Raw genomic sequence first — 144,179 nt, forward strand, 5'->3', positions numbered from 1 at the left:
TTCTCGAGTTCATTTTGGCAGGTGTGATTTATCTTTGCTGAGGTAATGTGTTTAACGTGTTCATAAGATAAATATTTTTTTCCCGTTTCAGTCCAGCAGCCATGAGGTGGAGAATAGTTTATGGAGTAAGAGAAATGCCATTAAGGCGTGTCTTTATGTAAATACTGTAGCAAATATCAGCAAATATAGGCTAAATGTACTTTAAAAAATTACTTACCTTTTTGTCTGAGCAACATTTGTTTTACTAAAAGTTAATGACTTATAAACCCCAGTTGTCCCTTTTCAGACTGAGAGCTCTACCTGTGCCTATATTGGATCATTTTGTCTGCCAGTGCATCACAGCTTGTGAGGTGATTGTTTATTAAAATCTAAACCTATTGAAGTATTTCCCAATGCAACATGATACCACAATAATTATAGCAAAAGGCTTCAGATTATTTCTAAATTTATGTGAAAGAAAATTATATTACAATAAACTGTTAAACTAAAACAAACAAACAGGTTTCTCTGTACTGTTATGTCTAAACTAAATCTGAATACGTAATAGCATCCAGGTAAATGGCCAGCTCATTTCTTTTGGTACACAAAGAAGTAAAAGTGCAAACATGAAATCAATTTAAAATGCCAGCCCTGCAGTTTGCTGCAGCAGCACTGTATATGTTGGTTTAACACATTACATTGTTTTAGCACATTATGACTGGATGAGTAACCCCAGTCATTAACACGGGCTTCATTACTGTGGGGAAAGATGACATTTGAATTACTTTGTTGCTTGATATGTGACCAAGTGTCAGTTTCAAACAGCACAGTTTTATACATGTTTTAATGGACAGTAGCCAACTGACTATTATGTTATGTGTTGTGTGGTGTCATTTGGTTGGTGAATGTGCATAACCATTTTACAAAGGGAAAAAAACCCACTTTGCCACTTGGATTTCATACCACAATTACTATGAGAGAGAAAAGTAATTACTGTTCATATACTGAGATTTGAAAGAGTTTGTTTTCTGCCACAGTGTCACAACTGGAAGAGGATCTTAATTTATAAACTACTGCCATGTGACAATATTTCTAGACTATTATGTAGCTATCTTTTAAATGTGTAGCTGTGTTACATAACTAATGCATTTAACTGACATACTGTACACAAAACATACTTGAGGAACCTTAGTTGAGTATTTCTGTTACTCTATACTACTTTGGATGTTTATTCCATTACATTTCAGGTGGAAACAGTTCATTCATTACTCCTATAAAGTATGGTACTGTTATAGTCACTGATTAAATAAATGGAGTAAGAAAAAAAAAAAGGAAAATATACCAGAATTAACCCAAAAGACGTTTTTATACCCATGAAATTAAAAAAGCAAAACAAAAAGTGACAAATGTTCAATTAGCATTATTAGAAATACTTTTTACACAAAATAATACAACATACAAAATGTTACCTAATTATATTGGTTACAATCAATTAAAATGCATTTTTAGAAAACTGAACTGTTTGAAACAGACACGTTGTTACAACTGAAGTGACAAAGCAAATAAAATGAACTCCTTCTCAACCAGCCATGATTATATCAGCTTTGATAATATACCACAAATCACATCATTGTCATTTGCTGATTTTACTATTTAAAATGCATGATTTTTGCGAAAGCGCATTTATGGTTTTACATGAATAAATTATTCAAAATTGTAAATTTTGAATGTAACTGCTCTGTTGTTACCGTAACACAGATTACGTGTCTGTTTTTTCAGTTAATTTAATTTATTGATAAAAACATTTTTTAATTATTAACACAGCTTACCTTCCGTCACTTACATTGCATGTCATCTCTATTCTCATCACCCCCTGTGTGATAATTAGCATGCCACAATAAAACAAATACACATAAAGAAAGAGATTTTCGTTTCCACGTGACATGCTGTTCAATACAAATACCCAACATGAATCAATACTTTCTTAATATAAGGCCTAATTAATATTTCCTCTGCTCCAACCTGGTTATTTTTTAACCTCCTGTGCAAGAAGGGAAAAAAAAGAAAAAAATGAATTACAGCACTGCGCGGTGGACATGCGCGAAGCTGCAGCGAATATGGCGGCTTGCATCTGATAGAAAGTGAGGAGTCTCGCATCAAAATACCCAGTTGACACGGTTGGTACGGCTCATCCCTCTTTATTAGTCTACTGTGTTGTTTTGTTTTCCGTGCTGCGGTCAAAAGCGCTCAGCTTTCCTACTATTAGCGCACGCAGTGTCGGAGAGCGGAGCGTGTTTATACTGTAGTCTGTGCAGACGGGCAGCTCGGTGCTGCCTACAGTAGCTACATCGAACTCTGCAGCTTTCCCTTTGCTTTCTGTTTACTGGACTAATGCAGAGGATTGCTCTGCAACTGAGGAGGAAAAGAAAAACACCAGTTTAGCGCGATCTTGCAGCTTTGTAGTAACACCGCTGTGGATACAGTGTATCGTTAGCAGTGTTTAGCCCGTGTGAGGAGCACTGTCCCGCCCACTAAATGTGACCATAACCCAAATGAAAATGCGTCACAGACTTTTCTTCACATTAAAATTTCTACCTTCAGCTTATTTAACTTCCTCCCTCCACACAGGCTGCAAATTAAAAAAGCGAGCAATGCACCTTTATTTTTTTTATTTATTGTTTCCCCTAAAGCTGCATGCTGTTCCATTTCAAAGCTTTTATGCGACTCATCTTTAATGCTGGTGCTGGGAAAACAGTTTGACTTGGAAAAAAAAAGAAAAGAAATATTTTGCTGTTAAAGTTATGGGGTCTGAAAGGATATCCCAAGTTATGATCGCGGAGGTGACGCCCTGCAGCGGCTCACACACCCCTCAGCCTCCCAGCAGCAGTAATGTGATCCCTTCACCGTCCTGTCTCCCAACTGTCCTGCCTCACAGAGGAAACACCAGGCCAGGCCCAGAGCGTGGTTTCAAACCCGGTTTTGGAAGCTCGTCTCACTCTTGTAACATTTTATTGAAGAAAAAAAAAAGCGAAGACAGTGATGTAGCGTAAATAAACATCCCTCATAATTAAAAAACCAAGTTATTATTCAACAGTTGAGTAAAGGTGTTATTATGTTATCTAATAATCAGCAAGTCACCTTCCCCCATTTGGTCGTTGAGAGTTGGTTGCGTGGAGCAACTGTCTTCATTCTTCATCAGATAAATAATTTCTCACTTTATTTTTTTCTGTTTGTCTCTGAAATGCAGTTAAAACCGAAATAATGAAAACCATTCAAAACTCCGAGATGCTCAGTTTACAGTTAAGAACGTGCAGCGTTACTGTACTGCACTGTAATCCACTATGTTTTTACTCTCACGTTTATTTCTCTTCTTTATCTTTTGTGATGCTTTAAATTTTATTTAAAAAATAAAAGTAAAATAATAAGAAGAACCCAAACCTTTACGCCACATTACTCTTTGGTTTTAAACTTTTTTTTTTTTTTTTTTTTTTGCATTTTTTCCACATTTTCACTCCCAAACTAAAAAGAACAACAAAAATATTAATAATAAAAAAATAAGATTACTTATTAATATAAATAAACAAGGTATCTTTGACTCTTAATTAAGAGTCAGAAAAAGCTTTTGGGGGAAGATGACTGATATTTGTTTTATTGGCCGCCTTTATCTTTGATCAAGAAACAAAACAAACTTTCTTAGTTCCTCTGTTATTGCTTTACTAGCTTTCTTCCACAACTGGAAATCCTAATAATTTAGTGACCGGTGAACATAACACAGTCAAAAATCAGTTTGTAGTAGAAGAAAGATTTTTTTTAATTTAAACATGTGTGCCTTATAAAAAAAAAAAAAAAAAAATCAGTGACAAACACTTTGACAGCTCCTGTTGAGTGAGAGTTACGGCTTTTTCACATCTTCTCACTGTTCCGTTTTGTGAACGTCGCACTAATCCCAGATCAGTGGCTGCATGAGTGGAAATGGAGATTGTAAAAATTAAGTGCTTCCTGGTCTGCGGGGCAGTTTTGTCTGACCCTCTTGAGCAAGGCGGACAAACCAATGCAAACACTGAACCGGTCTGGAGCTGGAATCCTTTTCATGTCTGCCAGCAGACGTCCCACGTCCACACGTCTTAATGGCTTTTTATGGCAGCTTGGAATCTTTATGGCGTCTTCTGACTCAGTGGGATTCATTGCACAGGGGGGGGGGGTGTAGAGAGAGGGGGTTTTCAGAGGGAGGGTCGGCCACAATACATTGCAGATGCTAAAACTTTGAAGCACAAAGAAAGGAGACATTGTGAGGCTTCTGAAGACATCTTAACCTTTGGATTTGTGGATTTAATTTGTATTTTTGTCTCTTTTGTGTGCTGTGGATTATTATTTTTTTCTTCTCTTCAGTTTGAGCTGTAGCTATGTACAGAATTTGCATGGAGTGGCACTGTGCTGACGTTTTTCTTAAAATTGAGCCTCGGTTTTGGACCAGATTCGGAGCTTAAGCAGTGTGGTAACAGTTTGATTTTCTTGAAAAAGGAGTAATAATGGTTGAAAAGCTGCTAGCAGATGAGTTCACATGGAATTGAACTAGTTAAAATGAGTGGTAGTGAGCATTTGTTGGACATGTTTTAGTTACCTCTTTGCCTCTGCTTGAAGTTCATTGTTTGTTTTGCACAATGAACAGCTCTTGCGCATCCTCTACGACCCCTGAAATTTAAATGTGGAAAGTTTAGGTAAATTATAGGTCACAATTAGAAAAATAACACTGAGGGTTTTGAGAAATGGCTGATTTTCATCCTATAAAATGACTAAAACATGTTAATCCAGCTCTGTCAGTACTTCCCTAACTTGTCTGTATTGTGCCACAAGTGGCACTCAAACAAGTGTGGACGCTATGTTTGGTAGGTACTATTTTTAGCCATGTTTGGATTCAATTGGTTGTAGAAGCACTTGACTCAAAGTAATGGTTACGAACGGTCGCCTGGTGCAAAAGCATGGCTCACTATGCTTTTAGGTAATTCACAATAACAGGAGTAAGTTAGTAGGCTTTGGCTACACAGTTGGATAGAGTCATTTTTCATTTTTGGTCTTTTTCCCTGAGATTTGTTGAGAGTGAGCAAAATATCACAGCATTTTTGAAAAAGGTCAAGCAGGCTTATTTGCGAAGCAATTTTAAACAACGAGGTAAATAGGCGTACTTTACAGATGACAGAAAAGGCAAAAGACGACTTAAAAAGACATTTCAACAAGATTTAGACAAAACAGAGTGCAAGATAAAATAAAACAGACCAAACAGGAAATTACACATTAGAGTGGACTGCTACATGGACAGAAATGTAATTTAATAAAAAAAAGCGTTTTTCCCTCCAGTTTGTAATTCATAGAAACTGAATGTTGCCTTGCGGTGTATAGTTTTCATCTTGTGGACAGCAAGCAGACATGTTCCAGACAATCTGAGCGGTCTGGACATTTCATAATGTAGCAGCAGGTCTGAAATGTAATTTAGCTCTAAACTATTTAGTGCTTTATAAAGCTGCAGTAGTATTCCAAAGTAAATTCTCCAACATGGATGCGTAAACAGTCTGGAAACTAGAGGAACGTTAGCTTTCTAAGTGGAAACAAAGTGGACACATTTTTAGAATACGTTTATAATCTGTTAATGTTGTTATGTGGGCTTAGTACAGAGTATTTTCCATTTAATTATCTGAAATAATCAAATTTCTAATGTTGTCATAAGTATGAGTTTATGTTACATGAAAACCCTCAACGGAAATTGCTTGTGCTATTAAGTGGTTACATTTGATCTCTGCTGAGATGAACTCTTTTGACTGTGTTATTTCTAGCATCTGTTTGGGTAGCTGCCTGCCTGACTTGACCCGAAGAAGCACAGTCATCATGGGCCGAACGCCACACAGAGGTAAGCCTGCACAGTCCCTTTGTGCCAATTTGATCCAAAACGCCCCCCAAAAACCCCAAACTAGAAGGTACATCCCAAAACGATCAAAATCCTCGCTGATTTTCTTTTGTTATTTTCTTTCTTTCTTTTTTTTTTTTTAACAAAGACACGATTGGAGTCTTTTATGTTTGGTATGTTTGAGGTAGTTTGAGAACTGTTACAATGCCTTCATTCTCACAGTAATTAAAGTCTGTATATCAGAAGCTCCATAATTCTGATGAGCCGTTCAATCACCGCTTTGATTTCAGATCAAAAGGAGGAGAAGAAGGAGAGACGGAGCAGCATCACAGCGGGCTCTGCTCTCGACAAGTCTAATGGTTAGCTGTGCAGATCTCTGCCTTGTCACTCCTCTTTGTTAACCCTCTCATTATCAGTCTAATTTAAAACATTTTTTTTTATTAATCCAGCCACTGCAGTGTCACCACTTCCACAGTTAGTAACTCATTATGTCTTTTTTTAGTAAGTTTCCGGGGTAGGTTAACAAAAGCACCCCTGCTTTTCGAACAGTATTACTCACGTTCTTTTGTTTATTTCTGACATCCTGCGCAGACTAAGCTTTACTTTGCTTTTATAAATATAAAGTGGGGATTGCTTCTTTTCCTTTCACTTAAATTAGCCTTAGTGTTATTACAAGGTTTTTTTGTTGATTGGTTTTATTTTAACACATGATTTTTTTACACTTTTTTGACCCGTTCTGTATCTGAGTGATCTGCGTTTTGTTTCCGTCCTCTGTGCCAGAACCGTTCAGCTGGGAGGAATATCTGAGAGAAACGTCCTCCACTGCAGCGTCGCCCTCTTGCTTCAAACAGGTACTTGATCATTAAGAAGCTTTTTTAAGATGCCATATCATTAATTTCCCTTTTCAGCATATTGCTTCTTTCCTGGCAAAAAAAACATTCTGTGATGATTTCAGACAAAAGAGGTACTTCCTGATTGGTTTATTAAAAAAAAAAAAAACACATATAGTATTTGTTTACAAAAACATTTCAGTAAACACGGTTGTTGTGAGTGGAGTTTGTTTCATATACAATGATCCACAGTGTTGTGAAGTAAGCATAGGCATTAATAAGGAGTTGGTCCCTATTTGCAGAGTTTCCACTCTTCTTGCTTTCTACAAGATTTTGGAGTGTTTTGTGGGAACTTTGTGCCATTCATCCAAAAGAGCATTTTTGAGGTCAGACACTGATGTTTGGTAAAAGGGCCTGGCTGTTCTAGTTCATCCCAGAGGTGTTTGATGCGGTTAAGGTCAGGGTCATTCAAGTTCTTCCACACCAAACTTCAACCGATGCCTTTACAGGCCTTTGTTTTTGCAAATGGGGCTCAGTCATGCTGGAAAAGAAAAGGGCCTTCTCCAGACTGTTCCCACAAAGTTAAAAGTATAGAATTGTTCGAAATGTAATGTTAAGGTGCCATACGCATGACAAGTGAATTGGTTTCCAGTAAAGAGCTGAATTTTGCACAACTCTCATTTTTATGAGCTTTACCCCACTGGTTTAAGAATTTTTCAGCTTTATGTCATCAGTTTAAATTGTTAGAAAAATAAAAAGTTATCAAAATCTAATAAGTAAAATTCTGAGAAAAATGAAAAACTAGTAAAATATTACATCTTGAAAGTAACCTTCCAGACATAACTGTAAGAAAAACCTTGACTGGCTCCCAAACATATGAGCATAATTTGTAATATGAACCGTAATAGTTAATTTTGGCTTTTTACCTTAAATATTTCCTCAGTTTGTAACATTTGTTATCCTTTTTGAAAGTTTTCTGTGTGCTCTGCCTCAGCTGTCAGTAAATACATCCATAATTAAAAAGACATCGCAGTTACAAACATTACATGCATTAATATCAAAGAGCATGTGGCAGCAGCAGCAAGGTCACTGAGAATCAAAACACCACAATCTACATGCAACACACAATCCATATCACCTGGATTTGTGCAGGATTGTTCTTGAGCCCTCTGCCCCTCATTTCTTTGTATTCTGGACCTGACACAGAGCCTGAGAGATGGACTTGAGCCTTCAGATGATCCAATGACTGTTAAGCCATTCTTAATATAGGGAAACAGGGAGAAGGTATGCCAAACTACTCATGAAGTGGACTGAAAATCAGTGGCAAGAAGTCTCATGGACAGCATGTACAGAGGAGGTCAGCAGAGAGTGTTTCAGTCATCAGTCATGGATTGCCTTCCCCAGAGAACAGAACAAAAGGCAGCCAACATCCAAGGAAGAGCTTTCAAGAAACCCGGAGAACTATTCCTGAAGACGACTTAAAGAAATGACAAGCTGCCTGAGTGAGTTCAGGCTGTACTGAAGAATAAAGGTGGTCATACCAATTATTAACTTTCCAGCTTAGTAGAATTGTAAAAGCTCCGTTTTTGTCTTGTATACTGTGTTTCCATTTGTGTGTGTGCACGTTTCAAAAAATTGCTGCATCTCTTTCCCGTTTTCCGGGAAAAATAAAAGAAATGGAAGTGGCTCAAGACTTTTGCACAGTACTGTATACTGAACAACATAAAGTGGTTCTCGGGCACCGCGTCAGATAGATCAGATGGGCTAAAAACCACAGGCTGCGAAAGTCACAAAAAACGAAGACAGTTACTAACAACTGTTTTTCTTGTAGTTGTTATTGCCAGTACATATTCGAGGAATATTAGCAGACTCATCTTTCATGTTCTATATTTGAAGCTGAGTGTACACACTACTCTAACGTCTATCATTGTATCAGCCCCTCGAACAAGGAGCGATGACTGAAGGTCTGTTGGTATCCCTCTGCAGTCCAGAGTCCCCCCCTCCAATGACTTCAAGGCAGGTATGAAACTTGAAGCACGGGACCCTCGCAACTCTAACTCGGTGTGCATCGCAACGGTGATGGGGATGATGGGCACTCGGCTACGCCTGCGTCTGGATGGTAGCGACAACACCAACGATTTCTGGCGGCTGGTCGACTCGTTGGACATCCAGCCAATAGGAACCTGCGAGAGGAACGGAGACATGCTGCAGCCGCCGCTCGGTGGGTGCCTTCCTGCTGTTACCGGGAACACTTTGATTATTAAGATTTCCATGTAACGTTCAGTGTTTGTTTGTAAATTGAAATGTCTGAATGATTACAGTTCCTAGAACTAAAAACTTACTCAAATATATTTAACAAAATATGATAAGCATGTACATAATGCATTGAAAACACAACATTATGATCGGTATTATTTGGTTTTAGAGCATACACAAAATTATTTTGTACTTAATTTGCCTAATTGACTCTCCCAGTGACTGTATGTTGCCAAAGGATGTATGTTATGTTGTATGTGTGTTTCGACTTGTAATAGTAGGAAAAGCACAAGTGTTCCTTGAAAATGTTTTCGTCTTTAAGTGCAGTTTGGTGACATTGAGTCCTATTCTAAAATAAACAGAATAAAAATATTCTGCACTTAAAGGTACTTCATCATATTTGTGGAAGAACCATGTAGAAATCCAGTGTGAACATAAAGAAGTCCTGGTCAGTAATTTGCAGCATTAACAATCAGGTTAAACTGAATTGTTTTGGCCCTGTGTACAGGTTTCAGGATGAATGCATCCTCCTGGCCCATGTTCCTCTTACGGACGCTCAGCGGTGCAGAGATGGCCCCAGCTTCAGCTTTTAAGAAGGTAATGACAAAAATAAGATTAGTGAAAATAATGTTTAAAAACTGGATAGAAATTTGTAATAGTAAACAGTTTTTTAGGGATTTTTTTATATGTTCAAACAACAGCACGGCCATTACTAAGTTAATTTTGTCCATTTTAATCACACAATGAAATCTTACTCTGTATGTGGGCTCCGTGGTTCACTTTCACCTTCTGCACAGTTTATCTGCCATTAAAATAAAGCTCCATTAGATTTGCAGGATTCATTTTATTTGCATGTATATTTACGTGTTTCTTTAGGAACCTGCCAGCCCTGCCAAAAACTACTTTCAGCCTGGTATGAAGCTAGAGGCAGTGGACAGGAAGAACCCTTACCTGATTTGTCCCGCCACAGTGGGTGAGGTCAGAGGTCAGGAGATTTTTGTCATGTTCGACGGCTGGCGAGGCGCCTTTGACTACTGGTGCCCCTTCGACTCCAGAGACATCTTCCCTGTCGGCTGGTGTGCCCTGACGAAACACAACCTGCAGCCACCCGGAAACTTCTGTGAGTGCTGCTTTGGTTCTTATGTTTTTTTCTCATGCATTTTTAGGGCTTTTTTAAAAATCTGTTTATGTGAATAAACAGTTAAAATAAATAACTCGAGAATGAGGTGACATGGGATTTTCAAATTGATACCATAAGTATATCTACTAAATCCTCTGATACGTTTGAAAGCCAGCGACCTCGACCTCAAGGTCAGAGGTTGAGTTTCCTGAAAATCTTGTGAATGCGATAACTTTAGAACAAGGCTACGTAGGATTTTGAAATTGATACCATAGGTGTATCTACTAGGTGGCTGGGGGGTCACACTGACGGCTGCCTGTTTATTTTTAACATGGTATAATATCATGTGACTTACTGCCTTGTCTCAGCTAATCTCAGGAGCTTAGGCAGAGGTGTGCCCGGTTTATACCTGGATGTGGAGATGCTAACAGTTCACAGCGAGAAGGTCCTGGTTTCAAAGCCACTGGATCACTGAAGCTTTCAGTGTGTCTTTGTGTCCTCTGGCTTCCCACCATAAATTGGCTCTCTGTGAATGGTCCTCAGATGGACAATTTCCAGATGTTTTGAACAGTCTCATCATTATAATTTCTACTTACAATATATATATATATTTTTGTGAAATTAAAAAACAAAACAAAAACAAACTCAGGCAGAGGTTTGTTGTGTTCAGTAACATTATCTTACCAATGGGATTCATGTTATCATGGAACAGAAGGTTCCTATGTGAGAAGTTGGGCTCAAATTTATGGAATTAATCAGAGGTGGGACCAAGTCGTTGTTTTACAAGTCACAAGTCAAGTCTCAAGTAATGTCAGGCAAGTCAGAGTCAAGTCTCAAGTCACTGGTGTAAAAGTCAGAGTAAAGTCACAAGTCTGAAACTTTGAATTTCAAGTCCTTTCGAGTCTTTAAAAAAAAAGAAAAAAAAAGAATGTTGCAGTTATATGCTAAATGTAAATATTAGACCATGCGATTTTTAAATCTCTGTTTTTCTCAACACATGACGAAATAGTGAACTTAGAAAATATACACAAATTGTGAAATTGCACCTCTATAAAATGCAGCTCAATTAAACTTAGCTCCAAGAATAATTTTCACCGACAATTCTGAGATAAGCTGCATGTTATTCTTGGATGCGCTTGTAGGACCGGCTTTAAAATAGCATGACAAAAATATTATACACATTAAAACCAAACAGTATCATCAACGTAGCCTGGACAACATTTGCTAGTTAGATGAAGTCAGCTATCTCATCGTAGCAAAAGAGAAGCACCACCTACCGTTCTTTATGCAACTTCAACTGCTGGAAGTTGGAAGTTGTTCCATCTCTGTCTGTGATTCTCTTCTTGCATGTTTTACATATTGCATTTCGTTTTTTTGTTGACTACTTCATAGTTTATGTACCTGAAAAAAATAACTCCTTGCAGCATTTTTGAGCGTTTTTTTTTCTTCTTAAAAAAAAATCTGGTTAATTTGATTGGCTGTGCTACAGCTCACGCACACATACGTACGGAGTGTGGTTTGAATAAATGAATGAATGAATTGAATTAATGGTGCACACTTTCTATATAATATGCGTGTTAAATTTTAGATTTGGGGTGAAATATCAAGTCTTTTCAAGTAAACCGGTTCAAGTCCAATTCAAGTCCCAGGTCATTGGTGTAAAAGTCCAAGTCAAGTCACAAGTCTTAGAACATTTTTTCAAGTCAAGTCTAAAGTCATAAAATTAATGACTCGAGTCTGACTCGAGTCCAAGTCATGTGACTCGAGTCCACACCTCTGGAATTAATTAACAAGCCTTCTATTATTTATTCCTGGTTGGTAATCTTGGTCAGATCTCGGGCACTACACGTTTTGGCCTCTAGAGAGCAGCAGAGCATAAATGCTGACGTGCGTCGGAGCTGTGGCATTACATCGAGATCAGAGTGGCAGAGATAACTGTGTGCGTGAAACATGGTGTAAAAACCAAAGTATTGACCTACTTGTTGTGTGCTTTCACTTCTCTTTTAATAGGCTTGGGGTTTTTACTTCGCTTAAATAGAAGAAGCGTGAGTCTCGCTCTCGCCATGTTAAAGACAGACAGGCTTTGTCTTAAAATAGGAGTGACTTATTTTCCTGTCAGAGCTTCAGTGTTTACTTTGCATCAGAAAACATTTGAAACTCTTCAATCAGATTAGCGTCATATTCTCTTCATATTTCTGCTAACATTTTATTTATTTGTTAGTAAGACATTCACTGTGTACAACAGGAACTGTACCCTGCATTTACATAGACGTGCAGAGGGACGCAAACAGGATTATCTTGAATAAAAAATCATCTGTGGCAAACTGTGAGGGTGCTAAGTTTACAAATGTAAAAGTGGAAACATTTGCAACGAGTCGTTTACTTGATTACGTGAAATTAACTGCGTTTATTCAGTTACTCAATTTGTTGTGATGTGACCGTTTAGAGTGAGCTGGTCCGTCAGCTTCAGCTCTGTGAGGAATAGATGCATTTTGTGTTGATTGTATTACAGCTAATATACATTTCTCTGTGTGTGTCTTATTATTTATTCTCTCAAATGTTGCAAACCATATAAGCGAATTATGATAGCCTATGATAGCAACCTGTTCATGGCTCACGGTGGACGCTGCCTTTTGTCCAGTGTCAGCATGGATAGACTGCAGTCCCGCTGCACTCCTGGTCGGATAAGCAGCAAGAAAATAAATGGACCTGTGCTATGTAGGCTACGTAGGATTTGTAGCCACAAGTTTGTAGATGTTGCCCCTGGTTAGGCTTTTATGGTAAAACAGTGAGCCTAACAGTAAAATAAACACAGACAAATGAACCAACGCAAACAGTCTGAAACAGTGACTAAAACAGGACAGGATATGAGAAGCACAATGACTGAAAACAGAAGTTAAGAACAATAACAAAAAAAACCTTCTCCCTTCAGTGGGTTGATTATTTACATTAAGGATGTTACAGTGTTTTATATAATGATAAGGGTATTCAGATCCTTCACAAAAACAAACAACAAAACCTCATTTAAAACAGTCCGATATTTATAATTCCCAATCTAGTAACTTTACACAAGCATTATGAGCAAAATGGTTTAAGTTAATTCATTATTAATCAGCTATTATTAGTTTTAATGAGCCAGTTGAGGTGAAGCTTTAGCCTCATATGGTTTGATTAAGTTGTAGTTAAAGTGTAATGAGATTATAAAAATAACTGAAATAAAATGTAAAATGTAAATACTCAGATAAAGTATCACTATCATTATGATGTTATTACCAGTAAATGATGTCATAATCACTGCTCCCTTTTCCTAAGTGTTACTCATTTAGTTTTTATAACAGGTCAAATATTTCAAGATGGTTTCTTTGTCTGAAATCATATAGCAGGGGGTGCTTGCAGAGCCATTTCACAATAATTATTTTAGTCAGCTCCAAGCAGCAGGAGTTGGAAATAATGTATGAAACTGTAATAAATAAATATAAGAATGTAATCAATATAGTTTATGCAGCACCAGAAGCTTTTCAGACAATGGACTGTCTTGGTCCGTAGTCAAGGTTGTTTAACAGAAGTACAAAAATCTAAAAAGCTAACCAGTTTAGGAATGTCAAGGCTTCAGTTGTATTTGTTCTTTGTGTGTGTGTGTGTGTGTGTGTTGACTTGGCTCAGTTGGCGGGGTTATGACCCACCGCTCTGACCTCCACACAGAGTCTACAGAGTTCCCTGAAGACTCAGCTTAAGCAGATTCCAGTTTCTGATCTTTCTATCATACATTAGCGCTGCTTTCCATAACTGCAGGCTGTTTTAATGTGCGGTAGCTCGGTCTGCTCTTGCCTCCTTCTTGCCCTTTTGAAGACGTGACAAAGTTGTGTGGCAGCTAGAGCAAAACGGCAATCATTGATTTTTTTCCACGGAGATACAGCTTCGGTCACGTACGCTCGGAAAGAACACATTTCAGTTTATAATCCTCTGAAACGTTTTGTATATGGGGGAACTTATTTGTCCTGTTTTGCTGAATTAAGTATGTACAATGAGACCTAATGCCTTAAACGTTAGTGCAGCGTATGTGGAGAAAATTGAGCTTATGTCTCTGGACACTGGAGAGGACAAATATCACAGGAGATGACAACATAAAGATCATTAATGTTTAAGATCTTTATCAAAACGTAGTTTGTTTGAATAATTATGTGTCTTTAATCGTCCACTTAAACTAAAGATCTATCTTGTGGATTTGTAGCTTTTTTTTATTTTTATTGTTAATGAGTTTTCAGTACTTGTGTAGTCTTTATTCTTATTAAAAAATGCTTTTTCATTTGCTGGGAGCTTTTTAGAAAGCTTGTTTGATTAAATCTGAAAACATTACTTATTACTATATATATTAAACGTATTTGTATTTAATCCGGTTTTGTAAGTCCCTGTGACATTTTTGCAAAGTAGACATGGCCACAAGATAGAGAGAGGCATAGAACAAAGTTTCAGACTGGTCTAATGATGTGGAAAGTTTGGCACGAAATTCATCTGTTAAAATACTTTAAATATTTATAAATGCTTTGCCAACTATGTGAAGATTTGTCAAATGCGCGTGCTTGTGTGAAACATCTAAAGACAGAAAAACACTGTGCTGCTTCTTTAAGTACTGTGTCGTTTTTCTGTGGAGGCATGTGGGACAAAACAGTCCTAGTGTGAGTCTGTGGGAATTCGAGCTTCCGTTCCTATTATTAGTGTGAGGGCAGCACTGAGCTATTAACTATCAATCAGCGTGCATTATGTGCTAATTACACTCAGCAGTTACGTAGCATGTTTCCATGTGATTTTATCCAGTGCAAAATGCTCAGAGTTCAGCTGTTTAGTTTCTTTGGCTGCTATTTAGACACTTGCCATCCATCAAAATCACGTTGACGAATGGCTCTTGAGGTAGTCTGTTGACTCTGAAACTGGGGTTTCTAAACAAAGTTTAGCAGGTGTGATAAATATCAATCCTCCCCATGTTTGCTGTTAAGGTCATCAGCTCCCATCTAGCAGTTTCCTCCCCTTTAGCCAATTGTTGGTGTTCCCTGTTTGAAGAAGCTTGTGGTTCTGAATAAAGCAAGAATTTTTATTAAAATGTGTGCATGTGTGTGTGTCTTTTTCTTTTTTGTCTTTTTGTGGGTTCTCCACATAACTGATGGATGACAACAGTTATGTGCCATGTCAGAGTATGTTTGCTGTCCTGGAGCAGGGAAGTCTGCAGCTTGTTTGTGTTTCTGTCCACTAAAAAGATATTAAATCCCACTGTAGCTCTGTGAATTACACTCAGGCTGGCAAAATATTAATCACTAAAGGTGAGAAATGCCATCGTTACGTAACGTTCTCCATGTGAGTTTTCCACAGTCTTTATTTCTGGGGAAAGCCACCCCCTCATTTCTTCATAGTTTGCTACAAAAGTGTGAAATGGGCACAGCAATTTATTGAAATGTGTGTAGACGTTAATGAAAATACAGTATATGAGGCAAAAACAGAGTCTGTACAATTCTATATCTGCTTGAAATTCAATATTTAGTATGATCACCTTTATTGTTCAACTCTCTTAGGTAAGCTTGTCATTTCTTAAAGTAGTCTTCAGGAATAGTTCTCCAGGTTTCTTGAAGGAGATTTCCAGACCTTTGATGCTCTTGGATGCTAGCTGCTTTTGCCAATCAGATGCTTTCCAGATGGTATTGAGTGGTGGATCAGAATCTGGTGGTGCTTGGCTGTGTGCGTAATTCTGTCAATTTTGTTAAGCTCTCCAACACCACAGGCTGAAATACAGAGCCAGACCATGGCAGAACCATGGAATTACCATCAAATTTCAGATCTGCTGCCGATGATTTTCAGTCCAGTTCTTGTGTAATTTGGCATACCTCATTGTTTTCTCCCGGTTTCCTTTCTTTAATAACGGCTTCTTTGGCAGCCACTCTTCAGACCATTTCTGGACGGATCAACTGAAGGGCCAGAAGTCTTTGCTGGATTGTTTCCTATGTCTTAATGACATGACTTTCAAATATTGTTTATCTGCTGTAGGTAGTTTTTAGGCCTACCACATCTTCTTTTGTCCTATAATTGAACAGTTTCCTCAGTTTTTTTTAAGGACACACTGCACACCATGCTTAGATATGCCACATGTTCAGTCAAAATTTCTTCAGGAATCACTTTGATGGTCCAAAAATGCTATTTTATTCCTGTCAAACTGTGTTATCTTTGGCATTTTTCATTAATTCAACCAAAGAAATGGGGGAAACATTTTTTTAATAAAAGGCTGCTAGTAACAAAGTACCTACAATAACCACAACACACCTGTCTTATGTCTACACATAACAGAAAACGTTTTAAATTAGATTAACTTTTATGTTATGTGTAGAAAAAAACATAACATAAACTGGTTCATCCCTTGAGTTAGGTGCTTGAATGAGACACTGGTTAGTATTAAGTGACTTAACAATAGCAAAAGAAACATAAATGTGAAAATGGTCAGGTAGAAGGACTAGATGGCAAATGAGTGAAAAGTGGCCAATGTCCAAACACTTAAAAAAACCTTCAGAAAACTGGAGAACTATAACACGAACTCTTAGGTGTGATATTCACTGTTTTAACTGTGCCACGTGTGAATTCTTTATTCAGAACTGCTGCTGTAATTAATGGAGATGCTGCGCTCTCGCCTTTCTTGTGGCATTGACAGTGATGTTAATTGAATTGAATTGAATTGAATTGAATTCAAACAGCCAGTGTGCAATCGTCTTGATTTATATGAACTCTGACAAGTTGCAGAAAGTGACAAAAAAGTGACACCCCCCCCCCCCCCGAACTGACAAAACCTGGCTTTTTATTATGTGTTTTAATGTGTTTAAGCAAGTGAGTGAACATGCAGCAGTCCCCTTCAGTTTTACAGCAATGAGGCCATTGTTAGTTATTTCATTTGGAAGCGATTTTGAGTGTGGCAGACGGGTTAACAGAAGGACAGAGAAACCCTCATCTGCAGACTTTGTGCATTCTTCCAGTGAAATGTCATTGTAACTCCTGAATTCTTCCAGATGACTTTTTCTTTTTTCCGTCTGAAATGAATACAGCTGAGTGATTTAACAGTGCTGCTCCGCCAGCCATTGTTTAAGCTCCTGATTTACTCACGGTTTGTGGTGAATTAGTGCTGCTTTTTTTATGGTAAAACGCTGCTACGCAAACAGTGACACTAACAAGCCCACACAAACAATCTAAACCAGCGACTAAAATAGAACAGGATATGCTAGAAAAATGAATGAAAACAGAAGTTAAGAACAAAAACTAAAAAACAACAAAAAAAGGTATTTAGAGAGAAAACGTCTGCTTTGAACATCTGTTTTTAGTGTGATCAAAACCAGAGTCACAGCCTTTCTTTGTGAAACTATCTCCAAGTCTGTGTGTGCGTGAGGTTTTTTCCCTTTGTGTGCACTCTGAAGAGGGGGAGAAAAAAGAATAATGTAAACCACTAGACAGCTACCATGTTTGGATGCGAATAAGTGAATAAGTAGGGCTTGGTTGAGGTGTTAATGAGCTGATAATTATCTGTGCATGTGCGAACAGGAGTGAGAGACTCTGTAATTACTACTACGTTTAAAAATTCTCATTAGCTTTCATCAAAATTCTCCTGTTGCGACCCTGCTACATACTTTTGAAAGAAGCTACAGAGGACTCCAAGATTGGGTGTAATTATTTTCCTTTTTGTACTGTAAGTATTTGTCATTATGCCTGTTTTTTTTTTGTTTTTTTTTGTACTTTTAGTGTGATGCGTCTTTGTGTTAGTTTATTTGTCTCTTCTGTCTGAATAATGCATGAAGGGCAGAGCTCGTCGCCGTGTTAGCACACGTTGACACACGGCAGTCATCTTTTGTTTGTTTTGAGGCAAATTAATACTTCTTGTCGTCTTAGATTCTTATGCACGGGATTTACACGTCTTTAATTATTTCTAAGTCTCACTTTATACCCGCAGTATACTTAATGGGCACACAAGCAGGAAGATATTTGACTTAGACATTCGGTAGCAATCAGTGCAAAGGAAAGAAAGCATTCTTGCAAAAGCAGACGTAAAATACAATGATGTTATCAAATGAACATAGATCTATTAGTGCTGTAGAGTTAAGAAAATATTTTTTTCTTGAATCTGCAACATCAGCATTCCTTTTTTCCCTTTCGAAACAGATTAAGTTGTCTCTGAAGGGACTTTTCCCATGCTGGCTTCCTCTGGCTGCTCTGTTCCGCATTGTTCCAGAGTGAGGGTGATATCCGACTATGCCACTGCTTCCTGATGCTGGACCTGGCCATCTTTCATCGGGGAATGTCTGAATAGGCTAGGGTTACACTGGTGGGGGGTGTGGGTGCTCCTTGGTTGCGACAGTGTATGTGTGTTTCTATGTTGAGTGTGAGCTTGCTTGTGTGTGCACCAACTCCAAGAGTTTGCCCCTTTTCACCCGTCTCAATCAGGACTCTTCTGATCCAGGTTAACCTCTCTTCCCCCCCTACAACTTTCCCATCCCCCATCCACTCCCACAGCCCCACCATTAACCCCTGTCCCCTCCCTCATCTCCCCCCTCCCCGAGAGGCTTGCTTAGAAGCAGGTGACTGATGTAGACTGTCGATATAGCCTACAGATAACACTAATAAAGGGCTCAACTCAGTTCCCTCCACACACCCACTCTTCCTTCCCTCCCTCCTTTTCTTTACTCCTCCCAAAACCCCTATGCAAATCTTATCACCCCTCCCTCACCCCTCACCCCGCCTGCTCATTCATTGGGAGGGAAGCTTTGCAGCGGCTTCGACCAATGGCAAAAGCAGGAGCAGCGTGGGCTTTGTTGTGGGCTTCTGCCGGGAGAAAGCTAGAGAGACGGAGAGAGGAAAGACGCAAGGAGGCAAACTGAGAAAGCAGCTGATAGAGGTGCAAAAAATAGACAACAAAGTACAGATGAGGACAGGATATCAGAGAAAGTTATGAAGAGGAAATAACAGGCTGGGACAGGAATCAACAACGGGCTGAAAGAATAAAGAGTTGCTTCAAAGAGAGAACCAGGAAGCAACTGTTCTCACTCACTAGTATTGTTATACACACTACTGTTACTATCGACTAGCGGCTGCCTTAACTTCCAGTATTACTAATACTGCTACTACTACGAAAGCCACAACTGCAGAAGTGAAGCTCTTCGTTTCCCTGCCGAGGATTTCCTGGTGAGTCGCCTTTGTTTATCAAGTTAATATTCTTTTTGCGCTTGTGCAAATGAAAGAAAAACTTCTTGTGGGGTTGATGTGAGCTGTGTTTTCACACACATAGTGATCTGCTGTCTGATTTTGGAGCAGTAACATGTTTCTGAGTGGGCTGTGCTTCACTGTGTTTCACAAATCTGCTGTTTTCTAACTGAAACGTGTCTGAGAATCTAACAAATTAACAATGCTGGACACAATCATGAATTTCCTCAAAACAGGAAGTAGTGGTAGTAGAAGTGCGTTAATATAATTTCTTGTTAATATAATTGAAATGATTGTGTAGTTTACTAGAAAACTCCTGATTTCCTTTATGGTGTTGCTGTATCGAAAGCTAAAAAAAAGGAAGTGAAAAGTGATCCTACATTTCACAGAAAAGTTGTTTCACAAGTGTAGAGGACTTGTTTGGTGTGAGGGGTTCAAGCTGCTTTCTTTGTTTAGCTTGATGACTTTTTGAATCCTTTTGCATTCATTCACATTCATTGTTAGAGACCAGTGACTGCTGCCAGACAGACTGACTAAGAGTCTGAGGATTTAACAGTATTGTTGGCTGTAATTAAGTTTAGAGCTCCATGTGTTTTTGATCATGTCTTTCTGTGTGCGAGGCATCAGGATTTCGTTTGCAGAAGGCTCCGGGAACGATTAGTGCACATCAGATCTGTTATATGTGCACTTGTCTTTGACTTTTGTAATCATGCAGTCAGTTCAAGGAGTAATTTTATTGTTTTATATTGTGTGTTTTGAAGATGAAGACTTTGTGTGTGTGTGTGTGTGTGTGTGTGGACAAAGACTCTGGGACTATATATATGCACACACACACACACACACACACACACACAACCAACACTTCCCCTTCTGCTTTCTACACACAGTATCACAGTTAAATCTGCATCTGATGAGTTTTACACTGCAATAAATTCACTCAAAGGAACAGCCTGTAAGTGTGTGTGTGCGTGTGTGAATGGACTGTTTGCTTTGAGGGTGCTCTACATGTAAGTGTGTGTGTGTGTCTGTGGTGTAATTAGATGAGAGGGAACTCTGTGGGGCCCCTTCCCCCACCCCCCAGACAGCAGACACACTTCTCGCTCCGTGATGCCGTTCTCATGCGTGCACGAACGCGCACACACGCACACTCTCGCCAAACACACGCGTGTTTCCTCAGGCGGTTTCTTACACAGGTCAGTGGGTCGAGCTGGAATTATATAGTCATGATCAGTACCATATGGCTCTGTTTGGTTACACTGTATACATGCTAGTCATGTGTTGCTCAGACATTTTAAAAAGAATTGTTGCCTTTTTTTTTTGGAAAACTTGGGATTATTTATTTTTGCTTGTTGTTATTGTTTCTATTTGTTGAAATTGAAGTTTTGCCTTTGTTTTTTAACCAAAATTATTATTGGTCTTATTTTTAAATCCCTTTTAGCCATTTTGCAAGCCACGCTGCTTTTTTTGTCCCTGCCTTTTTATGTATTTATTGTTTACTGATTTTCATACGATACAGAAACAAAACAAAAAAACCCAAAAACAACAAATTAAAAAAAGATTTTTCCTTGTCTTATTAAGATTTGTCACCTTAGAGTGACCAGACTTTTACCAGTCCCAGGTTTTTTAATGTATTCATACACATTACTTATTAAAACAAATGAAAAAAGTGCTATTTTACATATTTAACCCGTGACACTACTTCTTGTATTACACTTTGTGTTGCTTTGCATCACTGGCTAAGGTGTAAAACTCAACTAACAGTATCATTTTACCCTTGCACATGCCCACTATGAGACCACTAATTAGGGAACTATATTATGAAAATCTTCTTGTCTCTTTTTGGAATGAATTTGAGAAAATATACAAATCTACACACTTACAAAATGTACACAAACCCAGATAAAGGCATTTTGATTGCACATGAAAAGATACACTGATTTTTTTTTTTAAATTGCTATGCAGATATTTAAAGAACTGGTGTAATGCAGGAGATGTGGTTATGTGCGATTAGTGGCTGTAATGTGATTGCTGGATCTAGGAACAGTGCTTTGTTACAGACACATCTGATAGATTGTTTATTTGTGATGCATTAACAGCACAGATTAGCCTCAAGATCACGTGCCTAATATTGTGTGGATCACCCAAACAGCTCTGACCTCTGGTGGTGTCCTGTAGTGTTTGTAGTTTGGCTCATTGAGTCGTCTGAGTTTTGTAGGTTGGGCTTTTGAGCTGGGAGATTTTGGGGCTAGGTGAATAACTTGGGCTAATTATCGTAATCTGTTGACTCCGTCCTGATTTTACGTGAGTTGCTTGAGTCAAAGTTAAATCCGAATAAAGGCAGGGACCCACAGCTTCCCAGCACAGCACTGAATTGTCTTCACATGTGGACATACAGCAGTTACTGTTTAAGCCTTTTTTGCATGCAGCCTCCTAAATTTGAAGCATCATTAAGTCTGTGCAGTGAAACTTCAAATCCACAGGGTGTGAAATGACCTTCAGTGTGAGGGTATCGGGTTAGCTTTGCTCAGTGTAAACATATAGCTTCACCGTGGAGCTGGAACAGGCTGAGACAGCCAATATGAATGCGATACTGCCACAGTGACAGTATTAAATGAAAGTACTTTATAAGCAGATTTTTATTTTTTTTGAAAAGCTCAATCATTTTTTTTAATGTGACAACAAAACCAGTATGTGTTAGGATATGACATTAATCACTAGTGTGAAAATGTTACGTGTGGCGTCGGTACCTGTCACATATGTGACCGGATTATGTTTTTTTGCAGCGGGGAAAGATCAGAGAAGAGCCCCAACCGAGATTCCCTACGGTGAATTAAACCCGCTGATACTGACTGGTACCCTGCAAACATAGTTTGATCTGCCTTTGTAGGGTTTATACTCTGAGTTCAGTGTGAATGAGCGTACCGCTGTGCGTGCAGGTTGGTATCGCCGCCGCTCTCTGAGCATGCTTTGTGTGACCGCTCCTGGTGAGCAAGTGAGCCTTCGCCCCCTGAAATAAGACACTGCTCTCTTCTACGCCCACTTTCAGTCATTTCCCAATTAAGCAGCTTTCAGGGCGCCCAGACTGGCCCCTCAGAGAATACCGTAGACCTTCCATAGTCGCTCCATATTGCTTCAGTCAAGGGCTCTAATGAAAGCTTTCGCCCCTTGAGAGCTTTAACATGCACTCTCAAGCCCCTGCTCTCACTAAGCTATACATTTGTATTGAAATAGGAGATGTTCTTTCTTTCTTTCTTTCTTTCTTTCTTTCTTTCTTTCTTTCTTTTTCTGTTATCTGGCTACATTTCTTTCACACATTTACTCTGATAATTATATGATTTTATCACAGTGTCATGCTGAGGCTAATGAAGAATGAAAAAGGGCTGCTGGTGCCACTGCATAGTCATATTTTTTTGTACCAGGGGCTGTTACCTTTCCTCTCACTTCCTTGTCACTTTATTACTATTTTAACACCTGCTGATTGGAATTTAAAGTAACTGCTATTTCCTTCAGATATATTCAGATAAAGCGTTTTAAGTTAGAAATTGTAGGTGAGTTGTTAAGATTGTTTTTCAACATTTCTTTTTCATTTGTTTTGGGTTGGAGGAGGTGGAGTCTTTTATTTTGACATAAGGGATGAAGGACAGATCATGAGTCTCTGTTCTGGGGAAGCACGTATACGTGATCCCAGCTTATCTCACACTGCTGGATGTCAGCCTGTGTGCAGTACTAACATTTCACAATACTGATGTCAGTGACTAGTTTTTACAGTTTACACAACATCTGACAACATCCTTAAGTAATAAGAAATGCCACTGAAAACCTTAAACATTCCAACTATATATTTATATATGTCTTATTTTTATGAATATAGTATTCTTTGCTAATTATTTTTCCCCTAAGGTTAATATTTCAGATATAGGTTAGATGTATCGTTGTGTTTGTTATTTTTGGTTTTTTTTTTTCTTTTTTTGAGAAAGTAGCCAAAACATTATGGTCCCAACTCGCAAAATAACAAAGAATCATACAATTCTCCATTTGTTTGAAAAGTGAAACTGAAATGAAAATGGAAACTCAAAGCGGTTCTCTGGGGACTCGTGACTTTTGACTTTGATTTCAGAACGGGGAGGAGCCGAAGACAAAGGACCTGTCAATCCCAGGGGACTCTGAAAAATCAAAACAAATCTCCTCTGCAGGACTCAGTTATTCATTTCCCTCGGCTTTTGTGTTTCTTTTAACTTTTGCTTTCCACGCTTTGGCTCAACGACCTACAGCAAAGTGGATTCTCTGCACGTCTTAATTTAAAGCCTCTGTATGGGTGGAGAGTAAATATGCGCTGCTGTGTGTAAAGCACCATCAGTTATTGAATAATTAGCTGGCCAGCTGAATAAAAGTCAATCTGCAAATATTTTGATAATTAAATAATCATTTTAATTAAGCAACAAACAAAAGCCGTAAATCTGATGGTTCCAGCTTCTTATTTGATGCTTTTCCTTTTTTTCATAAGTAATCTGAATAAAGATGACTTCGTTAACCTTGTAATTCCAAACGGAGCTCATCATACATGAGTTTTTGACACCTGTACATCATCAGTGTGATTTTTTTCTTTCCCCTTAAAAAACCAGACACATCCAATAAGAGACATGAACTACTGTAAGCAATAAATTGCACAAAAATGTACACAAAAAGTCACATATGCTGATTAATATTTCACTTCATTTTTTTTCAAAGGTCAGAAGGTTCAATAAACACAATTTTAAAAAGTTAGAATATTCTAATAATTATTTCATGTTTCAGGCTTTACGGGGTTAAAAGTTAACTGAAAGAGATGCAGCTAATTGCAGCCCAATATTTTTTAGAATGTCATCTTTTTAGTAATGAGAAGTATCTTGATTTCTTATATCTCTCAGATCTTTTCCATGTACTTATTCTGTCTCTCCATATCCTCTTTTATTCCAGTTACCCTCCCTGGTGCCCTGCTTGCTCCTGTTTCTTCCACCTCATCTACACGTCGCTCGTCTTTTAACTCCTCCTCCATGCAGACCTCGTACCGACTGCCCAACCCCTTGCCTCCCCTCCCTGTACGCAAGGGTGTCCGCGGTCGTCGTCCCAAATCCCAGACTATCGCTTTATTGAAAGCGGCGGCAGAAGCTGCAGCAGCAGCAGCGGTAAATGGAGCGTCACAAAGCCCGGCCAGAACTAGCACTGAGACTCAACTGGCCCCCAGACCACACAAGAAGAGAGGACCTAAGCCTAAGAACAAGGTGAGATGTCACCAGAGCCGCAGTCTCTTGGCCAGTGACTCTGCCATGTCAGAAATGGTTTAGAGAAAGAGAAAATAGTCAAAAGTTGATTACTGATAAAAAAAAAAAGAAAAAGAAAATATAAGTAAAAATGTCCTTACTTTAAAAGCCACTGTATGCAGTGCCATCCATGTGAAGAAGAGTTAAAAGAGACAGTTAATAAATGATTATCTAACAGCCTTTGTAGGTTACTGAGATTTACTGAGAAAGGCTTTGTTTGTTTTTTGGTTCAGAAGAAGCCTCGGGTGGTACAGTCCCTGGGGGCGTCATCAGTTACAGCTCCACCTCCAGAGACCAGATTGAGTATCAGCCACGTCTCAGCGGACAACAACAACCTTAACAACAGCACAAATGTAGTTTGCACAGGTAAAAAAAACCCAAACCAAAACAGATTTTAGTGCCTCAATACTAAATATTTATAGGAAAGTTGATCAAATGATTTTGTGTGCTTTATTTTTGTAGACGTTAACATGAATTAGATGAAATTGTGATTTTTTTTCTTTCCCTATCATACTTCTAACAGAAACTCGAAATTACAAAGTTAAGGCATGTTTCAGAAATGTTTACAAATGGTTAATTACCATTTAATTTTGTCTAAAAATGGATCGCCTATGACTAAGTGAACTGTCTGATCAGACATGTATTGCATTTTTACACATCTTAAGTCACCACTCTGTGTATTGCTCTAGCCATTGAGTTTGGTTTGCGATAAAATTGGGATGAGGCATAGATCAGTGTTGGAGACATTAACCATGTCTGAAACTTTGGGTGTTTTTAGGAGGATAATGGTCTCAATTGCAAAATGGAAGAAGCTTGAAATGAGCAGAACTGATTACATTTACTCTGTTTACAGCGATTACAGTATGTCAGGGTTTTGATGGATTGTGGCATGAATTATCTATTCTCATGACTTTTTAAATTGGACCAAATGACACTAAAAGGACATAACAAAGAAGAGGAAGATGTAAGTAAGAGTATTCTCTGATGAGCCACCAATGGAAAAACTATTTGGCGCCGATGAAGGTAGTCAAGTTGTTCTTTATACAACAGAACCACTTCAGACTTTATGCTCCTTTGCCATGCACCTTGAATATTATGACGTTGTGCCAAAAACCTCTTCTCTGTTTCTACAAACCATAGCCATTACTCATCACCTGGTTAATCTGGTTACCATCCCTTCAGAGGAAGCATGCTTCAGCATGCTAAGAAGGGTCATTCTTAGCAAACGAGTCAAGGGGACTATGGAACTAAGGGAAGGAAAATCCAACCAAATATAGAGAAATTCTTGGAAAAAACAGAGTGAATCAGTGGTTCACTTTTCAGGATTACAATGCCCTTGAGCCTTCAACTAATGCAATGCTAAAGCAGCTTTGGGGCATGTCTGTCTGCAGTTTGTACGTGTAGAGCTTTAACCAAGAATACTCAAATGGGTTCCTACAAATGACTAAATCAAGGATTGTGTACATGAGAGACTGCAGATTGTCAAAACATGCCAATCATAATGTGCTACGGAGTGTAAACGAATGTATCTGTTTTAAATTAAAGTCTATATATAAATTGTCGATTTAAGTTTTAGTAACTCCAACAGCCTCGATCAAACTCCAATTAAAATTTGTATTCTGCTATCTGTTTTTTTTTTTTTTAAGTCTAATTCTTTTGTGTTCTTTGCAAATGTTTCCTGTATTTGTGCCATCTCAGTGTGTGTCTATGTGAACAAGCACGGTGACTACGGCCCGCATCTTGATCGAAAACTGGTGCAGCAACTCCCAGACCACTTCGGTCCAGCTCCAGTCAACGCAGTGCTTCAGCAGGCTGTTCAGGCCTGCGTCGACTGCACATACCAGCCCTCTGTACTGCTGTCATTTCTGCAGAGCCAGTCCCATACAGGAGGAGAAGTCATTAGAGGTAAATCAGGAGAACACCATGGAATAATATGTGAACAATATTATATCTAATAATCTATATCAATGAAGGCTGATGACACATCTAACATGTATTTGAGTAAAATGCTTTGTCCTTTTTCTGTGATTGTTACAAAAAGTGACAAAAAATGATGGTTCGCGTAAGTATTTCATTGTCAAGAGCATATTTTCACAATCATTATCACGTCTTATAAAACTTTTAATTTCAATTTTCCAACACTGTGCGTCCTAGATGGGCAATCAGCCCAGTGAACTTGGTTTAAACACATGTGAATTTACTGTGTGTGTGTGTGTGTGTGTGTGTGTGTGTGTGTGTGTGTGTGTGTGTGTGTGTGAGTGAGAGAGAGAGACAGGAGAGAGGTGGAATAAAAGATGGTGCCTGTGGCAGCAGCTGATGTGAGCACTGTGTCTGTAATAAGAAGTGACATGTGTGTCTAACCTGGTTTGGGATTCTGGGATTGAGTCTCCCTCGGGGGGTCGGATCGGGAAGGCTATGGGAGAGGTTGGGTGGGGAGAGGGGTTTTAATTTGTGGATTTGTGCAGGCTTGGCTTGGATGGGAGGGTGTTGTGCCGTGTGGGATGGGGTGAAATATGCAGGTTTATAAATGGAGAGTGCTGCTAACCCAAAACCATCTGCTGTTTTCTTTAGCTGTGAATGCATATTGTGTGGTGTGTGTGTGTGTTTGTGTGTGTGCGCACACACTCAGATGCAAACTAATAGCTGCCATGTTTTGCCTCCAGTGCGGTCAGAGCATGGTATCCGCTATGTGAAGCTGCCCTCTGCGTCCAGTGCTTCTTCTGTGCTGCGGTTCCTGGAGAACATGTGCCAACATCTGGAGAGTGACAGTCTCTTCAGCTCGCAGCCTTTCAGCCCCTACAGCAACAACACTCGCTTCTACAATAGGGCCAAGTCAGGTGGGGGAAATGTGTGCATGTACTGACTGTAAAAGTGAAGAGCTTAAATTTTTTTGTTTTAAAGAGCAAGATTAAAGGTTGTGAGCTTTTAAGCTTTCAAATTTATTACAAGCTTTGATGGAGTGTGGTGTGTTGTAGTGTAAAGGTTTTGACACGCTGCTGTTTAATGAGTCTGTCAACGTGTCATTATGTATATCGTGCTTTTTTTCCCCCCAGTTTTCTTCTTGTACTCATGAAGTCTTAATCTCCTCCTCTTTCTTTATTGAAACAGAACCACTGTGTGTTGCTGAGAACGGCCTGCCTAACAACGATCCCTCTAAGGATCCCACTCCGAGCCCCCGCCCCCTTCACAACACGCCAGACTACAGAGCAGCCAAGAGGGAGCGTCCGTATTACCCCGGACATGCACAGACGCCGCCGCCGCCTCTCCGACGAGTCAGCTCCAACCCCACTGAACCTGGCCCAGTGTGTGCACACAGACGAGTGGAGGGTAGGATTAATTACACACAGTCACAGACACACCAGGTTTTTCTTTAACCACTACACAAACAAATATTCGCCTCATGGGTTTTGTTTCCCCTTTTACTTTTATTGTGACCCCAATTTTTTTTTTTTTTTACAAATTTTGAGAAAAATATCAAGGCCGTGTTAACAGCTCACCCTAACATCAAACTATTGCAGGGATCATTTCTTTCCTTTCTGATAATTCTTCATTTGTTTTTCCTTCCTTTTGCCCTCATACCTCGCAGCAGCTAGCTCAACAACAGGTCCAGACCACATGAAACAGGACAAAGATGCTTCCGGAAACAGCGCTTCCTCCTGGTCGGTTGATGATGTCATACGGTTTGTCCAAGAAGCCGATCCCCACACTCTCGGGCCGCACGTGGAACTGTTCAGGAAACACGTGAGTATTTCATTTAAATTTACCTCACTCTTTTTATAAAAATTTGTTCTATTTTAATTCAACAAACAGCCATGCACTGAAATGTTAAGTAACATACATTATGGACGAAGACGACCTCTAATCTTCCTCTTGTGGTCTACAGTAGTATACACAATACGTTACTTTGCTGTGCTAAAGGAAGTTGTCTGGTTAAAGTCATTAATATTTTTATTAGATGGTTTTAGAGAAATTATGAAGTACGTACCAAGCTGAAAACATCATCTTGTCCCTACAGGAGATTGATGGGAAGGCACTGATGCTGCTGCGCAGTGACGTCATTATGAAGTACATGGGTCTGAAGCTGGGCCCTGCGCTAAAGCTCTGTCATCACATCGAGAAGCTGAAGCAGACCAAGCAGTAGAGGATGAACGTCTGTTTGATCACTGTCAACCAAACACACACAAACAAGCATTATTCTGCAGTGATAGGATGCAGTGGAGTCCACACGAGCCACGGTTGTAGCTACTAACGAGGACACTGAGGTCATGTTAGCCTTACGTCTTGTGAATTCTGAGGCGTTTTTAGAAACCTGAAAAAATGGAAGTGCCGAGGATTTCACCGTCAGAACCTCAGAATTTGTGGGAAACACTTTGAAGCAGCATTTGAGCGGCTGTGAATTTGGGGGAAATTTTTAGCAAAAGTCTTAACACTTAGAGGAAAAATGATAAAAAAAACTAAGCAATTCTAAATCGTAGTAAAACTCCCCAGTGGACTGTCTTAACTTGAAATCGGCGTCTTCTTTAAATGACAGACATCTGTTTAAAGTACATGAAGTTAATCTTAGTACATGAAGTCAACATTTACATAGCTGTAATTAGTGTCAGATATCTGATCATAGGTCATTGTGTTTATGTTTGTCCTTTTTGCCTTATTTTGAGTAACTGGATGCCATAATTTGTCAGTCTTTATTAACTTACCTCTACAGATATACACGGATGTACACTATAGGTTTTGTTTTTATTTTATTTTTTTATTTACTGTCTGGCTTTTTTTTCTTTCCCTGGTTGGGTTTTCAGGGTGGCTGCTCTGCACAAAAGACGTGGAAGGTTAGTTCAGGTACTGGCAGTGAACGTCTCGCTGCGTAATTTCTAACAAGGCAATAAAAGCTTCTGAATGACTGCATCTCTTACAGACTGTCGGGTTTAGTTTTGTACATGCCAGTAGTGAATGTAGGAAGTCATGAGCATTATTGATGGGTACTGATCAACAGGGGCGCCCTAGTTAGTTTATGTAAATTAACGTGGAAATATTGGAGAAGCCCAGTTTTCTGAAGTCATTAAACACCTCATTTATAATCTTTTTACGTAACAATATCATTTTTGCAGAGCGGGTACACTTCCTATTTAAATGATGACTCTCATTTTTTACAGCGCAGGCTGTAGATGAAGACGAAACGGTTACCGAGGACTTAGTTCTCTCTCATTTGTGTTTGTCAGTATGCGGCAGGACATTCAAGCTAGTTAGTCTCAGCTTGAACACTGATGTGTTTATATGATTGTATTATGCTTGGACAGTCAAACCCATTAAATACACACAAGACATACAATGACTGGAAGGCTGTAAGTGTTTTGGCATAGAAATGCAAGCAGGTCAAGCTTGAGCGCTGTACAGGAAGTCAAAGGTGCTCTTTCCTGGTGGAGCACAAGATGGAGAAACTGTTTTGTATAAAGTTGAGCTAAAAAGTTGATTTTTTAAATATGATTTTTGTACTGTAACAAAGTGTATCAAGCGTAAGTGTAATCATTTCTTTCTGCCTGACAGTTTTTGTTGTTGTTTTTTATTTTTTCCTGTGTGTGTGTGTGTGTGCACTGTCAAATAACTACGTACGGGAAGATATTGTGTCTGAGTAATTATTCACAAGTCTCAAAGTATTTATCTGTTACTGATGGCAGAAATCCTCATTTTCTGAACATTTCAGAACAATTTTCGAACCAAATCATGTCTTTTGTAGCTGCATTTCACACTGTTGCTCTCCTGTAGTGGTAACAAGTTGATACTTGAAACCGTTCTTGCTTTAATGTGAAACTCAGGTTTTTAGTAAGGTTTGTTTCTTCTTAGATGTTTTACATCATTAGAATTTTGTGTTCATTGCTAAAGCATAGAGGGACTGCACAACAACCATGTATATTTTCTATGCCTTGTCATCTCGCTTTGCAGCATTTCATATGTATATATATATATATAGATATATACACGACTTTTTACTGTTTGTTCAACAAAAGATGTTTGTTAAATATGTTTGATATGTATTCACACGATTAAACATTTGTTTACATCATCTTAGTGTTTGAGGTCCGAGCACAAGGCCTGCAGGGCAGCTACAAGCACAGGTTTATTAAACCTTCTAGTTTGGTGGTTCCCGACCAGCAGTTCCAAGAGATCTTTAGTTTTGTTTTCTGAATCACTTTGCATAGAAGACTGTCAATAATTCATCAGGAAAAGCAACATTTTTTAATTGTTGTGCAGCATTTTCCTGCTCCCATCTTGTTAATCATCCTGCAGCCCTGCACTTTCCTCATGTGAAACTGCAGCGTGTTCTGGCCTTCATATTTTGAAAAATGGCCAAGTAAGTTCAGCTGCTTCCTGCAATAAAGAGACAGAAAAAAATAATCCATAACTGAAAAACACCAAACAGCATGGAAACATTTTTAGATTTGGTTGGTTGTGTTTATGTGTCTATCTAGCAAGCAGTGTGATTTAAGGGTCAAATGGTCATGGATGTCTCGTTTAGGCAAAGTGACAGTTCAATAGGAGTCATTGTTAAAAAGATCAAGAAATTCAAATAGCTCAACAGCAGTAATCTTTCTTTAGGAGTCGTGCTGCTTCCTGGTTGTGTGCTCAGAGTACAATGACCCCCTATGGAGGCTACAGTCTCACATTCACAGTTATTTATGTGAGAAACAATCTTAAAAAAAAAAACCACACACACACACACACACACATCATATTCTTCTCATGACTATCTGGGGAAATCAGCCAATATATTTAATATGAAGTAACAACAGTTAAAAATTAGCAGTAGAGCTAAATTACTGCCCTCAGAGAGCACTTTGCTCCCTAAAGTGAACCAAACAGATATGCAGGCTATTTGTGGAGCAGGGTTTAAAAAAATAAAACAAAACAAACCCCCAAAACAAATGCCCTTGGCTTGGGGCAAATAATTCACTGAAGATAAATGTAATAGGTTTTCTCATAGAGATCATAAATATGAACAGTGTGTACTCAAATAAATTGACTTCAAAATATTCAGTAACACTTCAATTTTTCTTTATTTAGTGCAAATTGAATTAGTCACATTCAATTCACATTGCTGCTGGAAACTGCAAGCAAAAATACATGCATATGCTGAACATGGTCGCTAAAATGGGAATGCTGAAGTCCTGACGACGTCGAGTGTTCCTACACTCAAATTGAACCCAAACAGCGCCCCTACAGGTGATGTGCCATATATGTCTGTACATGTGTCTGTTTTGCGTGTTAGTATTCACGTAACATTCATAAATCAGACTGAGAACATTAATATATATTTACCGAGTGTTTTTATGTATGCATTTACTTTTTTATGTTACCGTCTAATTCAGTTGGGCTGAAGTAGTGTCAGTGTATAGTTCTCATCAATACTGGTAGTTTTTTAAAAGTTTGAATCATCTTATTTAATTTTTATTTTTTTTGTGTAAAGGGAAAATTGTTACGTAGATAACGTATCAGCGGGGGTTGGTTAGGAAGGAGCACATCGGTAGTTAACCATTAGCTAACTGCAGAGGCTAACAGCTAGCTTCAAGATATGTAAACAAAGAGCTGTTTGAGACTTGGGTCCCTAAGAGAAAGTTCAGTTCACACTGCACTCACTGACAAAATGTGCTGTAGTATGAGATTTAGAAGCAACTATAACTCGTTGTGAAAGTAAAACTATAATATTTACCTTTGAAACAGTAATTGTAAATATATAAAGGTAGTAATAGCCCTTCCAAGGCCACAGTTTGTTTTTTCAAACTTTCTTTGTAGTTGTCGGATAGCCAAGCTATCGTAACCATAGCTGCATAAAAACATCACGATTAGTTATTAACAGCTTCATAAATGTGAAAGGAGGGCAGCAGCTGGAGGGACTGAAAAGGGGTAATATATGGAGTCTGAGTGAGAGAGAGATAAGATATTAATTATTTATTCAATAATTAGCAGGCTATTTGTGGACCAGGGATAGAAGACAAACAAAAGACCCCTGGAGAAAATAAAAGCTTTTTAAAACAGATAAATAAAATAACATAATGCATGTATTTCTTTATAACCAGAGACACTGTAAATATGGACAGTAGGCTACAACTGGTAGATTTTGAGACGTAGCAATGTAGAATTATATACCCCGAAAAACAAACCAGCAAACAAACGATAAATACAGTAAATGTATTAAGTTACTCTTTCAAAATCTTTTGAACAAGTGCAAATTTTGATTAAATGATCTCAGCTTGTGTACATCACCTTTAGTCTAAGATTCTTATTAAAAAAATAATATTTTTCTTCATGGCCGTGTTAATAGTCATTTGCAGACTCGAGACTGAGACTGTCGGTTTATTGCATTGGGTTAGTAACTAAATATTCAAGATCTGTTGTATGGAAAGTGTGGTCAGGTTTACTGGTCAGAACAGATATGGCAATGTTTCTTTTCTTTTTTTCTGTTTTTTTTACTCCTTACATTTTAAAATGAAGACAGTCTCAGTACCTAATTTAGTCTGACTGGATTCAAGCATGAGGTCCAACCACAGTGAAGGACAGTTAGTTAATGCTGGGTCCTTCTCATGAAAAATCTGAATAGCAGCTAGGAGCCTGAACGTTAAAACACTACCATCTAGTGGGAAGAGTCTCTCAGTGCTTTTGGATCTGACAGGGATGAAATGAAGTGTCACACAATAGGCCTTTCATTTCATTGCAATCACATTTATTGGCTTTTTTTCTACGCACAGTTACTAAGCAGCCTGATGAGCTGTTAAAATGAATTAGATATAGAGTAATGGAATTTTCACAATGTTGTAACCACCTCCCGACCCCCAAGCCCCCCAAAATAAATACAAGACTGAAGGTGTTGCACAGCTCCATAATATACAAAGGCTTGGAAATAGTCATGTAAACTTTGAAAAAAAAAAAACTTTCTTTGTTTTTAATTTTTTTATTTGTTTATTTTACAAAAGAAAGAATTTGCAACATTTTTTTTTCTTTAAAAACTTATTTACATTTTTATACAAAAATACAAAAGTGATTCAAATCTGATAAGTCCTAGCTAGTTTTAAGCATGGAGCATCTTTAAATAGTTACACTTTGTTTTCAGTGTTTATTTTTTCTCGTCTATGTCACTTTTTTTTAAAAGTCTGTTTAGTGTTATTCCATACTGTACACTTCTGAATAAAAATATCAAGTGGTTGTCATCAAACTTCCCCTTGCGTGCAGATATTGGAAACAGATTGAAAAAAAAACCCCATAAAGGTTACAGATTCTTGTTTTGTTGTATTCCCAAGCTGCTGAGGACTTAGGTTTTAGAGGGCGAAAAGAGTGTTAAACTAGAGTCTGCATGGCAACCTCAAGAGTTTCTCTTTCTTACAAAATGTGTCAACCCCTCTGTCCACTCCTTACAAATAAAAGAAACAGTCTTGGAATACCTTTAAGGCGTCAGTGCCAGGTACAGTACGGAAAAATCACAAACTAAACTAAAGGTCAAATACTTAACTGGTCAAATACTGAGTGTTTGGAGAATTTCACATGGCAATTCACAGTCACGTTGCATTTTTCATGTAATACTGTTACAGCCCTACAAATTCATTCAGTTATTCAGTAATAATATTAGTGGGAAACAAAATATTTAGCTATTAGTCAAAAGTAGATGGTGACACTCTGATCACATCCAAACTAGTTTTTTGTATTTACGAATTCATGTTTTTCCTTGCTTACTCTTTATTTGTACATTGTATTGAAACTGGCGTGTACACATATGCACTTTAAACATAATCAGCAGTTTCTCCTGGAAAATATTTCTCTCACTTCCACAGCTCCACCAGGACTAGGACCCAGCACCGAAAGTGTTCAGATTTCTCCCTCCCAGCAGATTCTAGATCATTTTCTTTACAGTCTCTTATAACCTATGATTGTCCAGTGAGTAGATATACAGTACAAGATAAACCCCTGTTTGTGATCACGACTATACAGAACAGAATTAGCCAGACAGTTTGTACATCTATAGAACACACTATTGAACTTGACGTTTGAACAGAAAATACAAAAATCTCTTCTCATGGAGACATCCCTCAGATAAAAATAATGATTTGGCGGTGTCCTTTTCTTTTCTTCTCCCTCGCCCATTCCCACCCCCCTCCCCCCCACTGTTGCTTATTGCATGCGACAGAAAACACAACAAATAAAACAGTGAACAGGAACAGGTGCGCTTCAGCAGTATGAGTATGATAAATGTCAAAGTAATCAGTTCACAGCTTTTTACTCTCTCCATCTTACACAGTGTCAGTTCTGCAATTGATATTCGCTGAGTATCAAACAGTTGTGGTTTGCTATCTATCTATCTATCTATCTATCTATCTATCTATCTATCTATCTATCTATCTATCTATCTATCTATCTATCTATCTATCATTTACAATAAAACAGTAATATGCTTGCTGAGGTATTCACAGAATACAGTGAGTGGTTTCAATTGAAGTACGGTCTCTGAATGTAAGACGTGTATGTGTTGCGTTTGCTGTGGTAGGCAGGTGAGAGTTCAAGCTTTCCACTGATGATAGTTTGCTTCTGTAAAACACTGTGTAATGTTTATTTGAAGGATGAAAGAGAGTTCACAGCACACTTGAAACCGGGTGTGGGAGAGAAAAGGCTGCAGCGAGGCAGTCGGTACCCTGCTGACTGTTGAACACTGGATGTATGCAGTCCTTTCCTCCTCTTGCCTCCTCTCATTCAGATTTTGAAATATATGAGGTTTGGAGTGCAAGACAAAATGGTGTACACCTGACACTGGGCTGAGCTTTCACCTGTCTAATGCTACACTGGGTCAGTGCAAATGAAGGAGAGGCAACAAGGAGAGGAGAACAGTGTACATTGCTAAGATTTATGTGTTATGTTTTCAGTGAGACCTGTTCTTTGCTACACTCAGATTGATTCCTTATAAAATTTCTGTTTGTCATTTTATATAGATATGAGTTTTCTTTATATTCAGTACAAATATACATATGCATTTCACTATAAGATATATTTTCTTTTCAAGGAATATTCTTGAATAATCATGAAGTGCAAAAGCGAAGTTGATTCTTGGAAACCTTTCCAAATGAACCTCTAGTCAAACCGATTGAGAACCATCTAAAGCATTTTCACCATCTGCACTCAGTGGTGTATTTAAATCTGGTTGAAATGTACCTTTTTTTTCCACTTAAGTCAGCACAGCAAGACTGGCCAGCAGCTGGAAAATCTTTAATCAGTCTAAGCATACTAGATTTCAGGGTTGGGTTCATGATTGACTTTTGGTGAAACATGGCACAGCTCCATGTATACATGCAGAGATTTACAAATTCCCTGCTTAAAACCACCTCTGGTAGAGAAAGGCCACTGTGCGATTGTCCAGAATTAGCATGTATCTTAGACAAATAGGCGCAAGCCCTTGCTCCTTCTTATTAAACACTCAAATCCAAGACGAATCAGTTTAGATCACCGGCAATGTGGTACAAATGTCAACCAAATCTTTCTGCAGAGAAAGATTCATATAATACAAAAGAACCACAAAAATGTCAACAGAAACCAGGATCCAGGGGATGTTTCCATATAGGTTCATGCAACATGGTGAAACTTTATCATCATGTTCTGAGAAGCAATTTTACAAAAATACATGCATCATGTCATCTTTTTGGATATAATTTATGTGAAGAAATATATGATTGGCTCTGTGTGATATACTCTCTATGCCAGGTCTGCAGATGGAAATCCAGTCTAATAAGTCAATGCTGTTTTGAGAGATAACTTCCACAATGAGACAAACCTTGCTGGTTGGCAGGAATATTGAATATGGAGTCTAGGAAGTTGATGCTTTGGGCACCACAAGTTAAAAGAATATTAATTGTCATAAGAATTTTTAAATTGAATAAGAAAGCAGTTCCTCAATGACATACACACACCCACATCATTCACAACACAAGAAGTAGAAATATCAGTGGATGTTGCATGTGCTTGCTCATGCAAACACAAACGCACCTTGTCTACACTCCACAAAATTTCTTTTTATAATTTTTCAAACATTTTGAACTCGTTATTTCTTTCTTTCGTTATTTTTTTTAAAAAGATAGTTCAATCAAAATAAGTCTTGCATTTATTTTCGATGAGGGAATTATTTATTTAATACACTATTTTTTCATAGTTTTTCATAACCTTTATGGTTCAAATCCTCACAACAGTTTGACACCTTTTTATAGATTAAAATATCCACAACCGGATTTATTTCTGCAACAGTCAGATTTTGTGTGTCATAAGAATTACACCATTGGCCTCGATGACACAGCCATCCAAGAAAAGTAGAAGGGGCCGTTTGAAATGCAGGGCACAGCTAAGAATAGAGGACATCACGCATCGGGTGGCTTTAGGATGATCTGTCATCATGGGGGCTCCCATCTGAGTTCTCGGTCTCCCCTTCAGAAATGGCTTGCATGGGGGCTGTGTAGAGGCGACTGCGTGTACTGTAGCGACTACTGTTGGCTACAGGGGGTATCCGAGAACGTCCTTGTCGAGATGCAGCCGACATAGGCAGGGTTTTCGATGCAAAACTCTCAGAGTTGGCCCTGGGAAAAAGACCTGGTATCTGGATTGGGTCGAGGCCAGAAATGGGGGTCTCCTGGAGCGTAGAGGGTGGCTCCTCTCCCTGTCTAATGGGCCCTTCCTGGACAGACTCCCCTGGTGTTTTAGGGGTAATAGGGCTTTTCAGAATCTCTGTAGCTGACATGCGATAGCTGGAATCAGTCCTGCTTCCTTTTTTTAGCAACAAGAGTTTAAATTCCTCGTTCGACGTACTTGATTTCTTGGCGCTGCGATAGATTGGCACAGGGGCTCGTTGTGACCCAACAGCAGTGGCTAAGGTAGCTGGAATGTTGAGAGGAGGTGCTGGAGGGATAATGACGGTGGACACGTTGCTGGGGGTCACTGGTACTGGAGGGCAGAGACGAGACTTAACATTTAAGTCGCCAGAATCTTTACGACCCAGGACCTTTCTCTTGGATCTAAATAAGGAAATCACAATACAGTCACAATTAAAGTCCAGACAAGGAATAAACAGAAAACATAAACATGTAGCAGAGTCAGTACAAAAAATAATCTAGAAAATAGATATATTACAAACACTGCATAGACATTGTAATTAAATATATTGACCAGTACCTGTGTATCATGGCAAACAGGTCCTCAGTTGTCCGGGTCTTATTCGGTGACGTGATAATGATGTCATCATCCACTTTGGTGTCATCCATCAGAGGGGAGAGCGAATTATCACTGGGTGTGGAATCTGTAGCACACAACATCCCTAACACATGTCATCTGGCTGTCTGATCACTTAGTATACAGTCGATGAAATAGCCATCCCTTAAACTACCTTTTTTTAGAGTTTTAATGTTATTTTGTGATAAAACAGCTTAATATTAATAAACATCATGCCATTTTGTGAGATTTTCTTTATTTTTTACAAAATAATACCCTACTTCTTCTGGAAGTGGTATTTTGTTTAGAAACTTACCTTTACTGAAGTAATCCTCAGTGTCAGGAGTCGTGGAGTCATCTTTGCTTTCCTGTGGCTGTTGTTGCTGGGCACTTCTGGTAGCACCTGATGTCACTTCCTCCTCTTCTTCCTGTTCTTCGTGTCCTCTATTTCTTGGGTCACTGATTACGTAAGAATGCGATGTCTCCATTGTGGTACCAGGCACTTTGATTGGACTAGCCCAGGGCCCTGAGTCTGAGTGGGATCCCCCAGCAAACTCATATGCTGGGGGTGGAGGATGATCTGATCGCATACCTCCTCTGGGACATACAGGTCTAGGGGGTTCTTTCACGTGCTCTTCCTCTTCCTCCTCTTCATCATCATCATCATCATCATCCTGGGAGAAGGAGCGTTCTCCTAAAACCCTAAACTCAGGATGTGCACGAGATGAGTGGGTGAGCCCTCTGAACTCTCTATGAGAATGGATATGTGTGTGTAGATCCACAGGAGACGGATGGGGAGCACGTGGGACAGGTCGATGCACAGGTGAGCTGTCCTCAGAGAGGTCTGATGATGGGTCCATTCGGGTTCGGAAGGCAGTCATAGCCCAGAAAGTTCCAGGTCCATAGCGGTCCTGTCTAAGTAGCAGGCTTTCATAAGATGGAGGCCCATCAGGATGACGGCCAGGAGGTGTCGGTTGTGCATGCTCAGGGGAGGAGGTGTGCTCATGACCTGGTGGTCTAGGTGGAGGTCTGCGAGGAGGGAGAGGCCTAGTGTTAGGAGGTGGCGGAGCCAGAGTAGAAGCACTAGGAGGACATTTGGGTCTTGTAGCAGTTTCTGTTATACTTGGTGTTTCCTGGTCTGTAGTGTAAGTAATTTGTGGATCTGCAGATTGGCTAACAGAATGAAGCTGCACTGATCGAAGAGCAGACGGTGTTATCGCTGACAGATTTGAACTAGGAATTGTTAATGTAGAGTTTGAACTTGGTGGTGGGTTGGTATTTGATGCTTCAGGAGCCAACAACTTTGTACCAGTGGCTAAAACATTTGCAGCTCTGTGTTTGCTATGGTGCAATGTGTGCATGTGGTAAGTCCGGTGGGATAACGTGTGTCTGACATAGCCACCATGAAGGATACTGAGATCCAGCTGAGAAGGTGGAGGTGGAAAGTCTGGGTCTCTCTTATAGCAAGAGGAAATGGAAGCTCCATCTCTGGGGAAATGCTGCAGGGAAGCGAGAGAAGACTTCCTCTCTGGCACTTTGGGCTTCCTCTTGCCAGTTGAAGGAGACAATGGTCCTGGGAAAAATGCTGCTGAAGATGTGGGCAGGGTTGATGTAGGTGTTTCTGATTGGCTGGAATAACCACTTGATGGTGAAGCCAGACCAGCCAGTTTCTCAGGAGACCCTAGTTTGAAGTCTTCAGGTGGGAGTGGTGAACTAGTTGCCACGGTGTCTGAAGCCTGGGTAGGGGCCTGGGTTTGGGTTTCTGTGGAAGAGGAAGAGCTGTCTGGTGACTTGATACACTCCATGACAGTAGTGCCTGTGGCGGTGCTTGAGTTGGACATGGATGTGTACTCACCATTGTTGGACTTCAGTTCACTGTTATGAAGCCAAAGGTCTGCATAGTCAGATTGCACAGCACCTTCATCTTTAAATGAGTGTGTATCTGCAGAGCTGAAAGACATGGGCTCTACTATGTCCACGGTTTCCCCCAGTCCCATTCCCCATGTTCCCAAAGGCTCTGCCACTAAACAGGATGTCTGTAATGGTTCTGGAGCAACTCCAAGCTCTAGGTCCAGTTCCAGCTTCATATCTGTGGAAGACAAAGTAAGCTCCTGCTCAATAACCATCTTTGGTTGATCCTGATCTGCCTGTGTGTCCGTTCCGACATCAACACTACCACTGGGTTCCTTTAGTGAGGAGGTTCGTTTGGGTGGTGGAGGTTTGACTTTCGGTTTCCTCAATGAACGAGATGTCCTCCCCAGGGTTAGAGTGCCTGCTCTGAAGTCAGCTGAGGGCTCAGGGTAAACTCCATGTGATAGTGGTGCTGCCACAGTGTTGGACTGACCACAGTCAGGCCCTTGGTCTGCATAGTTATACATGTATCCTCTATAACTCTGATTACACTCTCTGATATGCACAGAAGAGGAATAGAAACCTTCTGTATCAGATGGGTAATGAGAGCCAGGCTCTGTTTCAGTGTTGCTCGTTTTGTCACTGAAGCCAGCTTGGTCTTCAAGGCTATGTTTAGAGCTGTACTCTTGGGTTACCCCATGGCTCTGGCTCAGGTTTTGGGTCTGGTCAGGGTCTTGATCTTGGTCAGTCTGATCTTGGTCTGGAGGGTATGTCCACTCTCCTTCACTGGCTGTACTGACCCCTGCATCATCCAGCTGGTCTGTGGCTGAGGATGTGAATGAGCTTGATCTGTGACCCTGGCCTTGGGGTCTGAGGTCAGAGTGATATGAGGGATCAAGGGAGAATCCCTCATCAATAGCATTGGGCACGGTGTTGAGTGACAGCTCTGAATCACAGTGGGATGAGCCTGTCAAGGGTGGAGAAGAGGGTGGCGGGATGGTTTCAGATGTTTGTGAGGGGCAGGTAGAACTAGAACCACTCCAGTTCCCGCTCGATGACTGGTGGTCTTCTTTGTGATCCACATGGCTGCCTAAGACTCCTGTTGTAGACACTGAATGAATAGGGCTACTAAAAGTATCTGAGCTTGACGAGATCTCGCAGCTGCCCATGTCAGCCTTGCGTGGTAACCGTGAACGACCCCTCTCCATCCAGCTATGCTCCGGGCTTCCACCTCCTCCACCTCCTCTGTCTCTCTCCCCAGTTCGCTGCAGCCTTTTTAGGCTTCCAAGTTGTAGCGGCTCTGGAGCTGCTTGGTCATCTGTGCTCTCCTCTTCATCCTTCATCATCATCATCTTCATTCTTGGACTGGGGCCAGCTGGAATAAAGTCCTCTGCTTCATAAGGTGACAATTCTTCATCCTCATCATCATCGTCATAATTGTCATCGTCATCCTCATCACTATCCATCAGACGTCCACCCTCTCGTGGAAGGCTACGGGAGCGCAATCGCCCACCATGGGATGTGGCTGTGGTGTATGTTGAGTCTGACTGGTCACCAAGAGAAGAAATATTTCCTGTTGAATGGGACAAAGAGGCAGGAATTCCCTGATGGCCTCGCTGAGCTCTAATACGCCTTCTGGAGGGAGCAGCTGTACCTGAAAATGAAAAAACAGAAAAGAGAGAGGGGAACAGATGGAGATATTTCTTAATGCATGTGGCCTGTAGATTGTAACTGCAAAAAAGAAATAATTATAATTCCAGATCGATTAATCAAGTTTAGGGATGAAAGTAGATAAGCAGCTTCGAGATAATTTTCATGCAATGGGATCTAGCGGGTCTTTGAAAACAGAGTAGATTAATCAAGGAGGAACCGTGCTGTAATGTGTGGTAAAAGTGCTCACCCTAAAGAACCTCCTCCAGTATCAGAAACTTACATGCTATAAGAAAATCATCTGTCTGGCAGCCAGAGTCACGAGTGTGATGGAGGCGACCACTGACTGAGAGTTCTTCCTGACAGAGCGAGAGTTGATGTGGATTGGCATGGATAATCACTGTGCGCTCTCTTGCCACAGGTGATTCATCGGAATCTGAAAGCAAAGAATCAAAGTGTCTTTACTTTCGGAAATATCCTGCGCTAACTTTTTCATCTGAGTTTTTCTTCAGAATGTGACATCCACAAACAACCCCGCAGGAAGACGAACCCTTAAATAAACAACAACTTTGTTTTTTAATATCCTTTTGGCTCGCATCTTCAAACTTTACACATAATTGTGAAGTTTTTTAACTCATGATCAAAATAATTCACATTTAAGCCTCTTTAAAAATGGAGAACCAAATTAGCTGTTTGCAAAAAATACATGTCATCTTTTTTATTGCCAAAAGTACAAAAATACATAGTATAGTAAAATACTATGTGAGAAGGATTTTATTATAACATACCCATATCGTGCTGTACTCTTTTGGGTATTCCTGTTATGGTTTTCCTCCTCCTTAGCTTCCTTCTCCTCTGAAGAACTGACTGAGAATGGACTAGAGAGCATCGAGCACTTGCTTCCCTGTCAAACCCAACTCCTGTAATAACAACAATGTATATATAAAATGTTGTTTAATAATCTTTTTAAAGAAACTATCTGGTATGATCCCAGGTTTGGGAATATCTAGATGAGAAAGTCTCTGTTTTGGTCCTGACAAAGGCCAGTCAAAGTCATCACCATCATCGTGCTATAATGATTTTCGCGTAGGCTGTATGTTTGTTCCTGAAGTCCTCCAAGATGACTGGTTCAATCTTGATTAAACTTACCCTATAAACTGCCTAGGGTACCAAGATTCACAACATCTATATGGCAATTGATTAGAATATTTACTTCAAATAAAATGTACTGTTTCTTTTTCTGTGTATGTGTATATAGAAACTGCACAATCAAGGCCAGTTACACCTTTTCTATGCATGTAAATAGAATCTAACATTTGCACGTTCATATGCTCCTTACACATGCGTTTTAATAGTCACCATAGGGCTTAAGCCATAAGAATTGTCAAGTTTTTATTTTCTATCCGGTACGATTCTATACCATTAACTATGGGTGAACAATGGTCACAACAGATTGCAGAGTAAGGGGAATCTTTCCAGACATGTGCATGGTATGGCCAAAGAACCGTGATAGTTGTAAAAGGCCGCAAGTAGTTGCTGCAAACAGCAGGTGTGGCTGCTCTTTCCTTTGAGGCAATATATTTCTTTGCCACTTCAGTTGCATCTTAATTTCTGTGTTTACAATTAAAAGTTCCTATTATTGCTATTAATGTGCGGGTTAAAGCGTTTGACCTATAGCAAATGGTAAAAGTACTGCCCTTTCCTCTTTTAGTGACTGTGCAAACGTGTACTTTAAAACAGTGTTGAAAATCATATTTACTAGTAACTATGTAGTCTGTATGTAGTTCTTAAATAGAGCTTAAGCTATTAAAGCTTATGATTTCAACATTTACAAATAACAGAACAGATATGTTTAACAGTAACAGCCCATGAACGAGCTGTAGCACATACCAAATAAGGCCTGTGCATTCCATCTTTTCTCAGAAGTTGCATGTTCCTATTGCATTTCTATGTTTCAGATTATCAACTGATTTAAATGCTGTTTATTTTTCAACTTTATTTTCTCTTTCTTCTTTAACTTACCTGTGACATTGATCGGGATGATACAGGAAGAGATAGCATGAGAATCGCCAGATGACTTGTGATCTGATGGTGGGACGTTTTCCTTTGACCAGTTTGTCTGCTTATCCTGGGTTGAAGGTGCACTGGGGGCTGAGGCCTGGGCTCTGTTGCTTCCCAAGACCTCACCGCCTTCACCTTCCCCAGTAGAGGTAGCCTGTAAGAAACAGGCAGAGATTGGTAGCATTAAATGTGCGTTAGGATTTAATTTAAGAAAGTTACAGATTAACAGTAACTACTTACATTGGTGAGGCGAATCACTTTTTTTTTTTTTTTTTTACAATTTCTCTAACAATATCATATACACTCATGGGCACTTCATTAGGTACACTTTGTTCAAATGATGAATAACACAAATATCTGTTTGGCCAATCACATGCCAGCAACTAAAGATATTTAGGCTTGTAGACATTGTCAAAATTACCCAACAGAGATGAAATTCAAGCATCAGAATGGGGAAGTGATTTTGAATGTGGTATGGTTGTTGGTGACAGAAGTGTACCCATCTTCTGATGGCTGCTTTGAACATGATAACAGATCATGTCACAAAGCTCCAATCATCTCAAACTGGCTTTTTGAACATGACAGTGAGTTCACTGTACTCAAATGACCTCCACAGTCATCAGATCTCATTCTAATAGATCACCTTTGGGATGTAGTGGTGGCACAGGAGATTTACATCCTGGATATGTAGCTGACATATCTGTAGCAACTGTGAGTTTATCGTGTCGGACCAAAACCTCTGAAGAATGTTTCCAGCACCATGTTGAATCTATGCTATGAAGAACTGAGGAAAAAAGTGTCCAATCCAGTACTAGTAAGGTGTACGTAATGAAGTGTCCAATGAATCTATGCAATAGCTAAGTCTATATCAAAGTACTCCACACTGAAAGCTGTAGCTGAATGACTCAAACTACTAAACAAGTAATATGATAGGAAGATTTAAAAAAAGAAATTAAAACGAAAAAGCTTGGTACCTTTCTATTCCATGGAATGAAGATGCAACTTTCAATAGGGTGAAGTGAGTAAAAGCACTCAAACTAAGAACACAAAATATAACAAAAAATAAATAAATTAAGTCGATGAAGTGACATGTGAAATCCAAAAGATTTAAAATAATTCCAAATAAAATAATTAAAGGAAAATCAAAAGGTGACAACTGAACAAGGCAGTGCACTCTTTTCAACCTTTTCTCCCCAACAGATATTTAATTGATGCTGCTACATGTTCCTGTTCTTCAACCCATAACCCAGGAAATTTTTTAACATATGTTATATAGTAACAATCCTGCATTTATCTCCTAACATAAAAACTGTAAAAAAAAGAAAAAGAAAAAAAAGGTGTACAAATATTTGACATCAGATGTCAAGTATGTCACTCTGACACATCTTTCTTACCTTTCTTTGGATCGTCTGAACATCTGCTTCTCTTGGCCTCTCCTGTAGTAGAAAGAAACACGCACATAAAAGCAAGCATTTTTTTGCACACACAGGCAAATGTTGTAAAGTCTGTCAGGACTGAAAATGATCAATTTTTGGCCAAGTGTAAATGTTCTTTCTTACTTTTCTCTGTATGGTCTGGATTTCTGATTCTTTCACAGGCCTCTCCTTCAAGAGTTTTCAAAACAAGAAAGAGTAGAGCGAGTGTAATTAAAAACATACAACCGCTACACAAAAAAGTTCCAAAGCAATTAAAAAAATAGAAGTGGCATAGAGTGGTATAAAGATGTAGCATGATAACATATAGTTCCAGACACACAGCCTTAACTGTACACAAATGTGCATATAACATAAATTGCACATTAGCAGGTGTCAATAGAAAAATCACAAACAAATTTCTGTTTTACCTTCCTGGGTTGATAGTCTAAGTCTCGCTCCCTTTCTGCTCTCTCTTGCTGCATGCAAAAGTTAGAATAAGATATTTTATCATTTTATTGGAAGACACGAAGTACAGATTTCATAAAAACCAACAAAAAGTTGTGCAAACAGCACCACACGGCAATTTGAACCAGTTAAGCAAACACTTTAAGCTTATCTAAGCAGCTTATTGTCACCTGTACACAGAATTCAAAGTAAGCAATTTTCTGATTTCATATCAATCAATCAATCAATCAATCAATCAATCAATCAATCAATCAATTCATTTATAAGCACATTTAAAAACAACACAGGTTGACCAAAGTGCTTTACATAGTTGTGACGACCCACTGCACCCTGCCTTCCTTTTGGCTGGTGTGTCTTGTTTGCAGGCACTGGAGAGGCGGAGTTCCTGTTTACAATCAGTGACACTGGCAACACCTGGGCTAGTGTGCCAGGACTCTATATAAAAAGCCTTTAGGGCATAGTTTTGGTTGGCTCTGAGACACCAGGTTGGACTTTGCCTGTGTTAGGTTTGGTTTTTGCTTTTGACACTATTACATGCATCATCTTCCACTCATCCATTCCTTCACACACTACTGATGGTACTGATTACGCATACCACTGTTTGTTTTTGACAATAGGGTTTCTTTTCTGTTTTATTTGTTTAAAAGAATAAAGCAGCTTGGAATACATTCCTAACCATGCCTGGGTTCTTTTTTTGTCATGACTGTACGGCCCGGTTCGTGACAAAAAAGTAGATCAAACATACACAAAGAACAAAACTCAGTCACAATTAAAAGCTAGAGAGTAATAATGTGTTTTTAAACGGGTTTTAAAAATGTCAAGTGTTGATGAGATCCTAGTTTTAAGAGGCAGACTGTTCCAAAGTTTGGGCGCAGCAATCGCAAAGGCCCGATCTCCTCTGTTTTTTAGGGACAACTAGACTTATCAGCTGACCTGAGAGTTCTATTAGGAGTATTTTTAGTTCCCATAAAAGCTATGTTTTCAAAATTGTTAAACTGCTACTGGTTTGACAAGTGGATCTGTTGCATCTGTGCTCCACACACAACATTCACAAATGCAAACATTATATTGGTTCAGATCATGGAGTAGTTTCTCCTACTTGGAGCCACACGGCAGAATTGTTTTAAGACGGGTTTACACAACTATCATGACCAAAATAACTCACAATGATAATTTTATCAGGCTATAAAAATATGTGATTGTAGCAAAAATTATATCAATCAAATTGATCTCTAACTTTATTGTGTGTTTGATCTCTTGTGTTGCATAGGAATCACAAAATATGGGTGGAGGGAGGTGGAACTCTGACACCGTAAGTATATGAAAATATTATCTCCTTTTATTTTGTTTTACAGGAGTCAACAATAAGTGTAAAGGTGCAATATCAAAATACATGCATTTGACTGAAGAAGAATCTTGGAGATACTGATGCAAAATACCAAATTTTATCACACCTTTTGCTACAGGTATTAACTGACCACTGATAAGATGCACAGTCCTAAACGAGGATTTATGAAGCAAGGGAAGTCCCTGGTGTAGTTGCTGTCATTTACAGTGAACCGCATCTTAACTCCACCCTGTTTGTTAAACGTAGGATACTCTTAGTTCATGTTACTCTCAGTGAGTCATCCTTACCGCTCTTGCCAGGCGACTCCTCTGTTGCCGCCGGATGGTGTGGGGCGAAGGGAAGGTGGGCATGGGGGGCGCCACTGAGATAGAGATGGTCACCCTGTTTCTCTCCCGACTCGTGGACCGCTGCCGCTGTTGTTCGTCTGTGAAAACCGAACACACGAGTACAAATTTCCAATCCATACTTTGTACATAATGCAACTTTGCCCCTGATTTTGCCTCTCTCACCTCGGTGCAGAGCTCTGAGACTGAGCTGAGCATTTCTGTGCAGCTCCTCCAGACACGGCGGTCGGGTGCAAGGATGAAATACATTGTGCTGCTGGTGCCATGGAGCCTGATAGTGAACCGACAGCTTGCTCTCTATGTCAAGGTTCGACACCGCTAAGATGAGAGGAGAGAGGCACAATTAATTCTCTTAAATAGAATCTTTGATATGACTATTCATGTTTAAGTTTTAACTTGGGAGTTTGCGTGTCCAGTCACAAACTAAAATATGGTTACTACATCATAAATAAACAGGACGCGCAGAAATCAAAATTGTCTCCGAAAAAATCTGAAGCAAAACAACAATGCTATGAATTGATGATGAGGAGAAGAAGGAAAAGCGATCAACATCATCGAGGACCGTGTGAAGAAACAGGAGAGAGATGCACTAAATTCACAGAAAGACTATGACAAGCTCCCCAAGATGCTTGAATAACCTGCCCATCAAAAGCTTTAGTATATAATTAGGAAAGCTGCTGTTGCGCTGAAGGCCAGCACAGTAAATGTAGATATAATGTAGTCTTCATTCATTTAATATGACATTAATTCATAAATAACTTCACTTTTGGAATTTTAAATAATTTTGAAGGCAATCTCTATTTACTTTTAGAACATAGGGCTTTTGCAGAGTGCTTTGCGCACACACATACAAGTATATCCTTCGATCCATATTCTTAACTATTTGTTCAGTTCAGGGTCGCTTGGAGGCTCGAGCCTATTCCAGCCATCACAGGACTAACACAGACAGAAAGACAAGCATTCACTCCCACCTTCACACCTTTGACCAATTTAAAATCACCAGTTAACCTAACAAGTATGTCTTTAGACATGCTTGCAGGGGGAAGCTGGCATACCCGAAGAGATCCTACGCAGGCACAGGGAAAACATGCAGGCTCCACAGTGAAAGACTTCAGCCAGTCAACCTTCTTCAAATCTGTTTACAGACAGAATTTGCCAGTCTCTAGTCTGTATGTCTTGTGGATGAAAACATGAGACAAAGCCCTGACACACCAGCAGGTGGCAGCTAAACCCACATATATATATATGTGTATATGTATGTATGTATATATATATATATATATATATGTGTGTGTATGTGTATATATATATATATCTTGTTTGTATATAATTCTCAAAGTCGATGTTCACACAAGGAGTGAAAGAATGACAGATATGTGCTGTTAAGCTCTTTAGCTTATGCAATCAATTGTCTTATAACTCATAATTCAAAATGCACTTGTAGCCTTGGAAGCCACACTGTACGTCAGTAGCCACACAACCTTCCTTATATGTGCCTGCATCCAATGATAATCAGACAGCATTTGGCTCATGTAAACTACAAGGTTAAAAAACACAGAGTCAGTTCAGTGACATCAAACAAACCATTACAAATTACAGTTACAGACAAAGTCACTTTTTTAGATTTCACATCCGTATAATTCATAAAGATAATGTTTTTGAAGATATAACAAGACTTCACACAGCCGAAGAAAAGAACTAGACCTTTTTTAAGAGACACTGAAATATATTTTAGTTTCATTACAAGTAGGACAGACAAGCAAAATATATTGACCAAAGCTGGAAGAAAAGCGTTTGAGTGTCTGTACATTGCTGACCACATTATGTCCATTAAATTGGTACATTGTTCCTGTTTAGTATAACCAGCATTTCCATATGAGTACTCATAAAGTGTGGTATGATCTTAATCAAGTCTAAGTTATAGACAACTATAATTGTGTCTTAAAGACAAAGTCAGATTAAACTGAACAAACTGAAAGCAGTGCCTTCATGAATGCTGATTTAAAGTCCCGTCTCTTGCCAACTTTCTCTCTTTTATCCATCAGTGCTCTCTTTTTTACTCTACGTCCAAGTCTCTGTTTCTCCACACTGTGATATTTGCAGATGCAGTGTCAGCAACTTGCAACATTGTTGCCAAGAATTGCATAAAACACCATTAATGACAAGAGAGGGGGAAGTATGAAAGAAAAAAGTAGAGCGCAAAAGAGAGTAAACGCCTGAGAATATCAAACCAAATTTTGTGATAAATGCATGCAGATGGTAAAGAGAGATCTCAAACCAATTTGCTGAACACCTTCAATAACCCCCCCCCCCAAAAAGTGTTGATGAGAAACAGAGAAAACAAACAGATGAGAAAAAGATAGCATTTTATGTTGTATCAACTCTTAGATCAACAGTATGCTTATCTAAGTTTAAAGGCAGAAAAATGTCAGTTTGTTTCAACTGGACAATTATTGTATGTTCAGGTGTTACAACCCCAAAATTAGCAACCCAGTTGCAATGCTGTAACATTGCAATTAACCAAACAGCAAATTGAAGCACCTGTATGTCAAACAGCTGCTTTTATTACACTGGCAGTGTTGGATGAACACAGTTTTGCCACATGCAGTTTCCTTTCTCTCGCCATGTTGGTTGTGCTGAATGTCTACAGGAGGACTGGTGGCACTTATAACAGATTGAGAGCTTGGGCACACTCCAAAATAGTTTCTCTGTGAAAAGAAATTCATGGTTCTGTGAAAAATGATATAAAATATATATAAAAACTCTAAATATAAATAATCCTAGTAAATAAAAAAAATGAATTGAATTCAAATGAAAATAGAACAAACAGAACTTATTAATTTAGAAATCATGAAACTTAATTTTTTGAAATGCATGCTTTTAAATCTGATACTGGCAACATGTTTCATTCAAGTCATGTTTACCTCAGTGTTGCATCATTTTTTTTAACAGCACTCTGTTTCAGAGCTGCTTTACAGTAGTTGAAAAAGCTCTTTTCTTTCTTCCCAGTTTTGCTTGATGTAAACTTCAGATGTTTAACTTCATCATAAATATTTCCCACTTCTGATTGATTTGATCAAAGATTTGGCAATAGTATTCATAATCTGTGAAACAAAAGGGATGGAAAGAGGATGCCATGCCTATCTGGGATGCTCTTTTTAGACTCAGTCATGTTATTAATAAAGCTTTATTAATTAACTAGTTGTGAGATGTCTCACCAGGTGTTTTTCTAAGCACTGCAAAACTGTTTGTTGCCTTTATATCACTGTTTCATTTAAGAGTTTACCAGTTACCAGCAAATTCAATATATCTGTCAAAAATAATCAACATTTTACAAGTTGTTTTTTGTGCTACTTTTGATTGAGTATGTGCTAAATGATCTAAAAATGTATTTTTATTACCATTTTACACAGTGTCACAACTATACTTGTATCAAGGTTGTATGAAGCAGGACTACAACCAGACATAATCATCTGTGACAACTACAAATGTCCCAGATTTAGCATTAACTTTTCTATTACTGGTCCAGCTATATTTATACATATATATATATATATATATATATCAGAATCAGAATCAGAATCAGAATCGTGTTTATTGGCCAAGTATATGTGCAGACAAATACAAGGAATTTGGTTCCGGTAGATGGTGGCTATCAAGCACAGCAATGTAAAACACACACACACACACACACACACCTATATATACATTACACATGCATACACATACATACACAAAGCTGTGTAAACCAACTATAAATAACTAAACTTATGTACATAAAATACAGAAATGAAATGAGGTGGAATGAGTACTACAAAATGTACATAAGGTGCAGTTTGCAGTCTGGCAGTGGGGAGCAGTGTGACAGGTCAACTGTTTAGAAGGGAGATGGCGAGGGGAAAGAAACTGTTCCTGTGTCGGGTGGTCCTGGTCTGCAGGCTTCTGTACCGTCTGCCAGAGGGCAGCAGGTCAAAAAGTCTGTGTCCAGGGTGTGAGGGGTCTGTGATGATTTTCCCTGCCCGTTTCCTGGTTCTTGAGAGGTACAGATCCTGGATGGAGGGCAGGGGGGCGCCGATGATCCTTTCTGCTGCCCGTACAGTCCGCTGCAGTCTGCTCCTGTCCTGTTTAGTGGCTGCACCATACCAGACTGTGATGGAGGAGCACAGGACAGACTCAATGACTGCAGTGTAGAACTGGGTCAGCAGCTCCTGTGGAAGACTGTACTTCCCCAGTTGTCTCAGGAAGTACATCCTCTGCTGGGTCTTTTTGAGGATGGAGTTGATGTTGGTCTCCCACTTCAGGTCCTGGGAGATGGTGGTACCCAGGAACTTGAAGATCTTCACAGTCGACACAGGGCTGTCTGACATGATGAGGGGGGGCAGAGTTGGGGGATGTCTCCTGAAGTCCACTGTCATCTCTACAGTTTTAAGAGTGTTCAGCTCCAGATTGTGCTGACTGCACCAGAGTACCAGCCGCTCAACTTCCTGCCGGTATGCAGACTCATCACCATCCTGAATGAGGCCAATGACGGTGGTGTCATCTGCAAACTTTAGGAGTTTAACAGCCGAGTTCTTGGAGGTGCAGTCATTAGTGTAGAGGGAGAACAGTAGTGGTGAGAGGACACATCCTTGAGGGGCACCAATACTGAGGGTCCGAGTTTCAGAGGTGATCTCCCCCAGCCTCACTTGTTGCTTTCTGTCTGTCAGGAAGCTGGTGATCCACTGACAGGTAGCTGGTGACACGCTGAGCTGGGAGAGTTTGGAAGAGAGAAGTTCAGGCACGATGGTGTTAAAAGCCGAACTAAAGTCCACAAACAGGATCCTGGCATAAGGATATATATATATATATATATATATATATATATATATATATATGTATGTGTGTGTATATATATATGGAACCATGAAGAGGCCGCTAGGAAAGCTGCAACCACCAAGTACCTGCAGAGGGTCAGGCAAGTCCTGAGGAGTCAGCTGAACGGTAAGAACAAGATCCGGGCCATCAACACCTACGCCCTGCCCGTGATCAGGTACCCTGCTGGGGTAATAGGCTGGCCAAAGGAGGAGATAGAAGCCATTGACATAAAGACAAGAAAGCTCCTGACCATGCATGGAGGGTTTCACCCCAAGTCAAGCACCCTGAGGCTGTACGCTAAGCGGAAGGAAGGAGGCCGGGGACTGGTGAGTGTCAGCACCACAGTCCAGGATGAGACAAGAAACATCCACGAATACATCACGAAGATGGCCCCAACTGACAGCGTGCTCAGTGAATACCTCAGGCAGCAGAAACCCAAGAAAGAGGAGGAAGGCGAGGAACCATCATGGAAGGACAGGCCCCTGCACGGTATGTACCACCGGCAGATAGAGGAGGTGGCTGATATCCAGAAATCCTACCAGTGGCTGGACAAAGCTGGACTGAAAGACAGCACAGAGGCACTAATCATGGCAGCACAAGAACAAGCTCTGAGTACAAGATCCATAGAGGCTATCACACCAGGCAAGACCCCAGGTGCAGGCTGTGTAAAGATGCCCCAGAGACAATCCAGCACATAACAGCAGGGTGCAAGATGCTAGCAGGCAAGGCATACATGGAACGCCATAACCAAGTGGCCGGCATAGTGTACAGGAACATCTGTGCCGAGTATAACCTGGAAGTCCCGAGGTCAAAATGGGAGATGCCCCCAAGGGTGATGGAGAATGACCGAGCTAAGATCCTGTGGGACTTCCAGATACAGACGGACAAAATGGTGGTGGCTAACCAACCGGACATAGTGGTGGTAGACAAACAGGAGAAGACGGCTGTAGTGATCGATGTTGCGGTTCCGAATGACAGCAATATCAGGAAGAAGGAACACGAGAAGCTGGAGAAATACCAAGGGCTCAGAGAAGAGCTCGAGAGGATGTGGAGGGTGAAGGTAACGGTGGTCCCCGTGGTAATCGGAGCACTAGGTGCGGTGACTCCCAAGCTAGGCGAGTGGCTCCAGCAGATCCCGGGAACAACATCGGAGATCTCTGTCCAGAAGAGCGCAGTCCTGGGAACAGCTAAGATACTGCGCAGGACCCTCAAGCTCCCAGGCCTCTGGTAGAGGACCCGAGCTTGAAGGATAAACCGCCCGCAGGGGCGAGATGGGTGTTTTTTTTTATATGTATATATATATGTGTATATATATATATATATATATATATATACAGATTTTGTATCTCTCTCTCTCTCTCTTTTTTTTATCTCTTTCAGTCTCTCTTGTCCAGATGTGAGTGAATGTAAGTCATTAGTAGAATGTATTAGGGTGTATCTGGGTCAGGCAGTATACTCCCTAGGCAGTAGCTGCAGAATCTTGTCATAGTAGACAGCTGTTATATAAGAAACACAAGCCAGCCAGTTCTGCTGAGGAAAATTGCACTGTGAGCGAATGGCAACTCAAATGGTGCAACATCTCATATTTTCTGAGATATTTGTATCTCCTCCTGGTCCACTGTGGCCTTTTTCTGTGGAATTTGCTTGGTCTCCTTGTGTCTCTGTGGGTAACTGGTGATTCTGAACCGGCTGAGAATGTGAGGTAGATAATATGCTCATGCATGGAATAGAGTACTGTATTAAAGTATTTTGAGTGGTCAGTGTAAGTACAAATGACTATAAAGATGTAAATGGTGTGAATCATCAGACACCCCACAATGTGATATTATCACAATACTTCACTCAGGATCTTTGCTGGGTGTAACACGTTACTGTGATTACATGACATTTTTCAGTAACATAGTAATGTAAAGCGTTACTGTATTTACATTACAGTTACAATTACAAGCTACAATCAGCTGATTTTATTTCATGTGTGGAAAGAGAAAAATGGCACAATAGTACAGCAGTAGAGCTTTTGAGGAGTGGAGATACGGAAATTACTTAAATTTTTATTGCACAAAGGGATGAGAGTGCGATGGTAAAGTTGCAGTGGCATCCAGCTACATTATGCTGCTCATACAACTTTAGCCCTTTGCAAGCAGCTGCACAGACTGCATGCTAACACAAAGCTAGCAAAGAATCCAGAATGACTTTATCGCTGTGTTTGCTGTCTCCTGCCCAGCAGCCAGACCCTGATCTTCACCAGGTAGCAAAGGGAGTGATTTCTATTATTGAAGGCTCTCTACCTTACAGTATAAAGCGCCTTGAGTTGAACGTTATTGTGATTTTGCCTTTGTCACTAAAAGGTCCCGTAAATGTTGTCATAAGACTGCCATCAGTCTGCGATTGAATGGGATCAAGTTTGCGGTTAAATTAAATCAGCTTCTGATAATACAGCAAATAACAGTGATTAATCGTCAAAAATCACATATTTGTTGTTGTCTACATAGACAAAAATTCACATTTAATCTTTACATCTACTCAAAGCAACCTCTCTGTTCCCTCAAGTTGTGCTCATTTTACAAATACTTAGTCAACATGTTGGCAGTCTGTCTACATTTATAAATGAGGTACCAATTATTTGCCAACCTTTGACAATCTCTCTGAGAGATTGGCAAGATGGGCCCTTTTGTTTGTAGTATTCCTGGAGTATTTTTAATTTATTATAATAAAATATCAATATTTTGTGTGACTGTATCAATACAATATTGCCAGACAAAATATACTTTGCTGTATCAGTTTTTTTCCAAACCCTATAAATATGGCAGTATAATCGTTTGCTGTATAAGGCTTATTGATATAAAACTAAGAATTAATTTAATCAGTTAATCTTTAGGTTGATTTATTGATTAATGTCTATTAATCTATACAATATACAATGGCATACAATATATATTTTAAAACTTGTGACCAACAGTACAAAACTCAATCAACTAAATGTTTATACAAAGTGGCAACTGAGATACCAACATTGAAGTGCTTAAAAGCCAGTCCCTTTGACTTCTATGCCAAAATGCTCAAATTCATGGCAGAAATAAACATGTTTATAGCCTGGCACAAAAAAATTGCTTTTATCTCTTCCTGATTCTCTAATCACTAGTTTCCCTGATTTTGACAACTGAAAAGGACTTAATTCTTTTCTTTTCTAACCACATGCAAAGATTTTCTTCCATTTATCCCACAAGGAGAACATGCAAACTCTATGTAGGAAGTCCCCAGCCAGTTGATGGATTTGAATCCAGGGCCTTCTTGCTGTAAAACAACACTACTACCACTGCATCACTATGTGACAAAATGCTTGGTAGACAATACAGGTTTATAAAATCAAGCATGCAGACCGCTTCTACAAACACGAGTGAAAGAATGAATCACTTTCAGGAACTTGGTGAATTGCAGCGTAGTACCGTGATACAATGCCACCTGTGCAATAAGTCCAGTCGTGAAATTTCCTCACTATTAAATATTCCACAGTCAGCTGTTAGTGGTATAAAACAAAGTGGAAGCGTTTGCGAGTGACAGCAAATGAGCCACAAAGTGGTTGGCCACGTAAAATCGCAGAGCATGGTCAGCAGATGCTGAGGTGCATAGCGCATCGAAATTGCCAACTTTCTGCAGAGTCAGTTGCTGCAGACTTCCAAGTGCATAAAGAGTTTCATGGAATGGGTTTCCATGTTCGAGCAGTTGCATCCAAGCCTTACATCACATTATATGAAAGTGCAATGGAAAGCGTTGGATGCAGTGGTGTAAAGCACGCCGCCACTGGACTCTAGAGCACTGGAGGAACGAATCACACTTCTCCATCTGGCAATCCGATGGACGAATCTCGGTTTGGCAGTTGCCAGGAGAACAGTACTTGTCTGAATGTATTGTGTCAAGTGTAAAGTTTGATGGAGGGGGAATTATGGTGTGGGTTTCTCTTTCAGGAGTTGGGGTGGGTCCTTTAGTTCCAAGAGAAAGGGAACTCTTAATGCTTCAGAATACCAAGACATGTTGGACAATTTCATGCTCCAAACTTTATGGGAACATTCTGGGGATGGCCCCTTCCTGTTCCAACATGACTGTGCAACATAGACTTTGCACAAAGCAAAGTCCATAAACACGTGGATGAGTAAATTTGGTGTGGAAGAACTTGACTGGCCTGCACAGAGCCCTGATCTCAAACTGATAGAACACCTTTGGGATGAATTAGAGTGGAGACCGCAAGCCAGGCCTTCTCATCCAACATCAGTGTCTGAAAGAATGGTCAAGAATTCCCTTAAGCTCACTCCTAAACCTTTTGAATTAACCTTCCTAGAAGAGTTGCAGCTGATATAGCCGCAAAGGTTGGGCCGACATCCTATTAAATCCTTTGGATTAAGAATGGTATGTCACTCAAATTTAAATGAATTTGAAGGCAGATAAATTAATTTGGGAATACAGTATACAAAAAGGTTTAAAGTTATGTATTATTAACACTAAATGGATATCTGTGTTTGAGCACTCTATATATACAGCCTAACATACCATTCCCTCCCAAAAATATGGATATGGCAATATTCTACATTGATTCTACAAATGATATAAAATCAACACACGAGAATGGTCCTGTCCTAATAAAAATCCAATGAACATTTTAGGCAATCAAAATAAGGACTAAACAGGAAGAAAGAAGTTTAAGATACACTTGATGTTGGAGACAGTACCTCTGGATCGCACAGGGACGCACCCTAGACCAAGACAAGCCAAAGCCATAGTCAGCAGCTGTATAGTTCCTCTTTTTCTTTTCTCCCTCTGTGTCTTCCTCTGCTGGTCCTCCTTTCTCTTTTAGACTCCTTATCATCTGTTTCTCAGTAATAACACCTTATTTAAAGCTACAGACCTTTCTAAACCATTCCTGTGCAAGCCCAACATCTAACAACAACTAACAACATCTGCATACACAGACCTCTCCCTCCTCCTCCTCATCACCCACCCACCTGCTATCCCTGCTTTCTCCTCCCTTCAGCTGACCCAACATATCACTATAAAGGACTATTTCTTTCTTGTCCACAGAATATGTAGATGTTCCACTTTGGCTTTACTGACAGCCTCATGACACTAACAAAGAATGACAGGCCTACACTTCTGTATGCCATCCCTGTTGTCCCTGTGATTCACCCCCATGTGCCTGTATCAGATGGTAGAATCCTGCCTGGGCATGGCCTGTCCCTGACCATAATCTCTTTATGATGCGGTAATATGTGGAAGGAGGCTTCAGCGTCAACGTATTAATGTATTAATCCACCACATGCTGGGAATATGTATGACCGTGATCTAAAAGACATGCTGTGTGGTTATAACATCTCTCATTGATGCAATCAAATATTGGACGAACTTTGCAACACTGAAGAAGAGGGGAGAAAATTGAGTTTGAAAAAGCTGAGCTCAATGGTGCTTTTTCTTGCCTTTTTTTTTAATAATGCAGTGTCCTCTTTAGAGAAACTTTGTCTTTGTCTGAACTGACTATCAGGGTCATCATCCCCATGTGGGTGTAAAATAAACAGCACGCACTCACAGGAAGAGAGAGTGTAAGCGCACCCCGCCTGGTAATCTGCTGTAATCTGGAGCTCTGACTTTGGAGAAGAGCTGGTGGAGCTGGCAGTCTGATCAAGGAGCTTTCAGCCTCCTGCCATGCCCGGGAGACACACCAGCAATATTTGAACACACATCTAAAGCCACCACGTGTCCCTGCATGCTTCCCCGCAGTGGTCAATATGCAGACAAAGAGAGCACATGGCTCCGAATATTAAATGTACAGACATTGCTCGTGGGTTGCCTCAGTTATTTACAGCACATTTCCTAAACAGGACTGCTGGGAAGTCCTTAATAGCTTGGCGTCCCTGGGGTTGTTTGTCAGGGGCTGTGGTACTGAGTGATCTATGAAACATCAGTGCAAGATCAGAGACCTTTCAACCACATATTAACTGCTTCGTAACCTGAGCTTCTCAGATAGGACCCTAATGGGTTGCTCTGCCCAAGAAGCTTAACCAAATCACTGTTATCAGTCTCATCTTTTAAGTCACTTAAAACAAGCTTTTACAGACTTGTTTTAATGGAGGGATCATGCTTGGTATTTTTCTCTTGCATTTTCTTAGCTTGATGATTATGATTGTAACTCTGATACCATATAAATGACTACTTCTGTATATATTTTTGTCAAAAGATACACACTGTTTTTGAGACTGACTGGCTAATATAATGTATGATCAACAGCAGCAACGTCATATTGCTAAAAGTTCTTTAAAGCTGAAATTTAAAATAACACAGTAAGCACTACAGACCTTTCACGAATGTACTTGCTACCTTTAACCTCCTAAGACATGCATACATTTTTAATTTCTCTTTACTATTTGGGCTGATTGGGACCTGATGAATGTAAAAACAAAGAATTACCAGATTTTTTTTTTTTTTACCTGATTTTTGTTTCTGAGAAAAATGATATTCACATATGAGGCCATTCATTTTAAATTTCGATGGAACAGTGGCAGTATAACATCCTCGTAAGTGGAAATCAGGCCCTTGTAGAGCAAAATTTAGTATTTTGGTCTAGACAACCCAAAATGTGATGTCCACATATGTGGACGCCAGGTCCTAGGAGGTTAAGAATAAACCACTTTGTAGTGACTTCATGTTGTATGTCATAATTCTTCCATGTCCAAAGTCATTTGCAAAGGCAAAAGTGTTGAACATTTATCTGTTCGAAGAACCATCTTTTTCGGTAGACTTTTAAGATCCTTTCACTGAATTTACAAAAAATAGTAAAGGTTGCCAAGCTAGTTTAGAATTTATTGGACTTCACAAAATGCTTTGAAATTGAATTATGAGTCGCTGATAAGATTTCAAAAGCTAGATTTTTAAAGATTGTTATGGAATTGTAATGTAATTTATCTCAATGCGCTGGCATATAATGTGACTTGCTTCCAGTGTGTATCTTCTCAAATCATTACATTTACTGCTGTTCTCTGTTTCTGTTCCTATTTCGAAAGCTGCACACCTGCGCCATTGTTCAGTCTCCCTCCTCCTCAATCCCTCTGTTCTTTCCCTCCGGCCTGCACAACATTCATGTTATCATAGCTACATGCCCATTTCTATAAGGCTGCGGGACTTGGCCGTAATGGCAAACAGAGATGAGGCAGAGCATCTGTCAATACAGGCGTAGGCTTATTTATAGCACCCACTACGTCACAATGGGTCAGACGAGCCAGAGAAAATATCAACAATATAACAGCAGGTTAAATGTTCAAGGGATTATTTCCTGGCTCTGTACTTGCTGTTTGCTCAGTATTAACAGACACCAGTGGAAAGCTCCTGTGCTGCCCCTTAGTGGTACTGCATGAACACTACATAGAGTGAGAGCCAATGTTGTGTATTTGTAATTATGGTGAGTTTATTACTGGGGTGCGTTGTACAAACATTCACTTCATGTACAATTGTTATAAAGGCATAAAAAAGCTATATGTCATCAAAGGATTTCTATACCAGACAGCAAGTACGCTTTGTTTCTTAATGTTGGCAATTATCACATGGCAGTCTACACGGTGCCTCAGTAAATATATAAGTAAATAAATGTTTTGTATTTTTTCTACCAAACACCTGACATACTTAAAATGTTATCTGCATGTTTTTATGATGACCTTTATGAATAAAGATGGTCATTTTATAATATCACAAGTATTGGCTGAGTCCTTTGTGCAGACTGGAGATAGGTGAACTTGTGTAAGAGACAGCAACTAGGAAAGGAAAGTGGTCTTTTTAACTGATGTTAGTTATTTAGAACAATTTGTAGTCAGTGACTCTGTTTCTAGACTCTCTGAACGTCTCTTACAAATTGTGTCATCCGACTGCTCTGACTGTTTTTTTTTTTAATTTACTGATGCTGTTTAGTATCCTAGTTTCATATTCCTGTCTTAATGCTGTCTGTTGTTCCATCTTCCATCACTGTGTCTAGTGATCCATGATACCTTAATGCATCCCTAACCAGACTAGGGACAAAAACGTTCGTTATAACTGTAAAAAACAATTGTAAAGCTTCACTTACAGGTAGTTCTATTTTAGGAGAAATTACCTGATGTGACATGTATAGAGAATTATCAAGGGAAAATTATACATATTTGTATAATAATACAAATACATAATTTACATAATACATAATTTACACATTTGTTTTTTTGGCAAAGCAGGCAACTGCTTAACTTGAGAAAAGTTCTTATAAATGTTTAATAAAGTACCTGCACATTACCAAGTGGGAGACACACACTGTTAGCAACGTGTGTCATCAGGTACAAAGTCACATTTCTCTAAAAAGTGATCAAATACTGGAGATTCCTAAAGTAATAAGAAAACAATAAACACTTATGTTGGTGTATATCTGCTGGATGAGTAACAGGATGAATTTTCCCCAAAGAATCAAAGTTAACTGTTAATGTAAAGGTAGATTTATATACTATAATGGTGTACTCATACCATCTGCTTTATACAGTAACCATAGTTAAGTGTGTTTTTGTTTCTCTCCAAAAATATCAGAGATCACCTCTGTATAGGCCAGCGGCAGGAGGGTGGGAATAAATGCCACTATCATACTGTAAGAACTCTGACCGTATGTGTGTGTGATTTCATATTGTTCTCTGTGTGCTTGTCAGACACACTGCTGCCAACATTTCTGTGTGTGTGTGTGTGTGTGTGTGTGTGTGTGTGTGTGTGTGTGTGTTTGTGAGCGCTTCAGCCATGTTAGTGGAATGGCACAAGACAAGCCATCGCCCATGTTATTTTTAACTGTGTGTCTCCATGGAAACCGGCACATTTGCAAGGAGTGGGTGATCTCCTGCTGTGCACGTGCCGAGGAAGACTCCTACCCTGGTCACAGTGTGAATGGGTATGTGTCTGTGTGCATGCATGCGCAAGTGTGTGTCTGTCTGAGTCTGTTTTTAACTGGTCTTTATTCCAATCACACTAATGGGCTATGTTTTACTTTTTCTTTTTAGTGTTCTGTCTGTCTGTAATTCTAATGACATGCCAAGTCTAAGAGTGTGACAGAAGAAGAGGCCAAAGAGAGACAGGCAGATACTGAGGGGGAGAGGAGAGGGCTTCTGAGGTGACTGAAGAAACACCAACATGCTGTAGAAGACGACAGGTGGGATTCTGCTGCAGCTATGTTAACCTGAAATAACCTAATCTAAGGAAGTGGGTTCACCAATTACAAAAATATGGCAGTGGTCATACTGGGAAATGTTGAAAAAAATCTCCCCAAAAGACACAAGAAAACAAACAAAAAAAATCCTTAACAACTGGACTTCTTTTTGTCCTACACACCGTCATCAGCACTGGCTCTCCATTCCTTATAATCAGTGAATAACGGTGACTAAGACATTCCTGTGCTATTGGGCTGTAGAGGCGCTTTATGTTAGATGAAGACATTCATTTATGGCTTTAGAAATGATCCAACAGTTATCAGCTGAGTGAATTTAGTTGTTTCTATGGAAACAACTTAAAGATTAAAGCTGCGAAGAGTGAGAGCTGTGCCAGAGTGATTCCCATAATGCCTTGTGCCTGGGGATCTCAAGGAAAGGAAAAGAGAAAGGGAAGGAAGAGAGTGACTCACTTTTAGAGCTAGCGGTGAGTGAGTAAGTGAAAGTACTATGTAAATATTATAAGTCCAACCTAGTAACCTCGTATCATCGCTCTTAGTCCAGTTTTATGGAAAAATTACAAGAGTTCCTATTTATACTAATTCACTGCTACCCAGTTAAACTGATAAGCTCTGAGATATTCCACCTGGAGTGCTTTTAGAGATCACTTTTCCAGTGTTTTGTCATCGTTTCCTAACGTTTTAAAATGCCTGTCTGGCATTGAAATTTCACAAACACAAAGAGACTCGTGTTTCACTATACACTTTGTTACTGGTTATAGCCCCTTTAATAATACAGGATTTAAAAATTGTTGGTTTCAAGCTCTCATTATTCTGCCACTCTCCAATGTTGCCAGCAAATCTGGCAACATATAAAAGAATATATGTGTCTATGGACCTTTTTTTTTTTTTACCTGCACATAGAGGCAGAGTCTGAACATGAGGCATTTTATACATTTCAGCATCAACACTAACTGATAAAAAATCACAATGAAATACAAAATACAGTTTATTTAATTAACTTGTCAGAGTTGCAGTCTATAAAATAATATTAATACTTATAAGAACAGAGAAAACACTAACTTTTACTGAAGTGTAATTGTTGGTACTAGCTGTTAAAATCTTACTTCTGAGTTCATTAACTAGGATTCAAGTCATGAAAGTAGACAAGGAAACAGACACTGACAAAGAACACAAACTTTAAATACAAAGGAAGTAATGAGGGAAAAGGAGACACCTGAAGTAGAGACGTCAGGGGTGCTACAGACAGTCGTACTCAATCAAGAGACATAAAGTACAAAGTACAGACACTAGAGCCAGTGACTAACAAAGTAAAACGGGAAGCGACTGACAATCAAATCTGAAACACTGCAGACAGGTGAACTTAACAGCAGGGAAACAGGAGAAGAAAAAAGGAAGAATCCAGTAAATTCAACAGAAAACTAAAGTAATTAACACTAATACCAGACAGGAACTAACAAACATACTGTTGAATACATGTGAAACCAAGAACCATAGGGATTTATTGAATAAACAGAAATCACACTTTAACGACTAAAAAAACAAACATAAACAAGAATACTAACCTTAAACACAGAACCCCGAGATTCTTATAAAAACAAACACAAATCAAGAAATAGATGAACAAGGATACTAAAATCTAATACCCATGGAAACTGGAGCTTTAAAAGATATAAGATACAAAAGGAAATGCATGGAAACCGAATTCTAAATGATAAAAAACATTTACATTCTGAGCCTGGATCATGACGTCTTTCATGTTTAGTGTTATTCTAAAGTTTTAGGTACCCTTCGCTTAACTGCTAGATGTAATTTTTTGTTCTGTGTCCTAATTGTTGAAATTGTAAAACTAAATTACCTTTTAAACTAAAAGGGTAATCCATTATATGTATACGTAAACGTATATTTTAAACAGTAACAATCAATAATAATCACAAATCTTTACAACATTTTTTTATGGAAAGTTATGTGTCAACACTTAGATATATTATAATAGATTTAGCCATTGAGTCTTATAATGTTTGAACTTTTTTATAGGTCGTATATCATTTTATAACATTAAAAATGGATTAAATGCAAGATTTTTTGCATAAAATTGGATCAAAAAACCCAAATAATGCTTGAATCTTCCTTTAAATTTAAGCCTCTTATTTGTTTTACAGCAGTATTTGATCATACTGGTAGGTAATTTACTTTATTACTCTATTTTATTGCTGGAGTATTTTTGCAGAAATTTTTGAAAACAATATAGTTACATAAATTGTCATTATATTGGCAGAAATGTTAGTATTTCTGAAATTGAGAAATTGAACATAAAATGATATATTTTTGTCAGCATCAAAGACCAAGGCCTCGAGGATAAGTAAATAAATGTTTTCAAGAACCAAAAAAAAGAAGTCCAATTGCCTTTAGTTCGAGTGCTTAAGGCTACCATGACCTGACCGAATGAAAACCTACATAGATATATCAGTTTATGGCAGAAAATTATTAAAGTGTTATTGTGTTGTGGGATTTGGGGCTTCCCTGGGCTATTTCAAGGACCACTACAACCAAATTACTAACCCTATTTATGGAGTTTTTCGGAAAAAAATATTTGGCCGTCTATGAAAAAGACCATCACACTGTCACTAACCATGTCAAATATACTCTTAAATAAAAGAGTATATTTTAAACTTTATATTATTAAACTTTAATAATATCACTGTCTGTAATTAGAGTGTTTTCCTCACTCTCTGTCTCTTTCTATTACTACATCAATTTGATTCTTCTTTTGGATTTAATGTATGTGAATCCTCCCCATGTCCTCCTCTCCCTCTCTTACCCTCTCTCTCCCTTCCCCCTCCCCCTGGGTGATGCCAGTGCTGTTGTCAGGCTGGAGCTAAAAGCAGCCAATCGTGTGGCTCTGCGTTGAGGAGCTCTGGGGTGATGTTAGGCAGTTTCATACGATGAGCTTTGCCAAATGTAGGTCATGCTTCTCTCTTTCTCTGTCTCTCTCTCTCCCTCTCTCTTACCTTTCCACACACATAAACCTCTTCACCCCTTCACACATGAACACATACACGATGAACACATACACAGGAAATAGATAAATGTGTATTTTCATCACATAAGTAGACACGCACACAGCGCCAGCGAGACACAAAGGTGTTCATACTCGTACATTCACTAATGCAAACATGCAGAATTCATCCCTCACTCTCGTGGGTTTTCACTGGAGGCAGGGTGACGCTGTGCTCGGTGGTAATGCTCTTGGTTGTCTGTTAACAACTGGTGGGTTTCTTCCTACAGGATGAACACTTCATAAGATGCCCAGATCCATCTAAACCTACATTTTTCCACTGATAATAAAAACCAAACGATTAAACTTACATTATCCTGAACTCTTGCTGAACTGCTTCTGTCTGTATAACACAAGCAGGATTTTAAAGTCAAGAGCAGCAGTAGGAGTCAGCAGATTATACCAGGCACTAATCAGAGCCCTAAACTGAGCAGTCTGAATGGATTTAGGAAATAATGCAATAGCTGTGTGTCATATTAAAGAAATCAAATTGTTTAAATCCCGGAAGAGTGATGTGCATTGCTGTTGCATCTCCACAGTGCAACATCACCCACCTTAACAACAAAAAACAAAACCTTTTAAAAGAATGAATCTGTAATGTAAAGTAGTCATGAATATATCGACCAACTTGAAGTTGCATGCCTTGCATTGCCTGTCCAGACTCGTGTTTGTTGTTTAGACTAATAATAACATGGCCACATCTCCCATTCGTTTCCTGAGTTAAGCTGCTGCAAAATGGCAAGAAATGTGTTTCTGCAGCACAATTTTATGTTCTTGACCTTTTGCACTAAAATCTCATCATTTATCATTGTCATTATTTCATCCTACTTAGCAAAAATGTGTGTAAAATCTTGCAATAACTGACACATGAATTTTTACAGTAATGGCCAAAAGTTAATTTCGTGAGGTAATGGTGACCTTTGAACAACAGGTGTGTTTGAGATATGGCATTTACAAGCACGCACAGTGACCTTCATCACTGACCTTTGACTTTCAAGATCTGATTAGTCCCTTCATTTCAACTGAAAGTCTGAGCTATATTTGAAGGAATTTCCCTCAAGAGATAGGTAGATGGACACAAATACATACGGATGTGCATGAGTCATACATATGGAGGGACATATAAGCCAAAAATGGATGAATGAGTAATGACATGTGCAAATCACATATCAATAGGTATGGTATTATTAAAATGTTTGTAGCATCTGCTAATGAATGAATAAGTTTATGCACAGACTGTCAGAGCAAGCGGTTCATGACCCTGGGATTGGATTTCTTTCAAGGTTCAGAAGATGAATGTGATGGACTGTGTAATGATTAAAAAGACATTAAAGAAAAAAACACGAGGAAGAGAAGAAAAAAGCTGTGCTACAAAGAAGTGTATTCATATTTTTGACTTTTTTTTTTCACATCTCAGCAGAGGATTTGATTTACAAGTTGTCAGTTGTTGAATGAAGAGATATGTCTAGAGGGGAAGTTACTCATCTGACATGAGACAAAGAGCCACAGCAAGACAGCGCTGTTGAATAAGGTAGCAAAGAGGTGGTGCTGGTGGTGGTAGGCGGAGGGAGCTGGTGAAATTTTAACAATCAGCCTCATTTACTTTGCTTTTAAAAATCTGAAACTAAATCATGTCAGGCAGCTATAGAAATGTTCTGACTGCTTATTTTCCATCACAGACCCCCCCCCCCCCCCCCCCAATAAAATAAAATAAAATAAAATAAAATAAAATAAAAATACTATATAATTCTATCCCACCTTAAATTATTTGTGTCAACTGATACTTCCCACTATTTTTTTCCAGATTCACATGCGAATTGACATTTGGCTCCCATTCATGGCTCAAGGGGTGAACCTTTTCTTTTAAGCTGCTTTGTTGTAGAATATGAATTAGCATCACACCATGAGCGGTTGACAAATATACAGCATCTCTGACACACACACTTGCACACACACACACACACACACACACATATATACACAAAGCTCCTCCTCAGAGAACGAATCATTTCTACTTCCCTGGGTTGCCACTGCTAGGTTGACCTATTTTTGTCCAGACCTCGCTCTCTCTCTCCCTTTCTCTCTCTCTCTCTTGTTCACTCACTCCAGCCCCATAATTCACCCTGCTTAATAATTCACTACAGCTTCATAAGCCTCTACTCAACTAAACAACAGACTCAGGAAAAAAAAAAGCAGTTTTCACAGATGTGTTTCAGAAAGCCACATAAATAGAATAACGTGTGTAGTATAGGAACTACTGTATTAAAGGAAGTATAAATAGTTTGGAAAGGGATTGGCAAAAGATGTAAGTAACTTGTCGCTGTGAGAAGTGTAACTTGGCAGGTACTTTGCATTCATCACGTGACGTTCATCACTTTCTGCAGGGTAACAGAATGAGCCATGAATACTGGAAAAAACAAAGATAATTGTGGTGCTTGTGGAGAGCTGTGTGTAAAACTGCAGATTATTTGCAAGTCTGTGCACAGAATCGCTCCGCCTTTTGCGATTGGATGGCCAGATTGGGCAAGAACCAATAAGGGCACCGGGAGTAAGAGAGCAGGCACACAGAGAGTACTCTCGCTGATGCTGGGCACACCCTGTAGCCCTCTGTGTGTGTGTGTGTGTGTGTGTGTGTGTGTGTGTGTGTGTGTGTGTGCGCACACGTCCCTGCCAGTGCCTATAAAATTAATGTGTATACAAAGTTTATGATTATTTATATATTTAGTGCACAAAGGAATGATTTTTTTTTTTCTTTTAACTAAAAATTCTTGCCTCCATTATTTTACATCTACCCTGCCCCCGTTTTAAATCTGCTCCCGGGAGCCGATGGAGAACAAAGACAACAACAATAATACATTCCGCACCCATATTGTCATTGCATTATAAATAACCGCTGCACCTCTGCAGCTTTTCTATAAGCCCGTGTACCTGTGTGCGTCTTTAAATTTGATGCACGTATTTCTTCATTTACTTGCTCTAATTCTGTTGGCTTTAGCCTGCCAGATTATTTTGCCTTCCAGGGTCATTTTGAATATGTACACTTATTTGTTACCTTGATGCGAGGTAGTTGAGAATAATGATACCGCCAGGAGCCGCATAGCTCAACTTTTCTCTGTAAACAGTGGGAAACAAATAGCCTGGCTCTGTGCAAAAGTAACAAAATCTACTTGCCAGCACATCTCATCAGCAAGCTGACTAATTAATAACGGGTTCGATCTGTACCAAATGAATTTGTGGTTTTACATAATTTTTTACACTGAGAGCAATGACATAAAAATAAAATCATATACCCACACATCATGGCAAAGGTGACATGAGGACGTTATTTTTGCTAATGTAATTTATTTGTGAAGGATTTTTGTTTTAACTATCCCTTCAGTGTGTGGTGTCTGTGGCCAATATGTGTACTTTTTGTCAACAGGACCTAAGTATATCGTGGAAATGCATCATTATGTACAGAATAATGCTTAAAATATTCATAAATGAATCAAATATTAATATAAGTTGGCATAATTAAATTAAAGTTTTATGTGATTACAGCAGTTCGTTGAGGAGGCAGACTGCACTACATCTATGTAGATATATTTCCTAGAGTAAGTGTTGTTGTACTGGATGAAAACTTTCCACAGCTGATTACATCTCTGCAGCCACATGAAGTCCACCAGGCAGGTATGTTAAAGATCCTGCTTCCTGCTAACACGAGGCTACCTTTTTTTTACCCTGCTTCAAACAAACTAGCTGCAAGGTTATAGTTTTGATGTTTAGTAAATAAAATCTGCAGCTTTAATACCTATAATTTATAGCTATATAAATGATTTATAGCTATTATTCAATAGACTGGTACATCTACATAAATAAGAAAATCCTGTCTTTACTTCCATGTCATATTTCCACCAATGAGAGTGCAAGAAGAGCAGGGTGTCGGCTGCATGAGTGTGTACGATGCCGTAGTCTGATCGATGTGACAGTGAGAGTGAGTCTCCTCGAAGAAGCTTGGCCTTATTGCTCTTCTCTTCCACGCTGTCCCTTCACACACATGACATACTCTGTCTCTCACTGTCAAACACACGCATATACAACATTGTACAATGACTACAGATTTCTTTCCTTCTCCCTCCATCTGTCGTCTTTTTTTCCCCATTATTCCATCACAGTTGAATCTTGGAAGCTAGCTTTAGTTATCACAGGCTCACAGCTCTATGTTCTCCGCTGACTACACACTGGTCACTATCAGCCATTCAGCATCTAAACTATCACAACTTTTACTTCAAATTCAAACAGGAGGAACACTCCATGTAGAAATGCAGAGGTTATTACAGTATTGATATTATAAGTCCAGTTTCTGAAGCTGTGAGCTGTCAGGGAATGGCACTAGCTCTGGTTTTATAAAAATATGTGATCATGTAATGACAGAGATTGTTCTTCATTCACACATTGATCACTAAGCAAGCAAAAACAAAAACGATTAACAGATTAAGAAAGCTCTATAGAAACCTTTTAATATGTTTTTGTGCACTTCAGGGCAATGATCCAGGGCTTACAGAGAACAACTAGCGTTCATGTTAAAAGACACAAAGCACCCAATGGCCTCAGAATCGCAGATTAAATCACTGGTTACATGATTATTTGCACAATAAGGATGTATTTATTGAATAAGCATTCATATGGAATTTGAGTTTGTCCACCTAATGAATGGAAATCAAATCATTCTGCAATCTTACAACTCTACTTTAGTCTTTATTAACAGCGGAGTGAACTATCAGCCTCTTTATTTGTGGAAGGCTCGACTCAGCCATATGCATTAGTGGAAGACTGTGTGTCTGATGTTTGCTGCTGTGCAGGTAGTGTCTTTTGGGGATTTTTCCTTTGAAAACAGCTGCTTGCAGCAGCCAAACAGACACTGATAGTTTAACAATCAGGTTAAATTCACAATACAGACGACCCCTGGTATTAGCTGAAATACCTGAGACCCCCTCTAAAAATGCTAAAAACACCAAATATATCTCATATCATCATCCTAATGAAAATAATTAGCAAATATTTTAGATATGGTCTATGAAAAAATCAGTGCATAAGCAAATATTTCACGAATAATTTGGAGTTACGTTCTAATCTGCAACTGTATAGCTCTGTAAAGCCATGAGAAGCTGAAGATTAAGGTGAAAATTATGTTGCCATTTGATTCATAATTATTATGAAAAAAATAAAGAATGGAAAATTTGATTGGAGCAATGTCTAGAATAAATGTCGGCCGGCACAAGTAAACTACAGAACAGTACCAGAAATACCAGGAGCTACTGTCTGGCTTTTCCTTATGTCTTTACCAGCATGATCTGTGTTGTTCAGCACTTTGGTCTGCTTGGTGTTTTTAAAGTGCTATACAAATAAACGATGATGATGATGCTGATGTTAACTCTGTGGATTTTTCAGTTGACTTCTTATGAGAGATCTGTCTTGGAGATTTCCTCTTTCATCTAGGTAAAGGTGAAATGCATCTGTGATCTTGCAGGATTTTAGAATAATATGAAAATAATTAAATACGAAATCTCAAAAACAGTCCTTTTGATTCTGTGACCACTGACCATAGTGACTGTTTCTTCCAGGGAAAGCATTTCTGGAAGTTTTCACAAGACCCTGCACAATCCTGTGGAAAAACTAAGCAAACTATGTCAGCAATGCTCACAGGAACTGCAAATTAATTTTTAAAAAAAAAAAAATACCAGCGTTACATGCCAGAGTCTACAGATCTCAGTTAGCTCAAATTCATGACAGTACAATAAGAAAACAACTGTATAACGCATGACTTGTTTTGCAGACACAGGACTTGGGCACCATGTAGTCACTGATTCGCTCATGAACTCCTCTTTATACCAACATATACTCAAGTGTTAAGCCATCTGCTTATGTACAGAATTGCTGAAAAAGAAAGCAAATAAGATTTTGCAAAAACCAAGTCTAGACGTTATCCTGATTGAAATGCTGTGGAGCTCAGGAGAGCTGTGCAGACAAACAGAAACCCTCAGACCTCAATAAACTGAAGCAATGTGGCAAAGAAGAGTGGACCAATAATGCGAGAGACAGATAAAGCCATACAGAAAACGATTAGTTCAAGTTATTGCTGTTAAAAGGGGGTGTTGAATCATGGCATGTAGAGTTCTGTGAAAATTGTGTGCATGACTGTAGTTTATTTCTTTCCTATGAATGAGATACTACTACAGTGAAGTCTTTGTAATTATATTTGAGCTTTCTTTCATCACTTGTTGTGACAGAGAATCATTGTTTGCAGTGGAGATCCTGGTGTTAGCAATGCAAACAACAATGGATGTCTCGTGGTGTCCATGCAGTATCTCTGCAGTTGCTCTAGGCCTGATGCAAATTTCTAGTCTTAAGGAGGTGTGTGTCAAGTCAGAACACACATCACGACTGATGAAGTGATCACATACGTAGTCATGTGTGCTTGTTAATAAAGATTAAGGTGTACAGAAAGTTATTAGAAGCATAAGCTTAGTAGATGTGTTCTGCAAGTTACTGGGCTAACAGGCTTTTTAGCAAATATATCTCTCTGGCTATTAAAAACAAGTGAAGCAGAAAAAAAGAGCAAGCGCAATAATATAATGACAAATTCAGTAAAAAGTACATAATCCCTAAAAAATATCTAATCATTTTTTAGTAATAATTTCAATGTACTAAACATTAATACCTCATCTGTGCCAGATCTTATTTGGCAAGATTTTAAAAGGTTTTGCTGTTTTATGCGGAGAACACAACTTTTCTGAGCTAAAAAGAAAACAAATAAAGCAGTTTGAGCCTGGGAAGAGATGGCAGCGGATTGAGGAGATACTCACACAGATTTTAACCCCCCACTGGGGGATTTTGCTTGCATTTAATCCCCTCAGAGTTTAAGCAGACTGTGGTGGAGCTTTTATTTAAAATGCTATTATTTTTTTAGCATGCTGTCACTAAATTTAAGATTTTGATTTTCTAATGAGTATGTTGGCTTTACCGAAAACTTCTGCCGATTTACACTGTCTGCAGGTCCCAACTCTCAAAATAAACTGAACGTGTCTCTGTGGCTCTTACTGTTCGTGTTTGAAACAGCCTGTCTCAGCCAAGGCTCACCAAAGCTCCTCACAGAATTCTCAAACTGTCGGGGTGTTACGATGAGGAAAAAGCAGCACATGCTTGACTCAGACATACACCACATAGCCGAGCTCACAAAAACAAAACAGTTTTTTTCTGCTTAGGAACAATCCAAAATATCACTCAAATTTTTGCCTTAACTTTTCAACTTAGTTTTCAGTTTTTTCCAACAACTTTCAGGACTTCTGAGCAAAATCAATCTGCTGAGGAACACACAACTAAAAGCTTTGCACAGCTACTAAACAGACCCAGTGGTGAAACTGCTTTATAAATAAGTATTTCCCAGGTTAGGTATATATGTCAATATCCACGGTGATTCATATAAATAAAAAAAGAAAGCACACGGGCATCACAGGGCAGGCATCTCTTATTTTATCAGTTAATTTGTGTTGTGTATTTATAGTGAAATACTTCTTTTTATAACCCTCTTTATCTGCTGTCTGCTTGAAATGTTTTGATAAAACATTTGAGGCTATTAAACTGCTTAAATGCGTAAATTTACAAATCGCCTAAAAGTCTCAGGCATTGTCTTCATAGTGTTCTCACCTGCCATACATGCCATAGTTTAGAATGTTTTTATCATGGCCCTCTTAAGGATTATTTGTTCATCTCCTGTGCCCAAAGACTTTACAAGGTCTGACGTTGTGTAAGGCTTTTATGCTTAAATTTTGATCAGTGGCATGTTAGGCGCCAGTCATGTAGGACTAGAGACCAGTCAGCGACCATCGAGAAACAACAGGTTGCTAGGGAAATCTTTGTATTCTGTATGTAAAAAGGTACATGGTGCGGTACAGCAAACCTTCTTGCGATTGCTTTGGTTAATAATAAATTTCTACGGTGACCAGCAGTTTGCAAGGAAGATGTTGACTTGTCTGCAAACACTTCCAAATGACTTGGCTAGTGGTAGTGAAACAGCAAAAAGTGCTACAGAAATCACAAATGGAGACTGAAACCTTCAAGGCATATGGTGTGCCTTTTAAAATATGTTGGCTGCAGTGGAAAATAAGGCGCAATCTCTATTTTGAAGGTGAGCACTCTGTGTTTCCAGTTCAAGTTTCACTATCGCTTGGAGAGTAAATGGTGAGTTTTTGCAGACAAGTCAGCAACTTTAATGCAAACTGATAAAAATGGAAACCAAGGCAAAGAAGGTCTGTGATTGATTTTACCTGGTGATGGCCAGCAAGCTGCTACAAGCAGCAAGTGAGAGATCATGTCAGTGTTGGACTCAAGAGTGAGCATATTGGTGTGTAAACACAGACCTGTGAGAAAGAAACTCCTAAATAATTTTCTGTCCATAATCTGATGGAATGCATGTATCAGCCCCATAAGATGGGCGAGGTTTCTATGCATTTCATGTTTTTGGGCATCATTTAGTAACACATATAGTACAAATTACATCATTTAAAAAATCATTATTATAGAATGGTAGAGTTATATATTAAAATACGTACCATTTCTTGCAGAGGAATTAAACATAGTGCTTACTGTGCTGACATGTATAAATTAGAATTTGTGTTCCTTTGTTCTAAGAGTTTAAATAAGAAAATATATGAAAAAAAACCCAAAACATTTTGACTGCTATTTCTCCAAATTAAAAATCTAGACTTTCCACAATAGACTTTCATGGAGGTTCATCTGCTACAGCAGGACACGAGATAACAAGATCAGTTTTAGTCGTATCCAATCTATCTCTTTACCATGGGGTTAAGAGAGGTATTTACTGTCTAAATCTGTTTAAAGGCTTTGAAACTATAGCCTTGTTATACATTACTGTGCCTTTAAGAACCAGTACTTCACTGTGTCTTTATTTTTGCTTATACCATGGTTTTTCCAAGTTGCAGGTTATATTTAGAGGATAACTGATGGCATATACATTTTGCATTTAGAGGCAACCTTTTGAATGCATGGTTGGGATGGATAGCAGGTATACAAAGGGCAGGCAGGTTCGCATATAAAGTCCCATCAAAGGTTATTTTTAAACAACAGAAGCTCCTTGGATGACATCAGGAAAACATCACAATGCATTTGTTTGTGTTTAAGAACTGTGATTGCTGAAACCTAATCATAAAAAGGTCTGATATTGTTGAAGTCACTGCACGTAGATATTGTAGTGCAAAACTGGGTATTTTGTTAGAAAGAATACTCAGTCATATTCGGTAATAACCTGCTTCTGTGCAGCTTAAATTAAAAGCATTTCATTATCAAATGGAAAATGACCACTAATCATGTGATGTTAACCACTCCTAGCTGCTCACTGTAGACATATTTTTCCCCAGTAATAGGTGGTTGTGCCTCAGTCAATATGGCAGACAAATGTTGAGGAAATCTGAATGCGATGAGAAACCTTAATATGACCTTTTGCGTGTTTTTTAGTTTATCATAGAAAAAAGAAGCTATGACCTATAATAGATCATCTTTGGCCCTCTAAATGATGTTACAGCATGTAGTGTTGCACCATAACACATCACTTTCCTGTTTTGTGTGTGTGTGTGTGTGTGTATTAACCTAGCCACAACTATCAACAGAGCACACTGAATGATTAACACACAGGAATTACCTATGTTCACCACATAGAGGGATCAGTAAAACGCTAACCTCATGGTTGCATTAGCTGGCATATCTAATGCTAATAGAAAAAAAAACACTAAGAAAATGTGAAAATATCTTTTTTTTTTGCTTCACTTCCTTCCATAAAGCAACTCTTTTTTGGGGGGAGGATGGTTGTGTTTCAATAACTGTTCATGTAATGTATCTCTGAAGCATAATTTTTCTATGCAACTTTGCACTGTCCACTGCTGTAACAAAACAAATCTCCCACGCGTGGGACTAATAAAGGTTATCTTATCTTATCTTAATCGTTGGCACTAGCTAGCTGCTAAGCACTTGTTTGTGCAGTTTCCTTTCCTTTTTGCTGTAAAGCAAATCTGATTTTGCGTGGGAAAATTCCAGCTTGGCGGCAGCAATTACAGAATAATTTACAGGCAACTACTTTAATTGCTGAAGGTGCTATTTTTCCATGTTCATTAAAAAATACCCCTTTAACATATCCTGACCATGCTGCCAAGGAGATTTTGTTCAGACATTCTTCACAGATGAATGAACTTGAAAACAAAAAACAAAAAAGCACTTAAAATATTTTTAGTACTAAACAAACCTCTAATAAATCTCTGTCATTTATCTATAGACCTAAAACTTTGAACTCCAGGGTTTCAGATTAGCTGGATTTAGAGATATCAGACATTAAACAACTTTGAGAACTCAGTCCAGATTGCAGTTCTCTTATAAAACATTCAAATTTAAAGCACAAGATTGTTACAAAAAATTAATCGTCTGTGCTTTTGCATAATCTACATTAACATAATCTTAAAGCAAAAAAAAAAAAAAAATCCATCCCTCATTCAGCGACTTCGCTGATGTCGATGGATTTACTGCAAGTTATTAGCATTCACCTAGATTCACCTCACCAATGGATTTTAAGGAACAAGAAGGAAGTCCATAGACTTAGCTTAATGTGTTAACAAATAATGTGCTCACTGTTGTGAATGGTTACAAATACGAATAATACAATAAACTATTTGGTCATTGCAGCTGAACAGTAACAGTTTGATGCCAGAACAAGCATGACACTTGAATAAAAATGGCGGGTTTACATAGCAAACCTTGTCTCGTTAGGAACGGCCTGTTTTTAGGCAAAGGCTCTAAATGAGTACCGTAATGAGCTGTTAAAAAGAGGAGAAAATGTATAATGCATCATCTCCCTTTTTATCCTGATGATGAGAGGAGGGACAGTTTCTGTGGGACATCCAAGTGTTGGTCATGGATTCCTGCACGTGTGTTTGTCTAATGTTTTATACAAGCATTTCTCCGTATGTGGATGTGTTAATTTAAAGTATATTTGCATTTTAATGTTTTATCTGCATGCTTGTGACTGAGAAGAAAGCATCTGGTATTTTTTTTAAGAAGAGAGTCTATGCAGCAGAAAGAAAAAGAGACTAACTCTAAAACTAGTAAACAAGGAAAAAGCACATTACTTGCCTAGACTAGTTTCATGTTTTCTTGCTGGTGAAATCTCTGACAGAGCCTCAGCTACATGCATGGCATGCTTCCTGCTTGTAGTAACAAGCAGTGTGATTGTGTGACATCAGAGCTGTTCATCAGTGACCATGTGGCAATGATAAACACTGATTGTGTAAATGATCTCTACAAAAGTTCAGCTGGGTCAGTCTCATCCTCAGGATCACTGTGATTGTGATCCACTGCAAACCATATGGCTCTGCTTCACTTTAACACGCATGGATTAAATGCAGAGGTGGAAAAAGTACAGACATTCTGTTCTTAAGTTCAAGTACAGATATTAAATATTCCAGTAAAAGTTAAAGTACTGATTCAACTTCTTTACTCAAGTAAAATGAAAAAGTACAGGCTCTGAAAGTACTCAAAGTAAGAAAGGAAAAGTAACTAAGAACATTTCTACCACCTACTTTTATGCAAAGCTAACTGAACCTTGTGCTTAATGTAATAATAAAATAATATTAGTAGACAGAAATACAAATTTATTTTAGTCTGAATATTTTAATTCTGATAAAATTACTCAACTTGAATCAGTTAAGTAGAACATAAGCAGAGAAAAATTAGCTTTTGTTTCTGTTGCCTACATTGTAGAGGGTGACTTTGTTTCTAAACAGGAAAATGAATGAACGGTTAAAGTGGGATTCAGCAGGTGGGGAACCCTAAAAATCAGCTGCAGTGGCTCAGTGTGGGGAAAAGAATCAGATAGATTTCCTTAGTGTACAGGATGTGATCAGCTGACCTGCTGCTCTTTGTGGATTTACACACCTGAATTCAACCAGATGTCAGCAGATGTTTAATGAGTTGTCCTGACAGTACACACTGTTTGTGCTGTCTCATTTGCTAGATGGGATAAAGGTGGTATTCAGCGAATGAATCTCAGCATTATTAGTTTAACTTCATATGAATCTCTGCTACACTTGATGTAAACCTCGGCCACAGTGCACCAGTCACACACTGTTCTTTGCTTTAAATCCATCACAGTGCAGCAAACTAACCTGTTTATCCTGATTATTTTCATGCAGCCTCTAAATAACACAGTTAGTCTGCCTCAGTTTGCTTTGTAGCATGTTTTACAATATGAAAAAAAAACCCCATAATGTCACATGTACAAACCCAATATGTGATTTGAAAACAAGAGGACTTACATGTAACGTTTACATTTTTAGTTTATCAAACACCACTGAGCAGTTTTTTCCTTTAAATCTAACGTCTCTTCCTTCTCTTCCGTCCTCTTTCTTATCTTTCTCCATCTCTGAGTGAAGTTAGCTCTCTTTCTTTTCTCTACTTGTGAAATACAGCAGCTGGACCTTTAGCTAGCAACACACTGTGCGACAAACTGCACACAAACAGTTTGTGTGTTTGTTGAGCTGGATTTGAAATTACCTGACACTTAAAAAATATTTCTCCCTTTATGCTTTATGGCTAGCTAGATGCTGAAGTATCGCATCAAAGTCACCATACTCGAAGACGGCGTCTGACTGTGAGTGGTCACAGGCCTGGTCCCCGTGCTCGAAGGAACCATTTCTAAGGCAACAACACACAAGTTCACTGGACCTTAACTGGTCAGAATAATTGTATTCATGCCAAAGTCTCCAATGTCTGTGTTCCATAGTGTTAGTGTAGCATAACTGATTAGGTGCTGATACAAAGGAAAATAATAAGAAATGTGGCTTTAACATGTTAACAGGCTATTAATCTGCTATCACAATTCATCTGTAGGGACTTGGCCTCACTGGAGTAATCTGCTGGGTAAGGCTCAATCACTCTCTCTGCCTCTCTCTCTCTTTCTGTGTCTCTCTCTCTCTCTCTCTCTCTCTCTCTCTCTCTCTCTCTCTCACACACACACACACACACACACACACACACACTAGTCGTGAGGAGTCCCCTGTAAGTCAAACAATTGGTTAATTGTAATTTCTTGCCACTGTAATTATTTGACTGTGTGGTGATAATTACAGGGAGCAGATTCTGTCAGCGTACTGTAATTATTTTTCACATATTGTATGTGGAGTATTATTACTGAAAAAAAAAAAGGATAAACAACATCAATTTTCCTTCCTATTGTATATTTCTCCCTGTGACAGTGCTTCTGTCTGATAGGTGGTCCAACACTTGGCCCAGACTGAAATAGCTCAACAACTGCTGGATCGATCGTTGTGAAATTTGGTACGGGCATTAATGATTCCCTAAAGATGGATCCCATTGGCTTTGGTGACGTAATGTCTCCTCTCAGGATATTAAAACATGGATAATTGGGTGACATGTTTTGGATACACTACAACTGTTACTTCAAAGATTAGAGTTTCACTCAGGATTAACTGTAACAATTTTGGTCAGTGTTCAACTTTTTATGTAACCGCACCAATTAAATAACCTGATTTGACATATTTTCTTTAGCTGTACTTTTAGTTAAGTATGCTACAAAAGATGATAAAAGTAGAGTGCGACGTCACAGAGAAGGTATTGTGTGCGCAGTCTCTTTATCTTATTACATTACTCAATGCTCAGCAGCAGTCCATCTTCCTTCTCCCGTATCTCCTCTACTCTCGCCTCCTCTGCTCTCCTCTCCCTTGTAACAGCTGTGCTTGCCTGCAGCGTTGAGCAAACGCATCTCTGGCCTGTCATCCAGAGGTACATTAGCACACTCATCGAGCAAGCCACAGAACACATAACGTGCATGCAAAACCTACAAGAACTTCATATGCTTATAGGGTGACTTTTTCTTTCAATCTTATATGAAATATCACAGACTCCTTAAAAATTAAAGAATACGAGAACTCATCTGTGAAGGAAGACAAGTAGCACTTTGTGAGGGACTGCACTTTTTTGCATACAGATATGCATGTGTTTGCAAAACGGTAGGCTTTGGTATGCTCTCTGATACAATTGATAGTGACAGATACACGGCTAATTAGTGCAGCTATGGCTGGGCTGTCCTCACCTCTCACCAGCCCGCTGTGAAATTGGATTAATTTAACTTACCCTATTGCACCGTATTGGCTGCGGAATTTGACCAAAAGCAAGTTTCTTTCACAGAGCACAAATTTCTTTCTAGAAGCGTTTTAAAATTTTCTCTGCATATTTCAGTGATGTTACCTGTCGTGCTAATGCTTGCTCCACATCACACACAAATACACGAGCACAGGGAAGCACACAGGAAGCTAAGCATGTTGACTTCAAGGCAGGGGTTGCTTATAGTCCAATTAGGCTGGCTTGTCTTTACGGTGTGCTAAGGTTCTTACAGAGACAATCTGTTTCTAGGGAGCTCCTTAAGAGCAGATCAGTCCTTAAAACAAGCACCAGGCAACCTCTACTAAGCTTTTTCTGACTCCATCTGTTTCTATTTTTATGCTGATATTCAACTAAGTCTCTCCAGAAGTTTTTCCTTTGAAAATCATCTGCCATGCTTTGCCCCTAAATCCCAAGTTGATACCCATAATCTCTGTTGTCCATATTCTGAGCATGAGTAAAGCACATGGTCACAACATTATTGATATAATTGGCTTCCCATCCTATTTTTGCCATCTGATAATACAAGACTACAACAACTGACAGCTCTGATCACTGCAGCTGTATAGTAGTATTAACAGCCCCGCTGAGCCAAGGAAGGAATAACCAAGTCTCTTTTGGGGACTCTCCAAAACTTGTAGGTGAAAGTAGCAGTATACATGAAACAAGCTCAGTTTAACATTTCTCATCATAAGAGCATTCTGGATAATTGAACAACCCTCAACTCTGCTCATTCATTATTAACAAACTTTCCCCACATAGTCTCATATTCCCCAATCTCTTCACCAGCTATCTTTTTATTTCTGTGTTGTAACATGGCAGCTCCTCCAGTAACACCCCAACCCAATACCACACCTGTTTGTAAGAGCCCCGGCATATAAAAGCGTGGTGCAGACAATGAAAGAGTTTCAAAAGCTCTGAAATAACTGACTCTACCTCTAAAACACTAAAAAGATCTCCAAATTCAAACACCTTTACTGACGTTAATTGAACAAATGATCTGCAGCAGCATGTAGAGAAATCTTTAATGTAACAGTGACACCAGGGAAAATCATGTGCTATGAACTTAGCCAGAATCTCATACATCTGAAACAGAGATTTCTTCACAAAGAGTGAAAAAGATGCTGCATAACATCAAAATGGCGAGCGTTCCAGCAACATTTCTTTTAAACAGGAATAAAACCAGAATACAACCAGTTGGCATCCAGATGAGTCAAATGGTCTATTGCAACGAGATATAATGCAGAGGAGTTTCGCTCACTGGTGCAGACTCATTCAGATTGATTGCTACATTGACAGTCTGTCTGAATTTATAAATCAGATGGCGATCATTTGCAAACCTACACCAGAGAGTCAGTTAGTCAGTCTTCCTGCGAGGCGATCGGGCCTGTTGCCTTCCAACTGAAAGTGGTTGCTTAGAGGTTAAAGGTACTGCATGCTTAACTTCTGGGTGACCACCTGGTTGCTTGCTAGTCGCAAGGAGAGTGCTGTCCTATTTTTCCTCTATTGGACCGGAGCCATTACAATCAAACGATCACTGTTATTTTATTTTAAAAGCAGCGAAAATATTAAACATTATGTTGCTGATGTTATATCTCTGGAAATACTTTTCTCTTCCCATTGAATACTAATAAAACCAAAAACAAAATTTTCTGTGGTGTAAAACAAAAAAAAGACCAAATTTGATACGTTTTAAACAGAGACTTTTTTCGCTTTCACATTCTTGCTGATTAATTTGATCACAAATTATTTCAATATCATTTTACATATTTGTCGAGTGTCAAGAAATTCTGTTTGCAGTGGTATAAGAGCAAGGATGCCTGAAAATATTTAAATTCAGAAAAGAAACCCACTGATTATCACAAGTCTATTTACAGTGTTTATAAGAAAATAATATATATTTCCTGTAAATTCTTCCTGCCTTCTGTAGCAAAAAAACGTACTGAAATTGATAATTTAACACTTTATAAATCTGATCGTTCTGAAAACTTCTGTGAGTTCAGTTTTATATGTTACACAGAAATAAAGGTTTGTCATTGGTAGATATGCCTGTCCACTTATTTTAGCTTTGTTGACAAATATGAGGATACCACTTCCTGTTTATCCATTGTGTTTCACCATTTTTTTTTTACTTATTAAATGTTCAAAGAGAGCAAGGTAAATAGTTTAAATTAGAGATGGCACGATACCACTTTTTTATGTCCGATACCGATATCATCAATTTGGATATCTGCCGATACCGATATGAATCCGATATAGTGTGTTTTTTAATCAATAAAACTGTTTTTTAAATATATTGCTGCATTTTGTACAAGTTCATACTCAAGTTTAAATAAACAACAACACTAAAGCTATTCTGTTATACCTGTATGTAAAAAAAACCAAAACACTGTGCCCAAAATATTTCATAGTTCAGCAACACTGATCAATCTAATAAAATTAAACCTACTCCATCCTTCCTATTCTGGTATTTTAAAGAGTACTTAGCAGAAATATTAAGCAAACTAACTAATAGGGTTGCAAACTCCCAGCAAAAGAAAATGGGGAACCACCCCCCACCCTCCACCTGATGATGCTTAATCGATGTAATCAACTTTAATTTGATGCAGGGTGGAAAAAAAATGCACAGAAATAAATTATTTTTCAAGAATAATTAAATAGATTCAACATCTTTCTTCAACAGAATTGCAGACATTTTTTATTTCTCGCCGATATCCGATCCGGACCGATACCGATACGTAATATCGGATCGGTCCATCTCTAGTTTAAATACTTTAAATCATGCTTTAAATTAAGATTTTTCTTGGTTTTCTTTGTACAAAACGAGAGTTTTTAAAATTTAGAAAAATAAAGAAAAGGTGTTTGCATTGATGCTGGTTATCAGCTGGAAATGCTAGATTACAGAGATGTCCTCTCGGTGTGCTCACTCACTCTCTCTCTCTCTATCGCCCTCACACACACACACACACACACACACAGAGCAGAGAGGGATTGCTGACTATGTTGTTTTTTTGTTTGTTTGTTTTTTTGGTCCCCGGCCATCTTTCGAAGATTTTGGGTGAATGGTGATGATGATGGGGTCTCCAGACAGAGATGACAACAGGTCAGCACAGTTCAGTTTAGCATGTCACAGGAGGCTGGCACACATACACACATCAGGGACACAGTTATGCATGGGCAGAGCTACTGGATACACACAGGCGCACACACATAGGATCGAGTTTTTCTTGACTGAGCTGTAATGACATGAGATTGCTACAATTGCTGTCTGTTACACACGGGCTGTCTCTACGACAGCATTTGCCATCACTATACTTTATGACAAAATAATCATGCAAAGAGGTTCAGTTTAGTAGATTTTGCAACATGGCACATCAGCTGTAATGCTCATCCATTAATGATGCTGTCATTACTACATTATTATACTAGTACTCAGTACTCGTGAGTACCGATCTTTAAAGTAATCCTTCATTTTCATATCAAACTACTGTAAAGTTTTGTGAATCCACCTTGCAGAGCACGACGCTGCCATGCTGACCGCCTCTGTCGTAAATAGACTTTTAGATACAACACAATTAAAACAGCTGCCGTGGCAGCTTTTGCTATGGCAGGTCTCTGCTGGACAAATGTGGCTGCTTTCATAATGAACTCACACACATAATGCAAAGCAATGAAAACAATGGCAGGTGCCAGCACGGTTAGAGCATAGTGCTAAAAGAATGAAGGAGAATGCAGTTTTATTATTTGGGTAAAATGATCGCTTTAACAATTTTAAAAAAAGAAAACAGTCCTTTGAGGTTTCAGTTGTCATTTGTTGAAGGAAACTGGTAAAGCTGATCTGATTTAAATAATGGGACATTATTAACATTTACTTTGACTGATAACTAATGGCATCAAGTTAGTATAGTGTCTGCTCACTTGGGAAAAAAATATTTTAGCTTGGGTCACATTTTTACTCTACATTCTACCCTACAGTCCAATCTCTCTGTGCAATATCTGTGAATAAGTCCATCCATCCTTCCATTTATCCATCCATCCATCTGTCCATCCATCCATCCATCCAACCCTAACCTATCCCAGTGAGAGGTGGGGTATATCCTAGACAGGTTGCTAGTCTGTTGCAGGGATAACACACGAAGACAAACAACCATTCATGTCCACATTCAGGCATAACCGCTCAGCTGTGATAACACAAATATGCCAGAGATCAGTGTGCACATGTGAAGAATCACCTTCATGAAGCCGGCATGCCAGGAATCCACTTGGCTGACTCCTGGGTTGTATAGACCTAGAAGTCCTACATACATGTTTTATCGCCGGCTGCAATGGCGACAGAGCCACAGGCACTTAAAGCAGAATTTTAAATGATAACATGAGGGGAAAGCGATGATGCTTTCAGAGTTCAGCAGGTCGGGTGTGTATGTTATGCCAGTATGTGTGCATGTGAGAGAGAGTGTGCATGTATTTTCATGTTTAATTGTGCTTATTTTTGTATGCAGCTGTTTGTGCGTGTTTACCAGCTAGCACAGGAAGGCTGATCCAAAACTGTGACAGATGTCTGTGTGTGTTTGTGTGCTACTGTGCGCGAGGCAACGGAATCACTCCAGCCAAAATTAGCATAGAGGTAATTGGGCCACGAGAACAGAAAATGTGCAGTGGTGATTTTACTCTCCATGACATAAGAGACTCTGAGGAGTTGAATAAAATACATTGTGTGTGTCTGTGTGTGCGTGTGTAAGTCGAGGACAGCCGGGCGCTCTGTTGTCTTGTGCAGATAGTAATAACAACACAGTATGGCGTCACATCCCTTTCTCGTGCTTTCCCCACATGTCGTGTCCACATGTTTCTGTGGCAACATAAGTGGACATATGCTGACCATATGCTTTGGTTTACTTGTTGTAGCTCGTGTGTATCTCTGACTCTCTTTCTTAGTTCTTTCTTATCTCACTCACCTTTTATTCTCACGCACTATGTGTTTATATACTACTCTGTATTTAATCATTAGTTAATATTAATCTCTGGCTCTCTTCCACAGCGTGTGTGTATCCTGTCTTCCTCCCCTCAGTCCCAAGAGGTCGTGGCTGATGGCCAGCTGGAGGTTTCTTCCTGTCAAAACTGAATTTTTCTTTCCCACTGAGGCCAAAGCACTTGCTCATAGGTCACATAACTGTTGGGGTTTTCTGTAAGGTACTGTAAGGTCTTTATCTAACAGTATTAGTAATTTTATGAAATCCTCCCTCTCTGAAGCCTCTTTTTCACTTAAGATCTTTTATGTTTCTACCTGTCCTCGCACTGATGATTGAAATGAACGTGTCCATGTGTAAACAAATGAGCTTTCTGTAGGTTCTGTGTCACTAATTCACATTAAACGAGCACAGTGATTCTGGATGAACTATTTTCATATGCACGCTCAAATGCAACTCTTAAACATTACAGAAGTAGTCTTGCTCGTTTCAGCTGAAGCTGCTTACCCAACGCACATACAGATCATTGTCTTTTTGCTGCACTGATTGGATGCTCTCCCAGAATAATCTCTTTTGAATGCATATTGGCAATAATTGGTTTGACTGTGAAAATGACATTTTTTAATGTCACAATCTTAGTTTAAACAGTTAATGCTACACTACGCTTGCCCCATAAATAAACTCTGCTTCTAAGGACTTGAATTTTGTATGAAAAATATTTGGACCCTGGCAGGACTGGTTGGGGTAGAAGGCCGACACGCTAAAGCACACTTGTAGTGGATCTTGCAACATAGATGCAAACCAAGGAACAGGAAAAAAAATTTTCATTCAAGCAACTGGACAGCATCTTCAGTACCCTCTTCTTACAATGTGCCAGCTTCCGACTGTAGCTTATCTCTGACTTAACCACCAGATTTTGAATATGCTAAAAATTACGCTCATAAACATGCCGGCATTGTCAGTACAAGCATACTTCCATAATAAAAGTGTGACTTTAATAACTTTACACCACTCATGTCTCCCATTTTTGTGGACAATCTTTATTAATACTATTAAGAATTTGTCATCATTTTCTTTGATTTCTCCTCATCTCTCCTTTTAGCTATCAAACTCTCTCCTCTCCTCTCCTCTCCTCTCCGGCTTGTAAGTGTCTGCGTGAAAATCAAAGTGCATTAAACATTAAATATGCTGTCAAGAGGCAGAAGACTCTCCATGCTGCCGATGATGGTGAAAGTAGGGCAGTGAGGAAAGAGGTATAGATGGAGTGGAGAAAGCAAAGGAGAAGAAGGGGGATGAGAATGGATACAGACAAGAAAAGATGGAGGACAGAAAAAAAAGGAATGAGAGAGGCAAGGAAACAGTCACTAAAAGCTTTGCACACAAATCATCACACATATTGAACTGGGAACATCTGAATCGATGCATCTGACTTGGGTTGTTTGTGGTAAGGTGTGAGGCAGACAAACGGTGCCTAGACGCAGAGTATTCTGATGTGCCACGCGTGTTTGAAACCAAATACCTGCACTGCTCTGAGAACCACACACTGAATGGATTAAGCCTGTAGACCAGTAGCACCCTATGAAGTTGGTCAATATATCTAAGTAGGCGACTTTCCATTGTAGGAATTCAGGGCACCGTAATCAGTTGATGTGGGATCCACCGGACTTGTGGGGTGACGATAGCTTTAAGAAAGATTTCAACCATGATGCATCTCAAAACAGTGCATGATTGTAACCATAGATCTGTTAGACCACAACAACATCAGCAAACAAGAGAATGGAGCCAGGTTTTCGGTCACTGATGGCAGTTTTTATCATCTAGCTTCTGATAGATTGCTTGTTTTCAAAAATGGCACTTTTTCCAAGTTGAACCAATCAATGTTGAGCCCTGCTGAGAACTCATCCAAGGGTACTAAGACGTACCTCTCCTAGAGTGGTTATGTTTTTCTCCATAGATAATAGTTCATTCTGCTTGTTTGTTTATGAGTTGGTTAATAATAAATACACATTCAGACCACTGAGAACTACTGTGTACTGCCAGGCTCTCAGTCTCTCTCTCTGTCAGTCGCTCTCCTCAATTTATCTCAAACAAAGCAACAATGCTGTTTGCTTCAGAAGCGATCCTAGTTTTAGTTGTTAGAACGACTAGCGACTTAAAATGTACGACACGCATTAGAGAGAAAGGGACTGACTCAGCTGAAAGGTTAAAGCAGGCCTCCCTCTCTGTCCTCTGTTACTATGCAGACTAGCGAGAGATAGAGCAGCCTCCCGCTGCCACAGGCCATACGCTCTGAAACTCAAAGTCAAATTTGCTTTAATGGCATACCACGAAGAAACTAGTGTTGCCAGAGCAGTACAATATATTTGCCACAGTCCCCACAGTCCAATATGTTCACATTAAAATCCCTTCCACCTTGTGTGTCAGTGTGTGTGTGTGTGTGTGTATGTTCAGTGGAGAGTGTATGGTGTAGATTACTACTTAACAGAAGATCCTGAATCCAAACCAGTCAGGGTATGTGAGCCTTACAGAGGTGAACTGCACTTAACTGTAATTCTCACAGCATTATTTAATTAACGTACATAATACATAAGTCTGGTCTGCCAGCATTCACACATTATACCATTATTTACCCCGAATGCTTGTACTTGTATCAAATATGTGAATATCACATTTGCAATTTGTTATTTTTTAAAACAAATTTTGTTAAATAGTCCATTAACTGAAAATACTGTATAGATGTTGTCTGAATGTTCTTAATATCACTTTTCTGACCAGTTATATGATTAGTTCTTAATAACCGATTAAGTCTGATGTTGTGTGCTGGGCAGGTGATTTACATTGACAGTATTAAAGAGTTTCAGTGCCTTTTGCTTCACCTGCTGTACTGTAAATGGGGCTAATCAGAGTAAGACTGTTGTACCATACAGAATTATTTAACAGCAATATCTGGAAAATTAGATACAAGAGGTCAAGAAGCTGCTCAGCTGGCTGGCTGTGGAAGCTGTGAGCGATTTCACGCGGACATTTGAGTTATTTTTTTAATGTGAAAATTTGATTGGGGAAGCTTTGATGAGTGATAAACAATATACCTGAAGTACACTATCATTATGCTAGACAGATAAGACTGTCTTAGGGAGGATTCACACAAAAGCATTTTGGGCTTTGACTTTTTTCGCTTCTCATTCACTTTAAAAGGGGGAATGTTTAGCAATGCTGAAGTGAATTAAGGATCCGTCGCTTTGCTTGAAATTGTTGAAAACTGAGGGAAATTCAACTGTTGAAGCACCATTGCAGGCATCAGCCAATCACATCTTGTTTATTGTTATATATATCCACAGAGAGCGTCATTGGTTGGCTGATAACACCGTTTGGCATCAAAATGTAGGAGAAGCTGATCACCGAGGGAAATAATCAACCTGCTGTATATAGAGATGCCACCATAGCCAATGCTTACAGTACTGTTTAATAGAAAAATGCAACAGTAACTGTATTTTTTTTATATCAGGCAGCATATGTATCAAGGCAGCAGTTCTTCCAATACTAAAAGAGTGTTCTGTCCTTACATACTGAAGAAGAAAAAGATTAAAGCCCACAAGTACCAAAGAAAGTAGAAGACAACTACTGCAGAAAGGCAGAGTTAGATATGGGATATGGAAGTGTGTTTTGCTCGGGGGGTAGGGGGTTACCAAGGAATGATAACTGATTTGTAAAAGGCAATATACAAAAAATGTGTTAGTGTTTTTTGGACTAAGACAGGAAATACTTCTTTAGCTACTCGACCAGTATATTTTTGATATTTCGATGACCCTAGTTGTATAATTACTAAGCTAATGCTAACTGGTAATTAAAGGTAGTCTATATTCTGTCAACAGAATATAGTTGCTGAACGATCATGCCAGTAAAGACCCTTACCCTGCCACCCCCCAAAAAAGGTGTATTAAAAAACGTGTGACAAGTGTAAGATGTACAGGATAAAAATGTATAGGAAAGAGGACTTAATTAATATTGGCTTCTCACATGACATCATGTGCACATTATTCAAAAGCTGTCTGGCATATTAGATCAGATACAACCACTGATCATGGGGGCAAAATGGGGTTCCTGGAGGCTGCTGGCTGTCACTAGGTGAAATCAATTGCAAAGAGGGTGCTGCACCATGAATTGCCTTGTCCTTTGTAGCAGATTTCTGTAGTCACCTATAGATTCCTATGGAAGACACCAATTTGTCTGCAAACACTTAGTAACTACCAGCCAAAGGTTATTAAAGCTTTAAAAAATGAGACACAACCCAGAAATAAGAGAATTCGCCTTCAAAGTAAAAGTTGTGCATTAGCGCTGCAACCAGTGCGTGCCATCTCTTGTTTGTGTTGGAGTTTTCAGTTTCAGTCAGACTTGGAGATTATCTGCCAAGTGATTGCAGTGTCTTCCATACAAACTACAGGTGACTACATCAATCCGCTACTGACGAAAGCAGTCACAAAGAGGTGTGTGTGTGTGTGTGTGTGTGTGTGTGTTTATTTGTTTGTATCTGAGTTTCACTGAGTATCACTGAGCCTTGGGCTGCCAGTGAGATACTTAAATCTGGCACCCTGAGTCTCAGGAAAGTACAGACAGCCGTTACTCCAATCTGACATCCTGATGGCCAACAGTAAAAATATCCCTCAGCCTTAAGCTGTGTTCCCATATAAAGTGATATCCCTTTTGTTGCTGACATCTAGTTGCTACTGGATATTCCAGGCTTGGGTGCTTACGTAACCCTCTGGTATATTTCACAACCTGTCACATGTCAGTCAACAGTAGTTCTCACGCCTAGTTTTGCTCACCTCAAAGTTAAATAAGTGATAAGTGCCCATTTCCCATCACTAGCTATTGTTTGTCCTGTTTTTGCTACAAGTCCTCAAATTTCACAACAATCTGTTATCTCTGGTTGTCACATCTCCACTGGTTTCCTCCTCTATGATATTCATACATTTGCCATGAGATTCCCCTGCATGATTGGCTTATTCCTCAGTCCATATGTACAGAGAAGGAGTAGCATGAGCGCATTATCAGAGCAGCGGGAGTTTCAGTCCTCTATCAGTGCGGAAAAGCAGCACTGAGCTGTAGGTCACCTGCTTTCGTTATGCATTATCAAACAAAAGAAAGTTGTACAATTGCAAATTAACACCACGTGCTAGTGCCAACAGATGACAACAAGTACAGACTGTTTAATTATGTTTTGATCAGTGTCTCACACAACACAGGTGGTCTGAACGCCGTCTGAAGACTGCCCACTGCTATGTTCAGGATCAATCCAAGTTAGCACCATATTGACTCCCTGGAATCTTGATACGCTCCATCATCAGGTGGGGAAACTGTTGTCAGTGACACTGAATCTCCGTCTGTGTTTAAACAGTGACTTTTACATCCTCAGGGTTATTGCTTCTGTTTATAAGCACACAGGAAGATAATAGCCCTTTTGATAGCTGAATAAAAATAGCAACATTTTTGGTGTTTGTCCAATGAGCATTCTCCAAAGAGAAGTCAGACTCTCCCTGCAACCAATCTGAAGTCAAAGAGCATTTTGTCAGTTGTCTTCGAAATGTGCCACATTAACTCTATCCCCACCACTCACAGGATATTCCAGCACTAAGTGTTTTTGCATTATAAGACACCATGAAAAGCAAAGTTTTCTTTCGGTATGCATATTAGAAGGTTCTTTAAGCTGCTCCCTTATTTCCCAAGGGTTAACCACAGCAAATGAGTCTGCATGTTTAATTTGGCGCATATTTTGCCCTTCCTGATCCAATCCTCCCATTTATCCAGGCTTAGGACCAGCACTAAGAGTAGCTTGTGACACCCAGAGGGTAGATTTGTGTCTCCTCCCAGTTCTGAACCGGGGGGATTTTTCAGACCATGGAGCCACTTCTTTGCATAATCTCTGCATAATAAGAATATGATCATAAATGATGCCAGTGACTGGTAAGTTCAAAACAATACTCTTGTGGGAAATTAAATATCTAAGGATCAGAAAGGGGAAAATGTTTTACAGTATATATAACTGGGCAAGATATCTTTAACATTTTAATTGTGGGATAGATTTGTAGGCATGTAGCACTGCATGAGGGACAGTTAAAGAAAAAATAGAATAGGGCATGGCATCATTCACCTGTTTTGTCAAAGTTGGCCACATTGCACTGGAATTCTCAAACAACAACAATTCAAATGGGGAAGAGGAGCTCAAGTTATATTTGTATTATAGTGTATGCACATATGAGCAGCAATTTTGTTTTTTCTCTTGGACGCCTAAAATTGCAGCACGTAAAAAGTTGATGTTAACATCTCAGGTTGTCAGATTTAAAGAACATTAAGTGGCCGGAAAGGGTAAAACAGCATTTCACAGTAGAGAATTTCTAATTGACGGCATGAGTGAAAAGACTTTTCAAAACTCTGACGGTGGTGCATGTTTAAAAAACAACAACTTGTGTTTGATGTCTTGACTGGATAGGGGGATACAAAAGCACAATCCACTAAACAAATCAGTGTTACAGGATCTTCTGCGCCCAACAAGTATGTGACAGGTTTCTGGGTTTAGTGCTGCTTGTGTCAGGTCTGAAGAGTTTCCATTATGGAGAGATGAGTTTACTGTTTACTGCTTGAAGAGAAATCCAAATGTCTCACACCTTTTAAGAGCCCATGTGGCACAACTGAACATATTTTCTGTCTTGCTGAATGTGAGACAACCAAACCTTATTAACAAAAGCAACACAGCAGAACAGTTTCCCATGTAATAAAGACATGGCCGCCGTACCACACGTTCAGAGATGTGTGTTGAGGGGGTTATATCTGAAGAGGGGTGCTTATGTTCCTACAATCAGACCCCCACCCACCCCCAAGAAGCTCTTATTGTCCCCACACTGTGATAACATGCAGCAGTGATGAGTCCCAGCGTACAGAACTGCCCTAAAATCTCTGAAACGAACCTCTAAAATCTCAAGACGTATACTGACGGCACTGCAGAGAACATAAATAATATGTAGCTGCTGCACAGAACGCTCTGTTACAGTCAATTGCAGGCTCTCTCATCGCTGCCAATCAGGCGGGTTTTCTTTCTGTTTTCTGGTTTTTTCCCTATGAGATCCGCGGAAGCTGGAAATGAATGCGACGCCTGAACATATAGGCGTGATCGCTCCACATTTACCCTGCAACATGGACATCTGGATTCATTATTGATGCTGTGTTGGTGCCGCTGCATGTGGAAAGGGTGGGTTTGGCGCACGGGGAGTCGTCTACGAAAACCCATCTCTCTCTCTTTCTAACACACACACAGACAGAAAAATACAGGCGAACACACACACGTATCCCCCCCCCCCCCCCCTTTTTTTTTTTAAAACAGATACTCGAACCTTAACTTCATGCAGACTGGCCTGTTCACACCCTCTCTGAGAGAAGGAGGCCTTGTTGGGGGACCGGGAAACACGGCCTGAACATGCTTCAGGTGTGCGCTTCCCGCAGTAGCGAGACTGCGATGCTGAGCCAATGCAGCGGCAACACACGCCCCTCCGCTCCGCTTCTCGCTGCCTGCCTGTCAACACACACACACACACACACACACACACACACACACACACACACACACACACACACACACACACACACACACACACAGATTCCCCTCCACGTCGAAGGACACACACACAGAGACGCGCGCATCCGAGTCTCCAACGCCACATAAATGTGCAGTCAACACATCTTGCGCTGTGAAACATGCATCTGGATGGGCAAATGTGCAAACGCACTCGTGTGACACATCTCAATGAAGGTGGGGGTGCGAGCGCGGCCGTGTCTACGGCGGGCGCGCGTGCAGCTGTGTTAAATATATATATATATATATATATATATTTTTTTTTAATTTATTTATTTTGAGGAAGGGACACTAAGAAGCATTAGGGGACACATGAGGGATGTTAATGTATGGAAACCAAAGCCAAAACGCTCAGGTGTAAATCATGGAGCGATTTCTCCCCATAATATGGGGGTATGCACATGTGTTCGTCTACTTACGCACAGCCTCCTTTTTGGGGTCTAGGGCACTGGCAGTCTGCTGTATCTGGCCTATTTTATTCTGAAGAACCCAGACCCGTTGGTTGGTGCTAATGATGTCGTTTTCCAGCTCCTGAAATAAGGAGCAGGCGTGTCGGGCCAGGTCGGAGAGCTGTCGCAAGGTCCGGGAAAGAACCACATTACTGATGGCACACAGGTCCTCGAAAAGCAGACCATCATCATTGGGGATCGGGTGTCTGCACAGAAGCTGCGGCTCCACAATCCTTTTGGCGAATGGCATTTTGCACGCCAAAGATGATAAGGGTTGTAAGCCAAGCGTAAAATCCCGCTGCCTAGAAGTAAAAGGTAAAAGGGTAAAACGGACAACATCCAAATATATAAATCCACGAGAAGCCCGATGAGGTTCAGGCCGTCTGCGCGTTATCCCCGGGCGTCAATCCAAAGTTCCCAGATTCTCCTTGAGATCCTCCATCCTGCTGCTGGTTTCTGGGGATCATTCACACTCCCGCTCACACACGCACACACATGCACACACATGCAGGACACAGCTAAGCCCAGGTCAGTGGTGTGAGGATGCGTGTTGAGTCTGCGATCATGGGTTGCCTCCGTCCAGCGTCAAATCAGCCAGAGCGAAAAGGAAATGCCGCTGAAAGGTTTCAAAATAAGAATCTGGGTCAACGAAAGTAATAGAAAATCATGAAGAGGTGTCGTCAGAATTGATGGTAATTACACAGGATACAGAGGTGGATAAGACAAAAAGTGAAAACATGTCTCGCAAAGCCCTGTTTTTAAATACACAAAGGTTACTTCATAACCGATCTCCGCGTTTGGAGCTTTTATTTTTTAGGCCTTCCCTCGTTTTTCCGCCCTTATTGCGGTAATTCTTCTGGTATTTGATGCAACCTGGCTCCGTGGCCTGAAGTATGTGCAGGCAGAGAAGATGAGGGAGAAGGCTGAGGTAAAACCCGGAGATGCAGATATGAGGGGGAATGGTCGTGACAGTCGTGCATGTCAGCAGACACTGAAAGATGATAATTCTGAAAAATATTAATGTCTTACTTACTAAATGCAGGTGATCAGGTAAGTCTGGGGAAAACAGATCGTTTTCAGCATCCAACCTTTTACACGCAGACTTCTTGAAGGGGATGCTGGGGACACAAGTTGATATAATTTCTAAACTCATCTTAATTAATAAAATTTCCGGTGTACTGAAAAAATTCCACGGGATCTAATTATTCATGAAAACAGCTTTTTCTAATTTTATGAGAATATCTTACAAACTCAAATAACTAATTAAGTATCTATACTGTACTGAGCAAACAGTTTCATTTACATACAGTGTCATTAAACGGGCCAAAAGCATTTCAATAAGGAGAGATCACTTGGAAGAATTGAACAGGATTAATTGAGATAGAGAAATTAATGTATTTGGCAATTAGACTCAGTTGACCCATCATGGCAGAGAAGAATCTCAGTGGTGATAGGATTTAGGATCTGACACTGGAGGTGGTGGTAAAATTGAAGCTTGGATGGAGCTCCTCTGACTGAGGTGTGTTCAGCACTTTAGCTGTGTTTCATTTTTAACACAATGTTTCTCACAACTCTCTAAACCCCAAATATAGCTGGAATATAATTGTCTCTTGGCGCCATTAGGTAGTGAACTCCAGCTCACACTGGGGCAGTTGGCAGCTGAGTGTGAAACAGCTGGGGGGAGAATTAGCACCAGTTCTGAGGCCATGGCTCTGCCACGTTTGCCTGTGGCCACTGGTGTTAGATGTTGGCAGAAAGAATAAGATTGTGGATGCAAGCTGCAGAAATGAGCTTCCTGTTTGTGAGGAGGCGCTAGAGCTGCTATTCCTACAAATGGAAAGGAGCTGGCAGACGTGGTGCATGCGCCTCTGAATTGAGGTGTTTTGGGATATCCTATCACAAGAAGACCTCTGTGCAGAGGTTATACCTCTCAGCTAGTGTGGGACCAGCTTCGTGTCCCCCCAGAATAGCCAAAGGAGGTGGGTGCACCTAGAGAGGTCTGGGTGTCTCTTTGTAGACTGCTAGCTTGTGTCTTAAATTAGTATCAAACTATATTTCCCATTGAACAAAGAACATGGTGTTTTGTTATGTCAGTGTAATCTGGAGTTGTTGTTTAAACAAGTTACAGTTAAGCTTTGTTTTTCTGATACCCGCCCCCAGAAAAAAAATGCATGCAAAGACTGAAAACCACAATTATAGATAATGTGGACATAGTAGGTAATGAATATAAACTCACAAACTACAAAATTAAATTGTGTGACCATGTTGCAGTGCACACGTCACTGCACAGTATCTTCTCATGATGCACCGAGGCTACACCTCTCCAAAAAGTTTAACTACAGAGGACTACAGATCCTCTGTCAACCTATTTTTTTTCTTTTTTTGCTGAATTTCTGTTTCCAGGATGCTAAGCCTGCCCGTTGTCTGTTTCATTCACAGTGATTAGCCTATAGCCTCTAGGCTCAGTCTGTATATAGACGTGTGCAGTAAACTTGCTGTTGCAGCAAATTTGAGGCAGTGCAGATTAACAGGAACCTGTCACGGGCCTCTCTCCGAGCTGCCAAGAAGACAAGAATGCTACAATTGTTCCCTATACAGTTATGCATTATATCCTTTATTATTATTTATAATGAGACAGGATTTGTCATGGAGATCAATTCAATCAATTAGACATTTGAGAAGTATTAAGACAGGGATATGTGTGAGAGTGAACTCTCACACATCTGCAGTCAGCTAGTTTATCAGCTGAAGTCACTTAACTCTGTCATAAAATTGATAACCATATCAGATGATATCTGACCATAACAAGTCTTTCTTATGATTTGATTATCACCTGGAATAGGATAGTTTTACTGTGTCCGGTTTGTATAACATAAACCCTATGTACAGTCTGTGGTCTGAATTTTTGTGTCATCACGGAGAAATGCTTTCCTGGAGACATCTAAAATGCTGAGAACTAGCACAAAAAGCATGTTCAAGAACTTTGGCAGATTTGTCCACATGATGGTGTTGCAGCTACACGAGATACAGTTACAGAACTTTACAGGTTTCCACAAGTAATTTTTCCCAGCCATTAAAAAAAGTTCCTGGTTTCAAACATAAATTCCTTTTCTCTCTCTCTCTCTCTCTCTCTCTCTGTGTGTGTGTGTGTGTGAAAAATCATATTTCTTAATTTCAGAATTTCATACACATTGTCAAAGTGAATTGCAAATCATTGCATCCCGCACAGCATTGGTTTGTAGCTTTAGTGTCCCAAATTCCCATTTTGTTCTTCCACAGACTGCGTGTCCTAAATAAGGTTTCGTGGTGTAATAATGAAACAAACGGTTCACATCGATCCTGGCTGTACTTTTTACACGGAACAAAACATTTTTTATGTCTAAATTGTTGATAGAATAGATTCCCCCAGAGAGTGAAGACAGGAGGAAGTACCAATAAAGCCTCAGATTTTTAGGGTTCATGAGGATCTAAATAGTGTTTAACCGCGAGACGGAAAGAATTTCTAAGTGCTGAAAGTACTGTAATGCCGCTAGTTTCCATAGGAGGGCACTGTTGCACCAGAGTTTCAAATTACTGCTAAGGTAGAAACATATATTTGGAAACTGCCACTTTAATAGCAGAAGTAAATAACAAAGGTAACATTCAAAATCAAGCTTTCCTCAGAGTACCCCAAGTCTCAACCAGAAAGTCTTGGATCGAATTTGCTGCTGTCGATGCAGTAACAATTCAGACTGGCCTTTATCTTGTTATTTTACTGATGTTTTAGTCAATTATTGATTGGTTTGTAGCAGAGAAAGCCAGAAAGTATTAAATAATCTTTGGTGTTAGTAATAAACATAAATATGGCATAAACTTTGTCCTTATGGCTGATTACTTATCAGTATTTAGGGCCTAACAGCGCATGACTTGCAATTTTATCTAGTGCTTGGAAATTTGTCACCAACTGATAAAGTGGTTTCAGGCTCATCTAAAGCTACTGTGTTCTGTTTTTCTGCTCAAATGGTCAGCTTTACATGTAAAATTACCTCAGCAAATAATTGCATTTTGGGGTTCTGAGATTAAAAGAGCACATAAAGCAACAAGAAATCCCATATGGAAAAGATATATATAAATCTTATAAAGTTTGTATCTGTCTTGTGTTGAACTTGTATGAAAAGCATACAAGAGTGAAAACAGATATAAGATCCCTTGAAAAATTATATAAATGAAACTTGTATGTTTTGGATGCTTCCTAAAACAATATATGAAAGTAATGAGAAAGTGGCCACTTTCATGAGTAAATCATATAAGCCTTATATGATTCACTATATGAAGCAAGCTAAAGCTGATGCAAGTCTTTTATAAGTTTTTTCTATTTCTTTTCCATATGGGAAGTAAAATAAACAGCATGAACTTAATAAACTTATTAAAGACACAAGAAAAAAGCCAAAAAGGAGAAGTAATAAAGTGAAGTAATAATAAATAATGAAGTAAGACAAAATGAAGTATACAAAATTAAGATAAGACTGATGTCTTGTTCATAACAACAACCCTTTCACTTCCAGCCAAAGTATATTGAGAAAACCTTTGAGGAAGTGGCCCTATCAAAACAGCACATTTTGTGCACATGTAACTAATTGTACAGCTTACAAAAGATCTTGATAATTATCAAAGCGAAACTAAGACTTCCCCTTTTGTGAAGACGGCCCACTGATGTTTGCTGTTTCTCTGAAACATTGTATCTGTAAATGAAAACTCAGATACACCCTCCGTTATGGCTCTACTGTCCAAAGGCCAAGGCAGCACGGAAGGTTAATGAAGCTGTATAACAGAGTCCTTCCCTCTCAGTGAGAGTTTGTCTGCGTGGAGCTGAAGCAGCCAGCATGTCTCCGAGGATTCTTGTAACGCTCCTGGCCGTGTCCTGTGCTGTTTCTGCTCAGTCAGACGTGGAGAGCCAGGCGAGGGAGTTCCTGGACAGGTTTGACAAGGAGGGGAGTGACCTGATATACCAGTACTCGCTGGCATCATGGGCCTACAACACCAACATCACACAGGAGAACGCAGACAAAGAGGTCAGCACTTGGAAAACATTTACTTTAAAATGTGGTTATTTTGTTACTGAGTTATAAAACATGAAGTCATTCTCCACAGGCAGAACAGTTAGCGATCTGGGGCACGTTTTACAACAGAATGTCTGAAGAGTCCCAGAAATACCCCATCGACCAGGTCAACGACCTGGAAATCAAATTACAGCTCATTTCCCTACAAGACAAAGGCTCTGGTGCTTTGTCCGCAGATAAAGCTGCACACGTAAGACTATTTAAATATTAAATTCAACTTTGGCAAATTTTCATTTGGACAGACTGCACAGATATAGTAGCCTTCCACATCAAATTAAACATTTTATCCCTGTGTATTCTTTCATATCTTCCTGTAGCTGAATAAAGTCATGAGTGAGATGAGCACAATCTACAGCACAGCCACAGTGTGTATGCTTGACAACCCGCTTAACTGTCTGACTTTGGAGCCAGGTAAGCTCTTCTAATAAGGACCTGTTGTAGTGAAGTGGCTGCCTGCTGCTGTCAAAGACAGGCAGAGCAGTTTATTATTATCACGCTCACTAAGAAGATGAAAATATGTCTGTTTGGGACAAAAGTTTGTATTTGTTGCAGTAAAGCTACTTTCGTCACAAGGGATCGCAGCAGCGGGCAGCTCCACTTGGGATTAGTAAATGAAAAGTAGATACTAATTGTACCTGCAGCAGAATAATTTAAAGCCTGTAATGGACTGCCTACTTGCCCAAGGCGCACACCTGTTTTTGATCAGTGTCAGAATGGATACAGGAACAGCAAACCCAACTTTACTTTTTTTTTTTGTTTAGTTTAGTTTTTTGGGGCGAGAATATAGGCATTTTTCTGTTTTCTCACTTCAGTGTGAGTCTGCCCTGACACTGCCCTGCGTCTTTACTTGTTTACAGGACTGGACGAAATAATGGCCACTAGTCGAAACTATGACGAACGTCTCCATGTGTGGGAGGGCTGGAGGAAAGAAGTAGGAAAGAGGATGAGACCTCTCTATGAAGACTACGTGGATCTGAAGAATGAAGCTGCCAAGCTAAATGGTGATGAACTAATATGAAAAAATAATGAATAACAGCTTCATTGCGGTGTGTCCTGATGCAGACTCTAACTTTATCAGGGACCTGTAGAGATACAAACTGATTCTCAGTGAAGATAGTGAGACAAAAGCTGATAGTGTTCAGCGATCATGACCACTCCTCCACCACTGAGGTCTAATTTTGCTTTGGCAGTATCTCGCTCATGTAACACTAGTAGTGTCATATCTTACATTATGCTTATTAAGTGTGATTACCATCAATGCTAAAAACACCACAAAATGCTAAAAAGCATTTAACTTGGTGTTTTTTCTTGATCTCTGACACAAACACTTACTGTGTGCAGGTTTTGAAGACTATGGCGCTTACTGGAGATACAACTACGAGACTCTTGAGGACGACGTCATGTACCATTACACAGGCAATGAGTTAATGGAAGATGTCCGTGTAATATACAAACGGGTACGTCCTTGTCTGTGTGGCGCATGCTTCACGCTTCAGTGCCTCTGAGTTAAAGAGAGTGAGAATGTGCAGTTTGTTATTGACTTTGTGACGTAATTAACATAAATAATTTATAATAATTGTAACAAGAATAATACACTGGGGTTTTTTTCCCCACAGATCCTGCCTTTATACAAGGAGCTGCATGCCTATGTGAGAGCCAAGCTTATGGAGGTCTATCCAGGGCATATTGAATCAGATGGATTTCTCCCAGCCCACTTGCTGGGTATGTTTCTGGTTTCAAAGCTAATAATGAAACCAAAGACATTGAATGCGAAATATCCACCTACTACTCTCATAATTACAATTTTATATGCTTTAATTTTACAGACTTAGTGTTTTTGGCATAAATTCAGCACAGTTGCGAAACAAATTTGAGAGAGGCATCAGGAGCTTATCATGAGCTTATCATTATCATGAAAGAGTCAAGATTCAAATCTGTTTTGTCATATACAGAAAATTAAGATCTTCACTTCCTGTCCTCTATGATTATCAGGCTCCAAATAACTTTTAAAGAAAACGTTTGAGTCATTTTCTATTATTATTGCTCCCTCATGTCTGCACCTTCTGTAATATTTTCTTATTTGATCCTTGGTTTAAGTGTAGAGTCTTTGTTCATGGGGCTTGTGGGATACCTGACGATAAAAATAAGAGTATAGAACTAACTGACAACATATAACTGTATCTACATTTTCAAAAATGTTGTTGACAGAGCAAATAGTTCATGCAAGGTCTCATAAGTTCAGAACTGAAAGTGTGTCTCCCTCTGCTGTTCATGTATTATCACTACCTCTCTGGGCTACAGAAAAATAATGCCAACAGACTTATTATATCGTGCATGTGGCTTTTAGCTGGGAATAGCTGATCCACCCCACATGCAGTGTGCACATATAAAAAGCTACAGTCTGCTGTAGAAGGAGAAAATTTATGAAAAAATAATTTTCTTATTTGTTGGTTGTTCAGGTGACATGTGGGGAAGATTCTGGACCAACCTTTATTCTCTAACAGTGCCCTATCCTGACAAACCGGATATCGATGTCAGTCAGTCTATGGTGGAAAAGGTATGGCAGAACTTTGTATTTATATTAAAAAAAGAGAGACTGTCACTTGGGGTTATCTGTCCAGGGTGTACCCTGAGTGGATGGATGGAAAAAAAATGTGTATACTTAAAAATTCCCTACCTGTCATCTTAAATTTCAGGGTTGGACCAAGCTTCAGCTTTTCCAAGAAGCTGAGAAGTTCTTCATGTCTGTGGGGCTCTACAAGATGTTTGACAACTTCTGGACTTACTCTATGTTTGAACATCCCAATGATGGACGCAATGTGGTCTGTCACCCCACAGCCTGGGACATGGGAAACAGAAAGGACTTTAGGTAGAGTATACACAGCTACACTACTGTGCAACAGTCTTAAGACACCTGTCATTTCTTTATGAGTTAACCAGTTTTGTATCTACAGACAGCTAACAACTTAGTAAAGAACAAAACTTGTAAAATTGAAAATCAGCGTTAGCAGGTGTACGCAGTGATGAATCCAAATGTAAATTTTCTGGTTCAAATGCGTGTGAAAATGTAAAGAGGAGCTCAGTGAGACTCCGATTTTGATCCACAATGGGATCTGGTAATTGTCTGGTTGGCAACAGTGCCATCTTTTAACGTGACAATGATCCCAAACACACTTCGAATAAAGTAAAACCATACCTGGATGGAAAGCACATAATGGAACACTATCAGTGATGGGTTGGTTTCCCCAGAGCCCGGATTTTAACATTATTGAAGCTCACTTTAGAGAACAGAACAAAAGGCAGCCAACATCCAAACAACAGCTTTGAATGTCCTTCAAGAAGCCTGGAGAAGTATTTCTGAAGACTACGCAAAGAAATGACAGAAAGCTTGTTAAGAGAGTTCAAGCTCTCCTAGGCAAGAGAAATAAAGGTGTATATACCACATATCGACTTTCGAGCTCCTTTGAATTGTACAAACTCTGTGTTTGCCTTTTATACTGTATTTCCAAGCCTGCATACTTCAGTAATTTGATGCTCATATTTCCCATTGTCTTAGCAAAACTTAGCAAGACATGAAGAACAAGAGGTGGCTCATAACGTTTGCTTTATCTATCCATCTGTCTATCTATCTATCTAGGTTCAACTTTTGTTAAAGCAAGTTGGCAGCTGGGAATTATGATAGCCATAAAAATAAACCTATTGGAACACTGATGTTGTGATGCTATTTAATCGCTGAATCATCCTTTTCTGCTGATAAAGATAACCAAAGTCTAGGTTGTAAAATATTAATGTAATTTCCCCAACACTGCCTAGAATAACAAAGTTCCTCAAAATGCAAAATAAGCAAAATAATTTTATAGATACTCGTGTGTCAGTTTACAGGAAAAGAATTTGCATGTAAAACTGAAGTCCTCTATCTGTCTTTTTAATTAGTTGTTCTGCTTTTAGTGCTTGGAGTTCACTGAGTTCACTATTGCTCTTTTACTGGTCGCTGGTCACAGTATTATGAAGTGTCTCTGTCACACAATATAATTGCTGATATCAACATTTCTCCTGTGATATCTTCAGGATCAAGATGTGCACCCAGGTTAACATGGACAACTACCTCACAGCACACCATGAAATGGGACACAACCAGTACCAGATGGCTTACCGCAACCTGTCCTACCTTCTGAGGGACGGAGCCAATGAGGGTTTCCACGAGGCTGTTGGAGAAATCATGTCCCTCTCTGCTGCAACACCCAAACACCTACAGAGCCTGAATCTCCTGCCTGCTGACTTTATTTATGATCAAGGTACAGCCGTTGTGGGCAGCACTGGTGCTTTAAAACATTAAAGCTGCTTTAATCAATAGATTTATAATAACAAGAAACAGGTGAACGAGTAAGCTACAGAGAGCAGTCACCTAACTCTGCAGTTTTTGTATGCAGCATTTCAACTTCTTTCAGCTCAGTGTTTTAGTTTTCTGTCCCCTCAGTTTTACAGGAGCAAAAGCTAGGAGCCTGGTACCAAAGGGCATTCAATATATACCCAACATTAGAACTCAGGTAGTCACAATTGCTGGTGTCTCTCTTCTACAGACAACCTCAAAGGACAACCTGAGGAACTGCCGTTTCTGGCATTTGGGCACTGGCTTGATTTTTCTGTCCTGATGCTTGCCCCTTGTTGCATAATAAGCTGTTGGCCAGTAACCAAGTTGTCAACATGAACCTAGATATTATGAACACGTTGACCTTGTTTTTATTGCCTCTGCGTGGCAAAAACAATATATTTATTGCAGATTTAATTTTGTAATGTGTGTGGATTACTAAATGCAGGGTTAAGATAACTTAAGCACTACATGCGATATCAGGATAAGATTACCTGCAGCCTTATGCTAACTGGTATTCAAACTGTCATTGATTTACAGTCTCTGATAAAGAGGCCATAAACATAAAAATAAAGCATTTGTAAAATTTTATTACGTTCTCACTCTGAATCATAAAATGTCTTTGTGTTTAATGCTTTACAGACACAGAGATCAACTTTCTGCTGAAACAGGCACTCACTATTGTGGCCACCCTGCCTTTCACCTACATGCTGGAGGAATGGAGGTGGCAGGTGTTTGCAGGGAACATCACCGAGGATGAATGGATGCAACGCTGGTGGCAGATGAAGTAAGCAGAGTTATGCAATATTTAGTATAATGTTTACTTCAATGTCATCAGATTACAGTTAGGTTCATACTTTTTTTTAACTATTTTTTTGCATCTGTACACCCCTATAGAGATTTTAAAATCAAACAAGATGCAAATGAGGTGCAGAATTTCTTGCACTTAATGCAAACTGTTCGTGCAAACTGCATGCAAACTTAGGAATTACAGCCATTTTTAAAAAATGAATTCAATTCCATGAAAAATGAATCCAAAGATTTAGAGTTCATTTGAAGTGTTGAATTTAAATTTGTCCACTTTTCACTAGAATCTCAATTTGAGGTTCAAAGACCTAAAGTAAAGTAGGCCAAATTATGCTGAATAAACCAACATAAACCTGTAAAAAAATAGGAGTGACCAAATCAAAGTTATTAAAAAGAATTAATGCACAGGCCAGCTCAATAACACCAAAAGGCTTAAAAGAGCACAGAAGACAACTAAAGGAGATCATGTTTCCTCCACAACATCAAGCAAAGTCCACAACACTCTCAAGAAGGTCATTGTACCATTATGGAAGTCTATAATATGGATGTGCCTTCTTGACTGGAAATGCAAAGAGTTTACAAAAGGTGCAAACCAGTCACCTAATCTCAACACAACAGAGCCTTCTTTGTAGTTATTAAATGCAATGCAGTAACTGAATGTTGCTGCAATAAAGGCCTGTGAGAACATTTTAAGTGAAGACACGTTTTTTGATGTCCATGGGTTTTAGACTTCAAGCTGCCACCAAGAACAAAGAAGTTTTTAATCCAAGTATTAATAACAGTCCTTAAATTTAAAAGTTTGCCTCTGCCTTTGTCTCTAACTCCTAAACTGCAAATGCAAAACCATAGTTAATCCTTTGAATTAAAGTCAGCACTTCAACCACATCTTAATTGTTCAAGTTAAAATCCATTGTGGATTGGTTCTGCTGGCAGCCATGCAAAATTACAACAAAAACACAACAGAAATGTTATTACAAAGCAGGCATAACTGTAGGGAAGTGACTTAAAAACTGGAGAAATAAAAAAAGGTCTTCATTTTGTGCAGTTTAGCAGCTGCTTCACTGCAGGCCTGTCAGCTTGTATTATTGATTCTGTGTTGTTTTAATAGGAGAGAGATGGTTGGGGTGATGGAGCCAGTGCCAAGAGATGAGACTTACTGTGACCCACCCGCTCTGTTCCATGTGTCTGGAGACTATTCATTCATCAGGTAACAATCCCAATCTAAAGCTGCATTTTGTGTCAATAACACTACAGATTGTGGATTGACTTAATTCTTAAATTAAAGCAGTTATGACCATTTGGTGCAGTTCTCAGTTCACTTTAAACTGAACCTGTGTGTGTGTGTGTGTGTGTGTGTGTGTGTGTGTGTGTGTGTGTGTGTGTGTGTGTGTGTGTGTGTGTGTGTGTGTGTGTGTGTCCATTTGTTACTGCTTTCGATCCAGGTACTTCACACGAACCATCTACCAGTTTCAGTTCCAAAAAGCGCTCTGCGATGCGGCCGGTCACACAGGCGACCTGTCTGCATGTGACATCACTAATTCTATCGAAGCAGGAACCAAGCTAAGGTGCATACAACTTCCCTTTCTTCATTTTTAACCTCGCTCGCTTGATTTTCTTATCACAGCAGTCTGTTTATGTTTTCTAGGAAGTCCATCTAGCTATTTGAAATTACAGCATAAATGGTGCAGGATTTCAATTTTGCTCTAGCACATTGTATTGCTTTTTTGTTCTTCACGTCTAAAAGTGCTGGAATAATTTATCATCATCATCATCCTCATTTTTTTCTTCTAGGAATATGTTAGAACTTGGAAGGTCTAAGTCTTGGACCAGGGCTTTGCAAGCAATATCTGGTGACACAAGGATGGATGCCCAACCTCTGCTGGACTATTTCCATAAACTTTATGAGTGGTTGCAGGCAGATAACAAGAAACACAACAGGGTGGTAGGCTGGAGTGAAGATCCATGTAAGTACAAAAGATACCCAAAATGAAAATTATTAGCACTAAAATCACCTATCTGGAGTAATAGTATTTAGTGTTTCTTGAGATTGATACCGCTCTTCCTGATGCCACTACTTGATAAAAGACTGAACGTGGGAAGGAAACTCTCTGTAGTCTGTACTTGCACGTCTAAAGTGTATTGAATGATTTGTACACAAACTTTAGAACTGACAGTAATTTACTTGAATCATCGTCCAGCATAATACAGCTTTCAAAATGCCGTTTTTTTTTTACAATTTGCTTTTTATACTCAAACAAGACAACATTTTAATTAGTATCACAGTCTTCTGTTCCCAACCATATGTCCTTAATTTATCACCTAACTTCTCACACTTTTCCTGGTCCTGTTAGCCTTTAAGCTTTCATCGATTCTTAAAATCTTAAAATCAAAAGTCTGCTTTTGGGTCCTCACCCCTACAGCTATCTGTTCTTCCTTATTTCTAGACTTTATGCTAGTTAACGTAATATGCTGGAGCACATTTATCATACAGGTATACATCTTTAAAATGTCTTTAATTGATTGTTGTTCCCATTACAGATCCGGAATATTCAATTAAAGTGAGACTAAGTTTAAATTCTGCAATGGGCGATGATGCTGTGAGTACTAAAAATTGTCATTGCACCAGAAATTTTGTAGGAATTCTGCACTTATGAAGTGAAATACTGTCTGTTTCACATCACGTGTGTTTCAGTACCCCTGGAATGCCAATGAGCTTTACCTGTTCCGGGCCAACATTGCTTATGCCTTGAGGCAGTACTACAGCCAGAAGAACAAGACTCTTCCTTTCACGTCAGTATACGGTCGATATTTTGTGCTTCAAGCAAAACCAAAAAATTGTTAGCACATTGGTTTGAGTTTTCTCTGTTTGCACATGCAGAACAACTAATGTCATCACCTATATGGAGACTCCCAGAATCTCCTTCTACGTTGTCGCCAAAAACCCAAATACACCCACTGAATTCATCCCAAAGAATGAGCTGAAGGAAGCTATCAGGTGAGGATCAAGTGCGTGAGTGGCTACATACAGAATATCCCAAAGCACTGAGCTCAGCATCCTAAGGTAGCTGCTGTAGCCAAGCGAATTCATTTATTTAAAATCTTTTTAGTTGCAGTTTTTAGCTGGATGGAAATGTTGAACTTCAGTAACACGGCACAAATTGCCATAAAATTGCTGTTTTATTCACACATCCATTGACTTTACAGGATTAGTCGCGGGTGTCTTTGGTGATCATCTGACTTTTTATCCATACTATGGCTCAAAACTTTTTCTTATGAAATGAATTGTAAACTCTTTAAAATATTTTGAAAAATGTCTTGGTACAGCTATAACAACAGCATAAATTTTTTATAACATATTATTTTTATTTTTTTTATTGTAAGAGTTGTAATTTAACTACCTCCTACTACACCTGAAATAACCAACCTGGCAGTAATGTCGCCTGTGGCTGTTTATGAGTTGTAAAGCAATAGTAAAGTCATTTAAAATCTATTCCAGGTTAGCTCGAGGCCGGATCAACGACGCCTTCAAGTTAGATGATAATACTCTGGAGTTTGCCGGTATCCTACCAACACTGGCCTCACCCACTGAGCAACCTGTTCAGGTGTGGCTGGTAGTATTTGGTGTAGTTATGGGCATTGTGGTGGTAGCTGGCGTCTACCTTGTCGTCTCTGGTGTCAAGGAGCGCAGGAAGTGAGTAGACCAAAATATACACTACCGTTTAAAAGTTTTAGAACTGCTCAATTTTTCCAGTTATTTACTGCAATTCAAGTCATTCAAGTCCAATGAATAGCTTGATAACTGAAAAATAATGTACATTTCAGAATTATACAAAAAGGCCTTTTTCAGGGAACATAAAATGGGTTAAAATTTAAAGCTGTTCTGCAAGTCTCAGTTTCAACTGTGAAGAGAAGACTTCGACCTGCAGGTTTAACAGGACGAGTTGTGTATGTGTGTTTTAATTATATGTAGTGATTACAAGTCTGTCTATGCAGTTGTATGTTTTTACCATCAGAGCTTTAGTCTGCCCCTTTTCACAAATGATATCTTGACCTCACATAGACTTGGGGACTAAATTAATTCCAGTTAAATTAATTATGTGCATAGTGTTAAAGAATGTTGTTTTCTGTGTTTATAGGAAAAAGCCTGGTGTGGAGAACCCCTATGAGTCATCCACTGATGGACAAAGCAATAAAGCCTATGATGACAGTGACAATGAGCAAACTGGATTCTGAGTCCACTGCTGTCGTAGTAGATCAGAGGGAAGATCAGTACTTGTGTCCAGTAATCTCATAGCCTTCCCAGAAATGGGAAAGTAAAGCTTTAAAAGTTCTCTTCTTCTTTCATCAGTGCTGCATGGCCTCCAATCAACAATAACAGAACATTAACAGTGCTAAATGTGAACCATTATGCTGAAGGTTGTAATTTGGCAACAGTGAATAACCCTGTTAATGAACAGTATTCTTAATTGCCATTTACATAATATACTTCCATGTGAATGTCATTAAAGTGTGCTATCATGACGCACTATTATACAGTATTTTGTGATACAATAAGTAACAAGTTTAACACACTGCCTTACCTCCCTTTTTGAAACCCTTTTTATTTACCTGTGCAATTATGTATATTTAACTGTTTTGGTAATAATAATAATAATAATAATAACCGGTTTAAAGTATCATTTTAAAAACAAAGTTCATAATTGAAAAAGTTAGACAAATTCAAGTCACATTTATGATCAAAATGCACACTTCAATCACAGCCCACATTTAGTTTTAGTCTAGTTTACTGTGTTTTCATATCAAACCTGAGAGATTTCCTAAAGTATCGAATCTTGTCATTTTACACCTAGATGCTAAAGAAAAATGATAAAATAAAAACATGAATGTTGCATCAAAAAAATCTGCTACACAGTTTACCAATGGAACTTTTTTTTTTACTTGTCAGCTGCGCATGTGTACAAAAAAAGACATTTCTTTCGCAAGCAGTGAGTGACCAGTAAGCGAAAAGGAGAATAGTACATTTGTATGAGTTGATATTATACAATCAAAGCCTAAAGGTGTGATTTCCAGGATGTCTGAGATGTGTTATTAAAAAAAAATTCTAAATATGTGCACTTTAGTGTGGTTGTGTTCATGCATTGGGCCATTATTTATCGTTCATGTAATGTGTAATTTTTCCTTACAGTGTCTTATAATATATTGGAAACAGTATTGTTGTATCAAACATATAGATTATACAATATGAGTTCAAAAAAGAAAACAAACAAACAAAAAAAATCAGCTTGAAAGACTTTAAACAGCAACAGACCCCAGCTCTGTTTACATATCAGTACACGGTACACATCAGACATCCTAGGTCGCAGGCCAATGATTGATTTTGTAATCGTATCATTGGAACTGCTGCCCTATATTCCCGACACTAAGGAACTGCTGATCGCCACGTTCAGCTGGTGGTGAGCTGGATCAGGTGGTGGGAGAGGATGCTGGATGGGCGTGGCATATCTAAACACAGAGTGAGGGTGTGCTGGGAGTGTTGGGTAGATGCTCTGGTCTGTGAAATGTCAAATTCCCACTTCCAGCAGAAATTTGACAACATTGTGAGGGAAATAGGGAACAGTGAGGCCAGCTGGGCCATGTTCCGAACCTCCATTGTTGAGGTTGCTGCAATGAGCTGCGGCTGCAAGATGGGTGGTGCCCTTCATGGTAGGCCCAGGTGGAATGTGGCTCTGAAGCAAAAACCTGAATGTGTTTGGTGAGAGCATGCATTAAGATTTCAGTCAGCCTCAAAGTGATTCTAGCAAATCTTCAGGCAACTCAGAAGCTTGCGGTGTGTGGTACGGGTGCTGCCAGTTTCAACTGAGGATGTAAGTCAGATGGCGGAAGGAATACTTTGAGGATCTCCTCAATCCCACAGACATACCTTCTGTAGAGGAAGCAGAGCCTGGGTACAAGAAGGATGACTCATCCATCACTTGGGGTAAGGTCGCTGAGGCAAGTAAAAAACGAGAGTGTAACACTACAGTTGGTGTCTGAGATCATTTTCCACATCATCTCTCAGGTAGGGACATGTGGAATGACAGCTGTGTAAAGGCATAGCCTTAATGAGATGGAGAACTATGGATTTCTGCAACAGCAGAATTTGAAACATGGATGTTGGTTTGTGTTGTTAAACCAGGTCACACAAAATATTTACAAGAAATTTTTAAAAATGTAACTGACTTTTCTGAGTCCTGAAAATGCAGAAGAAAAAGACTCTCCATCACTTTTGAATGATGAAGAGGAAGGACTGATCCACTGTATGTTCTTCCAGGGTTGCCACGCCCACTGTGTCTGTGTTGCAAACGTTGATGAACCAACCGCGATACAATGCTGACTCAAATCTCCGTCGTCTCGCTGAGTCACCCTTCATGTAAAACACAAAGGAGAGGGTACTCTCATCGCTCTTGGAGATCTGCTTCAGCCTCTGCTTCTCACATGTCTAAAGGGATGAAAGCGTGGATTAGTTTGCTTGAAAATGGCAATTTCCTTATAAACATCTTCAAGTCACAATGAAATGAAGTAGAACTGACCCCCAAGTAAGCTTTAAACTTATATGGTTACACTAAATCTGCATTGCATTACTTTAACATTCACAAAACTGCAATAGGAAGGTTATGATGGTCATTCAAGATTATCCATGAGCCACGATTCAAAACCAATGTTTACTCACCAGCCACTTTATTACGTAAACATTTTTAATGCATCTATCAAACCAGCTAATCAGATCGCAGCAACTCAATCCATGGCATGTGTTACATGGTCAAGATGACCTGCGTAAGTTCAAACAATCCGAATGGGGATTAAGGTGATTTAAAGGACCTGAATATCGCATGGTTGTTTGATTATTCAGAAAATGCTGATCTGCTGCAATTTGCCACACAAGGGTTTACAGAGAATGTTTTGAAAAAGAGAAAATATCAATCAGGTGCCGAGTTGAGTGAAAATGGCTTGATGATGTCAGCGCTCACAGGAGATTGGTCAGCCTGTTTAAAGCTTAGGAAGGCAGCTGTAATTCAAATAAACCCACGTTACAACTAAGGAATGCAAAAGAGCATCTCTGAGTGCACAAAATGTTAATCCTTGAAGCAATTGAGCTATGGCACCAGGTTCCACTACTATCAGCTAAGAACAAGCAGTGAGGCTACAGTTCACACAGTACAACAGAAGATTGGAAAGCCATTGTTTGGTCCGATAAGGCTTGATTTCTGCTGCTACATTTGGAAGGTAGGATCAGAATTTGGCATAAGCATGAAAGGATGCATCCATCCCACCTTGTATCAACAGTTCAGCTTGGTGGTGTAATGGACATTTTTTGAACACCCTTTAGGAGTACCAGCTGTGCATCATTTAAACACCACGGTCTACTCGAGTATTACTGCTGACCTTGTCAATTCATCAAGACTACACTGTACTCTGATGGCTGCTTCCAACAGAATAATGTGCCAGGTCTCAAATCATCTCAAACTGGTTTGTTCAACACGACAGTGACTCAAACAACCTCCACAGTCACCAGATCTTAATCCACTGCAGGACCTTTGAGATGTGGTGGAGCAGGAGAGTCTCATCATGGAGCAGCTGACAAATCTGCTGCGTGTGTCTGAAGCTATCATGTCAATGATAGTAAAATCTCTGAGTAATGTTTCCAGAGGGCTGTTGAATCTGTGCCACAAAAATTTAGGCAATTTTGAAAATAAAAGGGCTCCAACATAATATTAACAAGATGAATCTAATATTTAACTGGTATTAGATTAGTGTGACCTCTAAAGTAGCAATTTTTGTACTGTTTTGGTTCTGGCAGGCATGTGGATTTTTTTTCCTCCTTCTCTCTCCTCTCTGTAACCGCTTTCTCTTTATTTCTCCCATTCTCATTAGGCCATTATTTCGGTTGCATATGAATGCAGAGAAATGTAATTTTCATGCTTTTAGCCTTTTCTGTGCTATATTCTCCACAATGTGCAGGTGACCTGGAGAAAATTAGAGCAGTAACCAAGTGGCCGGTTCCTGCCACTAATTTTGCAGTCTCATTCTTCAGACACTCTTTTTAATGGCCAAAAATTGACAAAGATTTTAAAGAATATGTACTTAATTTCCTGCTCCATTTGAACTGTTTCTCTTGTCCCTGTCTCCCTTTGAAGAGTCTCTTGGTTACCAGCCTCCTTTGCTCACAGCTCAAGAAGGAGGGGGGACAGTTCTTTCTGTTCAGCACGATGTATGCCCCTGCCATCTGTGGAAACAGGCCAAACCTGCCCTCCTCAGAACTGCTGACCAGAATGGTCAATTAGAGGGCCCCAGCTCCACAGTGCTCACCAGGCTCTCTTCAAAAGACATTCCTTTAAACTGACTTTGACTCCTTTAAGAAACCCTCACCCAGATTTACTGGACTTTTTGATGTTGTGAAAATAATAATTTTTCCTCAGATTACGCCTGTCATTTCATGGCTCCTTAAAGGCTGATTTAGGGAGCCACGACCTGACCCATGCGGTTGCTCCTGCAAAAGCTAATACTTAACTCTAACTCAATCTCCTAATTATTTCATTTTGCAAATGATTTCAGCTCTGATGAAGATGATCTCTTCATTGTGGCACCTGTTAGTGGGTGGGATATATTCACCAGCAAGTGAACATTTTGTCCTCAAAGTTGTTGGGCTAAAAGCAGGAAAAAAGGGAAACTGTAAGTATTTCAGTGAGTGTGACAAGGGCCAAATTGTGATGGCTAGATGAATGGGTCAGCACAACTCCAAAACTGCAGCTCTTGTGTTCCTGAGCTGCAGTGGTCAGTATCTATCAAACATGGTCTAAAGAAGGAACACCGGTGACCCAGTGACAGGCTCATGGGCAGCCAAGGCTCACTGATGAACGTGGGGAGCGAAAGCTGACCCTACATGCATCAGACTGCTGAAAAAGTTGATGCTGGTCCTAAACAAAGTGAAAGAACTAGAAAGGCGTGAGAATGCAGAGTGCATCGCAATTTGTTGTGTAAGGGACTGCATAGCCACAGCCCATCCAGGATGCCTATTCTGACTGCTGTTCACCACTGAAAACACCAGCAATGGGCATGTGAGCATCAGAACTAGACTGTGGAGCAGCTACAGATGATGGCCTGGTTTTGTTTTACATCACGTGGATGGCTGGGTGCATGTGCATTACGTACCTGGAAACACCTGGCACCAGGATGTTCTATGGGAAGAAGGCACGCCAGTGAGGCAGTGTGATGCTTTTATATATATTCTTCTAGGAAACATTGGGTCCTGCCATTCATGTGAATGTAAATTTTGACAAGTACCACATACCTAAGTGTTGTTGCAGACCATGTACACCCTTTAATAGAAATGGTACTCTCTGATGACTGTGGCCTCTTTCAACAGGATAAAATGCTCTGCCACAAAGCAAAAATGTATCAGGAATGGTTTGAGGAGCATATCTTCAGTTTGAGTTATTGACTTGGTCTCCAAATTGCCCCAGATCTAAATCCAATTGAGCATCTCTAGGATGTGCTGGACAAAAAGTCTGACCCATGAAGGTCTCACCTCATAACTAAAAGGATCTGTTGCTAACATCTTGGTGCCTGATACCACAGTCCATGCCTCAGTGGGCAAGGTCTATTTTGGGACCAACACAATATTAGGCAGGTGGTCATAATGTTATGCCTAATCTGTGTATATTTAAACAATTTTGATATTACTACTAATTTGAGATGCTAATTATTCTGCCATTATATATTTTTTGTAACATAACTCTGTGTAAGCAATTCTTTTAAAGTGAGAAGTGTAACTACATAGAACAAAGGACAGAAACTGGCATGCAATGCTTTCATCCCCTGATCAATGATGGCTGAGTCCAGAGAAACAAATGTTTATCAAGCCTTTTTTTTCACTGCCATGATTCAATCAAAATCAAGAGCGTACACTTATTACCTCCACTTTTAGGAGCACTCTGTCCGCTTGTTTGCAGCACATGAGGAAGCAGTTGGAATCTGTGAGGTTTAGCACCACTGGCATCCCACTGGAACCCCTTCTGAAACCGCTTGACTTGTAGTAGTAGATAGTAATTTTCTCTGAACACAAAAGGAAACCAAAACAATGAGAGCAGTTTCTCTATCAGAACAGAGTTTTTTCTTACTCTACCTAACACTGGAGTAAATATGAATGATGACAGCTTCAGTAAAAACTCATCTGAAAACCACGAGTGCCACGTTGATGTGTCCTGCTCTGAAAGACAAACCTGGATTTGGAGAAGCATAGACGATCCTCTCAGAACAGATACCTCGGAGGTATTGGCGAGTGGCCAGATTTTCAATTAAAACATTCGACAACTTTTCCTGCCGTAAACTGCCGCCTCCTCTCGGAACTGAAAGTAAGAATGGGAACAAGGGCCCCTGTTTATAAGTCATATCCCTTTTTAAAAACAAAGGTGACTGCACTGACCGTTTTCAAACTGTGATTTTACAGTAGTGGTCTTGTCTTCTTTACATCGATCTCGACTTTCACAGGTTTCATTTTTCCTTTATGAGATTTAATGTTGCCAGTTGAAGGCAGTTGTACAACACATAAGTGATCTATGGGGGTCTGCAGAAAAACTGCCTAGTCACGGTCAGAACAGCTGGCAGGACACATTTTGGTTCATGGGTGTAAACATACGACCATTCTCAGTAGCTTCCTCTTTAGATAACCACAAATACAGAAGCAAAAGAAAGACCCAGTTGCCTCACAACATTCAAACACTTTAATGCATTAAATACTGTAAATATTGCTGTTAGCAAAGTTAATTATGAGAAAAGAAGAAAAGCTGGGAGAAAAGGCAATAGAGTAAAACTGCTTTTACTTACCAAGCGTCACCGTGCTGGATTCTGCCACCACGATGATGTCATTAAGGGTACATCCTGTCGCATCACAGCCCCTGCCTCTCACCAGAGAGATGCTAGTTTTTGTCATCTCGACAACAAACATCTCATTCTCCTCAGTTTTCGCTTGGCAAAGATCCTCTTCAATATTCCCCATCTCCTTTTCTTCTTCCTGCGTCTCCACTTCAGTTCCCTCCGGGTCATCCTCCCTTGTCATCTCCCAGCTAAAGCTGAGGAGTGTGGGCTCTTTAGAGACTGGTTGTAAAGTGTCTTCAGTCAGGGATGTCTGCTCAGTGTGGTCCTCTTCCTTGGCTGGTTTGCACACTGTCTGAAGAGAACGAAGAGAAACAGGATAATATAAAATACCCCCAAAAACCAAAATAAACACAGAAAAAAGATGTTCGCAGTTAGCATTTACCAAGATTATGAAGAACATAAGCACAGAAATTTGAATCACATTACACAATTTCATAATGTTTACATATACAAAGTGAAACACAATGAATTGTTTATTTTATTTTATTTTTAATCTTCTAAGACTGGCTCTGAAATAATATCTCTAAACTAAAAGTCCTCAACTCACCAGCATTGGACTCCCCTCAGCTATCACGTTTGCCAGCTCCTCAGGTGTAAGATCATTCAGGTCCATGCCATTTATCTGCAGAAGCTTGTCTCCTTTTCTGATAAAAATAAACAGTAAATAAATAAAATAAATATACAATGTGCTTTACTGAGCCCTTTTGTGTTTGGCAGATGTAATAAAAGGAGTTAGAGTGTGTTCATAAATAATAATTTACTAGTTTTACTCTTTAAAGGGGTTATTTTTTCCACTACAGAAGGTCTTGTGAGTACACTGAGCTAGAGATGAACACAAAAAAATTATCTTCAGACATTTCTTAGCAGTCAAGAAAACAATCCAACCCAAAATTGGAATAAAATTACAAAATAAGGCAACAGAATTATATAATACATCTTAGTTCATTTGCTCAATTCACCTATAATATTTCACAGTTTCAAACTTTTCTGGCATCATGTTGAAATAAATAAGTGGTAGAATTTGAAAACAATGGAAAAAAAGAGAAAAAACAGGATTACGTAATTGGGTATGCAACAAACCAAGATACTCCAAACTGAACTGACGCTCAAAGAAAGAAAGAAAAGAAAAAAAAAGAAAAGAAAAGAAAAGAAAAGAAAAGAAAAAAAGAAAAGACATTCTGCACAAAATGCTGACTTTAAGTAATTTTATTACGTTTAAATTTTGTAATTTTGTTACATTTTACATCGTAAAATGTAACATTTAATGGGATCTGGTCGAATGTCAATGTACTTAACTGGTATATGTTCATTTTATACCTAGTTTATTTCAGTTTATTCCTTAAGAATTATTTATTGGAATAAATAAACATATCTTTGATCACTGCTTCATGTTTAATGAGGGTGAAAAATGTATTTTTTTTCAGTGTACATCGATATAAGGCTCAACACATAAGCTGGAGAGAAAACCTCAATGTAAATATAAATAAAAACTAAGAGAGATATATGTTTTTACCAAAAACATGGTCTTGGTAAAAAAAAATCCATAACATGAAGTTGGATGTCCGTGCAGCGTTATATGACTACAACTTTTGAGGCTCTACAGTAAAACTATATTAACTTCTTCCATGGTAGTACCCGGAAAATAGTTGAAGAGAAAGAATCTGCTAAACAGAGAGCAAATTATACCTGACAAAAAGTTTTCCTTTATTCTCCATTTTGTACTTCACCACATTTTCCACTACATATTGATGCTTTCCCTCATTGATCTTGTGTGCAATCAGCACACCGCCCTTAACCAGAGAATCCTAAAATGTACAAAAAGAACACAAACTTTAACTTTTCTCAACAAAGACAATCATTTCAGGATTATCTTTTAAGTGTATCTCACTACATGTAGTGCTTATTGTTAGGGGATAGTTAAGCATTGTCACCTACCTTCATGTCCATGGTGGCAGCAATGTCCGCTCTAGATAGCGTAATACCACTGACTGAAACAGACTCCGGTGAAAGTGGCAGTTTTTAAGTCTTCCAGTGTGTTTGTGCTTCAACTTATTATAGAACAAAAAGGGGAACTGTGAGTCAGAAAACACTGACACTGTCGTGGATGGGGAACTGCTGTCAAAAAAGGAAGTAAGAGAAGATTAGAACATTTTTGATGAAAAGTGGACACAGTGTATGGTTTGTTTGAAAGCAGAACTTGTGAAGCATGTGGAAGAAGAAGGTTATGATTTAACTGTAAAATATCTTTTCAATAGCAAGAAATACAGCGCTTTGATAAGTCACACACTTCCCTTTTAAAAACTGATAATGACTCAGATATTATCACATAGTATTACTATATAATATTACTCATATAACATCCCTTTTTTCTTTCACTGCGTTTAAACTTCCTTAAAAACACCAATAATAAGGATTAAAAAATTAGCATGAAAACCTGAAAAGCTTCAAATGTAAATCCCAACAGTCAGATTTACAGTGTATCACAGATCACATGTAAGCTGTTGGAAAAAAAATCTCTTCTCCTGCGACAGTTATGATGGAAATATATAATGTAACTAAATATCAGTTCATTTTTACCAGTATCTGCCTGTACATTAGAAAAAACACAGTACCAGATTGTGAACGTCTAATGCAAGTAAAATTCCTCCATTCAAAACCATAAGTACAGCGTTCACTATTAATTCAACTCTTAAAAAGTAAATAGAAGCCGCTTCTTAATTTGTACATTTCACTGCTTTAAACAGAGGCGCTACCAACGGGCGGGCGGGGGGCCCTGGCCAACCCCCTGGCAAAACTGTCCTAATAATGTAAAAATGTTGCAGAAAAGCTGGTGCCAATCCCTGGACAGATCACTGGTGCATCTCAGGGACAACACAGAGACAGGCAACATGATCGAATGCTTATTTTTCTTTCCTGAACAAGTCTGCTCTTAAAGTTAACTCCACTCTGAGAAAGTGAATCTTAAGCTGCTTCTGCTCAGCTCTGCTGACAATCATTACGTGATGGTTGGGACTTCCAGTCAATTAAAACAGATTATCATGGATTTCCAAATCTTTTTTGATTTTCATATGTACCTATTTTATGTCACATCAACTTTAATAGCAGGAAATTAACCAGGCATACATCTCCCAAAAAGTGGATTCTGTTCATCTGGACTTATTTCAGTGGGAGAAACATTACGTCACTCATCCAAGTAACTTCTTCAGTCTCATATAGGGCATGTTTTTCAAGTAACCTATATTTGATGACAGTATACTAAAACTGGAAATTCAGTTTTTGGTGTGCCCCCCAATATTTTTAGTGGCCCCTATAAGGCCACCCCTATGAAAGAACTCTGGATGCACCCCTTGCTGTACAGTACATATTTCATATTCTTGCTCAAAAAGGGTCAACCTATCATGAGTTCAGAAAAACAATGTTTCCTAAGTTTCTTTTAGGAAGGTGATTTTTGTGATGCCTCCATGCTACCAGCAGCCATGGCTACCCAACTGAGAGAGATGGATTTAAAGCAGGGTTGTCATTTTAATACACATTAATTACTATCCTATTACAAGAAAAGAAGTCAGCACAAATCTCTGAGCTTAAAGTGTATATACATATTTATAATTTGACCTCCACACAGTGTATTGCTTATCATTATTTGTGTTGAATTGCAGTGTTTTAGCCCACTTTAATGACATGAAACGTGATATAGTGTCAAAACAAAAACGTCGGGATGTTACGCCTCGGGAGTGAGAATGGGCTCAGTGTCCTCACAATTTTGTGTTCCAGCACCACCTAGTGGAGGACACCATGATTTATTAGAGAAGAGAAGAGAGGGTTTCTGGATATTTGCTTTACAGCATTGAATGCTGAACTCCTATTTAAAGTAATTTTGTAATTTCCCACAAGAGCCTGTTTATGTGGATCATTGTTTGATTTATTATTTGAATAAATCGTAAAGCTGTTTTTCATTCTTTTAACACTGCACATCATCACCAAATGGATGAAAGAAAGTATTAACAATTGATATGAACTCATTTTAAATGATGGTTTTAGAATATTTAATAGTTTTTTTTTATCCTCTTTGGATCTTGATGTTATTGATAAATGGCAGTTTGCTTGTCTTTCCTTTTGCCTTCTAGAGACCCAATAACAAAACCAATGTTGTTTTTGAATCTAATTATCCAGTCACACATGTGTGACGTGTCTAAGAGTTAGTATTTTCTTTTCTTTCTTTTTTTCTGGGCATTTTTTTTTTATTTATTTTTTTTGCCTGTCCCTTTTGGATCTTTAGCCATCAGAATTGTTGTCTGAAGGCCAAGAAAGATGCCAAGTGGATTTACCTTACCAATGATCATCATGGCCTTGCCATATTGGTCAATTTAATTGACCTTTATTATAATTATGTATTTATTTGATTTGATTTTCGGTTGTTACAGACGGGACAGACATGACTGTGTGCACACCTGTGTGGATCAGCACGCTTCTATTCAAAAGGTTTCTCCATGCAACGATCTGCTAGGGAGTGTGGGGAGCCATTGCCCCCAGGGGCTATGGCTCCCCCAGGGCATGAAGCAGGTATGGAGGAGATCCAGGCCCCAGACATCCAGAGGCCCCAGAGTACGAGGACCCAAGGAGGACCACCACAGGGGCAACCGTGCCACCCTCCTGGAAAGAGCTGAGGAGAGCCCCAAACGAGAGGTCACCCAGCAGCCACGGAGCAGAGGCCATGCAGTGACATGCTTGCGGGCTCTGCCGGCAGCCAGCTGTGCCAGAGAGGACCAGGCCTCAGGCCCAGAGGCCAGAGGCCTGAGGGCAGCCCACCCCCCGGAAGGGGCCCAGGTGGGCCACAGGCACCAGGTCCCGCCAATCCAAACCAGGAGTGAGTCGGTACATACATGAGTTAGTATTTTCTAACTGGTTGATTTCATTGTGCTTTGGCGGATGGGAGTGAATATATATTACTGTCTGTAAGCGACTGTGTAAACATTGCTTTATTGTAAAGATGAAGGTCAACTGGACCCAAACCTACTAATTCAACAAAAATAATGGTCAGTGAGACAGTTTGTGACAAGAAGGTCATGGCAGCTCATTGTGCAGACTGTCCTGTAATTATGAAACAGAAAGTTTTGTTAATTCACAGAAAATGTCCTTCTTTTTGTCTTCATTTATTGTTTTTCTCTAAACAAAACAAAAAAAACAACACACAAACAAATTTCTTTGTCATTTGTCATTTAATTATTTATCTGTTACTTAATTACTTTAGTGCTGTATAAATAGCCTTGGGGGAGGTCTTCATCAATAAGAAAGTCTGTAAAACTCATGAAAATTTATACCCTCCTTCACTTATTATTAGTCTTTGTTGGGACAATTCTGGCCCCTGGGCTTTATGTTTGACACACCTGTTTTAAAGCCTCCAGAGAATTTCAGCGCTGTCCTCAGGGCTGCATAGAAGCCTGTAAAAACTTTCTTTTTCACATAACTGGATGACTGCAAACATATCTGTTATGCAGTGACTTTGATGCTTTGCTGCTATGATGAGTTGTTACTAAATTTATACAAGCACACACACACAAACAAGCAACCACACATTCTACAGTTATTTCTAGCATGCCCTGTGGAGTCACTGACATCCAGCTAAATCCGTAGATGTTCAGGTGGATTGAATTACATGAGAAGCCCACTCCACTGTCGCAACATTGGTAACAGCGGCACACGGTGGACCCCCAATCCAGTGTACTGGCGAGTTTTTCACCATCTCAGAAGCCAAAATAAGCTGATGAATAAAGCCAAACAGGTACTGTGACATACTAAACATACAATGAGAAATTGTGCATGAAAGTGTGTGTCTGACTCCTGAGAAATCTTTTGAAACTCTACCTGGTAGAGTTTTAAAGACTCTTACTCTATTGATAAGTATGTAGCATTTTATCTGCTTAAATCTTGGCAAGAAAACAAGACAGCTTATGTCTGTATTTGCATTTTCGAGTGAACTTTGACAAACTGTGTTGTTTGAAGTTTCATAAATTGCTTTTCAGAAACTCATACCGACTTTCTCGGTGTTGTCTTTAATAAAATCAGCAATATAAGAGTTGTACTGTTTGACATCATTACTGTATGTGTGTTTCAGATGGTGATACATGATGTGTTAATAATAGGAAGTGGCCCTCATGCCCTAACCCTGGCTAGCTTGCTATGTAGCAATGACTGGGACCCAAAATCAGACGTTAGACATGACTCGCTGCTCTCCACCTCCACCACCAAGTCTCAGCCAAGCACAGAAACATCCAGCAACAAGCCCAATACTAGCAAGATGAAGAGGAAGAAGAGGGTAACAGATGGTATGGTGTGCTTAGCTTTACTTTCTCAAAACTGGGAAGATGTTAGGATTGTTACTGAGAATCTGAGTGTTCACAGGGAAACATTTTCAGGCAATTAACCAAGCTGTCCAGGCAAAATGAACTGAAGACAGATTGTTTGAGCCGTTTTAAGCAGAAATGCCAGACGTAATGTAGATCTGTTTATAAAGCGTGAGGGCTTGCACTTTATTTTAAAAAGCAGAGAATATTATTGGGCTGTTGGTCAGACAAAACAAGTAGATTGAAGAACATGAGTGATGAGAAACTGGGAGTTTTTCATAGTTTTATAATATTTTGTTAACTAAACTACAAATGATAAAAATCTAAAGTATCTTATTACGAATAAATAAAATTCAAGTATCCACACAAACTGAACCAGATAATTTAGATTTTTTTAGTCATTTAGACTTTTTCTGGATAGTTTTTAAATTGACTGTTTAAAAAAAAAAAGCCGGCTTTTGTACTTCGCCAATTTTTGAGACATAACTGAGTTTTATGTGAACATGATAATGAGACTGAAGACGTACTTATTTTGATATCCACTAATGCTATGTAAATAAGAATGAACAGATCTCTCTGTTCTCTTTGTTGACAAATTAAATATTCTGCAGGCCAGGCGATGGAGGTGCAACATGCAAAGTTAACCACATCGGAGAGGACAACTTGTTCCCCGCTCAGTCTCAGAGTGGTGGACACCTATGGAGAGTGGACTGCTCTGTGGGAGAGCCAGTTCACAGCTCTGAACATCCCTCATCTGCGCTCACACTCGCTGGTGCACACAGACCCTCTTAATAAGGTAGAAGCACAATCGACTTCCCCTACTGTGGAAATGAGGTACGATTAAGAACGGTGTTAACGTGTGAATATTTGTCCTGACAGAAAGCGCTGCAGGAATTTGCTTTAAGGTGCGAGCGCTCGGCAGAGCTTCATAGCCTCCCAGAGCAGGTTTATATTCTGGATGAAAATGCGTTCTTTAACGACATGAGGCTCGGCAAGAAAGAGAGGAAACGTCTAAACATCAGCTCTGCGCTAAAAAAGAGTTTGTCCTTCAGTCTGCCAGGAGCAAAACTAAGTGTGGATTTCTTCAAGGAGCAGGTGAGAGCAGCCGTGAGCATAAATAAGCATGTGTGTTTATCTTGTTTGAAGGTGCACTGCATTAATAGGTACACTTTGTAAGCTTTGATTGCTGCTCTTTTAACACCACATTTGTGTTACTGAATAAGAGAAGTTTGCATACAAAACAGAAAACTTTGAAACTTTGAATCCTAAAATGAGACATTTCTTTTAGACAATGTGATTTCTTCTTTAACTGTTGCTGTTGGGGGAGCATCAACGTTTATAACAGAGCTGTGCTTTAGGATTCTATTTTGTTTTTAGATTCAGCTTGTTTAAACAGTGGGATTTCTTGTCAGCTTTTATTATTTTGAAGATGTTTAGTTTTAGTTTAGTTTTTATTAGCTTCATAGTTAAGTCTTTTTAATTTTTAATGTATGGAGGACATATGCCAGAGGCAAGATTTAAGAATGTAAGAAAACCAGCTAGCTAATACAATAGGTACATCAATATTTGAAAACAATTGACTCATGGTCTTCTAGACATCCATCAAAGACTCATCAAACCTTATTCTTATAATTTAAGAAATAATCAAACTAATTTTATATCCTCCATATGTTATTTTAGTTGGTTTTACAACTTCACAAAATTAGTTTAGTTAGTTTCAATGTTTTATTTGTTTTTAACAGTTGTAGTTTTTATCTTTTATTTTAGTCAACTAAAATGTTTTTTTCACACCTACTTTTAGGTTTGAGTTTAGTTTTCACTATTAAAAAAGCTTTGCAACAATGTAACTAATGTTGCATGACATCTTCTGCTGCTTCAAGAAACTCACCAAAACACCAACGGCAACAATAAATTGCTAATTGCTACCACTTATCCTGCCAAACTTAAGCAGCATGAGCACCAAAATTTGAAAATTGCTGTTTCCTTAGCTATTTCAGTTAAAACACAGGTGGAGAGATACAAGTTGGACAAAGTGCTGCTGAAGGGAACAGTGGAGCACATCACCCCTGTGAAGGAAGACGAGACAGAGATGAAGGACGAGAACTTGAAACAGGAGGAGGAAAATCAGAATGACGTCTTCAAAGTGTCTGATGCAAAGAGAAATGGGGCGGGGAAGAGAGCTAAATATTTTCAAGTCCAACTTGAAGATGGCACCATCCTAAGAGCCTACCAGGTCGTCATGGCAACAGGTCCAACCCGTGCCCAGATGGCAAACATCCCATCGTGGGTGAAAAGCATTGGTGAAAGCTACCCAGAGGAGCGTTTACTGCATACAGTTCATCTCATGCATCATCTGCCGAATTCTAAGCAAAAACCTCGAGAAACAAATTGTGTGAGAGACAAAGATACTTTTGCTCCTCAGGGTATGTGAGATTTCTTCTAGAAGTAATTTGATTACATAAACATTAAAGCTTTAGTGCCCCAGTACCTTAAAGTAAAACTCCGCTTTGTGAGTTGTTTGCACATTTCCTAGAATTATAACCTTTGCTTTCTGATAAATGTCTTTGCTTCTGCAGACTTCATTTGCCATTTGGCACCTATCCTCACACCTGCTCCTCCCTGTGCAAATACTGTGTGCTTGTGTGTTTCTGTCATTGTATGTAGTCAGTGAGCCCGGCCAGAGAGTAATGGTCATTGGTGGAGGTCTGACCAGCGCTCACGTCATCTCAATTGCACTGCAGCAAGGTGCCAGCCATGTGACATGGGTTATGAGAAAACACCTCCAGGTTTAGAGACTGTGAAACAGAACGTGAACCAAAAATTAATAATATTCTGTCCAACTCGAGTACACATTTTAGTTCGTGTTGTTTTCTTCCACAGCTGAAACAGTTTGACGTGGGTGACGTTGAGAGTTTGGTGGGTCGTTACTCTCATGTGGAGCACGGCATCAAGATGGATGGCCAAGCCTACCTACGGCAGTTCTACAATGAGAGGAGTCTCCACAAACGCCTGGCAATGATTCATCAGGCAAGGAAGGGAGGGGCCGTCACCCCGGAGGCCTACATCCAACTGCAGCCTTTCATAGTGAACGGACAGGTGGATGTGAAGACGTACTGTCAGGTTTGTATTCAGTGTAGAAGGTCCCAAGAGTAAAATGAGATATGACCCACCAAGTAATGTCAAACTTCTGAGTGTTACTACCTTTCCGGCATCCTAATGTGGACATGTCACCCATGTTTGAGTTGCACAATGCAGTTACCTCACTGGCTTGACAGTGTGGTAACTGCATTGTGTGCATTGTATGTCAAATAAGGCCTATATTGAACAGGGAGATGAAGAATCCAAACCTGAATCTCACACGGTCTAGGTGAGTGAAGCCAGCTGGTGCTACAGAAACCAGGTCTGGAGCCTTTCCCTCAGCACCAGGGAGCACTGGACTGGAGATAAGATTTGGATTGCCACCGGCTGCAAACTTGATGTGAAACAGGACCCATTACTTTCTGAAGTGATGAAGGAATTCCCAATTCAGGTGTGTTATGTAGAGAAATGTGTAGTGTTTGTGCATGTACAACACAGAAGTGTATTGTACATGCACAAATTACTTAGACGATGAGGAATTGTTTTCTGTTTTCATGTAGTCTCTGGATATAAAAATAGATTATTGATGACATGTGTTTTGTGTTCTTTAGGTGATAGATGGATGGCCGTGCATAACGGAAAGCTTACAGTGGACAGAAGAATGCCCACTCTACCTGATGGGGCAGTACACAGCTCTTCAGGTAAGTTTTACAAATTGTAGTTGAAGTGATCTTTTTTTTAGTTATATTACAGGCTGTCCGTGCCTTTTCCCCCAATTTCTCACGTAGGTTGGACCTCATGCAGTAAACCTTGCTGGAGGACAGGCTGCCAGCATGAGGATTGCCAAGGACATTATAGGCCGTCATCAGCAGAAGGGTGGGCAGGCTCTTAAACTAAGTGGACAAAAACCAAAAACTGAAGAATACATTCAACAGATGCGAGGTCTGTTGTGGCTGTAAAATGACCACTTAGCCTGAGAAAGTCAAAAATAGCTGCTAGCCATTGCTCAAAAATAGAAGTCATCTCTTCCTGGTTATCCTGGTCAAGGTGTACTTGGAGAATAATAAATGTGGATGACTGAATATATGATCAAATTTGGGAACTTCAACAAATGTGGTTTTAATAAAACATTGATTTTTATGGGTATTTTATTTATGGGCCGTCAGACATACAGTCCCGATCAAAAGTTTAAGCCCACTAGAAAAACGGGAACGTCGTGGGGTTGTTGAACTGCATAAACAGGATCTCTCGCAGCACGCCATCACTACTGAGATGGGATGCAGTCAGATAGTCATTTGGAATTTCTTAAATGATCCTGAGGATCATGGAACAAAAACATCAAGTGGAAGACCTAAAAAGTTTCACCAGCACTGAGTGAAAAAATTGTGGTTTATTTGTTTAATAAATTTTGATCAACAAACTTTCCTTGTTTAATCATGCCCCATGGTGTGGTCTTTCTTTACTTGTGACTTCTTGATGTTGATAAATACAGTAAGTGAAAAATATATATAATATACATAATAATGTACAACACATTATGCTTCTGCTCTGAGGTCCTGCCTCCATGTACTTATCCAATTAATCACAGGACAGCTGGACAGGTGTGTTTATAAATAATATTAAATTAGGCCAATTTTCTTATCCATATTTTTGACCTGAGGGTAGAATTGATTGTGGAAAATGCTTATGAACTTGCAAATTAAAAACGTGATGCATTTAAGGTCATCCCGTTTGGTTTTTATTTAAGAAGAGAATTTGTTCCACTGTGTGATGGCCGAGTTTCTTTTCTTGGAGATAGTTTCTCCTGCCTCAGAGAAAATCCTCTCACACGGAACAGAAGACGCTGGAGTGCAGAAAGTGTAGAGATGCAGGTATACGGTCTTCCTGGGTCCCACAGACTATCAGCTAAAAAGAATTTAAAAAATTAAATTGTTGCGGATTTTGTAGAATAACATTTTAAGATTATTTAAAAAATACATATTTTTTTAATATTAAATTTTAGTCAAATGGAAGTGTTTCTTAAGTTATATAATGATATTTATATTATGAAAAGCAGATTTCTGACATTTTAAGTTTTTCACATTTTAAGATAAAAAAAATAAACACACAAAACGAAAACAAACAACAAGAACTGAAAGCTGGCAAACCCACCCGACTGACCAAAATCAACTCAAAATGCTCCCACACGACAGAACGTCCTCTCTTCCTCCGTATCCCTCAATAGAATAATCAGTGGTTTGCTATCTCTCATCATCAAAATACTCCACAAATCCCACGAATGATTCACTTCCTTGTGTTTTTTTGACACACGCACCGCAGCGTCAGCTTCAAGCGGGCCATCACTACTGCCAACCTTGCTTTCTTGTGCCATAGTTCCTGGACTCACCTTGTCTTAAACCTTCGGGTTAAGCTTCTCTCTCGGACTCAGGATACCAATCCTCCATTTTGGAAACACACTGCGCCTAATCTGCTTGCCGTCCTGCCACCGCACACCGTCACGAACCTCCAGATCTCAGGTCAGCCTTTCCACGCCGCTCAGCTCACTCTGGATTCACATCACCCCTCTCTCATCACTCCCTTCCTCCTCCTGTAAGTAAGAATCGTTATATAATATACTCACCAACTTCAGAGCTCCTCTCCACTACCTCCCTAACTCCTCAGTGTGACTGCTTAACTGCCCCGTTCCAGTCTGCATCTCTGGCCCAATTCCCCCTTTCTATATCCACGCCCACATAAGCCACATTACCCAGGCCTCACCACGCCAAGCTCTGTGTTTTTGCCTTTGTCCTTGTCACGCGTTTAACTAATTAACTTTGTAAAACGACCTGTCTCTGCTCTGGGTTCCTGTACCCGAGTCCAGTTTTGGTACCGACCTTTCAGTCTTGTGACACTGATGGAGAGTGTGTGTCTGTTCTCTGGATGTGAGTAAGAGAGGAGCTGCTTTCAAGTTTACCATTACAGAAAAAAAAATCTTTTTCATGATATTCAGACTCACTGAGATCATCTCGTGTATGTGAGCTCTATTTATACTCTTTGCATGATAACCATGAGGTGTTTGTGCCACAGACTGGACCTGGACCAGGAGACTAAGAATCAGGCAAACAGCTTCTCAGCTGAAGGACGCAGAGAGGACACTTTCCATCAGGACAAACCAGGTTCAGAGAACCCGTGACTCCCATCTCTCTTTGAAACTACAATCCCTCAGCTGACTCTGAACTCGGAAATTTATGCTTAGCTCATCTGAACATACACAGTCTGAGAAATAAGCTTCTTAAAGTTGAGAAACTATTAACAGATTATAAAATCCATGTGCTGGCCCTGACTGACACTCATTTGGACAACAGTCCTCAGATATCTACAGAGAATTTCAGATGTTACAGGAAGGGTCGAGACAGGCATGGAGGTGGTGTCGGTTTCTATGTTGACAGTCACATGACAGTTATTCAGCGCTCTGACTTGGATCACAAAGATCTCCAGATGATCTGGGGTGAGATTTACCTGCCACATAGCAGACCAGAGTTAGTGGGATGTTGTTACAGAGAACATGACAGCAAAAATAAGGCGATTATTTAACACCTCATATGTGATGGGAAGGACTCGAAATTTGATGCTGGACCAACAAATCATAAAAGGGCCACACTAACTGTCACACACCAGAAAGTGCCATGAATTCTAATCATATGTACAGTGGACTGCTCCTTATAATTTAGTTTTGCCTTCTTTATGCTTTCCTCAATACAAAGAAGAGCCTTCATGAGGGCAGCTGAGCCTTGTAGACATAACAAATATTGAACAAACCTCATGCCTGTTCCTGACAAAATGCACTGAATGTGTACTTCTGTCTTATTTAGGTCATTTTTGTAGTCACAGAAAATCATTTGAGTTCATTTTTTCCTTAAATTATTTGAACCCTCTATGCCATAGAGTCTATGGCATTAAAATTGTTTTTATATGGTGCTTTTGTATTCTACTCGAGCACTCCAAGCGCTTTATACAACATGCCTCATTCACCTATTCACCCAAACATCCATAAAAGCACCTTTTCTACAGCTAAGCGCTTTCTGATTCACACACACATTCGCACTGATGAACACCACATGAGCAACTTGGGGTCAGTATCTTGCCCAAGGATTCTTTGGATACAGACTAGAGCAGGCAGGGACATCCCATCACTCATTGCAGTGATCCCAATCCTTGCTCCAACACACTCAATTAAAATAATGCAAATGACCAGCTGGGTATTATGTGCTGCACCTGCCCAATCTGATCATTTGAATCAGGTGTTTTGGAGTGGGGAAACACCTAAAAACCTAAAAGGACCCCCGGTCAAATCCTCTGCTGCTCATAATTTTACTCAACACTGAGGAGTTTTGTGTCACAAAATAAGTACACAAATGGAAAATACATTTAAGGGACAGTGTAATCACCCAGAATGAGTGTTAATTAATGCCACTTTTGTTCCACTCCTATCTGAGTCTAGTTACATTTAAATACTGAGACTTCAATTTTGCCTGGTTTAAGCTCCATAAAGCAGGCAAACCAGAATTAATCACAGAAGGTGAAAAAACTGAAACTATGTGTTAAGCTGCCAAACAGGATGAACATTTATTAAACAGACCAAAGGTAACCCTGTCTTGAACAGAACTATGAGGAGAAACAGCCACACTACCGTCATTTCTCAACAAAATATCGGTTATTATCGCTGTTACCTCACTTTCAGGAGCAAAAACGTGAGTCAATTCAGTAAAACTGTCATTTTCCAGTAATTCGCCGGATTTGGGATTTTCTAACATCCACAGTTCAAGTACAAACGGCGGTGCGGAGGCAGTATACTCTAGTGATGCGCGAATCATGAACGAATCGTTCAATACTCGAGAATCACTTTACTGACTCATGAATCATGATTCACAAGCCCAACTGACTCACTGACTCATCCCTGTTGCTGTTAGCAGCAATATATCTAGCTTATAATTAAAATTGTGGAGAAAAACACAACATCCAGTATCTTAACAAAAACATTTCTGCTCTGAACTGGAATAAAAAACCCTGAGTAGAAGCTCACATCAAGACAAAAAATGTAAAAATAACTCAGTTGTTTGGTGGTGGCTATGGCGTAGCTTCCACAGATTCAGTAACATTATCAAGTGGGAGGCCAGCAGGTAGATGAGAGAAAGGGGAGGCAGGAGGACCCGAGGCAGCACCGGTCTAAGTGTCAGGTGAACTGAACTTCAGGTAAGAAGTTATGACCTGCAGTCTATCTGGGTCAGATATAAACCAAGTTTAGGTGTAGTTTATTTTCGTTGTTCTGACTTTTTATAGTCAGTTACAATAACTCGTACTGCGTACTAGCTAGCATGAAGGAGTTTCTATACAGCTGGGTGGGTGCTTTGATGTTGTTTTCTAAGTAGCTGACAGCTGGTAACTGTGCAGGGGCGGGTCTAGCAAAGTTTTGCCAGGGGGCCAGGTAGGGCATTAACAGGGAAAGGGGGGCACGAAGAAATACTTTCTTATTCTCATTTAAAATGTCTGGCTGTTATTAAATAATTATCTGAAGCTTACAACCAAAGTTTTTATCTGACGTAAAATGAATAGAAATCATGCATATACCAACAAGACAGTGTACATCACTGTCACAGCAGCGTTTGTTTTCATTCAAAGGCTTTATGGCTTTAATACCTGGTGGGCCGGTCTCTAGTCAAAATGCCAGGGACCATTTTTTGTCCCAGTCCAGCCCTGGGCACGATACGCAGTGAATTAATCTGAGAAGGTGCATTAAAAAATAAATGGCCGCACCAGCGGTGCACATCGCAAATTAGCTCACATAGACACATTAGTTGTGCCGCTTCTTAATGACGGTATCTTAGCTAACAACCCCAACTACCAGATTCAACTTGTAATTAAGCAGCTAGATTTGTCTTGCATTAAATGGCTGAGTTAATGCCAGTTAATGCAACATCGAAGCAGCTGGAATCCACAGCTGTGCGTGTTCATGGAGATTGCATTTTCACCTGCTGGACATCACTACCTGTCAAGTGTAACTGTCTTCAGAACATTGCAGAGGCCTTATTGATAGAATTTGGTTCTACATATCTGTGTGAGCAGATTTTCTCTCACATGAAGAGTGTCCTCAGGTAGCCGTCTGAATGCTGGACACTCGGAGACCTGTGTCTCTGAGTAATTGGCTAAAACAACAGCAGCACGTTTAAGCTTGATCAGCTGTTGTTAGAATTTGTTTAATATTAATTTCTAGTATCAGCTTATGTTTGCTGGAGCCACAGCTGTAAAAGCTGCTGGTCATGATATCGGTTTTGGTTTGGTGAGAGGGAAACATGAAGAGGAAACCAGGAGAAGTCCTTACTGATTTATCAGAACTGAACAGGTGATGGAGAAACAGGTTTACCTTTTAGGTGACATGAATGAGTTGAAGGGAAGTTATGAACTGTTTCTGAGAGACAAATAACACCAGGATCCTTTTCTATGTAGCTGATAGCTGGTAACTGTGCAGGGGCGGGTTTAGCAAAGTTTTGCCAGGGGGGCCAGGGATGGCATTAAGAGGGAAAGGGGGGCACAAAGAAATACTTTTCTTTCTTATTCTCATTTAAAATGTCTCGCTTTTAACAAATAATTATCTGAATCTTACAACAAACGTTTTCATCTGATGTAAAATGTATAGAAATCCATTATTGTACATAGTAATTTTTTTTCCAGGGTCCCATCATAATTTCTTCAGAAATAAGTACTGTATATGATGCCAGTATTTTCCCACATTTTTTAGATTCTGTACCAGTACTGTGTGTAAAATGCCATCAAAAAGTCAATTAAGTTTTATTCTTTCTCACCTGTCTTTCTGTCTCCTTTCACTTTTTAAAGGTTGCCATGTTAGAAAAAATATTTTGCCCTGCCATTCTGTTTATTGATGTGGTAAATGAATAGTTTATGAAAATATATCTAAATCTGTCATTTATTATTTTTAATATTCAGTAATGATCTTGTCTCACCTCTAGTCTTCTCTGTCTTAATTTCAGGTTTCCACCATGTGTTGTAGATAGTTCAGGAGGTTAACTCGACCAAGCAGTCTTTGGGCTTCAGCTAAGTACTGGTCTCTAGTCAAAACGCCCGGGCCGATTTTTTGTCCCAGTCCAGCCCTGGTCATAAGCAACAGCAGAGAGCAATCATGTCTCAAGTCTAATAAGAGAAGACAGGAAAGAAACAATTTGTCCAAACCAAAGCAAAAATGAAATGAGAAGTAATGTTAGGAAACCTGGGTTGTTGACCCAGAGTTTTGAGTTTTCTTTACTATTGTACTTTGATTTTGCCATTATTTATTGTTTCTAGTCTTTTGGTTTCTTTGTATGGGCAGAAATCTGTGCCATCAGAAACTGAATTTGAATAAGTTAAATTTGAATTTGAATTGCTCGGATTGAATCTGAATTGTAACTTGAATAAATGCTTTTAAAAACTGAATATGAATTAGCCTAATTTGAAATTCAATTTATTGGTTTGAAAATGATCACCACTAAATTGAAATTGAATTTTATATTTTGAAAATGAATTCATTTGCTTTGAAACTGTATTTTATCCTTTAAAATTTAGTTCTCGAATAATTTCAGATTCACTTCTCACCATTCAGTTTGAGTTCTAAAATTCAATTTCAGTTCCAAAATTCAGTTTTTTGGGACTTACATCCGGTTCCGGTTCAAGAGTAATGAGCGCAGATTAATAGAAATACGTTTTACTAGCGGACCCAAAGTAGTGATGGGATTTTCGGCTCTTTTTAGAGAACCGGCTCTTTCGGCTCGCCTCACTAAAAAGAGCCGGCTCTTTCGGCTCCGAACCGGCTCTTTAGGTTGTTTTGTTACTTTAATTAATTTATTATTAACAACAATATAAAATTATGCACAAAAGGAATTACTAATGTAAAAAAAAGTGGTTTTATTTATATATGTTTATATATAAATATATGCGGTGGCCCCTAGAGACAAAGCACGTACAAACTCCAAAAAGCACATACAAACTCCAAAACACATTTCTAGCGTTAACTGAACTTCCAAAACAGAGCTACCTAGATCACTTAAATTACACAGTTGAAAGCATATGTGTATTGTTTGTGTATTTATACACAAGCACTCATATATATTCAAATAATTCAAAAAAATGTTCATTTACCTGTTACTACCACACACCAAATCCGGTCATTGGTACTTGCTGGCTTGTGTAGCCACTAGGTAACAAAAGCTCAACACTGCGCCTAGCATCCTGGAGCACTTCTGTTGTCTTTTGTACGTGTTTTGGAGTTTTTACGTGTTTTGAAGTTTGTACGTGCTTTGTCTCTAGGGGCCACCGTAAATATACTTTTATTTATTCACTCCACATAAAATGTAATAAATAAATCATATAATACAAAAACCAACTATTCACATTTCAACTTTTAACTATTTAAATTTTCAGCTTTTTCCTTTTAAACAAATTTAAAGTGAAACAACACAAAACACTGTAAACCACTTTCTGAATCCTTTATCATCTGCAACTGAAAATAGTTGTGGATGATTACTATACCTTTCTAATGTGACGTTGTTGTCCCTGGCTCTCTTTCTCTCTCTCTCCCTCCCGCGCTGTTCCTGTGCTACTGCGAGTGTAACTACCGCCCCTCCCCCCTCTTCCCAGCGCAAGAACAAGGCTGGCATGCGGAGTGAAGCGGAAAAAAAGTGTGAGAGAGAGGGTGAGAGAAAGGAAAAAAAAACAACGCCGGTCTAACAGCCATTTTGTTCGCGAACGACCCATCACTAACCGAAAGTGTTACTGACGGGAATGTACAGCATCTTCAGCTGAATTAAGACTTCAGAAGTCATTCGTCATGTCGAATGACCAGCGGATAAACTCTCAGGTTGGTAATAAATGTATTACATGTATAAGAACAAGCGTCATGTTAACAAATGATAGCCGTACAGTAATTTTTATGCTTATTGTAGCTGTTAGCTAATTTAGCGTAGTTTGCCCTGGATTCAGCTTTGACAAACAAATATGATCGTCTGTTTCTAGTAGAATTGCTAAAGCATATAGTTAGGGCTGGACCAGGTGACCCTGAATCCTCCCTTAGTTATGCTGCAATAGGTAGGCTGCCGGGGATTCCCATGATGCATCGAGTTTTTCCTTTCCAGTCACCTTCTCACTCACTATGTGTTAATAGACCTCTCTGCATCGAATCATATCTGTTATTAATCTCTGTCTCTCTTCCACAGCATGTCTTTATCCTGTTTTCCTTCTTTCACCCGAAACCGGTCGCAGCAGATGGCCGCCCCTCCCTCCCTGAGCCTGGTTCTGCCGGAGGTTTCTTCCTGTTAAAAGGGAGTTTTTTCTTCCCACTGTCGCCAAAGTGCTTGCTCATAGGGGGTCATATGATATGATTGTTGGGTTTTTCTCTGTATTTAATATTGTGCTATCTACTGTACAATATAAAGCGCCTTGAGGCGACTTTTGTTGTGATTTGGCGCTATATAAATAAAATTGAATTGAATTGAACTGAATTCAAAGTTGTCATCTTGTACCCTCTCAGAGCCCTGTATGCTTGCAGAGACCCCTACAGTAGGGAAACATGCAAAACAGTGTCCAAACCTGTGTATTTTAGCTTTATTTATGTCTTACACAGCATCCCAACTCTTTAGCTAACTTAATAACTTTAGCTAAAGTGAATAGTTAGTCTGAAAGGCTGAAAAATGATTAGTCATCCCTCCGCCCCAAACACAAACATACACACGCTTCCGCCCCTGGCTTGTTATAGTAGGCTGCAATCCGAGCAGGTGAAGTTCCAGAAAAAAACTCGCTCCTGTCCGGCAGGTGAGTGTAACTACAAGCTAATAAGCTTGTATGAGCTGGATATAGATTCTAAAAAGCCGAGGAATAGACGGGCAGTACTGCCTGTTTCTACACAGAGTGAGAACGGGCTTTTTCTTTACCGTGGTATGCTGTTTTTTCTGTAAACGTCATTCTCGAGTCGCATTTAAACATTACCGAAAGGGTTTTTCATGGCAGGTAATGCAGTACGGTGCGCCTTTATTTCCTAGAAAATGACGCAGTGTGGTGACTAAACAGAAAAGAAGGGACTGCTGGTCACGTGATCACCAGACCAGACTGCAACTCGGCTTCAACGCTAAATCATGAACGGACATAGTTTCAGGAAGTGATCACACAACAGAGCCGGGAGCGAAAAGAGACGGCGTAGGCCTAACAAGGTCTGAAGAAGTATCAAATGAATACAGCGAAAGTTACAGGACCAAGCCGACAGCAAGAACTGATGATCAGCTGACCGATCAGCTGATCACTGCCGTCAGACTCTAAGAGCTTTTCGCAGTGGCGCCAGATCAGCTGAGATCCTCCAGTTCGCCCAATCGAGTGTTTAGAAATCGGGGAATGAAATAGGGGCTATTTTGTCATATCTTGGTATTTTACAGCATTTTATTTCAGAATAGTCGCCTACAGCAGAGTTGAGGTTTTGTCTTCAGGATGAAATAATTAATAATCTATTAAAAACGTTTATTTACTTTGAGACTTCTAAGTCATTTGAGATACTACAGTCTATAAATACAGATTTTTTTTTTAGAAAAGAGAGGTGAACTGAAACTTACACTGATGCATTTTAAGAGTAAAGAAGTGCTTTAATAGATAAAGATGGAGAGTTGAAATCTGAGTAATAGATATAAAATGAAAATTATTCACAAAAGTTATCACAAGTAGCGAATCAACAAATAAAAAAGGCATGTCACGGGAAAAATAAAGATTTTCTTCTTATTATTATCATCCTTTTTTTAGTGAATGTTGCGGTATGTTATGTATTGTTTTATATCATTGTTTTGAATGTTTATGTATATGTTGTATACGTTGTAGTGACTACTGAAATCTTCCCCAGAACGATGAATGTGAGGAGAGTGCAAAAGACAGTTCTGAGTGTGGAACAGGAAGAGGGGCTCGGCGCTCGGGTCCGCAGGAGCATTGGGAGAAAGGAGGTACGTTCTTCAGCTGTCATGCTGCTTGCTGAAAATGCACTCAACAGCACTCCTCAAACATATGCTGCATATTTTATTTCCAGCTGAGGAACCTGGATCCTTTTTTGATGTTGGATGAGTTTAGAGTGAGCAAGCCAGCGGGATTTCCAGACCATCCTCACAGAGGATTTGAGACGGTGAGGCTGTGTGAGTGTGTGACCAAAGATTTACAAGTTCCAGATTCTCAAGTTTGGGAATTTGCTGCTCTTCCTTCCTGCTTTTGGTCTTTCTGTTGGGGGTAAAATCAAAATCTGCAACACTGCAACAGGTTGCAAAGCAGCATATGAATGTACGATGTGAAAGTACTGCAGTTGTCAGCCTTTCAACTAAACGTTGTCACACAGTTTAACTAGTACATCAGCAGCAGGTGAAATTCCTCCTTTCATCACTAGATGGTGACATCAGGACTAGGCCCAGGAGATAAATGTACCACATTCATTTATACAAACATTATTTCAGGTTGATTGACCTTTTTAAAACATAGATGAAGTCCAAGGTAGAAAAAACACTAATATTTCATGCCACTGTAAAGTTTGCATAAACTCACCTTTTACCCAGAATGCTTTGCAAGGAAACGTGCAAAGAATCACATGAAGAAAAAAAAATCCCCTATTTTGAAATGACCAAATGCCCCAGCTATTAGTGGAGCAGCTTTACTTTTGTGGGAGAGGTTATTTTATACATATTATGAGCACTTTAAAATAATGCCAAATATCTGTGCGTATTTTTTATTGAATTTTTGATCCAATAAAAGCTTGAAGCTTCTAAATGTGAGGTTTTTTTTAAAGCAAATTATTTTTAAAAAGGTGAATTTGTCTTCACCTTTTGCATTTTACTCATTAATAATTTTATGAATCACACAAATTAAATATGAAGTAGCCAAAGCTCTTTCTAGTATGGACATCAAAATTTACACAAAACATTAGCAAAGCTGCTACCACAGCTATGAATTAATGAAGTGTGGCAGGCTCGACTTGTGTCTTCGTAGTCTTGAAAACCCAGACGTTGTCCTTAGATTGCCGGACTTCCCCCAACTTTATTTGATTTGGCAGATGCGACTTAAATCTCCTGGTGTGGGTGGACAGGACTAGGCTTCACTCCCAGCATGCCTTTCAGCAGGTGTGTTTGTACACACTCACATGACTTTTGAAATCACACAGCTGTGGAGACAGATCGCATGCAGTTCACTGCAGGAGCCCAAGCGTTCCTCTCTTACACAGATGTTCACCTTTGAGCTTCTGGCCTTACTCTCAGTACTTCTCTTCCTGTCTACTCTGACCACTCTGAAAAAAAAAATCCATATTTTTAAAAGTTCCTGCTTAAAAATAAGTGCAAACATGCCTTTTTGTGTTAATGAAGCAAATAAATCAATGGTAGAGTTAATGAAAAAATGTTTGTTATGTTTTATAAAGGATTTTGCCAAAACCTGTTTAGAGGTATGGGTTAAGTCTAATCATGCCTTTTCTTTTATTTTAACTGTGACTAAATATTGATAATGGCTGATTATGATGTTTACATGTGTCTTTCAGGTAACATATCTTTTAGAGGGGAGCATAGCTCATGAAGACTTTTGTGGCCATTCGGGACGACTGAAATCTGGAGATCTGCAAGTATGGCTTTCTACAATGGGACCTCTAATGATTTTTCCTATGTATACAGTATACTGTTAAAATGGCAGATGCTCATATTAAACAAGGTCAAAGTTTCAAATAAGGAGTTCTGCACTGGCAGGAGTATTCCCTCTGAGCTAAAACCTCAGACCTTGTTCAACAAATCATACACTGTACATAAAAGATGGAAAGAGCCATCATGATGTCACCCTTTAATTTGTATGCCGCGTTTTTGTAACTCGACTTCGACTAGAAGGTGACAGAGTTCATAAGTTACCAGCTAAGCTTGGCTAGCAAGGTACCTCCATATATGACATACCAGCTAATTAGTGCAACAGTCAAAGAAAATACAAAAATTCAGATGATTCAACTAAAATGTTCCACCAATGCCAAACATGGTACATTTCAGCCAGTTGAATAATCAATGCCGAAGTTTTAAGAGACAACTAAAACTTTAGCTGACTGCTTCAGCATCCACTAGGTAAGTTCAATATTTTGATCACAATTTAAACAAGAGTGCTAAAAAATCAACACTCTATAGTTGTCATAAAAAGGGAAATTCGTTTTAGAGACCAAAACTAAACTTGGATATAGCCCTTATAAATCTGGAGATTTTATGGTCGTTTCTGGGATTCATTCACTCTTCAAGACAGCCTCAAGTGGTCATTCAGGTAGCTGTTCTGTTTTTTTCACTTCCATATTGGCTTAATTTTTCAGTCCCAGAGGCTGCCAGTTGGCACTGATATGTGGATTTTGAACCAAGCACAGCTGTTTCCCAGTGTATCCAGTGTTTGCGCTAAGCTGCTATTGACTATAGCCTCATATTTTGATTCAGTGAGGCTTCAACAGTAGAACAAGACATAAGTTTATGAGAGTATATGAATCCCCACAAAACTCATTACATATGCATTACAATGTTGTGCACTCACACTAATTGGATGTTGTGCCCTCTGGGATGTTTCCTCTGTTTTAAAGTAGTAAAGCAATATTCACACAAACACAGCCCACTGACTCAGCTTCAGTGTGCAGCAGAGGTTCAGTCAGTTCAGCTGGATTTGTTCTAACCCACCCCGTGCACCCTCAGTTGGCTCTTGTGGGAGCTGCAGATGCTCAAACAGACGCCTGCCTGTCCTAACGGAAAAGCTAGACGATGTAGATGAAAGCAGGGTTTCATTAGAGGAAGCGGTGAAAGAAGCGATCAGCAAAGAAAATGTTTGAGAATGTTCTCAGGTTAAGTTCAGATATGATGGAGCGGCTGCAGTCGTAATGATTTTAGATGGTGACTCATTTTTTAAATCCAAACCAGAAGCTTTGTTCTAAGTTACAGATATTTCATGCCTATTTAATGATAACAGATATTTTGAAATTATTTTCAAATTTTATTCTCTGGGATTTCCTAAGGGTTTGTACTAATTTTCTGCTACATTTATACATCTTTAATTTTCCAGTTTACATCGAGTAACTGATAAATAAAAACCGCATGATGAACACTCTTAGATAAATGATAAGTGGGCAGATATAGTTAAACAAGGTTGTGAGCTCAAATTTCTAAAGGAGATGAGGAGAGACTCCCAATCTAAATTCGCAATTTTTTTCAAAGACTATCAGTGGTTCTAGTTGCTTGTAGGTTGTGCTGTGTGTGTAGGTTTTTTTTTTTTTGTTTAGGTGGCTGTCAGACAGTATTACAGGACACCCGCCTAGAAGAACCCAATAAATATAGTTGCACTTAGTTTAAGTTATATTTCATTATTTGTGTACATACACACTCAGTGGGAGTGTTTGCTTGCCTGCCTTCTATCTCTTCTATCTAAAAAACACACATTGGCATACTGGTGACACCAGACCAAAAATGAGGGGATCACCAAGATTTCAACACATCCCCTCAGGGAGATTTATGTCTGTACAAAATTTCAACATCCACTGTCAGCTTTTCAAAGCTGTTTTTTCCAAAGTGATGAACCAGTCACTGATCACCACCATCCACAAGTGTTAGGCCCTACACCAAACCATTGCAATGCAAATAGTATCCAGCCCACCTCTAATCCAAACACAAAATTCAAGCAGACAATAATAAACTGTAATTTTTTTAATTATTCCTATTATACACATTCTTGCACATTATTTGTGACTGTTTCTTTTGTACATGTGAATTATGTCTCCTTGTCCACCAGTGGATGACTGCAGGACGGGGGGTGGTCCATGCCGAGATGCCCATGTCAGAGGAGCCGGTAGTGGGCTTACAGTTGTGGGTTAACCTGTCAAGGCAAGAAAAGATGGTGGAACCTGCGTACCAGGAGCTTAAAGGGTCAGACATCCCCAAACCCAGCCAGGGAGGAGTTGCGGTCACTGTGATATCTGGAGAAGCTTTAGGAGCAAAGGTGTGTGCATGTGTGTTTGTTTTTAATAATTCATCTACAGGGATCTGATATCACTAAAACCTTTGTCCTACCAAGTCTATCAGACTAGCACTCTAAAACTGGGCATGGTTTTTAGTTTCCTGTTAGCTGCTGATCTCATGATGATTGCTCATTTGCTGAATGCTTGAGGCAAAAAGGAAAAACCTACAAACAGTATGTGGGTGTGTGTGTGCATCTAGGATAGGGGAAGGAGCCTGTTACTGCACTGTTTGACCAGAGTGAGTGTAAGCAGTGTCTGAAAAGAGGAAACTACAAATAAAAAGCAGATTGTTCGGCGCTGTGAGGGTTGACTTGTTAGTTAGTTGTGGTTTGCCTTTGTGCTTGTTTTAATACTTTTGTGAACATCGGTGGAAGTTGATGTGGAGGTTGTTTAAGGAAGTGGGCACTATTGACACATTTTAGGTTAAATGTAAGACTGAAAGTGAAGGAAACTGATGCAACTAGTTGTTTGAAGTATGTGTTTGTGTTCATCCATGTATGTGGACTCTGATATACTGACAATCAGAATGTTTTATTAATACCAGAAGACATTATGTTGTCACAGTTGCTTCACGACAGTAAGACCAGTAACTAAACAAACTAAATTAAATAATACAATATATTACACACTTGTACAGTGAGGGATTGTATAGTGATGAATGATCAAAGTTCCCAAGTCCATACTTTCAGAAGAATTTCAAGTTCAATGGCCTTTGTAAAGATACAAATGTGTGTGTGTGTGTGTGTGTGTGTGTGTGTGTGTGATGAACAAGGTTACTGCTGGTAACATTAAATCCTCTGATGTGTGCTGTGTAAAAAGAACAGTTCAAAGAAAGAAAAACCTCAAATGACACCGATGCTTGACCACAACATTACATTTATTGGATAAGCTCATCACTTTGGTCTCCTGCCAGTCGTATCTATTTTTTAAACCAGTAAGTTAGTTTAAATTTAATTGTGCCCAGTTTTATTCCCACACTTTGTAAATGTTTTCACAAGACACTTTTAATTGCTGTTTACAGTAAAGCCCTCTTGGGACAGCAAACATGTCACAATACACATCTGGTAACAAAAATAAAGAGACCAAAGTGGAAAAATGTAGCCTATGATTGTTACTGAGTTGCTCAAAGTAAGACATGAATAAACAAAGTACTACATGAATGGGATGACATTCACATTTGAAACAGACTTTTTTCCTTATTTTAATGCATTTATGTGGAAGCACTAATCATGTGTCTGAACTATAGACTAACATAACTATTACAGTGGAATTGTTTTTCTGATTAACTGACAAGTATTTGCTTGCTTTTGGCAATATTTTTGGTCTCTACCAACCTGTAGTCTGAGGGAAACATGTGAATTTTATATCCTCACATGCTTCACCAGCTATTTGTTAAAAACGTCTGCTTACTGTCTGATGCTGAGCAGGAGATGTAGCGCTCTTTTATGTTGTAAGAAATTATATTTGCCAGTATTCTCCGGTACGTGTTACATAGGGTTAGCTGTGGTAACCTTAGAGTCAGCTATGGTAAATTAAGACTAGTAGCCTTAATAACTGTTTAACAATTAGTCAAATATACTCAAATGTTTTGTATCTTCAAACAGAAGAATAACTGTGTAACTCTCTTTGTTGCTGTCTTACTCTCTCTTGTTTTTTTCTGTTTCCTATTGCTTTTGTTTAGTCCAAGATCTACACGAGAACTCCGACGTTATACCTGGACTTCAAATTGCAGGCAGGGGCCACGCATGTGCAGCCTGTCCCTCAAGGTAGGAAAAATTTAGAAACTAGTTCATCTAACGTGAGCTGATAATAATAATATTCTTAATCATGTCTTTGAAGATGCTTACATAAACATCTTGTGGTCACTTGGGGACTGACGCCGTCTGGTACTGAGCTATTGGTTCTCAAGTGTTGTTGCCAGGAGAGGACTGTGTTCTCCACAGGCTGTGTTGAATATTGGCTTACTATTGAAAGAGACAGAACAATGACTAATTCTTTTGCATATAAAAAGTGTTTCAACCTACTTTTTTTAAAGCAACAGAAAAACAAACTCAAAAACAAATGTTTGGCTTTTAAAATGAGACTATTTAGAATGAAAATTAGGTTGAATACATGATTAATAAAGCCTCTTGTTTTTATCCATGTTGGATTGCATAAGAAACGATAAGGGTTACTGGTGATTGTAAGTGTGGAATACAAATTATTTTCTTGGTTAGTTACTTTGAGACTTGGAATCTGGAATCTTCAAATTTTCATATGTTCTTTTTTCCAATAAATAAATAAAAAATCCTAGGATACAGTACAAAATGTAAATAACAAAATGCATCTGCAAATAATTCTAAGGCTATATTTCATTAAAACATAAATGACATGTCAAATGTTAAAGCTCAGATCATTTTTTTTATAAGTTAATGAATTTAATTAAAATCCTATATGTCAGTGTGCACAATCTTTATTCTAATGCCTACAAATGTCCAAAAACACAATAAAGTCAGGTGGAGGTCAGTTGTCTTTTAGAATAATTTACCTATTTCATTATTACACCTGTACTTAAGATATAGACATGATGTTTCTGTTTGACAGGTTGGACTACGTTCATCTACACACTATCAGGATCCACTCATGTTGGTAAGTTTCTTCTTTATTTGACTAATTATTACTTTGTTAATACCTGTTTTAAACCTAGATTGTGGTATTGTTTAACAGCTCAGATTTATGTAAGGAGATTGGTTGTGCTCCACCTGAATTCTTCTGAAACTTGATCTGGTCATTTTTGTGTGAGCTTGCTGGCAGGCAGACAGCCTTTCGGGGGTCGCTAATGCGTCGGGTAGTGCTCTGTTTGGATTTGTGCACTGGTTTCCCTCCTTGCTCGTCCTGGGGCCTTATCAACGTTACAGAAATGTTTGTGATCTCAGTCCAGCTGCATCTCCCTTTCAGCTTGATGGATATCGACTGTCACTCAGCTATGATCTCTTTAGACTAGATCACTGCAGATGATCCAGTATCTCTGGAAATATTATAGTGCACCTGTGTGTAAAATACCACCATCTCACTGCTTGGCTTTTTATCAGTGAGCTTATGTTCATGTTATAATTCAGTATGCTACATCAGTGTTCCTGTTTGGTCTGTGAACTATATTGTTTCATGCTTATTGAACAGCATGGTGTGATCAGGGAATTCCCCTCACATGCGAACAAACTCTCTCAGAGAATGAACTCATTTTCAGAGGCTTTGTTAGTTTGTTGAAACCTGTTGTGTTCTGTCAGAATTTCCCTTTTAATATCCTTCATTATGATTCAGTTGCTCCATTGTTACACTGCAGGGTCTCTCAGACTGGCTGTAATTTCGAGCAGATGTTTGATGACACGAGAGGATGAAAATGACTGCTAAGATTAAAGAAGTTATTTGATTTTAAAGTCTCTAACTCTACAGGCAGTCCTCCCAAATCAGCACCAGCTGGCTTTGATGAATGAATCCAACACAAGTGGGATTGGCTGTGTTTCTCAGCATGTAGTGTTGGTGTTGCGAACAAACTGCTCAAGCAGGTTGAAAGTGTAAATGGCTGAAACGTGGAGGTGGCAAATTTACTCTTTGTTGCTAATGATGCTTATTTAGACTCACAAGCCACAAACTTAATCACTTATATTTGTATTTTGTGTTGTTCTTTACATGATTTATGACGAAGTACAATTCTATGGATGAAATGTGTACTCAGTTTCATTCGTCATAAGACAAAATGGGATTAATGTGGCAAAATGCTGGGAAACTGTCACATTTAGAAATATAAATGAAGAATTTAACAAATATTATTATTATCATTATCAATATGTCAAACTTATAATATGTTTGAGATAATTTATGGCATCTTAAAACAAGTATGAATAACTTTACTCAAAGCAAAAAAATATATAAACTGACGTCAGTATAAAACGTGAGATCATCACATTGAATTGTTTTGCAGCACAGTAAAAGATACAAATATCACGCAGCTGAACTTGTGCTTTGCTTTTACTCGCTCACAAATATCATGCCTTGAATATTGGACTTCCCTTTCTTTTCAAGGCCCAGATGAGGAGCAGCAGCAGGTGGAGCCTCATCACACTGTGGTGTTTGGGGATGGAGACTGTGTCAAATTTGAAAACAAGGTTAGAAAAATGTCTTTCACCAGTAGTATGCCATGGGAATTTTCCACCTCATGTCATCTAGTGGTGATTTTTCTGCCTTTGTGAGGTGTTTTTAGTGTGAACTGTCAAGATGCAAGATGCTGAACCCTAGATCTTCCCTCATGCAGTGTGATTGGTAGAAAGCTCTTAAAGATTTATTTAAAAGTGTTGTGTAAATGAGACTTGTAGTAAACGTGCTATTTAAGCACCAGTCCATTTACCAAATGGTGAACATGTCTTTAGTCCCTATCTCTAAGCGGGGAGCTACTGACTTTGAATTGTTCATGAAAAACTTTAGTCTGTCCACTTTAAATTCAAACAAATGTTACTTCATTTCATCTTGTGTTTTTTTCCTTAGGGCTCCGAGGTTTCCCATTTTGTGCTGATCGCTGGACAACCAATCAACGAGCCTGTGGTACAACACGGTAAGTCATTGGTGCCCTTTCCTCCATGCCGGCACAAAGTCACTGACAGACAAAAAAAAGATGCTTTGTGTTTTTAGGGTATAGTTGATGTTTATAACAGCTGTGATGTAACACTCGTGTTGTGTCTGCTGTTCAGGTCCATTTGTCATGACCACAGAGGACGAGATCAGAGAAGCTTTCAGAGACTACCAGAATGGCAGAAATGGCTTCGAGAGGGCTCCAAACTGGAGATCCAAGATCAGGGATTCTGTTTGATCACCATATCCTGACACTCCTTTACCCCTCAGAAAACATTGTTACTACAGAAAAAACATAAGGTGGTTTTAGTTTGGGATAATCATATAAAGATGGGAAAAGTTTAGTTTTTGAGAACTTGTTTTTATTTATTAATCTTTGATTTATGTGTGATTCAATTAAACTTGTTACATGAAATGACCACAGCAGGAAATATGCTTGTAAGAACTTCGTTGTGTTTTGGTACAAAGGTAATCAGGGTTTGAATCAAAGGAGAGGACCTGCATTTAACATGAAGTTAAGGTTACGGTAATGCAGTGGCCATGGTAAGAAGAGACACTGGCTATCAGTTTGAAACAGGAAATGGATAGACTACCCTGACCTCCTCACTCGACTGAGAGTAACTCTATAACACTGAACTTCTGTTACTCCCAGAGTTATTATGGCCACTACAGGTCACTGTCAACAAAGTGTTTCAATGGGTTGCTGCTTGCACAAACAACCTGTGGAGCTGTTTCAATCGGGGGACAATCATTGTTATTTCTGTGAGAGTTACAACACTGTGCAAAAGTCTTGAGCCACACCTCATTTCTTTATATTTTGCTTCCAAAGTCTGAACCAACAATTCTCCAGACTTTCTGGACTGATTTTTTTTTTGTAAAGCCATTTAATACTGACCAATTCATGATTCAAGAGATAAGCCAGTGTTGTTATTACACATAACAGGCAACTTAACAAAGAACCTATTTTAAATTGGCACTTTGTTACTAGCAGCCTCTCACAAAAATACACAATTTATTCCCATTTTTATAGCTGAATCTCTGAAAAATGCCAAAGAAAACATAGTTTGACAGACAGAAATTAGTAATTCTGTACCAGCAAGGTGATTTCCGAAGAGGTATCAGCATGACGTGCAGTGTGGCAGGAGATTATCTGCAGGAAGTGAGTAGTATCAGAAAGTCATGTTCTTAAGAGATAGGAGAAAAACCTGACACAGGACCTTAGAGATGTATCTGACCTTTCATTTGATCTATCTTTGGAAAGCTTTAAAGCACAAATTGACCTTCAAACTTGTTAGATTTGCCTTATACTGTATTTCCATATATGTATAAACATATTTCAGTAAATTGTTGCACCTATTTCCCATTTTCCTGGCAAAATATAAAGACATGAGTGGTGACTTCTGCATAGTCATAGCAGATTAAAAGACTAGATGCCATGTGTAAATGCTCTTCTCAGATGTACTCATGCTTTCTTTGGTGCCCGGAAATGAAAGTGAAAGATTTAAGGTTTGATCAATGACCACTATAAGAATCATCCATGTTATTTTACACACTGATTTGTCAGCATTTCTGTCCAAATTTAACCACAATAAAAGTTTCTATGCTAAATAAAATGTACATAATTTCAAGCCTTGTGCTCCTACTTCTCTCCCCTTCTTGCTGTTTCTTCTCAGCCAGCGTCTGAGGTTCATTTTCCACAAACATCTAAACACAATTTCAATTCCCAGTTTGCTCTGCCTTCTCCTCTCTCTCAACATCACAAATAAAAGTTTTAGCATAATATAACATGATAATTTGGGGGACACTTAGCATGTGCTCTTGTCTTAGGATCACTGCCTTTATTTTGAATTTTTTTTTAATTGAAATTTTTATTTCAGTCAACAACAACAACAATTATAAGGGAATAATTTAACAAAAGTAAAGTGAGATTCTTTAAATGTACTGGTGTGTGCCCAGTTAAAACCTAATAAACCACATAAAAGTCTTTAAAGCAATCCATAGTCATACAAATAATTGATTTTATTTATATGTCCTCACAGCACACATGTTGCTAGTGGATTACATTCAAAGACAAATGGGCTTGGAGGGCTGTGTGGGTGTGGTGTCTGTGAGACAGGGGTGGTGCCGGCATCTTGTTTCCCCTTACATGTTATAGCGGTCTGGATCACATTTAAAACACATGGTACTGCTCTTTGGCTGTGTGTGGTTTGGCAGCTTCAGAAGAAAGGACATTGGTAGGGGGATTTAACAGGCAGGGGATTTGATCACTTGACAGACGGACATTAAAAAAGGGAAAACGGGAATACGAGGAACATAAAAAGCTGCACTTTGAGGCTGCAGGACCAGCAACAGTGAAAGAAAGACAGGCATTCAAGCCTCCTGGAACTCAAGAGGCATCGAAACACCACAGCAGGAAGAAATGAAGACAGATAGTGGTGAATTTGCAATACGGATACTGTAACATAGCAGTTACAAGGAACCTAGAAGTCTGAACACAGAGGCTTTTGTTTAGTTTATCCAGCCACAGGCCTTTAAGCATATCATCGGCCTTGAATCTAAAACAGAGTGTGTTGATAAGAAGTCTTCAG

The 144,179-nt window shown here is 39.2% G+C and overlaps 6 protein-coding genes and 1 long non-coding RNA gene across 21 annotated transcripts; 4 read left to right on the forward strand and 3 right to left on the reverse strand.

Moving 5' to 3' along the window:
- The first annotated feature begins 2,070 nt into the window (after window positions 1-2,070).
- Window positions 2,071-30,797, forward strand: scml2 (Scm polycomb group protein like 2). 4 transcript variants are annotated; one of them, XM_063473322.1, is made up of 14 exons: window positions 2,071-2,156; window positions 5,808-5,881; window positions 6,169-6,237; window positions 6,659-6,729; window positions 8,695-8,929; window positions 9,473-9,561; window positions 9,841-10,084; window positions 24,260-24,564; window positions 24,837-24,969; window positions 26,302-26,508; window positions 27,267-27,440; window positions 27,712-27,930; window positions 28,190-28,344; window positions 28,619-30,797. In XM_063473322.1, the coding sequence occupies exons 2-14, from the start codon at window positions 5,860-5,862 to the stop codon at window positions 28,742-28,744; spliced, it is 2,049 nt and encodes a 682-aa protein (XP_063329392.1). In that variant the 5' UTR covers window positions 2,071-2,156; window positions 5,808-5,859; the 3' UTR covers window positions 28,745-30,797. The 4 variants fall into 4 exon arrangements, with proteins under 4 accessions (XP_063329392.1, XP_063329410.1, XP_063329400.1 ...); XM_063473340.1 differs by having other exon boundaries at window positions 28,193-28,344; XM_063473330.1 differs by having other exon boundaries at window positions 2,085-2,160.
- Window positions 30,798-32,825: 2,028 nt separating this feature from the next.
- On the reverse strand, window positions 32,826-91,888 carry nhsb (Nance-Horan syndrome b (congenital cataracts and dental anomalies)). 5 transcript variants are annotated; one of them, XM_063473385.1, is made up of 14 exons: window positions 91,303-91,888; window positions 47,124-47,276; window positions 46,902-47,038; window positions 45,230-45,277; window positions 44,946-44,990; window positions 44,781-44,822; window positions 44,361-44,423; window positions 43,348-43,540; window positions 42,114-42,245; window positions 41,609-41,761; window positions 39,680-41,329; window positions 38,141-39,586; window positions 37,789-37,930; window positions 32,826-37,631 (listed from the first exon to the last, which is right to left on the reverse strand). In XM_063473385.1, the coding sequence occupies exons 1-14, from the start codon at window positions 91,580-91,582 to the stop codon at window positions 36,998-37,000; spliced, it is 5,118 nt and encodes a 1,705-aa protein (XP_063329455.1). In that variant the 5' UTR covers window positions 91,583-91,888; the 3' UTR covers window positions 32,826-36,997. The 5 variants fall into 5 exon arrangements, with proteins under 5 accessions (XP_063329455.1, XP_063329438.1, XP_063329430.1 ...); XM_063473368.1 differs by having other exon boundaries at window positions 37,789-37,912; window positions 38,141-41,329; XM_063473360.1 differs by having other exon boundaries at window positions 38,141-41,329.
- Window positions 91,889-96,185: 4,297 nt separating this feature from the next.
- On the forward strand, window positions 96,186-106,033 carry ace2 (angiotensin I converting enzyme 2). The gene is made up of 18 exons (XM_063473406.2): window positions 96,186-96,383; window positions 96,463-96,621; window positions 96,749-96,842; window positions 97,289-97,432; window positions 97,773-97,888; window positions 98,048-98,153; window positions 98,891-98,988; window positions 99,128-99,300; window positions 100,500-100,726; window positions 101,443-101,587; window positions 102,716-102,814; window positions 103,050-103,172; window positions 103,399-103,571; window positions 104,146-104,204; window positions 104,300-104,397; window positions 104,486-104,602; window positions 105,104-105,298; window positions 105,744-106,033. Exons 1-18 carry the CDS (start codon window positions 96,195-96,197, stop codon window positions 105,838-105,840), a joined length of 2,412 nt encoding a protein of 803 aa, XP_063329476.1. The 5' UTR covers window positions 96,186-96,194; the 3' UTR covers window positions 105,841-106,033.
- Window positions 106,034-106,546: 513 nt separating this feature from the next.
- On the reverse strand, window positions 106,547-114,529 carry LOC134636805 (uncharacterized). The gene is made up of 7 exons (XM_063487045.1): window positions 114,457-114,529; window positions 114,208-114,326; window positions 113,069-113,165; window positions 112,471-112,813; window positions 111,867-111,992; window positions 111,560-111,699; window positions 106,547-108,085 (listed from the first exon to the last, which is right to left on the reverse strand). The coding sequence occupies exons 1-7, from the start codon at window positions 114,466-114,468 to the stop codon at window positions 107,867-107,869; spliced, it is 1,056 nt and encodes a 351-aa protein (XP_063343115.1). The 5' UTR covers window positions 114,469-114,529; the 3' UTR covers window positions 106,547-107,866.
- Window positions 114,530-117,056: 2,527 nt separating this feature from the next.
- On the forward strand, window positions 117,057-122,899 carry zgc:113276 (uncharacterized protein LOC553748 homolog). The gene is made up of 12 exons (XM_065471551.1): window positions 117,057-117,123; window positions 117,266-117,393; window positions 118,634-118,844; window positions 119,474-119,658; window positions 119,742-119,957; window positions 120,871-120,953; window positions 121,044-121,285; window positions 121,527-121,648; window positions 121,743-121,982; window positions 122,230-122,391; window positions 122,552-122,641; window positions 122,729-122,899. Exons 1-12 carry the CDS (start codon window positions 117,057-117,059, stop codon window positions 122,897-122,899), a joined length of 1,917 nt encoding a protein of 638 aa, XP_065327623.1.
- A 435-nt stretch (window positions 122,900-123,334) lies between these two features.
- LOC134637349 (uncharacterized) lies at window positions 123,335-132,014 on the reverse strand. The gene is made up of 4 exons (XR_010095109.1): window positions 131,894-132,014; window positions 128,939-129,125; window positions 124,327-124,527; window positions 123,335-123,845 (listed from the first exon to the last, which is right to left on the reverse strand). It is a non-coding gene; the product is annotated as an uncharacterized LOC134637349 (long non-coding RNA).
- Window positions 131,519-143,199, forward strand: pir (pirin). 8 transcript variants are annotated; one of them, XM_063487158.1, is made up of 10 exons: window positions 131,519-131,774; window positions 132,822-132,940; window positions 133,024-133,116; window positions 134,509-134,589; window positions 136,761-136,967; window positions 138,668-138,752; window positions 139,570-139,614; window positions 141,049-141,131; window positions 141,508-141,574; window positions 141,711-143,199. In XM_063487158.1, exons 1-10 carry the CDS (start codon window positions 131,654-131,656, stop codon window positions 141,827-141,829), a joined length of 1,020 nt encoding a protein of 339 aa, XP_063343228.1. In that variant the 5' UTR covers window positions 131,519-131,653; the 3' UTR covers window positions 141,830-143,199. The 8 variants fall into 8 exon arrangements, with proteins under 8 accessions (XP_063343228.1, XP_063343390.1, XP_063343749.1 ...); XM_063487320.1 differs by having other exon boundaries at window positions 131,676-131,774; window positions 132,844-132,940; XM_063487679.1 differs by lacking the exon at window positions 131,519-131,774 and adding an exon at window positions 131,801-131,897 and having other exon boundaries at window positions 132,844-132,940.
- The last annotated feature ends 980 nt before the right edge of the window (window positions 143,200-144,179 follow it).

Source organism: Pelmatolapia mariae, linkage group LG1 (genome assembly GCF_036321145.2).
Source record: "Pelmatolapia mariae isolate MD_Pm_ZW linkage group LG1, Pm_UMD_F_2, whole genome shotgun sequence".
Lineage (NCBI taxonomy): Eukaryota > Metazoa > Chordata > Actinopteri > Cichliformes > Cichlidae > Pelmatolapia > Pelmatolapia mariae.

Bases quoted from the DNA above. Each gene is read 5' to 3' on its own strand.
- LOC134636805 (XM_063487045.1), bottom strand. The intron at 111,993-112,470 runs GTAAGTAAAAGC...TCTTACTTTCAG, and splicing joins ATCCAGCACGGTGACGCTTG to TTCCGAGAGGAGGCGGCAGT. The intron at 108,086-111,559 runs GTAATAAGTGTA...TCATCCCTTTAG, and splicing joins GAGTGCTCCTAAAAGTGGAG to ACATGTGAGAAGCAGAGGCT.
- scml2 (XM_063473322.1), top strand. From the start codon at position 5,860: ATGGGCCGAACGCCACACAGAG. The intron at 24,565-24,836 runs GTGAGATGTCAC...TTTTTGGTTCAG, and splicing joins GACCTAAGCCTAAGAACAAG to AAGAAGCCTCGGGTGGTACA. The intron at 28,345-28,618 runs GTGAGTATTTCA...TTGTCCCTACAG, and splicing joins TGGAACTGTTCAGGAAACAC to GAGATTGATGGGAAGGCACT.
- nhsb (XM_063473360.1), bottom strand. From the start codon at position 91,582: ATGCCATTCGCCAAAAGGATTGTGGAGCCGCAGCTTCTGTGCAGACAC. The intron at 44,991-45,229 runs GTAAAACAGAAA...AAACTCTTGAAG, and splicing joins TAGACTATCAACCCAGGAAG to GAGAGGCCTGTGAAAGAATC. The intron at 37,632-37,788 runs GTACTGGTCAAT...TTCCTTATTTAG, and splicing joins CTGTTTGCCATGATACACAG to ATCCAAGAGAAAGGTCCTGG.
- pir (XM_063487158.1), top strand. From the start codon at position 131,654: ATGATTAGTCATCCCTCCGCCCCAAACACAAACATACACACGCTTCCG. The intron at 132,941-133,023 runs GTACGTTCTTCA...TTTTATTTCCAG, and splicing joins GGAGCATTGGGAGAAAGGAG to CTGAGGAACCTGGATCCTTT. The intron at 139,615-141,048 runs GTAAGTTTCTTC...TTTCTTTTCAAG, and splicing joins ATCAGGATCCACTCATGTTG to GCCCAGATGAGGAGCAGCAG.
- zgc:113276 (XM_065471551.1), top strand. From the start codon at position 117,057: ATGGCTCCCCCAGGGCATGAAGCAGGTATGGAGGAGATCCAGGCCCCA. The intron at 117,124-117,265 runs GTACGAGGACCC...CTCTGCCGGCAG, and splicing joins AGACATCCAGAGGCCCCAGA to CCAGCTGTGCCAGAGAGGAC. The intron at 121,286-121,526 runs GTATGTGAGATT...CATTGTATGTAG, and splicing joins AGATACTTTTGCTCCTCAGG to TCAGTGAGCCCGGCCAGAGA.
- ace2 (XM_063473406.2), top strand. From the start codon at position 96,195: ATGTCTCCGAGGATTCTTGTAACGCTCCTGGCCGTGTCCTGTGCTGTT. The intron at 104,603-105,103 runs GTGAGGATCAAG...AATCTATTCCAG, and splicing joins GAGCTGAAGGAAGCTATCAG to GTTAGCTCGAGGCCGGATCA. The intron at 105,299-105,743 runs GTGAGTAGACCA...CTGTGTTTATAG, and splicing joins GGTGTCAAGGAGCGCAGGAA to GAAAAAGCCTGGTGTGGAGA.